The sequence below is a fragment of the Myxine glutinosa genome, chromosome 9, assembly GCF_964187855.1.
Source record: "Myxine glutinosa chromosome 9, kmMyxGlut1.1, whole genome shotgun sequence".
Taxonomy (NCBI): domain Eukaryota; kingdom Metazoa; phylum Chordata; class Myxini; order Myxiniformes; family Myxinidae; genus Myxine; species Myxine glutinosa.
The window spans coordinates 109598358-109722965 of record NC_136269.1 but is presented as its reverse complement, the minus strand read 5'-3'; the positions used below and the strand labels follow the sequence as shown (position 1 = coordinate 109722965).

The following is a 124608-nucleotide window of genomic DNA, read 5'->3' as shown; positions in this document are numbered from 1 at the left end:
TGGCATGGCCTCCGGAAGGCCGTCCGTGGCTGGGCCAGGACGTGCCTCGAGTGCCAGCGCGCAAAGGTGCACCGACACACCCAGGCCCCCTTGGCCCCGTTTACGGTGCCGGAACGTCGGTTCGACCACGTTCACGTGGACCTGGTGGGACCTCTGCCCCCCTCGCGGGGTTTCACCCATGTCCTCTCCATGGTGGACCGCACCACCCGGTGGCCAGAGGCCGTGCCTTTGGCGGCGGCAGACGTCCCGCAGGCGTTCATCGCCACCTGGGTCGCCCGGTTCGGCGCCCCCTCGGACATCTCGTCCGACCGCGGCCCCCAGTTCACCTCGGAGCTCTGGGCCGCGGTCGCGCGGGGGCTCGGGGTCCAGCTGCACCGAACCACGGCCTACCACCCCCAGGCCAACGGCCTGTGCAAGCGATTCCACCGCTCGTTGAAGGCCGCGCTCCGGGCCACCCTCCGCGACGGCGGCTGGGTCGACAGGCTCCCCTGGGTCCTGCTGGGCCTCCGGACGGCGCCCAAGGAGGACCTGCGCGCATCCGCGGCGGAGTTGGTCTTTGGACAACCGCTGTGGGTGCCGGGTGAGTTCCTCCCCGACCCCACGGCACCTTGGTCCGCGGCGCAGGAGCGTTCTGCGCTGCAGGAGACCGCCCGGAGGTTCGCCCCGGTGCCGACGGCTCACCACGGGCACCCTCCTACACACGTAGCCCCGGAGCTTCGCACCGCGGAGTACGTCTTCGTCCGGCACGACGCCCACCGGACACCACTGCGGCCCCCGTACGACGGGCCTTTCCACGTGCTGGAGACCGGGGTGAAACATTTCACCCTGGACATCGGCGGCACTCCTGACCGGGTCTCCATAGACCGCCTCAAGCCGGCCCACCTCGACGTGGACCACCCACCGCCGGTGGCTCGTTGTGACGTTGTGACGGACACGAAAGCCCACTGGCGTGGTGACATCATTCCGCGCACCAAGTGGGCAGCGGCCATGCCCGAGGGGTAGGCGTGGCCTCAGGATATACACCGGGCGCGCAGCTCGGAGTGCGCCAGTGCTACAGTGACCTCTTTGGAATAAAGAACTATAAACTCACCGCGTTATCCGCTTCCTCCTTGGTAGCAAGTCACGCGCGTAGTACCGCGTCCAACGTAGTACCGCGTCCAACGCGTACCAACGTCCTTTTGAATTTGAAGAACAAAATCTCAGAAAAATTTATGGTGATTTTGGTGACCCAGATGGCATCAGTGCCAATTTACTCAAATTCTGTTATGCTCTTTTTCCTCTCTTCTGTATGTGCTCTTCGGCATCTATTTCTCCTTTGTTTGCCTCTCGTTTTCCTGTAAGTTAGCAGATATCACTCCCATCCACAATCAGGGTACAAAAACAGATCCTCTCAATTACAGACCATTAAGCCTTACTTCAAATTTGTATGCAAAGTCATGAAATCGATCACTTCTGCCGATTGTGCTGTTCTTCTTTTCAAACAGCCTGATATTGGACTATATGTTTGAGTTTTGGCCCAGTCACTCAACGATAGACATTCTGCTGCTCCTCTCTCAGAAATGGTTAGAGGCCATAGATCTTAAACAAGAGGTCACCCTTCTAAAACGACATAAAACTACGAAGAGCAATGAGACACTGCAGACCCTCGCCAGGATTTGTTTTGTGTGGTGTTTGTGTGCACATTCTGTACTTTCAAGATGTATGCACGTAACAATAATACATACGTTATAGATGCACTCACGTTCTTAATAGTACATCATTTATCGGCATACTTGCATTCTAATAGTACGTATTTTATAGACGTACTCGCATTCTAATTGTACATACTTTCGAGGTACACGGTAAAAAAAAAAAGAAGTGTAATAGTGCTGGCTAACACCAGGTGGCATTTGTGGCCTACGTTAGCACATTAGGTGCAGACCGACAAAAAACTAACAAACGGGTCCAAATGCAATACCCTCTGGCAAGGGTAAAAAAATTATATTAAAACGTCTTCTATAGAAACTCAAAAACAAAGTTGTGAATTTCGAATCAACTTTAGGACCAAATTATATGGAACATGTTATTTCAATTTCCTATCCAACACATTCCATAAAAAAAATTGACAGAACATTCTACAAATTTGCTTTCTCTATTTTTGCTTCAGGACATGCGGTATAGGAATTCAAAAGCACCTGTTCTCTAGATTTGCTCCTTAAATTGTATGGAAATGTAAAATTATATGGAGCATTTGATATTTAGCGACAAAGCCTTAAAATCCTCATGCTCCATCAGCACCACAGGCCAGAGAAGAGGAATGACAAATGAGGATGCATTTTTCTGCCTACTTTACTGGTTTCATCAGCCCGCTCTGACCGTTGCCACTCCACCCCATTGATTAAAAAAAAAAATAATAACCACCTTTAGAGGCCATTTTTCCCCGCAAAGCGGGGGTTGGCCTTTTTCGGGAACCGTGGTTGTTGTTGTTTTTTGGTCCCCTTTTTGAAGCAATGTTTTACTGCCGGATGCCCTTCCTGACGCCAACCCTTTTTGCCGCCTTTAACGACAAGCAGGGAATTACCAGTGAACTGGTACTCAATTAGCCGACCTCGGAAGGATGACAGGCTGAGTCGACTGCCCTGGCGTTAATTCAGCGATCGACCGGGATTCGAACCCAGGATCCTAGGATCCTAAGCTGGCACCCTAGCCGCTAGCCCAACACCAGGGTACAAAAAATGATCTGGGGAGGACGCAAAAACGGATGGACGGACAGCCGGACGGCCAACCCAAAAACACAATGCCTCCGGCACTGGTGGATTAATTTTGTGTTCCGGCACGGCACTCCATTGATTAATATGATAAATTCTGCGGAGTTCTATAAACCTAACAAAATTAATCCACCAGTGCCGGAGGCATTGTGTTTTTGGGTTGGCCGTCCGGCTGTCCGTCCATCCGTTTTTGCGTCCTCCCCAGATCATTTTTTGTTGCTGTGACAACTTGTGAACCACTGAGGGATTTTGACCAAACCTGGTGCAGTTATGTACTATGATGCAAAGAAGAAGTGATAAAATTTTGGGGCAAAGGTCAGAGGTCATGTGCCCTTTCGCTGAAAGTTGCAGACTTTCGTTACTGGTTACCGCTATATGTTGTGAACCGCTGAAGGGATTTTGACGAAACGTGGTGTAACTATGGACTGTAATACAAAGATGAACTGATTAAAGTTTGCGTTGAAAAGGTCAAATGCCTCAGACAAAATGCTCTCTAATTGAAAATCTGTGTTACTGCAATAACTTATGAACCACTGAAGAGATTTAAACCATACTGGACACACTTATGGACTGAAGTACAAAAATGAACTGATTCGATTTTCGATTGAAAATGTCAAAGGTCTTGTGCCTTTCGAAAATCATTTTACAGACCATAACTCGAATGAGAAGCATCTGATGTTGTTTCTCTTCCACTTATCTGTCGCTCCTTTCTCTCTCTCTCTCTCTCTCTCTCTCTCTCTGTCTCTGTCTCTGTCTCTGTCTCTGTCTCCGTCTCCGTCTCCGTCTCTCCCCCCCCCCCCCTCCATCTCTCTCCCCCTCTCCCTCTTTCTCCAACCTCTCTTCCCCTCTTTCCCACACTCTCATTTAAGGGACCTTTAGTTTTTCATGTAACCTCCATTTGAGGTCAAAGATAACAGAGGATTGACATCCAAAGTCAGCAGAGGCATATCCATTGACATGTTCATGTAAAATTCTACTTTCAAGTTTATATACAAAGTTAAGGCTCGTGGAAGAGCTAGAACACAGAATGGATTAGGATGCAACAGAACAAAAGGAACAGTAAAAATAGAAGGAAAACCACCAACAGCAGGGTTGAGGGACAAAATAAAGAGAGACTTGGACAAATAAGGGATGTAAAGAGCAGTGAGGGGTAGGGAGGATGCATGGGGTGGACAAGATTGATATAGAAGCAAACTCTCAGCAAGGAAAAACTGGAAACTTGTAAAGAAGTGGCCCTGGGGGAAAAGGGGAGGATATGTGGGGTAAAAATATCATGATTTTTGGATACGGGATTATCTGAGGTGGTGGTGAACAGTTGTCTTCAAGGCCTAGAGGATACAATGAGATTGAAGAAAATGTGGAAGTTGGTTCCATAGGTGGACTAGAATAAGAGGAACAAATGAGTGAAGGTGAGCAGTGATTCTCGATGTTTTAGAGTTTCACCAGAAGACGGTTGCTGGTGGACCGACCACGTGTTCCCTACAGAGGGTGAAAGACAAGAAAGAAGACAGTAGGAGACAGGGAGATGATCTGTTTGTGATGAGATTATGTGATAGGCCCATAGACTCAGCTTCATTGTGAGAGCGTCCAAGATCTTGAAGGCCTTGGTTTCCACGGCATCAAACTGAGCAAGGTGTGAGGCAGGTGAGCCAGCCAAGAGTAGGGAGCAGTACTCCATCAAGTTGCAGATTAAGGCCTTGTCGGTATCCAAGTTTGCCAAGGAAGAACTTTGTATGATAGAGAGTGCACAGACGCCGACTGGCTTTGGTGACTAACTTTGAAATATGTTTTACCCAAGAGAGATTGTGGCTGATGTTGAGGTCGGAAAGTTTGATTGACTGACTTTCTTCAACCGGTTTGTCCAGAAAGTACATAAGGAGGGTTCACCCGACACTCCTTTCAGAGATAGAGTGAGATTACTGTTTCCTCCCTTCCTTTATCTTTTCCTGTTCATTAATGCCCTTGCTTAATGTGTCCAACTGTTGCCCTCATCTCAGTTCATTGCCTCTTTACATTATAATCAACCTGCTGTTCCATGAACCTCGATCTTTTATAGGGAAGATGAATACAAAAAATATTGTTCTGTTGTTGATTGTACCACTACTCACTGGCTTTAACTTTCCAAAACCCTCTTTTTTTTTTTTATCCCCACGCTTTTTGAAAAATAAATGTTTTTTGGATTTGATATGTGCTAATTCCTTCCTTGATATTCAGCATTTTAAAGGTTTAGAGCATGGAAAATCCCCATTGCTTGTTCTGTTTTTCTTCTTCTTCTTCCTTTGTTGAAAATTCTTCATTTGGAAATGCCCCGCTGAGTGCGGTGAGAATAGCGGCTCCGTTGTTGTGATGTGATGAAATTTCAGGAAGTGATGAAAGTGATGAAATTTCCCAGGAAGTGATGAAATTTCCCCTAAGCTCAGTGGCTGTTTGCCTCGTCTGATATTATTGTGTGTGTGTTGTTGTTGTTGTTGTTGTTGTTGTTGTTGTTGTTTCTCCACTACAAGCCTTAGATCATGGAAAAATAATAATAATAATAATAATAATAATAATAAAAGGATGTCAATGCATAATTATGGTTCTACTCTAACTCCTCTCTATTCACTGACATTAAGAAGCAAAACCGATTTTCCCATTATGTGTGTATATAGTCACTGATGCTTCTAATCCTGCATGCCACAAACAATAGAAAATTGGCTTGATCAATGAAATAGCAGACAATAACAGGCTTTGTGGCCCTCACCCAGGATGATGGATGCTACTGACTTTATATGGCAGGTACTGGAACATTTGGACGTGTGCTGCTTGTGAGGGAGCGTGGTGGAGAGCAGCGTTGGTTTGCCCTCAAGAAGATGAGTATTGCGGATGTGCGGAAACTTCGGCAAGAGCAGCATGTCCGCAACGAGAAGGAAGCGCTTATGGAGGCCCGGCACCCATTCATCGTAACTTTGTACGTGACTGGCTAGATACTGAGGCTTTAAATTTGAAAATAAAGGCCACAAAAAGTTTAGGATTTACTAACAGACTTTAACAATGCTAAGCATCTCTTCTGCATCTACATTGCCAAGTTGTCAGATTTCCTAAATTACTTAGATTGCGAGGCACCAGTTTATTTGCTGAGGCGTTGAAATGGTTCACTACAAGAGAGGGAATGTTCAACGAGCTGCGACTTGTGCAGGAACTTATTTGATGAATAAATTGCCACCCTTGTGAACTATTATGATATTCTGTCGTGCTTTTGTGAACATGATGCATGAAGGAATTAAGCCTGATTTCCATGTCGTTATGCTCTGAATGCACAGGTTCTGGACTCACCATGACACACGCTTTCTTTATATGCTGATGGAGTACGCACCTGGTGGAGAACTTTTTTCCTACCTCAGGAACCTCGGACACTTCTGTGACTCATATAGCCGCTTCTATGCAGCTGAAGTGGTTTGTGCCCTTGAATTCTTACACAGCCGCTGTATCGTTTACCGTGACCTCAAACCAGAGAACATTCTGTTGGACAGCTGTGGCCATATCAAGCTGACTGACTTCGGGTTCTCCAAGAAACTTCGTGAAAAGTAAGCTTTAAACAATTCCTGCTGCTCGTACTTTATAATAAGTCCTTGTGTTTTCTCACCTGCTCCTGCAAGCTGCTGTGATTTATTTCCTGTTACTGTGCATCGTACCTTGCTTCTATTGTTCTCTGAAATGTAACCCTTCATTGCCTCTGCCACCGGAAGTGGATGGAGGTTATGTTTTCACCCCTGTCTCTCTGTTTGTCTGTCGGCTTGTTTGTGAACAGGATATTGCAAAAAGTTGTAGACGGATTCAGACGAAATTTGGTGAAGTTGGGTATGTGACGAGGACGAAATAATTAGATTTTAGTGAAGATCCAGATCCAGATCCGGATCAGAGAATTTTTTAAAAGTGATTCTTCACCATTTAGAGATCGGGCTAAAACCGATACCTAGCAGGATATCTAAGAACGTTATGGAGACGGCTTCGGACAAAACTTTATAGACTTGGTGGGTGTGTGGCAAGGACGAATCAATTCGATTTTGGTGAAAATCGTAATACGGATCTGAATACAACAATTAAAAAAATTCAGAAGTGATTCTTCACTATTGAGAGATAGGGCCAAAAACGATATAAGTATAGCATGATATTTCAAAATGTCGTGGACAAGTTATTACAAAACTAGGCGTACAAGTTGGTTAGGTGACGAGAACAAGCTGATTAGATTTTGCTATAGGTGCAAATCCAGATCCAGCATATCATTGGGTTACAAAACGGAAACTGTTCAGTCTGGCAGAGGTATGCTCTCTACTGAGTGCCACTCTTGTTTCATATATCATTATATATCACACATTTATTTGAGTCTTAAGAAATGTTCATTTCCCTGCACGAAATGATCCTTTGTCTTTGTCTTCCTTTTTTTCTTCCTCTAAGCCTCTTCAGTCATGTCATGACTCATTTATGCATTGTAAATATTTTATGTGCCATTCAATTTTTATCATTACCTTTGTAATGCATTCTTGTTTTATCATTGTTATATACTTGCATTGTTTGTGAAACTTTTTCCCTGCAGGACATACACACTCTGTGGTACGCCCGAGTACCTCGCGCCAGAAGTGATTCAGAGTCAGGGGCATGACACAGCTGTCGATTGGTGGGCTCTTGGCATCCTTGCGTTTGAGATGCTTTCAGGGTGAGCGAGGCTGTTTTCATGGTGATCCTAAGTGATTTGTTTACACTTTACAGTGACATTTGTTGACAAAATAACTTCCGTTTTGATAGAATTTAATGTTGGATTAAGCGCATAACATTTCCTCAGGAGAATAATGAGAATTTAATTGTGAATGGGGTCTGTTTCATGAAATATACTGGAACGGCACTCGGGAGAGTGCATACATCCACCAGGCTGAACAGTGTTTACATTTTGTATCCCACTTTGGGCCAGATCTGGATTCGGACCTGAACCAAAATCTAATCGACTTGTTTGTGTCACCTAATCCAACTCATCCACCAAGTTTAGTCCTAACTCGTCCATAACTTAATGAAACATCATGCTACATATATATGTATATATAATTATATATACATACAGTGCATTCAGAAAGTATTCAGACCCCTTTACTTTTTTCACATTTTGTTATGTTGCAGCCTTATGCTGAAATCGTTTAAATTCATTTTTTTCCTCATCAATCTACACTCAATACCCCATAATGACAAAGAGAAAACAGGATTTTAGAAAGTTTTGCAAATTTATTAAAAATAAAAAACTGAAATATCATATTTACATAAGTATTCAGACCCTTTGCTGACACTTAAAATTTAGCTCAGGTGCCTCCCATTTCTCTTGATCATCTTTGACATGTTTCTGCACATTGATTGGAGTCCACCTGTGGTAAATTCAATTGATTGGACATGATTTGGAAAGGCACACACCTGTCTATATAAGGTCTCACAGCTGACAATGCATATCAGAGCAAAAACCAAGCCATGAGGTCGAAGGAACTGCCTGCAGAGCTCAGAGACAGGATTGTGTCGAGGCACAGATCTGGGGAAGCCTACAAAAAAATCTCTGCTGCATTGAAGGTTCCCGAGACCATAGTGGCCTCCATAATTCTTAAATGGAAGAAGTTTGGAACAACCAAGACTCTTCCTAGAGCTGTTCGCCCGGCCAAACTGAGCAATCATCGGAGAAGGGCCTTGGTAAGAGAGGTGACCAAGAACCCGATGGTCACTGGCTGAGCTCCAGAGATCCTGTGTGGAGATGGGAGAAACTTCCAGAAGGACAACCATCACTGCAACACTCCACCGATTGGGCTTTATGGCAGAGTGGCCTTCGGATCTGTGATAAGATCTGCTGAACACAGGAGAGTGTACCTGTTCGTGAGGATGAAGATATACCCGTTGAAGATTGCTGCACTTCAAGAAACTACATGGTTTCGTACTACAGAGTTTTTGTGAGTGTGATAGTGAGTGGCAGCTGATGGAGCAACTCCAGTGTTAGAGGAGACTAGGCAGAGAAGGGAGAAAGGAGTGATCGTGCTGTTTGTTTTGGCATTGAACTCATGGAGAGCAGGCAGCGGGCAGTGGAAGATATGGACCTTTCGGTTGTTTGCTGTGTAACGAAAGTTTGGAAAAGGTAGAGGTGCAGTTGCTGTCCTTTTATGCACCCACCTTTGGTTCCAAGAAAGAGGAGAAAGACAGATTATTTGATGGCGTCCAACAAGCTCTGAATGAAATCCCACAAAATGAATCGTTTCTCCTCCTAGGTGATCTTGGTGAAAGACCCTCGACTCTGATTCTGCAACTGGTCCTGACGGCATCAGCCCACGGGTCCTAAAATCATGTTCTGCTCTTTCACTCCCTCTTTCTGTTCTCTTCACCCTCTCTTTTGCTCAAGGTCATCTGCCATCTGCTTGGAAATCAGCCAACATCACCGCTTTGCACAAAAAAGGTGCAAAAACAGATCCCAGCAACTACAGACCAATCAGCCTTCTCCCAATTATCAGCAAAGTCATGGAATCCATCATTGCTTCAGATATTAAATCTTTCCTCTTCTCCAATGGCTTGATCTCTGATCATCAATTTGGTTTCAGACCTGGTCACTCTACTCTGGACATGCTGCTTCTGCTTTCTCAACAATGGATGGAGGTCCTCAACGCCAAACAGGAAATTAGAGCTGTCTCCCTTGACATTTCACGTGCCTTCGATACGGTCTGGCACCCTGCTCTGCTCTCCAAACTCTCCTCCTTTGGTATCCATGGAAATCTCCACGCATGGCTGGCGGACTTCCTCTCTGGTCGTAGTCAACGTGTGGCCCTGAATGGGTTTCTCTCATCTCCTCTTCCTGTTCAGGCTGGAGTTCCCCAAGGTAGTGTTCTGGGCCCTGTGCTTTTTCTGGTCTTCATCAATGATCTCTCTGACTCTCTTGAAAATCCTCTCTATCTCTTTGCTGACGACTCTACTCTCTGTCGCTCCATTCCTCATCCCTCAGATCGGCAGTCTGCAGCCTCCTCACTCTCTGCAGACCTGGACAAAATCACAGACTGGTCAAACAAGTGGAACATGTCTTTCAATCCTGACAAATCTCACACTCTTACAATGTCTCTCCGAAAGGACCGACTGGACAACCCTCCCATCTACTTTCTCAACAATCCTCTCCAAGTAGTTCTGTCGCTCAAGCTTTTGGGTCTCACTATCTGCCATGATCTTTCTTGGGAAAACCACATTTCCAAGCTGGCCTCCAAAGCCAGTCGCCGACTGGGCATCCTCCGTCGTGCGAAGTCCTTCCTTGGCACACCTGAGCTCCTCACCACATACAAGGCTTTCATCCGCAGCTCAATGGAATACTGTTCCCCCCTCTGGGCTGGTGCTCCTGCCTCACACCTTGCTCGGCTTCACGCTGTTGAGGCCAAAGCTTTCAGAATCATTGGAATCTCCTGCGATGTAGTCAACGCCGAGGGCCTTTCACTCACTCACCGCAGGCAGGTTGGTGGTCTTTCTGTCTTCTACCGACTCCTCTCCGGCCTTGCTCCCCCAGCTCTCTCTGTGCTCTGTCCCCCCAATATTCCTTCAGGTCGCACAAGATCTGCCTGCAACCCTCTTCTGGTTAAACTGCCAAAGTCTAGGCTCTCTGCTCACCTTCACTCTTTCATTCCCCTTTTCTCCCGCCTCTGGAACAAACTCCCCCACTCCCTTCAATCCCACTCCTCCCTCCAGGTCTTTAAAACAGCTGTTCACCACCATCTCTTATCTTCCCCCATCGAAAACCTTGATCTTTTCTACCCCCGGTAATTCACCCCAGAGTCCTTGCAGTGTTCATATGTTTTAATCCTCTCCCACCTCCCCCCAAGTCCTCCCGATGTCCCTGCTCTCAAATGTTGTGTTTGTGTCCTTCCCCCTCTCTTTTGTGTCCTTCCCCCTCTCTCCCCATCTTGTCTACCGCTCCCCTTGTTTTTTGTGTGTCGGTTTGTCTTTTTGTGTGATTAATGTTCGCTCTTTCACGAGCCTCGATCTTGTATACACACAAAAAAAAAAAAAAAAAAAATAATATCTCAATGTACTCATTGGGTCAAGAACGGTCCCAGACCATGTCGGTCAGTGGGTCCGTGTGCGATGTCCCCATTGGGTTGGTGAAGCCCACGATGCTGGCAAAGAACTTGTGGCATTCTTTTCCATAAATAATGCAACATTTGCACCTCTCTCCTCTTAACCTGTGTCTTAATCCACCTGCTTGCTGTTTATACCTGTGGCCCACTTCCCCTCTGTCACTTCCCCTCTGTGTTAGTACATTGCTGTTTTAGCTTCTGTCACTTGGCACTTCCATGAGCCTGGATTTTGTGTTCAAAAATCAATTTTTGAAATTCCATATTTGTTCTCACAAATGCGGAGAAAAATTCAGAAATTCGATTGACTCTGGAACGTCCTTGTGGTGCAATACAGCAGAAAATGCAAAAAAGAAAATTCACTTTTTAATGCCATTTTCCCTGCTAGAGCGGAGGTTAGCCTTGCGGGCCCCATGACAATCATCATGGTTCCCTTTTTGAGGCAATGTTTTCTGGCCGGATGCCCTTCCTGACGCCAACGCTTTAGTCGCCTCTTATGACACGCAGGGATAAGGTGTACCTATTCTAAGCTGGGGCACACACCGGCAAATACAAGAGAAAAATGTGCCTGAACAAAATGAAGCAGGCCCTCTGTAGCCCTGATTAATCGACCCACAGCCCCACTTGTCTGTTTATGTTGTTTATTTATTTGATGAATTGATTGGAGTTGTTGCTCTTGTCTACAAAAAAAAGAAATGGTTATGATCCGATATCATGTGAGCTAACTGATCAATACTTTTTTTTTTCTTCTTTTTTTTGTATACAAGATCGAGGCTCGTGAAAGAGCGAACATTAATCACACAGAAAGACAAACAGACACACAAAACAAATAACATCGGGAGCGGTAGACAAGATGGGGAGAGAGGGGGAAGGACACAAACACAACATTTGAGAGCAGGGACCGAGAGACATGGAGACATCGAGAGAACTGTGGGAGGGAGAGGGCTTTGGGGGGGAGGCATGGGAAGGGGGGGGGGGTGGGAGAGGTATAAAACATATGGACACTGCCAAGACTTCCAGGAAAGAAGTTGGAATTTCAAACAAGGTGGATCTGGGGTGAATTAGTGGGGGTAGAAAAGATCAAGGTTTTGGATGGGGGAAGATAAGAGATGGTGGTGAACAGCTGTTTTGAAGACCTGGAGGGAGGAGTGTGATTGAAGTGAGTGTGGGAGTTTGTTCCAGAGGCGGGAGAAAAGAGGAATGAAAGAGTGAAGGTGAGCAGAGAGCCGAGATTTCGGCAGTTTAACCATCAGAGGGTGGCTGGCAGATCTTGTGCGACCTGTAGGAATATTTGGGGGACAGAGCACAGAGAGAGCTGGGGGAGCAAGGCCGGAGAGGAGTCGGTAGAAGACAGAAAGACCACCTACCTGCCTGCGGTGAGTGAGTGAAAGGCCCTCAGAGATAGCTTCATCGCGGGAGATTCCAATGATTCTGAAAGCTTTGGATTCAACAGCGTGAAGCCGAGCCAGGTGTGAGGCAGGAGCACCAGCCCATAGGGGAGAACAGTATTCCATTGAGCTGCGGATGAAAGCCTTGTATGTGGTGAGGAGCTCAGGTGTGCCTAGGAAGGACTTCGCACGACGGAGGATGCCCAGTCGGCGACTGGCTTTGGAGGCCAGCTTGGAAATGTGGTTTTACCAAGAAAGATCATGGCAGATGGTGAGACCCAAAAGCTTGAGCGACAGAACTTCTTGGAGAGGATTGTTGAGAAAGTAGATGGGAGGGTTGTCCAGTCGATCTTTTCGGAGAGACATAGTAAGAGTGTGAGATTTGTCAGGATTGAAAGACATGTTCCACATGTTTGACCAGTCTGAGATTTTGTCCAGGACTTCAGAGAGTGAGGAGGCTACAGACTGCCTATCTGAGGGAAGAGGAATGGAGCGGCAGAGAGTGGAGTCATCAGCAAAGAGATACAGAGGATTTTCCAGAGAGTCGGAGAGATCATTGATAAAGACCAGAAAAAGCACAGGGCCCAGCACACTGCCTTGGGGAACTCCAGCCTGAACGGGAAGGGGAGATGAGAGAAATCCATTCAGGACCACACGTTGACTACGACCAGAGAGGAAGTCCGCAAGCCATGCATGGAGATTTCCATGGATACCATAGGAGGAGAGTTTGGTGAGCAGAGCTGGGTGCCAGACCGTATCGAAGGCACGTGATATGTCAAGGGAGACAGCTCTGATTTCCTGTTTGGCATTGAGGACCTCCATCCATTGTTGAGACAGCAGAAACAGCATGTCCAGAGTAGAGTGACCTGGTCTGAAACCAAATTGATGATCAGAGATCAAGCCATTGGAGAAGAGGAAAGATTTCATATCCGAAGCAATGATGGATTCCATGACTTTGCTGATAATTGGGAGCAGGCTGATTGGTCTGTAGTTGCAAGGATCTGTTTTTGCACCTTTTTTGTGTAAAGTGGTAATGTTTGCTGATTTCCAGGATGCTGGCAGATGACCTTGAGCAAAGGATAGGGTGAAAAGAACAGAGAGAGGGTGAGATAGAGCGGCAGAGCAGGATTTTAGGACCCGTGGGCTGATGCCATCTGGTCCAGTTGCAGAATCAGAGTCGAGGTTTGACAAAAACTCCTCCACCTTGTCAGGAGAGAAGGTCACAGAGTCCAGGAGCAGTTTGGTTCGACTGGGAAAGGTGGGAACAGAGAGAGATGGGTTTGGGACTAAGGATTTTGAGGCAAACACAGAGTTGAGGCATTCGGCTTTGTCACGTGCGATGTCAACTGTGTGGCCATTTGAGGTAAGGGAGGGGATGGAGGGGGAACAAACACCAGAAACGGATTTGACCAGACGCCACCAGGATTTGGAGGAAGGAGACAGGTTTGAGAGTTCATTCTTGAGTGAGGAGAGATAGTGCTTCCTGGCACTCCTGAGGGTAGACACACACTTGTTCCGAGCTTGGTGGAAGGAACTGAGATTTCCTTCAGTTGGATTAGCCTTCCAAGAGGCAAAGGCAAGTTGTTTCAGGGCAACTGCCTCACCACAAGATTCAGTGTACCATGGACGGGAGGAAGGGTAAGACAACTGAAGGCGAGATGGGATAAATCTGTGCATGAGAGAGATCAGTTTGCTTTGGAAGAATTCCCAGGAAGAATTGATGTCAGAGGCAGTGGAGATGGGAGACCAATCCAGACGATTGATGGCTGCTTGAAGACCGTCCCAGTGGGCCTGAGTGAAATGCCAGACTCGTCGACGCTGAGGAGGCTCTCTGAGAATGGCCAGAGAGATGTCCACTTTGACAAGCACATGATCAGAAGAACCGATTGGAGCAGAAGAAGAGCAGCAGACATTAGCAGGGAAGTTAGTCATAACCAAGTCTAGAAGAGAAGATACTCCATTGGCTGAGATCCGGGTCGGGAAATTGACAGATTGTGTACTTGAGGCAATACTTGAGGAAAAGTGGTTATCAATTGTCGTAGCTTCTAATTATGTTCCAACGATGGTTTATGGCTGAAAACAAAAAAAAACAGGTTTGACATACCAAAGTCCTATTTTATTTGTGATCCAAAATGACATTGATGATTGAGTCTGTGTTGTGTAGCTCATTTCAGTTTTTCTCCCAGAATTTTGTGTGAATTTGTATCATTTGTCGGTTGAGGGGTCACCCTGGAGTTCATTATGGTCTCAATCTCGCTGAACCCTTAATTTAAATATGTTGGCCCATGCAGTCACACATGTTGTTCTGCAGGAGGCGCTACGATCCTTCCCAAACAGTGTGATGATCGTGGATGATGAGGAGTTCTGATCCCTCGTGGTAGCTCGATCAGCTACTTATTCTTAACCAGAATGGGAAACTGGCTTTTCATGGAATGTATTTGTTTGTTTATAATTGGTTGGGGGGTGAGGGAGGTGGGAACACGTTAATTTGTCTGTGGTATTAACGTTTTGATTCATCTATTGTATTAACTCGTCAATATGGTGACTTTTGAATTTGACACTTTACGTCTAAGTGCTTGACCTATATACAGGGTAGCAGGACAACTCAGAGGTAGCAGCTTTGATCATCTAGTCTGGGTTTGATTCCCGACCCGACTGTAAACTGTCACCCCCCCCCCCCCCCCCCCCCCCACGTTTCACAGGCCAAACATTGCGTAAATGAGCATGCTGGTCGTAAGATGAGGTGATGAGCCAGAGTCCTGGCAGTTAACATTGGTTTTTGCTGCTGGACGTTCAGGATCCCACGGTGTTTTTCACAAAGAGTAGATGAGTATGCGGGCATATTGACAACATTCCAAATTTCTGGCAGAACAATTTCTGAAATGAATAGCAGATTACCCAGCATAGTCTAGGACAGTACTGCGTGTGTGTGTGTGTGTGTGTGTGTGTGTGTGTGTGTGTGTGTGTGTGTGTGTGTGTGTGACTGTGTGTGTGTGACTGTGTGTGTGTGACTGTGTGTGTGTGACTGTGTGTGTGTGTGTGTGTGTGTGTGTGTGTGTGTGTGTGTGTGTGTGTGTGAAAGAGAGGGATAGAATTGTGAGGAACAGAAATGAAAAAACGAGGTGTGTGTGTGTGTGTGTGTGTGTGTGTGTGTGTGTGTGTGTGTGTGTGTGTGTGTGTGTGTGTGTGTGTGTGTGTGTGTGTGAGATATATATATATATATATATATATATATATATATATATATATATATATACACTAGTATAAAGCCCGTCAAAAGTTGGAACAGTTTTTGACGGTACAGCCACGATACAAAGTCTGAAGTCTGGGCCTTGTGTCAGGGGTGCTTTTATCATCTTTATTTGTTGGACATCCTACAGACGTAAATGAACACTCGTTTTACCTTGCGTGCATTGCACATCATGTGCAGCAAAATTTCACCTCCCTATGCCTTATATTTATTGTGATTTAAAAAATACCGCTTCTGTATACCGACCTTGAGGTGTCCCCGGGGTCTTCAGTGTCACAGCGTCTTTTGTATCTTTTGGGTCTTCTGGTTCATGTAGTGTTACATGTTTATGGGTCTTTAAGGGCCGGTGTCTTTTGGGTCATTTGAGTCTTTTGGGTCCTCTAGGTCTATTGAGCCATTCGAGTATTTTGGGTCCACGATCTGGATCTTTGGGGTATTTAAGGGTCTTTGGGGTATTTTGTGTCTTGGGGGTAATTTGGGGTCCACTGGGTTCTCAAGGTCTTTAAAGGCTCCAGGTCTTTTTGGTCTTTTGGATTATTGGGGTCTTTGGGATATTTTAGGGTCTTTGGGGTTTTTTTCGGTCTTCTGGGTCTTTTCGATCTTTTCGGTCTTCGGGTTTTTTTTGGGTCTTCTTGACCTTTAAGGGTCTTTTGGATATTTTGGGTCTTGGGGTCTTTTTGGTCTTCTGGGTCTTTTCGATCCTTTCAGTCTTCGGGGTATTTAAAGGTCTTTGTGGTATTTTGGTTCTTTGGAGTATATTGGGTATTTGTGGTTGTTTGGGTCTTCAGAGTCTTTTGGGTCTTTAATGGTCTTGGGCTATTTTGGGTATTCGGGGTCTTTTTGGGTCTTTGGGGAATTTTGGGTCTTCAGGGTCTTTTGGGTTTTTTGTGGTCTTTTGGATCTTTAAGGGTCCTGGTGTCTTTGGGGTATTTTGGGTTTTCAGGGACTTGTCGGTCTTTTAAGTCCTCTGAGTCATTGGGGTCTTCAGGGTCTTTAAGGGTTGTTTGGGGTATTTTGGGTCCTCAGGGTAGTTAAGGGTCTTTGGGGTATTTTGGGTCTTCGGGGTCTTTTGGGTGTTTAGCAGTCTTCAGGGTCTTTTTGGGTTTTCGGGCTCTTTAAGGGTCTTCGGGGTATTTAGAGTCTTCGTGGTATTTTGGGTCTTTAAGGATCTTGGGGCCTTTTGGGGGGTTTTATGTCTTTGGAGTATTTTGGGTCTTTTGTGTGTTTAACAGTCTTCAGTGTCTTCGGGGTCTTCAGGATATTTTGGGTGTTTGGGGCATTTCGGGTCTTTTGGATCCTTGGGGTCTTTTGGGTCTTTTTGTAGAAAGGGACTCACTGATTGGTGAAGGAAGGCCGAGGAGGAAGCAGCACGCTGATTGCCAAGGTTCGACCGATGACGTCAGAGGCGGACTGCGTGTGGATTGGTGGAGAGCTGAACACACAGCAGTGGCCTGCGGGCATTGGAGGAGAAGCACCGATGACGTCACGACCCAACAAATAAAAGAAGACTCGGACCAACATTTTCTCTCTTCCTCTTGCCCTCATCTCTCTCGCTTCTTGGTTCTACTCTTGGCTCTTTGCTCTGACGGTGGTCCTTTGTTCACGGGGAAGGCTTCATGGGTTTGACAGGAGTTTGACGGAGTTTGACGCGCAAGGACGATGAAGACGGGCGCGGCTGGAAGAGCGAATCGCACACCTGCTTGTTCGGTTCACGCACCGGGCCGGGAGTCAGCGGACCGTGCAGCGAGGCCTGGCTTTGTGCTCGCGCGCGAAAAGACGTGCGGGTTTTATCGCCAACGGCCAGAGACGATTCCTGAGGAGAAAGACCCCAGCCGATTGAGTTAAGTCCTCCAAATTAAATTCACACATAATTTATTTTCAAGTTCTTTTTTATATTCTCCCTTTGTCCATCTTTTAAGTCTGGTGTGGAGAATCCCATAGGAATTTAGTTTTACCGTCGCGTTTTTCCTGTCACAGGTATTTATTGCAATAAATCGTTTTGTTATTTTCCCTTTACATTTTAAACCTGTTTTTTTCGTTTGAGTTATTTTATTTGCAGGCTTTGGGACTGCGGGCGGGATCGACAGGTAAGACTCTACATCCCTCCCCGTTCTCTTCCTTCCTCCGCGTATATATAAAATCCGCTGTTTGAACATCGCCTCAGAGTAAAGCTCGCTATTGGCTGTTCGTGACTCTCCCGGTGTTAACTGAGAGCAGTCACACGACAATATATACTCGAATATATACAATACAGTGATCCCTCGTTTATCGCGGGGGTTACGTTCCAGAACCCCCCGCGATAGACGAAAATCCGCGAAGTAGCGACCATATTTTTATTTTATTATTTATATATATTTTAAAGCTTTATGACCCTCCCCACACTCCTATTAACCTTTCCCACACTCTTATTAACCTTTCCCATACTCTTATAAACACTTCCTATACTCTTAAACACTTTTTACACTCTTAAACATACGTAATTTTAACAACATATAAAATTCTAATGGGTACTCACCATTGAAGATACTGTAGCGACCCATGGGTTCCCCAAGCAAGACCAGCATCAGAATCTCCTTGCTCCAGCCGGTGACGTCACCGGTGGGGATCCGCGGCGCAAGTGGCTGGTCACGTGACCACCAAAGCGTGTCGCGCGTGCGGGTATAATCAGCTACACCTGTTGATCACGTGACCACCGAAGCACGCCACGCTTGAGAGGCGTGGCTTTCGGTTTCGGTTCCTGGTTGTGCTTTATAATGCAGCCCGATAAACGGGCTTTACAGTGTTCCCGAGTTGGTTTTGAGAATAAATATCTTCTCGGACGAGTTTGTGTCTTGCCCGTCATTTCGTCCGTATCAAGCAAGAGCCCCGGCTCTTCAATACTACAACTTGCGTGATGAAGATGATGATGAATTAGCTGTGCAGTACTGATGATGATGAAGGTGATGACGATGATGAATGTACTGCACAGCCAGAAAGAGCATTACAGTTACCCATTACGTGGGTAACTAGCGCAAGTGGAAGCTGCCGCATCTGCGTTTTCCATACGCACGACTATTTGTCTCTCCTTCTACTGTACACTATGTACAGTATTTTATTTCTTGTAATATGTTTTAATAACTGTATTTTTCTTATTTTTTTACGTTTTTTTATTTTTTAGGCTAGAAAATGCTTATTTTACCACAAAAATATTTAAAATAATAGTATATAAAAATACATTTATACCGAAAAATCCGCGATATAATTTTACATATACTAGCGAGAAAAACCCGTGATGTACCGAAGCCGCGAAAAGTGAACCGCGATATAGCGAGGGACGACTGTATATTGTTACGGCCCGCGGATAAGATGTTGTGTTTGCCGAGCGGATGGCCCCGTGGTCGTACAGTTACCCCGACTAACCCGATTCCCGAACGTTGGCCAAATTCGCGCCACAGATATTCAATAGGGAAAAGACAAAGGCGACACGGATGTGAAGAAGAAGAAGAAGACAAAAAAGGTTTGCAATACGAATATAATTTATTTGCTATTTACAGGACCAAAGAAACCAAAGAAGAAGGAAGGATAATAAAATAATTTACAGAAGACTCAGAGACACAGTGCAAATTCCTAGCTTATACAACTTAATTAACCCAAGGACAGAACAAACAAAACAAACTCACGTACACAAGAGGATGGAAAGGCAGGAGGTGGATGGCTGGAGGGAGAGGAAGGTCCAAGGGGGTCCTGCAGCACGATCGGCGCGTTTAGCAGCCGCCGTTCCTCCGCGGCCCTGCTCAAAACCGCCGTCCAGGCCCCAAGCGGCTGTTGTTGCTGCTGTGGCCGCCGCTGCTGCTGCTGTTGTCGGTTGCTGTGGCGGTGGACGTCGCGCGCTTTTCCAGGACTACAACAGGCTTCTTGCTGTTAACTACTGCTCAGTCCAACCTTGGCGAGCAAGGCGACGAATAGCAGGCTTTGTGCTTTCCGGGATGTCCTCTCCTTGGATGTTCTCTATGTTCTCTTTCTTGGTCCAACCACTCTTTCTCTCTCTTTAGTCTAGTAGGAAGACTAGGTCCCCCTGCACCCCCCGGAGATATACTTCTAATCAGTGTTTCTAGATTGGAAAAAATGTGTAGAAAATGACTAGCTATGGCCCCAAGCTGAAAAAATGTCCCACATACCATTTTTATGCAAATTACTGCTGCCATTATCAAAAAAACGATTTTTGACATATCTCAGCCAATATTGCAGATAATTGAAAAATGAAGGTGTCTAGACCCATGTTTTGAAGGGCATAGATCATGATAGAACTATTCATAACATGATTACATGTGTCTATGGTATACTAGTATGCTAATTAGTGCTTTATTTACAAAATAATCACAGTTTTACGAAATAATAGACTCATATTAAGGTCCGTCTACACAGACGTTAACACAAAGTTTTATTTTTCTAAATATTACAACTGTCAAAATAGTCCTAGCACTCAATGTGACCACTCTTCTCTTGCTTGTTTTAGATAAACATCATTAGCATTAGTGATTCTACACTGAGTCAGTCATCATCATTTTCATCGAAATCGTCAGAGTCAAACTCTTCTTCTCCTTCCTCTTCCTCCTCCTCTTCGTGCTCTCCTGTGTTCAGAAGATCCACCAGTGAGGTTGGTAGGATGGGACCACTGGACCACATTGGTTTCAACAGTCCTTCATCAGTCCTTATCCATCCTTGCTCCTCATAAGGTTTTGGCTTTTCGATGATAGGTTGATCGGCTCTTTTGTACAATGCTACGCGGTGGTTCACACGCTGGATGTGCGGCTTCAGGGCAGACTGGCATGGAGGAAGGCGAGCCAGATCAACCTTGGACTTGGATGTGAGGGTCTTGTCCTCTCCCACCATTTTTCGTAGCAGCTTGGCACGGACAATGTCCACTGATGACTCGCGACTCTGGCCGTACATCACACAGGTGAATTTTTCTAACTGCCTCTCCACCTCAGGGTTGGCATCCCAGTTGTCACCCAGTTCACCGAATGCCCTGTGAAACCTGGGATTCTTCTCCAGCTTTTTCAAGGGCCCGACTTTTCCCTTCCCTTTGAAGGCACTGGTGCAGTCTTCTCCGCTGAACACATAGTACCCCAGGAGAGTGGCACAGTAGTCCTCTCCCAGGGATTCTGCCAGCTCAGAGACGTTGACAAGTTGGCGATGCTTCCCTGACCCTGTATCCAGGTACACCGTCAGCTTGATGTTGTGGGCATGGTGGAGCAGGATCAGGAGGATGTCTGTGTCCGGTGTTCTGACTACAGCGTTCTTGTATCCGATGGTAGCAGCATGATGGAGGTACAGAACCACCCTGGTATCAGTCTCTTCCTGGTTGCTGTAGATCGTGGGGAGTTCACGTACCTCGACCTGAAACACAAAAAGGCACCGCATTTCAATCACCAGTCACTGCCAGTTTCAGATCTAGACAAACATCACAGGTAATCACCTTTTTTTCAGGAAAAATTACAAATTGAATCGCCATTCACGAAGGGCTTTCAATTTTACCTTGCCATTCGTTGAGGCAAGTTGGTGGGCCTTCACAGTTGGTTGCTGCCGTGCACACTGGTAGTGGTTTTATTCAAGTTGTCCCACTCACAGTGGAATACAAGGTTGCCCTCTCCTGTCACAATTTGTGGTGTACGATAAGTTGAGACTTCATCCAGGACCTTGGCGAGAGCAGTTTCCAACTCCAAGGCGAAATCGTAGCTCTCAGAGTGTCCAAGCCTGTGTAGTATTGTGGTGAGCTGTTTGCTTCGGAACAGGTGCCTTACAGTCACACAGAGGAGAATGTGCTTTGGTAACTTCCATTTTCCATCTGACACTGCACGGCACAGATCTTGTCCAATGGAGAAGACCAGACGCTTCACCTTTTCTGTCTCGATGCCCTCCTTGCCAGTCATTAGCACGCTGAGAAAGCGGACAAGGTCTGGAGGTAGGATGTCTTCAGGATTGAGCTCCATGTCTTCAGCTGTTGGTGGCCATGGTTGGTCTTTACACTCTCTGAAAGCCTGTAGAATACCCTGGCGAAGTTGGAGGGCAACATTTTGGTTCTTGTTTGTGCTTCCGAGTGTGAATGCTCGTGCGAGAGCATTGGAAACTGTTATGTTTGAGCTGTGCACAAGCCAGAAAGAAATGACATCACATTTGTCATGATCAACCTTCGTGAAGTGGATATGCTCCTTGATTGGGTCATTCTGTAGGCGTTTCAGTAGTTTCTCTGACCGATAATTTGAGTTCTCATATCCATTCAGTTTCAGTTCCTCGACATAGAGCAAGCGCAAGGAAGAAAGCTGTAGAACTTTATTCTGCTGGATGACCTGGGTTTGAATGTGTTCCAGTACTGAGTTGAATGCCTTTTCATGGGCGGCTGACATGCAAGCCTGCTCCTTTGGTGCTTCGGCTCTGTGAATCGCACGCTCATAGTTGTAGAATGCTGTGCGGAAAGCTTTAAAACATGACGGATGGTGTTTGGCCTCACATGCAAAGAGGTCTTTGTTTTTCACCTTTCGATGGAGTCGATAGAGACCCATTTTCTCAGCCCGTGTTTCGATTTGCTCCCATGCATTTTCTTTGTTTTTAAAGGATGGGAAGGTTGTAGGCCTCTCAGTATTGCGATGAGCATCTTTGGTCTCAACTTTCTCACAAAATATACACTCTGGCGGGAAGATGGGTTCAGCAGAACCTCCTGGTTTACGAGGAGAGTGATGCCATGATGAGGTTGATGGCCCTGGTTCTGTATCATCTCCCAGACGATGAAAGTGGCGGACAAAGTGCTTATAACACTTGCTGTGATATCCTACTCTTTCTAGGTCATCAGGAAGAGTTGCCGGGATCTGATCACATACTGATTGCATACGACATGGGGAGTCATGCGGTTGGTTGAGACGTCTATCCCGGATCTTTTGAAGCAGTTGCAGTTTTTCTGAAGCAGATCCTTTAATTTTACGGAGGGGCGTGAAATCCCCATGATCAGACATGGATGGTACATGAAGGATGCATGTAGGAGGAGAGCTTTGGGCTGCAGGTTCTACACTCCGTTTTCTTTTGGGCATGCTTGCTGTCGATGTCTACCATCACTGTTAAATGACAAATAAGAAATCACGAATGATGTTAAAAGTGCCTGTGAAAGGAGGCTCTGAGTTTTCAGTGAGGTAACAGAGGTTCTGAGTCATGTTCTACACTAGGGTACTTTTTAGCTGACTAAACCATGTTTAGTGGCATCAAAAGTGCTAATAGCTAAAACATCTAAATTCTTCCACACTAACGTTAGCTATCTAGGCCAATGAAACATTGTGCTAAGTTACTGTAGCTAGCTCAGCTGTCGTGCCTCTTTCTGGTTCAATTCATATACAGAAGTCAACAGATATGTCTCATGTTTGGCATTAACAAAAGTTTAAGTTACACCGACATTAGGAACATACTGTACATAGATGAGGCTAGCTTTAACGTTAGCTAACATGGTGCTAGCTGGCTCAGCTGTTATTCTGCCTGTTTATGATTTCATGCAGAAACTGAAGTCAAGAGTGTGAGTAACATTATAGTTAGCATCTTACCTGGCTAGATTGGAGGATGAATACCAAGAACAACACACAGATGGAATGGAAGACTGAACTTTCAACTGAGGTATTCAATAACATCAACGTTACCAATTGATACGAGCGCGCGACATTACCAATTGATACGAGCGCGCGAGCGCGCATGTTACATGGATGGAAATGTAAAATGGCAGCTATAGCAGCACTAATTTGGATCTCTAGTCTGTCATTTCTGCACTGTGATTGGATAACATAAAAAAATATGTTTGGGAGTTAACAGCAGGAGTTGGTAGATTTTACGTGGGCTGGGTGAGAAACCTTTAAATAAGCAAGTGAAAATCTCTCGCAATACAAAGTCAATGGTGGGAAGAAAAGTTGAGTGGTACCAATGTTACTGCCAATGTCCCGCCCCTATGCAAGACTCAGGAGCATCTTGTTGACATTTAACCTTGAAAATACCTGGGTTTAGACCCCTTATGTACCATGTTAAGTTATCTGCAGTATTAACGTATCCTTATCATTTGTAAAACTGATTATTTTGTAATTACAGCATTAATATGCATACTAGTATACCATAGACACATGTAATCATGTTATGAATAGTTCTATCATGATCTATGCCCTTCAAAACATGGGTCTAGACACCTTCATTTTTCAATTATCTGCAATATTGGCTGAGATATGTCAAAAATCGTTTTTTTGATAATGGCAGCAGTAATTTGCATAAAAATGGTATGTGGGACATTTTTTCAGCTTGGGGCCATAGCTAGTCATTTTCTACACATTTTTTCCAATCTAGAAACACTGATTAGAAGTATATCTCCGGGGGGTGCAGGGGGACCTAGTCTTCCTACTAGACTACTTGGTCCAATCACTCCTCACCACCGACCACTTCCTTGCTTCTTGCGCGTGCACCTTTATAACGCCTCCGGCGATCAAGCCGCCGGCCTTCAGGACACGCCCATCGGTGTGCTCAGCTCGGCCCTGGTTGGTCGCGCGACCCTCTGGCTCCGCCCTTGATGACGACGGGCGGGCACGCCCGTCTTCCCCGACCCGAACACATGTTCAATGGTGGTTTTGGAGGGGATGTAATTGGCAATCGAGGCTTGGCAATGAAAGTTTTGGGAGTGGGAATGGGGAATGAAAGGAATCTATCTATTTCACTTGGTGCAATGGAGTGTCATCTTAATGGGAGACAAGGCCTTACCCTAATACACATAATAAAGATATAACTATCAACCAGGGGGAAATCTATGATTGGCTGACGTGTATGCTTTATGGACTAATTATGGGACGCCCTTTGACCTTTACACTACGGAAGTATTTACAAGGAATCATTACATTTTACAGAGGGTGATATTTACAACAATTTACTATACAATACAACACAATTAAAAAAACACAATCCTCATATCCATAACAATATATATATATGCAATATATATATACAATATACAGTCACGTGAAAAAGTAAGTACACCCCATGTAAAGTTTTGACTTTTTCAACATATTTCAACATACAGCTATTTGATCTTCATTTCAACAATATTGATAGATAAAGGTGATATAATATAACAAATATCATGAAACATTTACATTTTGTAGTCCATTGTATAATTTAAATAAACATAAATGCAAATTTCGCATGTGGAAAAAGTAAGTACACCCCTACATTTATCACGACTTCAAATACCTAAAATTAGAATCAGGTGCACCAGCTCAGGTGCAAATGATTAGAACATCGTTAGAGAGGATCTTGTAGGAACCTGTCTTATTTAAACCTCAGACATTTAGTTTGGTTTGCTCTTTGTTGTTGAAGTGTATGAACAAGTGGAAGGAATGTATGGAGACAAAAGGTCTGAAGGTGAATATCGGAAAGACGAAGGTGATGGCAAGTGGTAAAGCATGTGGTGAGGTGGAAAGAACTGGGAAGTGGCCCTGCGCTGTGTGTAGGAAGGGTGTCGGAGTGAACTCCATTCAATGTACAATGTGCGCTGAGTGGGTTCATCAAAAATGTAGTGGTTTGAGAGGGTCATTAACCAGTGTGGCAGCTACATTCAAGTGTAAGGTGTGCACAGAGGGAGCTGCATATGGAGGAAATGTTGAGTTGGATCTTGGAGACGGCGTGAAGCTGGAAGGTGTGAAAAAATTTGCTACCTCGGAGACATGCTGAATGGAGAAGGTGGATCAAACTCGGCAACGGTTGCGAGAGTGAGATGTGCATGGAAGAAGTTTCGGGAACTGAGTGGCGTGCTGACGAGGAGGGGAGTGTCGTTGAAGCTGAAGGGAAAGGTGTATGCTGCATGTGTGAGAAATGTTATGATTTATGGGAGCGAAACATGGGTAATGAACGTAGAGCAGCAACGAAGGTTGGAAAGGGTGGAAATGCGAATGGTTCGACGGATGTGCGGAGTATCGTTGAGAGAGAGAGGAAGACAAATGATGAATTGCGAAAGATGATGGGAATAGAGCCTGTGAATGATGCTGTGAAGAGGAACAGGTTGAGATGGTTTGGTCATGTGTTGAGGAAGGATGAAAGTGACTGGTTGAGAAGAGTGATGGAAATGAATGTAGAAGGAAGTAGAGGACGGGGAAGACCAAGAAAGACTTGGCTAAAGATGGTGGAAGAAGAAATGCGGGCAAGGGGGTTAACACGGAGAGATGCAGAAAATAGGGCAAAATGGAGAAGATTGTCATGGTGCCAGTAAGCAAGGCTAACCCCCGCTCTCGTAGGGAAAATGGCCTTTAAAATGCATGTTGTGTTGTTGTTGTTGTTTGTTGTTGAAGTGTGCGGTGTCACCATGCCTAGATCAAAAGAGCTCTCTGAGGCCTTCAGAAAGAAGGTTATAGATGCCTACGAGTCTGGGAAGGGATTTTAAAAGATCTCCAAACAATTTTAAATGAATCATTAGACTGTCCGGAAGATCATCTACAAGTGGAGAAGATTCCAAACAAGTGCCAACTTGTTCGGGCCAGGTCGCCCCAGCAAGTTCAGCCCGATAGCAGACCCCAACATGCTGAAAGATGTCTCTAAGAACCCCAGAATGTCATCACGGGACCTACAGGTAGCTCTTGCCACTGTTGATGTCAAAGTGGACGAGTCTGCCATTAAAAAGAGGCTGCACAAATTTGATCTACATGGGAGGTGTGCCAGGGGGAAACCTTTGCTGTCCAGAAAGAACATCAGGGCAAAATTAAAGTTTGCCAATGCACACATAGTCAAAGACCAGCACTTCTGGAACAATGTGCTCTGGACAGATGAGTCAAAGGTAGAGCTATTTGGCCACATTACCAGAAGGCATGTTTGGCAAAAACCAAAGACACCATTTGACCACAAGAACCTGATACCAACTGTAAAGCATGGTGGTGGAAATATTATGGTTTGGTGCAGCTTTGCTGCATCAGGGCATGGGCCATCAGGGCATGGGCATCAGCTATATCTATACCATCATAGAATCCACGATGAATTCTTCATTGTACTAGAGGGTGCTTGAGGATAATGTGATGCCATCTGTCGGAAAGTTGAAGCTCAACCGAAGGTGGACCTTGCAACATGACAATGACCTGGAACATACCAGTAAATCCACCAAGGAATGGCTGAACAGAAAGAAATGGAGGGTTCTGGAATGGCCAAGTCAAAGCCCGGATCTAAATCCCATCGAGATGTTGTGGGGGGATTTGAAACGAGCTGTGCATGCAAGAAACCCCTCAAACATCGCACAGCTGAAAGAATTCTGCATGGAGGAGTGGGCAAAAATTTCTCCCAGTCGATGTCAGAGACTGGTAGACAGTTATAAGAAATGCCGACTTGAGGTTGTTTCTGCCAAAGGGGGCAATACCACCTATTAGAGCCAAGGGTGTACTTACTTTTTCCACATGCGAAATTTGCATTTATGTTTATTTAATTATACAATGGACTACAAAATGTAAATGTTTCATGGTATTTGTTATATTATATCACCTTTATCTATAAATATTGTTGAAATGAAGATCAAATAGCTGTATGTTGAAATATGTTGAAAAAGTCAAAACTTTACATGGGGTGTACTTACTTTTTCACGTGACTGTATATGTACTTTATATATATATATATATATATATATATATATATATACATATATATATATACGTATATATATATATATATATATATATATATATATATATATATATATATATATATATATATATATATATATATACGTATATATATATATATATATATATATATATATATATATATATATATATATATATATATATGTACATATATATATATATACATATATACATATATATATATATATATATATATATATATATATATATATATATATATATATATATATATATATATATATACATATATATATATATATATATATATATATATATATATATATATATATATATATATATATATATATATATATCTATATATATATACAGTATATATTAGTAGGGGAGCTCCCAATAGAGTTCGTGACCATTTTCCCGTGATCAAGGTTTGAAGGTTGATTTTGAAAGATAAAAATATATATAAAAAAATAAGCTTGGGTATCTTTTTTTAAAATGCGGGCTAACTCGGCCAGAGGACAAAATCCAAGATGTCCGCCAAAACCGCGAAATCGGGCATATTTCCGCCTACGTGAATGCTACATATACATATTGGGTGTCCATATGTGGGTTTTTCTGGGCCCAGATCTTGCATCTTACATCAGTCAAGTGATATTGTGACTTAAAATGATATTAAATGATTAATGTTGACCCAAATCCAAGATGGCCGCTGCAAAAAACCATGTATTGTATATGTTCATAATTGTGCATACCATAGATTCATCGCTGGCGTCTAAATACAGTTTTACATGACTAGTGTTTTCATTTATAACCTTACTGTTACTATGAATGACTTTTTGAGCAGGTAACGAACCAAGATGGCTGCCTCTCGCCCGTTAGATAAGCAGTTATGGCTACTGTACATTGTATCTATTGCAACGTCTTTTATTTGACACAATGTTCAAGGTTTTCATTTGCAATCAGTAAGAAAGAATTTATCTTTCTCTATTTTGTTTTATTATATTTACAGTGACATGACATTACATTTACAAGCAGTGATACACATTGCACAAGTAGCATATACGGTAGGGTTGAAAATGACAATAGTTATTATAACAGTTTGTTTGTGTTGGATAGATTGAAATTGTTATTCACTGTCCGAATCGTCCGTCTCGGACCCAGACTCGATTGGATCATCCATAGTTGGGCTGCTTTCCAAAGCCTGAGTTAGTTTTTCTGGGAGTGCTGGGTGAATGTACCTCAATGGAAGACACATGCCTTCCTCGAGATGCCAGCCATGAGATAAAGGAGACGGTGGCGCATCAGGTTTTTCGTAGTTGAGCAACACGTAGGTTTGATAGTTCACAATCTTGACTTTCAAATCGTGGGATTCTTTGTCTGGTGGAAGCCGCAGTATTGATTTCCTTTTCATTTGTCGCCACTTCCTGGCCCAAGCATCACACAGAGTGGTACTTTGTTTGTCCTTGTATATGTACCATATGGTGTACAGCGTCATATGATCAAGCACCTGCTGAGGGACCGGTAGGTCCCTGAAGTAGGTCCCGGTAGGTCCCTGAACACACTGAAGTAGTGTTTCCCTACTTCACTGAGGAACGCTCTAGCTTCAGGTGAAGTGGATGATATGTCGAAGATGGTTTTCTTCCCATGTCCAAAGAATGCTGCTGTTGTGTCTGAGCCGCTGTGGACGTGAAGAGGAACTATGATATCTGCTATTTCCTTCGGGCAGAAAGCTGTACAATCTATGAACTGCTTTTTGTACTTCATTGCGAGCACCCCTTCAGTTCTATGAGCAACATACGATGCCAATACAAGCACGTCCGTATCTTCTGCGTCGATGATAACAGGTGTTTCTATTCCAGCTTTACGTATTTGTGAGTAGATGAAGAACATGCATGTGTCTGCTTCTAACTGTTCACACTGGAAGTCTGTAACAGGCAAACCTGTCGATAGATTGACACATGTGGGCCCAACGCAGTAGACAAATTCAGTGTTAGAATAGTTTCGGTACAACACGCTGAACTCGTTTCTGAGAAAGATCTGTAGGTGCTGCTTGTTTGTTGCATTGTGGAAGAAGTCTTGAAATCCTTTGGCAGATGGGAATTTGTCCGACTGCTTGAAAAATACATTCTTGGAGCCATCTGAAAATCCAGAAGTGCTTTTTCGAAGCTTGCGTTCGCTATCCTTGACGGTCAGGGAAACATCATATCTGTCATTGACAAACACAACTTGTGATGCATATTTATGTCTGCTCATAATGACGGCGAACACCTTCAATGCGTAGTCTCCCCAGGTGTAGGAAATTCCATCAGCCTTTTCCCTGTCTTCTACCGATGGCGTAGACAAACGCCATATAAATCCCATGTCCAGGATCGCCGTGTACTTGTCTGGTGTTGGTTCCAACGCATGTAGCTTGAATTTTTCTACCAACTTAGATTTTTGCACTTTTTTCATGGTGCCGTTGATATTGAATATTGGCAGACATTCATCTGTGACTCGGTACGACATTATCTCTGACAAGGTGAAATTTTCGGTGTCATTTTCAGCAAGTGAGACAACTGCTGCCATCGCTCTGTTCTCCATTGCGTCTGACTTCATGATGCGCTCGCCAGTCTTGACTGAAGGTGGGTTGCTGAAGTTCCGTCTCAAATTCCTGTGAATGGTTGCATGGAAAGGTTTGTTGCTGCTGAACATTCTGTCTTCACAGAATGCCTTCAAGCATTTCTCGCCATCGGTGTGGACCGATTCAAAATCTTGAATGAGGTCATCAGAAGCTACCATTCCAGACTGTAGTGACTTCAAGACCTTGTTTTCTTCATTGAAAGGGTCACAGCCGAATTCAGTGATGCAGTTGTTAATATCTTGTACAGCTTGTTCGTCTTCCTTCATGCGAGTGGGAGCATTTTCACTGTGATGTCGTTTTGATTCTGATGTGCTGGCAAGATCATGCAGTGAGGATCGGACTCTATTAACATTGTTAGCATTTCGGGAATGTGACAGCAGTATCTTTTCGTTCTTCAAAATTTTGAGCCAGCCAGCTTTCATCTTTGAACCCTTGTTCATTGTCATCTCGATCCAGAGATCCAATGGCAAACATGAGTAAGGCTTTCCCGACATGGATTGAGCAAATAAGCCATCTCGCATGTATTGTGCTACATCCTCTGGGAGGGATTCCATTTCCAGCCAATACTCAACCAACCACCGTCCATATTTATCATTGTCATAAATCTGGATCCATGGTAGCATTAAACGTAATGTCGACTTGAATTGTTCCCAGTTCTGGATTCTCAACGCATGCAGATTCATCATCAATATTTCAGTCATCTCCATAAATGTGATCCAGTACTTTGCCATTGAACCACCGGACTCCTCAATTCTATTGAACTCATCTGCCACCAATGAAATAACCTCTTGGTTGGCTTCCAGAAGTGCATAACATTCCTGCCGTTCTTCTGCTGTTGAGGAAGGATTCCGCAGGACAGTCAAGTGAGCTTCAAGTTCATCTGAGATGCTTCCCCCATTGCAGAGTCGTCATCCTCCATATCAAGGTCACGCTGAGGTTTTGAAGACTTTAGACGGGAAATGAGCTGTTTCAGTAGGCTGCTTGTTTCGTCCTCATTGAGTAAATCGTCAATGTGAGGTGGCCAGATCATTGGCGATACTTTTGCTGCTTCAGCTCTAATTCGTTGCGCTACAATTGAGACGAGTTGGTCATCAGTTGCACCTAGGCAATTTACAGCAGCTTCTATGTATGTTCCACCAGCTGACGTTTCAAAAACCATTGAGCTCTTGTTTTTTGTAACTCTTTCGTGGAAACCAATTTGGTCGCTGAATTCCGTTTGGAGCATAGATTTTATTGTGCTAGACTTCACAGTGTTCACAGTCATGCCAAAGTTCACCAGCATTTGCGTGTAGTCTTGTAGAAGGCTCTGTAGTGTTCGGAGTTCATGTCTTTCAAAAATTACAGTGCGCACATGTTTGAAAAACATTTGACGTACTTCTGCCAGTCGTACATTGTGCATGTGCAAATGATGATCATTATAATCATGGACTTTGATGTATTTCGTCCAACATGACCGATGGTAGCGGATCTCTGTGGCAAATGGATCTGACGTGGAATCAATCAGTGTCAAAATGCGATCCCGCATATTCTCGTCATCCAGATGGACTGTGTGACCTTTGAAGACATGCCATGCATCCATTTGTTGCATGATGTGCCACTTGTCCCGTCCAGGGTGTTTCAGGTCTTCTCCCTTCATACACCAAATACACAAATGTTTGTCTTGTATAATACCGGTTTGTGATCGTGATTGTCTCTGAGCGCAAGATGGTCCAGGTGCTTCGTCAGCTACATCATCGCTGCGAGAGATTTCTGTTTCAAAACATTTCTTTTGTCGCTTTAGTGCCTGCTCCAATTTATAGTTACTGGCCAGTTGAACTTTACACAGTTTGTGGAAATATATTCCAGCTGGTCCATTGTGCCATGGCACTGCATCAAAGACTTGACCGTATTTGTCCAATCCTCTCCATCGTTCTGCTTGTTGTTGGAGATGCTGCCAGGCTTCTGGGCTTAAGCTACTCTTTTCCTCATCACAATGCTTATGACAGAGGATACACTCACTGGAGCTTGATAGTCCTGGAGGCTGGTCCTCATCTTCACTCTTTCTCTTCTTTCCTTGAATGGGTGGTGTCGCCATGGTATACTCTGCAATGAAAAATAAAACCTATTACTTACTGTACATACCGTACATCAGACAGCATGATATGAATGATGTTAATACTTAACTGAACTTAAATATTGAACAGGACAGATCTTTATCTCTTAAAGAAAGGGACTTAACTAATATTTTAACTATTATTAGTTGAATATACTTAACTGTAATGCCTTGATCCATTGTCCACCCTGGTACTCCCTGGAAATTAATACTAACAACTACCTGTGAACAAATACCTGTGAAACTTAATCAAACCATCTTGTAGATAAGGCAGAAATCTTGGTTCGTTACCTGCTCAAAAAGTCATTCATAGTAACAATAAGGTTATAAATGAAAACACTAGTCATGTAAAACTGTATTTAGACGCCAGCGATGAATCTATGGTATGCACAATTATGAACATATACAATACATGGTTTTTTGCAGCGGCCATCTTGGATTTTGGTCAACATTAATCATTTAATATCATTTTAAGTCACAATATCACTTGACTGATGTAAGATGCAAGATCTGGGCCCAGAAAAACCCACATATGGACACCCAATATGTATATGTAGCATTCACGTAGGCGGAAATATGCCCGATTTCGCGGTTTTGGCGGACATCTTGGATTTTGTCCTCTGGCCGAGTTAGCCCGCATTTTAAAAAAAGATACCCAAGCTTATTTTTTTATATATATTTTTATCTTTCAAAATCAACCTTCAAACCTTGATCATGGGAAAATGGTCACGAACTCTATTGGGAGCTCCCCTACTATATATATCTATATATCTATATCTATATCTATATATATATTGTTAGGGTTTTGAGAACCCTGCACTTGTAAATTGTTGTAAATATACCCCTTTGTAAATGATTATTTTTGTAAATACCTCCATTCATTGTAAAGGTCAAAGGTCGTCCCCTAGTTAGTCCACATTGCAACACGTAGCGAATCATAGGCCCTCTCTATAGTTATGTCATTATTATGTGTTCCAGGTAAGGCTGTGTTTCCAATAGTTGACTCTACGTTGCATCAATCAAATAAGATAGGTCCCTTTCAATGCCCCAATCGTCTCCTCAAAGTGCCAGTAAGTTGGCGTTCGTCGCCGTTGCATTGGGCTGTTTTCGGCGGCTTTCGCCGCCGTTCCATTGGGCTGTTTCGTTGGCATCACACCGCCAAAACTCCTTTGCACACGAGGCCAAGATTGGAGATGAAGGGGGGAGGAGCCGCCGGATCACGGGCGTGGCACCACCTCGTCATCAAAGGTGGCGTCAGAGAGCCCTTCCCAACCAACCATCGCCGAGGTGAGCCCACCGGTAGGCGTGTCAGCTGGGCCGGCGGCTTGATACGGCCAAGGCCAATAAAAGGGACTGCGAGGGACTGCTTCACCAGACGCGTGAGGAGGTTCATGAGACGCGTGAGGAGGTTCATGAGACGCGTGAGGAGGTTCATGAGACGCGTGAGGAGGTTCATGAGATGCATGAGGAGGTTCATGAGATGAGTGAGGAGAGGCGATCTTGAAGAGCGCATTGTTCGCGGTTGATTGAACTGTTCGCTTAAATACGTACGCGGCTGAGCCGCGAGGGTAACCGCCGAAGCCGGCCTACCGTTGCCCTGTGATAGTCCCGCACACGCCAAACGACACGCGGAGAGCTCCTGCCGTTTGGTTCATCTGCTTCGCGGTGCGAGTTGGGGACTGGAGAACGAGCTACCTGGACGCCACACCTGAACCATCTCCTCCAGCCATTCCTGCCTGCAATTCCCTATGCGTGTGAGTCTGTCTGTATTGTCCTGTGGGTATAAGTAAGACTGTTTAAGGATTTGCGCTGTCTTCTTCCTCTTATTCTTCTTCTTCTTCTTCCTCTTATTCTTCTTCTTCTTCTTCTTCTGTTTATTGCTTTAGTTCCTTCTCTTTCTTTTGGTTTGTGGTAAATAATTAATAAATACCTGTTCCTCCTCTTACTTTGGTTTATTTCTCGTCCGATCGTCTTCGTGTTTTCCCTATTGAGTACCTGTGGCGCGATTTCGGCAGGACCGCTTATAATCGGGTTTAGTCCTTTGTTAACGGCCCGCGTCGCAGCTCGCTTCGCTCCGCGCAATCCATCCATTACGCTGCGGCCCGGGCGGGAGTATTTCCTCGCGTACCGGAAGGCGCTGGTACTTATGTCATAGGAAGAATTGGCCTACTACCCTATTCAGCGCTGACCGGGCGTGACATCATACCCCCAGGACCGGTCGGACGGCCAGCTTAACAAGACAAGGGGATTAACCCCCCCTTGCTAACGGGAGTGCCGTCCCCCGGATCCGTAACAATATATATATATATATATGTATATATATATATATATATGTATATATATATATATATATATATATATATATATATATATATATATATACATACAGTGAAACCTTGACTTACGAGTTTAATTCGTTCTGTGACCGAGCTCGTAACTCAATTTGCTCGTTTCTCAAATTAAATTTCCCCATTAAAATGCATTGAAATGCTATTAATCCGTTCCAGCCCCCAAAAAACCACACCAATTTTTTTTGTTACGTGTTTTTAAATAAGAAAAATGTACTTTATAAATAACAAATAATGTATAAACAAGCACGACCTCGTATGTATATACTGTACGTAATAAGCGGCGTTACGCGCGCTGCTTGTAAACAAGGAGGAAGCGGACAACGCGGTAATTTGTAAGAGTCTTTATTCAAGAGCTCACTGTAACACTGGCGTGCTCCGGGCTGCGCGCCCGGTGTATATCCTGAGGCCACGCCTACCCCTCGGCGTGGCCCCCGCCCACTTGGTGCGCGGAATGATGTCACCACGCCAGTGAGCTTCCGTGTCCGCCACAATGTAAAGAAATAAACTGGTTTTATTAAGTGTATTTACCTTGAAGATCAGACGAAGATGCTGGTGGAGGTGGAGGAGATAACTTTTGCCTTTTTCGCCACACTTTCCTCGCTTTCACTTGCAGGGCGTTTCAATAAAAACCTGTCCAACGAGGTTTGTTTCTTCCTCCCTTTCAAAATGTTTCGATCGTACTGCTACGATCGTACTGCCTCGCCAAGTCGACAACACGCACACCTCGCTCATGTTTTTCGACGATTGCGTGTTTTATATCCAAGCACATCATCCTCTTCTTCTTCTCAGTACTGCCCTTGGCACTCAATTTCTTAGGACCCATGGTTAAAACTAAGAAATTTTCCAAAATAACCAAAATGCGAAAACAAAGCAGCAGCGATATACGGCAGAGATGCTTGCACAGCAAGATAACCACGTGACCGGAACCCACCTGGTGGCGGGTGGCGTAAGCTCCAAAATAACCAACATGCGAAAACAAAGCAGCAGCGATATACGGCAGAAATGCTTGCACGGCAAGATAACCACGTGACCGGAACCCACCTGGTGGCGGGTGGCGTCAGCTCCAAAATAACCAAAATGCGAAAACAAAGCAGCAGCGATATACGGCAGAAATGCTTGCACGGCAAGATAACCACGTGACCGGAACCCACCTGGTGGCGGGTGGCGTCAGCTCCAAAATAACCAAAATGCGAAAACAAAACAGCAGCGATATACGGCAGAGATGCTTGCACGGCAAGATAACCACGTGACCGGAACCCACCTGGTGGCGGGTGGCGTAAGCTCGTAACTCAGATCTCGGCTCGCATCTCAAAGCAATAAACCGCCCGAGCGACGGCTCGTATCTCGGAAAACTCGTAAGTTGGTGCACTCGTAAGTCAAGGTTTCACTGTATATATATATATATATATATATATATATTGTTACGGTTCGCGGTTAAGGATGTTATATTTGCCGAGCGGAGGCCCCGCGACCTAACAGTTTCCCCCGATTCACCCGATTCACCCAGACGTTGGCCGTATTGCGCCACAGCTATTCAATATGGAAACCTCTAAAGCGACCGAATGTAAAGAGGAAGAAGAAGAAGACGTACGGAGGAATAACAGGTTTTATTAATTATTTTCACAAGCCAAAGCAAAGAGAGCAGTTGGTTATATACAGAAAATGGAAGGAGCAGGCACACAGTGAAATCTTTAACTTACCTATACAAGCTTAATTAATAAACCCCAGGACAACGTTGAAGACAGACGGACGATCACACTCACACGGGGAAATGCAGGCAGGAATGAATGGCTTGGAGATGGGTGGCTTTTAGAGGCAAGGAAGGTTCAGCGGGTACTGGGCACGGTCGGGCCAGAAGGCACCGCCGTCAAGTAGCCGAGCTTTGGTCCCAAACTGCGCGGGCGAAGTTCCTTTCTCTGTACTGCTGCCTCGTGCGCTCCTTGCGTTGCTCCGGTCCGCTTTTCCTGCAGCGCGGCACGTTTCACGGCGGCTCGGTCACACCTGCTCGTCTCCAGCGCATCTCCTGGACCCATCTCCGTAAAAGCTCATCTCAGATCTCCTTGGCTCATCTCGTATCTCAGCTCATCTCTTTGACTCATATGCTTGTCTCCTTGGGGGGCGTCCCGCGGCGGGTTATATAGGCCCCGCCCTTCACCCTTTTCGAACCTTCCCCAAACGTTCTCTCTCCACCCTCTCAAGCCAAACCCCTTGTTCTGGGTTGGATGAGCGGGGCCGACTTACTCCTCCCCTCTATGACGAGGTGGAGACCCGCCTTTCTTCTTCGGCGTTACCTCGTGCGTAATGGAGTCAAATGCAGCAAAGTGGACGGCAGATGAAAATGCAGTAAAGTGCCTAAAGAGGCTATTGCAGCAAAGTGGCGAACCTGGCACTTGGAAGCTGCCATGGGGCGTCAGAGGGCCTACTCTTATTTAATTCGGTGCAATGAAGTGGGAAACTAGTGGGAAACACATCCTTAGCCTACACAGAGAATAAGGGACCAACTATTTAAAAGGATATATCGTGTCCTGTGTGTAGGTTTATGGAATTAACTAAGAGGACGAGGCTGCAACCATTCTTTACATTACGAGGGTCAGTTACACACAACAAAACCATACTTTTCACATTCGTTACACTTTCTCAAAATTGTTACACTTCTCAAATCCGTTACACTTCTCAAATTCGTTACAATATATATATTGTTACAGACACGACTTTGATGTTATGGTGGGCCGAGCGGAATGGCCGCCGTGTCCGCACAAGTTACCCGATTATACTCGAACCTTGGCCGAGCCGCGCTACGCTAGATCAATGAAGGAAAAGGACACAACGGCTGGGATTAAAATGACACGACACCAGGGATACGGTTCTCAAGACCTCCGGAGGAGGTTATAATATGGCGGAAGGTTAGATTACAGGAATGAGAGGGACAGCATAGAAAGATAGGCACTTAGACACACTTATCTTAATCCCGACAGACCACAGATAAACAGGACAAAACTGACTCACACGGGGATTGATGGCAAGGAAAGCGGGCAGTCGATGGCTCAAGGTGCACTCTTGGCTCAAGGACAGAATCGACCCGGTCCGGTCCAAAGATGCGGGGAGGTATCGTCGCGCTGGGGGTGGCGTCCTTTGCTCTCCGTGGTTCAGGCGCATCTGACTTCACATCCGGTAAGTCGCTGCGTATCTCCGGCGGGGAGTGACACGCCCTCGGCTCGTTAGCTCCGCCCCAGATGGAATCGGCCCGTTGCTTCTCATTGGGTGCGGGGGGTTACCGGCTCCGCCCTTGACGAGGGGCCGACAGGCAGCCCCTTCGTGGTAACCCCGTCGGCGCACATGGGTAATGGCGGCTAACCGAGCCGGAGTGAGGACGCACACTCCCCGCGCGCGACGTTGTTGTAGTTGTTGTAGTTGTTGTTGTAGTTGTTGTTTGGGGAAGAAGATGGGAGGAGGTATGGGAAGGTCCTAAACTCACTACTGGTGCCATATAATCACATTCTGGTGCAACGAAGAGTCAGACTTAATGGAAACGAGTCCTTAACTGACATAGACTAAGAATAACTAGCAAGATGTCCGAAAGTTGTCTACGTGAGATGCGGTGGACCTGGGCACGACATTTAATGGGGGAAAAAGGGGAAGGTCGGTTCTACAGAGTGTTGTTTACAGACAATGGGACTAGGGAATGGGGGATTGGGGATAGTTGGGGAGTATTGGGGAAATAGGGGAATATTTACAAGCGGACATGGAGGCCAAATCCCATATCCGCAACATTGCACCCTTCTCTACCCTCGGGGCGTCCCGACCCGATAAATGTTTACCTATTTTAGTGTGGCACTCAGATGTAGTTCCCTCTACTATTAACTCTACCCTGAGTGCGACAGTTTTACAGATATTCACAAATGAGTAAATATGTCCCCCTGCGACGTTGCACCCTTCTCCTCACAGAAACACACCCACAGGATAACCGAATTGCGGAAAGAATTCGCAAACTAAACATACAGCCGGTAGGGAGCATTATTTACACAAGACTACGCTGATAGTTCCACTACGATCCAGGACCTGTTTTTGGAGGAACACATGCAGATGTTACGCATAGAGAGAGCACGCATGCCAGCATCGATACACCAACCCACGAGTGCTCTGTGGCCTTACGGCCTTTAATAATGTGCAGAGCACCCCATCCAAGCACCAAAAGCACCACCCCAAGCACCAATCGGTGCAGTCACCATTGTTCATTAAAATAAAAACAACAACCCCTAACCCTGCAGGTGTCTCTTGCTCTTCGTGTGGTGCACTTGGCCTTCTTGCCTCTTTCAAAAATAAAGAAAGGCGCCAACCGCGTCCATTTCTTTATTGTGGCCGTCAGGGGGCCAACTATAAGTGGTTCACCTGTATGGCATAGGTGCCACGTTGACCCATAGGTCCATCCACGGGTGGTGCTTGGCCGCATAAGAACTGCGGTCCATGGTGGGTGGCCACAACATTGCGGTCCATATGGTGTATCGATCCAGGCAGCAAGCAGCGAAAGTGCAGGCCCACAACTGCGAAGCCAGCACCTCTCTCTCCTCTCTCTCTCTGCCCCAAAGCCAGATCCTCGGAGGTGGGAGACAAAAGAAGCAGACAAGTGAGTAAGGTGGTAAGGGCGCAAAAGTGCACGCAACACAAGGTAATGCACACTAGGGGCACATGGGAACCAGGTGAGACAGGTACGTTCCTACCGTACGCTCCCCCCCCCCCCACCAGGTAACCTACATGGCCCCTCCCTTACCCCTTACTGTATCCACAAAACACAACACTACCCATAAACATCTATTTTACTAATCAACAAACGTCCCTACTGTCTTCCCCGTTCCTCCCATAAACCAAATTCGTCTTCTCTCCCTCCTAACCAATCAAATTTGCTATTTCCAACTCTCATCAAAATTTGCCATCTCCAACTCAACATCAAAATTTGCCATCACCAATTCATCATCAGTCCCTCCTAAGGAGGGAGAGATGGAATCACCCCAATGTCTCATCCACGTCGTGATGCGTCTCACCAATCCACACAGCAATTCTCAGTTCCTGCACACAGAACAAAGAAAACACAGGTGTGGAGTCGTCATCACCACAGGTAAGTGGCTGCGTATGGTGCGACAGGTTCATCAATCCTAACTATTTCCTAAATGACTTTAACAACTTTACACTACCCGGGGTCTTTCTCCGGCCAAACCATTGGCCCTCTTACACTATGGGTTCTAAAAACCAATTCCCATTGGCCAAACTGTGGTGCTTTTCAATTTGGGGTCTCACTCCCCCGATTCATCTCTCGGTGCCCTCGCACAATTTCGGGGCTGCGACGTGTACCTCTCCCAGCGGGTCTACCCACCTGCACACCCCCACCACTGCAGTTGCCTCCGAGCTTACCTGCTCCTTACCCTAACCTAACTACCTGGGGAAGGCCCTCTGGCGCTCTCCCCACTCGGTGCCCTCTCTGGCACTGGGCTGCCCGATCCACACCCGGGATCCTCAGGCACCCACTCACAACTACCGGCTCCCAGAGCCCACCTGCGGCCTCACCTGGCCGACATCCTCACAGTGGTGGAGTGCCCAACCAACTACACACACTAACAGGCTACACGCCCAGCCATTTTCACAACACTAATGCACCCATCCAAAGACCATTCTTTCACCCGCACCACAGATGCCAATATCCAACCACAATTTACCTGTACCCTCTACCTAACACTTACACTACCCGCCCCGGGTATCCGTGATGGGGGTCCACTCTTCCCCCATTCACACCTTCGCACCATGCACACCACTCCGTACCACTTACTCCAACTCTCTCCACACACCTGTACTTGCACACCTGTGCTCTCACACCTGGTGCCACCTGCACCCTTCTCTCCCCAAGCGCATTCACGCTGATCCCCAACACTCATTACTCACACACTGCTCCACACACCTGTCCAGTTGCACACCTGTGCAATCACACCTGTTCAATTCTCACACAGCATCATCTCATCTAACTACTCCCCTCTGAAACTTGCGCTTCCCAGTCGTCCCTTTAAACTATTGCGCTCCCACGTCATTATCATCCACACTAATCTACCTGCGTCCCCACTACAGGTATCAGTCACTAACTAAACTTAACGTTACCTAATGTCATCTTCTAGGGCCCTAACAATATAACCTAACCCACCCGGGCTAGTTTTCACTGCCATACACCCCATAAACTATTGCGCATTTGCCCCACCATATGGGAAGGGTGGCAAGGATGCCACCCTTACCCACCGGGCCTATCGCTCCTCAATCCCCCAGTCCTCTGACACTAATAAGCCCCCCTTATTCAGAGGTACTGGGTCCCGCCTCGGCATCTAAAGCCGAGGCAATCCACGGGGGCGCCTGCTCACCGGTGTAAGGTCTTATCCGGTCGGCGTGGACGATCCGAGGGAGGGCTCGTGGCCCCATTTTGATCTTAATGACCACGTCACAGATTTGCGACAGGACGACTCCTGGGCCTTGCCAGGGGGAGGTGAGTTTTGGGCACCTTCCCCTCCGCCTCTGGGGATTAAAGAACCAAATCTTCATCCCCGGAGCGTATTGACTCCCCCTGGCTCCGGTCGTCGTACCTGCGCTTCATCTTTTCCCCCGCCAGATGGAGTTGGCGGCGGGCGAAGGCATGGACTAGCTCCATGCCTTCCTCTAGGTGACGTGCGTACCCCTCCCTCGGCGGGTTAACCACTGTGTCTGGCACGGGACCGCATAGCAAGTCGACGGGAGCCCGTAACTCCCGCCCATACATAAGCAACGCTGGACTGCATGCGGTGGCCCCGTGCTGGCTGGTTCGGTAGGCCATAAGCAAATAAGGGAGATGTTCGTCCCAGTCATCCTGACGGGTGGCGGTGAACAGTGCCAGTTGTTGTATCAATGTTCTGTTGAACCGTTCCACCATCCCGTCAGATTGTGGCCGCAAGGGCGTGGTTCTTGTTTTCCGAATTGACAGGAGACTGCACACATCTTTTAGCAATTTGCTCTCAAAATTTCGTCCCTGGTCGGTGTGCAACTCCTGTGGAATCCCATGCCGGCACACAAATCCTTCCACGAAGGCCTGCGCTACCACCCCTGCTTCTTGGTTGGGGAGGGCGTAGGCCTCCGGCCACTTGGTGAAGTAGTCCATCACAACGAGGATGTACTTATTACCTAGGCGGGTGCGGGGTAGTGGGCCTAGGATATCCATGGCCACCCGCTCTAGGGGGGCCCCCACCTGGTGTAATTGAAGGGGGGCCCTCATCCTCCGTGCTGGACCCTTTTTGGCAGTACAGGCGTCGCATCTCCGACACCAGTCCTGTATGTCGCGCCCCATATTCACCCAATAAAACCTCTGGCGTACCCGCGATGTTGTCTTTGTCCTGCCCAAATGGCCGCCGGGGCGGGTACCATGCACCTGTTGCAATATATCGGTCTTAAATTTGTTTGGGACTACCACCAGCCAGGAAGTTCTATCAGAGGGAACCTCCACCCACTTGCGATACAAGATGTTATCCTTCAATTCCAGAGTTTTCCACTGAGCCCAATATGCCTTTGTTTGCGCCCCGAGGGGGGTGACCTCTTCCCCATTAGGTCTTTGCCCCAATTTGACCCAATTGAACACTGGCCCCAGGACAGGATCCTCCTGCTGGGCCGTGCTCCATGCCAAAGTTCCGAATTCCTCATCTGCGGTTAGTGGCAAAATTGGCCCTCTCACCCGGGTTGCCCGGACAACGAGGGTCGGGTCCGAATCGCCCAATTGTTCCCTCTCCTCGTGTCTCGCACAAAATTTGCAGTTTTCTCCCAGACAAGGACGCCGAGAGAGTGCGTCCGCATTACCATGGGCCTTCCCGGCCCTATGGGCCACATCAAAATCGTACTGCTGCAACTTTTCCAACCACCTTGCAATTTGGCCCTCTGGTTCCTTGAACCGAAGGAGCCATTGCAAGGAGGAATGGTCAGTTCTAACCAAAAATTTCCGCCCGTACAAGTACGGGTGGAAATGGTTCATGGCAGCCAGCATAGCCAATAACTCTTTGCGAGTGACGCAATAATTTCTCTCGGGCCTACTTAAGGCCCGACTATAATAACCAATCACTCTCTCCACGCCCTCCTGTGTCTGAGACAAAACTGCGCCCAATCCTTCCTGGCTCGCATCCGTGTCCAGGGTAAATGCCCCGTTGCTAGTGGGGTACGCTAGAAGGGGTGCGGATGTCAGACACCCCTTCAATTTTTGGAAGGCCTCGTGGCACTCCCGTGTCCAATTAAATCGCGTCCCCTTCTCCGTAAGCCGGTGGAGGGGACGGGCCAACTCCGCAAATTTCGCCACAAAGCGCCGGTAGTAGGAGCAGAGTCCCAAAAATCCCCGCACCTCTTTGATGGTACGTGGTGCGGGCCACTCCTCTACCGCTTTAATTTTGTCTGGGTCCGTTTTTACCCCCTCGCGGCCGATCACGTGACCTAGATAGGCCACCTCTCTTGCAAACAAAGTGCACTTACTCGGGTTCAGCTTCAACCCTGCCTGTCTGAGGCACCCGAACACCTGGTCCAAATTAGCTACTGCCTGGGGGAACGTTTGGGCATGTACCAGGACGTCATCCAGGTACACCAGGCATGATTGCCATGGCATGCCGCCTAGTACATGCTCCATCAATCTTTCAAAGGTGGCGGGGGCGTTACACAAACCAAACGGCATCACAGTAAACTGATACAGTCCCTTACCTGTGGAAAATGCCGTTTTCTCCTTCCCTGCCCTATCCATCTCCACCTGCCAATACCCACTCTTGAGGTCCAAAGTTGTGAACCAATTTGAGCCCGCAACGGCATCGAGGGTGTCATCAATCCTTGGCAGGGGATATGAGTCCTTGAGTGTCACGTTGTTTAGCTGGCGATAGTCCACGCAGAACCGCGTGGTCCCATCCTTCTTTTTGACCAGCACAACAGGTGACATCCAAGGACTTCCCGAGGGCTCGATCACACCTGCGTCGAGCATTTTTTCAACCTGCTCGTCAGCTTCCGCCCTCTTGCTCCAAGGGAGCCGTCGGGCGGCCTGACGAATAGGCCGGGCCTCACCGGTGTGGATCTGATGTTTCACCAGGCCCGTACGTCCAATATCCTCGGTGGACAGGGAGAAGAGGTCCAAATGGGACCCAACCAGTTTGTGTAAGGCCTCCCTCTGGGTACCTCCCAACTCTACGCTACTACGATTTACCATCTCGCAAATGGGATCGGGCCAATTCCTACTTCTTATTGAAGGCTCCCCCCGGGGTCGGCTCGGCTGGACGTTCTCGCCCCTCACTGTCGCGACTTCCTCAACTGGGGTGCAGCCAGCTACCCTCGTGCCCCTTACTATAGTGCGTGGTTCTGTACTCATATTTATTACTCGGACGGCCACTACCGGTCCGTCCGTTTTTACAAGGGTGCGGCCCACGATTAAACCCGGTATGGACTGCGCTGCCACCGGTTCGACCAGGCCGCAGGACTCCTGCCACGTTGGGCGAGCTGCCCACCGGGCCGGCACTATCGCCTCGGCCCTTGGGGGGGATGGTCACGGCCTCGGAAGCCTCCAGCTCCGCTCTCTCGGCCGTGCTCACTCCCCCTAACGGCAGCTCTTCTACTCCCACCTGCAGGATCCCCCGGCACAAGTCGATTTTACAGCCGCTGGCAGTCAACAGGTCCAACCCTATTAAACATGGGTCGCACACCTCCGCCACCCAAACATCTATCTCCCTCCTTACCGACCCTAACTTGAGGGTCACAGAACCACGCCCTATGATCGGGGCCGTTACCCCGGTAGCAAGCTGCAAACTATAATTTTGCAGGCGCTGGATCTTATCCCAGCCACCTGCGCTCGAATCAAGGACCACAGGGCTGATGATCGTGGCGCTAGCTCCTGTGTCCACTACGGCGTCTACCCCCACGCCGGCAATTTTGCATCTAATTGTCAGGCTACCGGTTCCAATTTGGCCACAATAAATGACCTGTCGCGTCAATGAGGGCTCTCCTCCATCCTCTGCTGCCGAACACCGCCCTACGTGCCCGACACCTTCTAGTTTCCCGGGGTCTGGCGGGGGGGTGTCTGGGGTCGGCTAACCCGCTCCCCCCTGGGCGGAGTTGAGGACCTCAACCGCCGGGGATCATCCCGGCGCGTGGCTCGACAGTGCCGCGCCAGGTGACCCAGACGGTTGCAAGTATAGCACCTCACCTGGTAAGGTGCTTGTCTCCGGAATTCCAAATTCCCCCCCCCTGTAGGTCCGAATTGGATTACCCGCTCGTGGTCCACCGCGGGCCACCTCCGGGGCCGTCTGCCATGGTCCAGGTCCCGCCAGGCGCTGGTCCACCAGCCTCCGGACCATGCCCGCCAGGTCAGGACCCACGTCGGGGGCGGGCCCCCTAAGGGGTCCGCCCTCCATCGGGGGGCCCACCTGGCGGACCGCCATTGCGAGACGCTCGCCCCCCCGGGCCAGGGGCCTCGCTGCTTCCCAACGGGCCGCAGCGTCAGCCGCCTGGCTCAGAGTCTGCGGGCGCCACATGGCGAGCTGTTGCCGGAGCTCAATGTCCGGGAGGGCCTGGATAAAATGGTCCAGCGCCAGGCTTTCCCGGGAATCCGCTGCCATGCTAGCATGTGCGATCCCCACTGCGCGGCGAATGTCGTGGGCAAGTTCCCCGATGGCTTCCTGGGGCTTGCGTTTTCGCAGCGCGAGCTGAGCTTTAACAAGCTCGCTCTGCTGTTCAATGCCGAATCGATTAATTAGGGCGTCGCGGAGGGCTGGCAGGGTGAGAGCACCCGCTGGTAATGCCGTCAGCACCTCCGCCGCCGCGCCACGCAATGCGGCCACCAGGTGTACTCCACCTTCGTCCTCACCCCAACCGTTGCCCTTACACACACAGTCGAACTGCGCCAGGTACGCGCGTAGATCACTCTTGCCGTCATACGGCGCGAGTGGGACCTTGTGGGACCACCTCGTATGCGAGTCGTTGCCCGCCTGCCGGACCCCGTGCGTCGCCCCTTGCGGGGTCAGCGCGGGGCCGAACCGGCCGGGCCCCCACAGTACATTACCCCCAAGGGGCTCTCGTGCCTCCCCGGTCGCTCCAACAACTACCCCTGTTGGTGTCGATGCATGGGTCACACCTCCGCAACCCGCTACCCATTCCATACCACCACAACCTTGCTCACCCACACCTCGCACCTCTCGTTCCATACCCTCCGGACCAGCCATACACCTCACTCGTGGCCTCTCACGAACATCCGGGTCTATCTCGACCCCCAAGCTTATTAAATCCCCTGGCGCATCATACGCACGACCATATTGGTCACCACTTACACCGGGTCCTCTTTCTCTTCGCTTCTCCTCCATCACCTGCGAATCCCTCATCCGGTTAATGAGCACATCATCACGATCCGAACACAGACTTTGGACCAATTATTTTACTTCCTCCTTTATCTCTTTCTTATCCTCTCTCCGTCGCTTCTTAATTTCGCTCACCCCTTCTTCCACTTCTTCTAATTTCTGCTTCACCTCCTTCATCTCTTCGTGCGCCCCTTTAAGTTCTTCCTCTAACTCCACTTTATTTTTTTCTATGTGCTCCCGCACCTCCCGCTCTTTAACCTCCATCACCTCTACCACCTTGTCCATTTTCCTCGTCAGGTCCTCATGTACCGTCTGGCACTCTTTTTTAATTACCCCTACGTCCTTTTTCATCTCCTTCTGTGTCGATTTTAAACCCTCTATTACCGCTGTGTTCTTCTTTACCTGGTCCCCCAACTCCTTTTGTCCCACTGTCAGTTGTTCTACTCCCAGCGTCAACTCCTCTATACCCCCTTGCAGTTTTACAGTCCCCTTTCTCACCTCCTTCTCCATGCGCTCCTTACAGTGCCTCACCTCCTCGCGCACTCCTCCGACCTCCTCACTCACTCCTCTTCTGATCTCCTCTCCCATCACTTGCATCTCCTGCCCAGATGCCACCCTCATCTGCTCCATTTCCTCCCTGTGAGCATCCAGTTTGGTTTCTACCCCCATTCTGACCCCCTCTATCTGCTGCCCCATTTGTTTAACTTCCCTTTCCGCTTGGTCCCTCATGTCCCTCAATTTGCCTTCCATACTGTTTTCTAACCCCTCTAACCCCTTTTTCATCCCTTCCATTTGATTCTCCTGAACGGCCATTCTGTTTTCTACCCCCATTAACCCCTCCTGTATTTCCCCTAATCTATTGTCTAATCCCTCTATTCTACTCCCTAACCCATGTTTCACCCCTTCTATCCCATTGTCTAACCCCTCTAATTTCTTGTCTAATCCCTCACCGGTACTCCTCGCTTCGTCCCTCCTTACCCCCATTTGGCCCTCTAATCGCTCACTATCAGCCCTCATTTGCTCACTCTGAGCATCCATCCGATTCCCCATTTGTCCCATACTGCTTTTCAAACCTCTAATTTGGTCTCCCAATTGCTCACTATTCTTTTCCATAAGGGCCGTCATTTGCATAAAAAAAAGATTCAAATCCCCCGGTGGCGTAACCACGGTCGCGGGCGTGGACGCCGTGGCCATCTGCGAGGCGCCATTTTGCGCTCCCGCAACGTCGGGCGCAACGACACTATTTTGTGCGTCTGCTACCCTCACTGCTTCGCTCTCCTTATGTCCCTCATTTTGGTCCTGGACCGACCCTGCCTCACTCTCCTCTACCGGACCCCAGCCGACTTGGTCTGCCATAGCGCGACTTTCAAAATTCGGGTTTTTATATTTTGTAAAACACAATCAAATTTCGCCGTTATAATTTCGAGCGCGGGAAACGCGCTCCGGATCGAATTCTACCTCCCAACACCAATTGTTACCCTAGTGGTACAATTGGTGTTCCAAAATTTGGGCCTAATAAATTTAGTCCCAGGTCCGAATCCGACACTCCTGACACCAATTGTTACAGACACGACTTTGATGTTATGGTGGGCCGAGCGGAATGGCCGCCGTGTCCGCACAAGTTACCCGATTATACTCGAACCTTGGCCCAGCCGCGTTACGCTAGATCAATGAAGGAAAAGGACACAACGGCTGGGATTAAAATGACACGACACCAGGGATACGGTTCTCAAGACCTCCGGAGGAGGTTATAATATGGCGGAAGGTTAGATTACAGGAATGAGAGGGACAGCATAGAAAGATAGGCACTTAGACACACTTATCTTATTCCCGACAGACCACAGATAAACAGGACAAAACTGACTCACACGGGGATTGATGGCAAGGAAAGCGGGCAGTCGATGGCTCAAGGTGCACTCTTGGCTCAAGGACAGAATCGACCCGGTCCGGTCCAAAGATGCGGGGAGGTATCGTCGCGCTGGGGGTGGCGTCCTTTGCTCTCCGTGGTTCAGGCGCATCTGACTTCACATCCGGTAAGTCGCTGCGTATCTCCGGCGGGGAGTGACACGCCCTCGGCTCGTTAGCTCCGCCCCAGATGGAATCGGCCCGTTGCTTCTCATTGGGTGTGGAGGGTTACCGGCTCCGCCCTTGACGAGGGGCCGACAGGCAGCCCCTTCGTGGTAACCCCGTCGGCGCACATGGGTAATGGCGGCTAACCGAGCCGGAGTGAGGACGCACACTCCCCGCGCGCGACGTTGTTGTAGTTGTTGTAGTTGTTGTTGTAGTTGTTGTTGTAGTTGTTGTTTGGGGAAGAAGATGGGAGGAGGTATGGGAAGGTCCTAAACTCACTACTGGTGCCATATAATCACATTCTGGTGCAACGAAGAGTCAGACTTAATGGAAACGAGTCCTTAACTGACATAGACTAAGAATAACTAGCAAGATGTCCGAAAGTTGTCTACGTGAGATGCGGTGGACCTGGGCACGACATTTAATGGGGGAAAAAGGGGAAGGTCGGTTCTACAGAGTGTTGTTTACAGACAATGGGACTAGGGAATGGGGGATTGGGGATAGTTGGGGAGTATTGGGGAAATAGGGGAATATTTACAAGCGGACATGGAGGCCAAATCCCATATCCGCAACAATATATATATATATATATATATATATATATATATATATATATATATATATATATATGTATATATATATATACATATATATATATATATATATATGTATATATATATTTACACATATATATATATATATATATATATATATATATATATATATATATATATATATATATATATATATATTGTTGCGGATATGGGATTTGGCCTCCATGTCCAATCTCCAATCTCAGAGAACTATTTGGTAAAATAAAATATATATATATATACTCGCAAAAGTACCCGGCGTTGCCGGGTGACAATGCATTGCTTCCTGATGGGAATATGATATATGCAATCTGGGTGCATCTAGACTGGAGCAAATTTTAATAATAGATCGCAGGTACAGTGGACTCTGATGCAGTGGAGTGACACCCGACCCCATGGAATTTTTCACTACATGCACACTTCCACCTGTAAAATCCTAAACCTTGACATCATCTGTCATATGGCCCAATGACAATGTCTCCTGCATCAAGATCTCCAAAACCTACACCATGTTCAATTTTACTTCCTAATCTAACCCGGGTATGCAGGTGTCTTATGATACCTCAGGGAGATGGATACCCCACCTTGCATACTCCCGGGTCACCTGTGGGTAAGGTGTCGTACCTGTCAGTCCCTCTTACCTGGTCCCTTGAACCTCACGACTGCACCTCCCTGCACATGCGTGAATATGCAGTCAGTGTTTTTCCTGGCCTTGTAATGACACCCATTAGGTTCGTAAAAAGAACGAAACACGCAGCGAAGTATGTTGTTGCCATCTCTTCGGGCCGCGGATCGCACCTTTACATTATACACACTTATGAAGGCACTTTGCATAACATACATGCAGGGAGGCAACATTGCATCTCTCTGTGGTGCAGATTCCCTCAGCCAATCACAGCACTGCTAGTGCCAGCAAGCACAAGACAATAGATGGCCAGACTATATACACGGCACTGGTTTAGGGCAGCACGTACTTTGTCCTTGGATAGTTCACTGCTGAGGGAGAGAGGGACTGGACACGTACAAATGCTTGGAAAGAAAAATCGAAATCAGACATTGTCTTTATTCTGATGTAAAAATGTTTAATCCTTAATTCCCCATTGTAAGATTTGCTGTGCACCAGTTGAGCCATGAAAGGTCTTAATCAGATCTTAAACCAGGAAGCTGTGATGACAAGCGTTGAGACTGCATGCTTGAAGGAGACTCTTCCATTGCTACCGGCCCAGGTGGCATCAGTGCCTTCATTTTTTTGTGCACTCAAAAACTGTTCATTTTTTTTTCTGTCTAGCTGTGTATATCTCTGTCTATCCATCTTTATCAAGGAAAATTGATATTTGAAAATATTTGATTTGAAATATTTGAAATATGAAATATTTGAAAATTGAAAATTCTTGGAAGTCCTTGGTGTCCTTGTGTTTTATACTTCTCCCCCCCCCCCCCACCCCCCCAAGCCCTCTCCCTTTCACACATCTCCCTGCTCTCAAATGTTGTGTGTGTGTGTGCTTCCTCTTCTCTCCCCATCTTGTCTTCCGCTCCCTCGTTTTATATATTTTGTTTGTCTGGTTGATTTGTTTGTGAAGTAAATGTTAGCTCTTTCACGAGCCTCGATTCAGTATACAAAAAAAAATAAAAAAAATTGCCAGCGTTACAATCCTCTGCTTTATGTAAATATATTACATGTCTTAATCACTGGGAAATCCATTGTATGTATCACTTTGTATGCATCTCAATTTCTGCTGTGGCCTCCCTTTCTGGTGATATGGAGACAATACATAACTGGTCATCAAACAGAAAGATGTATTTCAATGCAAGAAAGAGCCATAATCTCACTTTGTCTCTCCTTAATGGCTGGCAGTTTATCCCCAAATTTATTTATGTGGTCAGCATTGGGAGAGGTATAATTGCTCGAGCTCTTAGGCCTCGCTATCCCCTGTCCTGTGGTTCATATCTCTAAACTGGCTTCCAAACATCATATTTACAAGTTGCTGCCTTAGCATTCCTTGCAAGGCCAAGCCCTTTCCCTGCTGTCGGCTAAATACAGCATACAAAGCCTTCATTTGGAGTGCCATGGAATATGGCTCACCGATGTGGACTAATGGCAATGCAGCTGCTTCCCATCTTGGAGGCCCTGTCATTGGAATCTCGCACCAGGAAGCCGAGTCTCACATTCTGCTTTTCTCTCACTGTTGGCAAGTTGGTGGCCAGCAGTTTTTACCAGCTCTTGTTTTCTGGGCTTTTTCCTCCTTCCCTTTCCCCATTATCCTCAGCCCCTGCTCCTCCAGGTCACGTCAGGCCAAAAACCTTATTTCCCTCCTCACATCTAAACTCGATGCTCACCTCAATTTTTTATGGCGTAGCCTATCGGGCAGAGCCGTCTAGAACCGTGTTTGTCCATCTGTATGTATGTATGTATGTCCCCTCAAACATATACCAATCAGAGCTGAGAATCTGGTCACATGACAGGGTGATGTGATTACATCTGATGTCATTACGGCGGTGCAGCGGCTGACTCTCCACACGCCGCCATGTTGATTTATATTTCGTTCAAGCCGAACATATCGTCGAATCTGTCATATATCACAATCACCATTCGCTACCTTTACGTTTTTCATTCAGTGTGAAACACAAATAAACAGATTGTTAAAATGACCATCAAATATCGAAAGCATCGGCGTTACGTCTCTTCCAACAATACGGTATGTATCGGCCTTAGGCGTTCTGACTCACCTTCCACTTCGGACAAATTAAGCCCAGGTTTCTTAATACAGTGGTATCATTTCAGTTATCATTTTCGTAATAATAATAATATTATAGTAAATATAACCATAACACTTTAATCCCAATGTCGTGAATGGAAAGTTGATGGATTGGAGTGGTGTAAAAGCGGAAGTAAGGAATTCACCTTGGTTTTTTTAAAATAATATAATTTTTGTAATAATAACGTAACGTTATTATTACAGTAAATCTAATCGCAACACTAATCCCTTTGTAGTGACTGCAACGTTACTGGAGGTTAAATATATTGTTATGGAAACGGGGACGGCGCTCCCCTTAGCAAGGGGGGGGGGGGGTTAATCCCCCTTCTATTCTGCACTGGCCGTCTCCGATCCTGAAGCTACCCCACTCCCCTGTGGGGTGGGATTGGCCGAGGTGATTGGTCAAGGGATTCCCGTACACCTCCGCCAGTCCCTCCACAAGGCAGGTGGGTAACTCCGCTCGAAACCACGGACAAGATGGTATTTGCCGAGCGGGTTAGCAGTCCGAAGTTCGAGCCGTTAACAAAGACTAACCCGATTGCGAAGTGCTGGCCGAAATCGCACCACAGGAACTCAATTGGGAAATCTCCAAAGCGATCGGATGAGAAAGAAGAAATCGAAGAATGGAGGAACAGATATTTATTATTATTTACACAAACCCAAAGAAGAAAAGAAAAACGAAGTAATTTACAGGGAAGAGGAAGAAGCAGATACACAGGGCAAATCCTTATACAAACTTAACTTATACCTCAGACAACACAGAGGACAGACGACGGGCAGACTCGCACGAATGGGGAATTGCAGGTTGGATTGGCTGGAGGGAGAGAAGGGTTCGTGCAGGACGGCAGGCTGGAGGCGAGCGGCCGCCGACTCCACCGCAATCTGGTCCACAGAACGGGCGAAAGGGAGGTCCGAGGATCACGGCACGTCGAGGTTCGCGTGCCCGCACTTGTTGTTGTCTGTAGCCTTGTAGGTTTGCGCGTCTCCGCCTCATGCGTCTCCGAAGCTCTCAGCAGGATCGCCACCTGCGCAAGCACCTCCCTCAAAAACTCTCTTGCAGAACTGCTTGCCACGGAACTCCTCAACTGAGGTGGGAGCTCCGCGCAACGGGTTATATAGCGCCACACCCTGGAACGTTCGCGAAACTGCTCGATGTTTCTTGGTCACGCCTCTCAAGCCATACCCCTGATCTCTGGTTGGTCGATCGGGGGCTCCACCCTTGATGACGAGGTGGGGCCACGCCCTTCTTCTCTGAGTTGGAGCACATGTTGAATGGCGGTGAATGCAGTTGGTAATGGAGGTAATGCAGTTGGCAATGGAGGCAATGCACTTGGCAATGCAGTTGACAATGGAGGTTCTGGGGCCATCGAAAGGGGATCTATCTTACAGACTTGGCATTTAATATGGAATTTTTTTTTTTTCTTGACTTGGGTTTACTTTCTTAACTCAGTATATCAATCTGGTGAGTTTCTTTTACAATTTGGTGATTTATTTGTTAAAAGAACCATGTCACTGATTGTCTGTCGCAGCAAGAAGTCAACAACAGGATTATATCACAGGTGGCGTGACAAAATGTACGGACAGGTACATTTGATGATTGGCTTCACAGTCGGGTTTATAAGGGTTGTTGCGTTCTGTATTAGTGGAAAACAACTGCTGCACGTCTCCAAAAGTTATTGCCGCTTCCTCTGGAGATGGTCCGTCAACTCGACAATGCTGTTCGTCATGGAGTGGTGGCTTTACGAAATTCCGGCATGAAACAGCGTTCTATTGCTCGGCAGTATGGCATCACTCAAGATCAGGTGTCAAAGATCCTGAAACGAAATGCTCAGAGGGGTGTCCCTACTCCAATACCGAGGCCAGGACGTCCCCGCAGAACCACAAGGAGGGATGATCGCCAGCTGCACCGGTTAGTCCACAATGGCCGTACCAAGTCAGCTAATCGGCTTAGGGCTAAGTGGCAGCAACTGACAAATGTGCCTGTATCCAGAAGGCTAGTCGACCAACGACTGGTTCAAGCAGGCTATCGTGCCAGGCGTCCCCTGAGAAAGCCACGCCTGACCAGACAACACCGCCAGCGCCGATTGCAGTGGGCCAGAGAGCACCGTCAATGGCAGCCAGGACACTGGAATCACATGATCTTCAGTGACAAGTCTAGATTTCTGGTCTATCGTCAAGATGGCCACGTCCGAGTGCGCAGACAAGTGCATGAAGCCGACAACAAAGATTGTATAGTGCCAAGAGTCCATGCTGGAGGTGGTGGGGTGACCGTTTGGGCTGCTTTTCATGCAGGGGACAAAACTGACCTGGTTGTTCTGAATGGAAACCTGAACCAGTTCAGGTACAGGGCCATTCTGGAAGAAACATTGCTTCCATTTGCTCGTGCAGCCTTTCGACGAAACTTTGTGTTCCAAGATGACAATGCACGGCCTCATCGTGCTCGCATGATACAACTCTTTCTTGCTGACCGTGGTGTAGAGCATATGGAGTGGCCTGCCATGTCCCCGGATATGAATCCGATAGAGAACTTGTGGGCAGAATTAACGCGTCAAATCGACCACTTCTGGAATACCTCTGGCTATGGCTTCCCCTTCGCTCCCACCTCTTGTTCATATGTGTGTTGTACCGTCCACCAAACAGTGATGACTCCATCTACATCTCGCTGTCTGATAATATGGACCAACTTCTAGCTACCCATCCCAACTCTCTCTTCCTCATATGTGGTGATTTCAATTGTCACCATGCCAGTTGGCTGGGTGTGGGTACCTCTCTCACCAGCCATGGCTCTTCAGCAAAGGACTTCTGCGACTCTCTGGGACTGACACAATCTGACAATTTCCCGACCCGGATCTCAGTCAACGGAGCATCTTCTCTTCTGGACTTGGTTATGACTAACTTCCCTGGAAATGTCTGCTGCTATTCTTCTGCTCCAATCGGCTCATCTGATCATGTGCTTGTCAAAGTGGACATCTCTCTGACCATTCTCAGAGAGCCTCCTCAGCGTCGATGAGTCTGGCATTTCACTCAGGCCAACTGGCACGGTCTTCAAGCAGCCATCAATCATCTGGACTGGTCTCCCATCTCTACCGCCACTGACATCAACTCATCCTGGGAATTCTTTCAAAGTAAATTGCTCTCTCTCATGCACAGATTTATCCCATCTCGTCTTCAGTTGTCATACCCTTCCTTCCGTCGATGGTACACGGAATCTTGTGTTGAGGCTGTTGCCCTGAAACAACTTGCTTTCGTCTCCTGGAAAGCAAATCCAACGGAAGGAAATCTCATTTCCTTTCACAAAGCCCGAAACAAGTGTGTGTCCACCCTCAGGAGAGCCAGGAAACAATATCTCACCGTTCTCAAGACCGAACTCTCTTATCTGTCTCCCTCTTCCAAATCCTGGTGGCATCTGGTCAAATCTGTTTCTGGTGTTTGTTCCCCCTCCATCCCCTCCCTCACCTCAAACGGCTGAACGGCTGACTCCGCACGTGAAAAAGCTGAATGCCTCAACTCTGTGTTTGCCTCTAAATCTTGTGTCCCAAACCCATCCCTCTCTGTACCCACCGTACCCAGTCGTACCCAGCTGCTCCTGGACTCTGTGTCCTTTCCTCCTGACAAGGTGGAAAAGTTTCTGTCAACCCTCGACTCTGATTCTGCAACTGGTCCTGACGGCATCAGCCCACGGGTCCTAAAATCATGTTCTTCCGCTCTTTCACTCCCTCTTTCTGTTCTCTTCACCCTCTCTTTTGCTCAAGGTCATCTGCCATCTGCTTGGAAATCAGCCAACATCACCGCTTTGCACAAAAAAGGTGCAAAAACAGATCCTAGCAACTACAGACCAATCAGCCTTCTCCCAATTATCAGCAAAGTCATGGAATCCATCATTGCTTCAGATATGAAATCTTTCCTCTTCCCCAATGGCTTGATCTCTGATCATCAATTTGGTTTCAGACCTGGTCACTCTACTCTGGACATGCTGCTTCTGCTTTCTCAACAATGGATGGAGGTCCTCAACGCCAAACAGGGAATTAGAGCTGTCTCCCTTGACATTTCACGTGCCTTCGATACGGTCTGGCACCCTGCTCTGCTCACCAAACTCTCCTCCTTTGGTATCCATGGAAATCTCCACGCATGGCTGGCGGACTTCCTCTCTGGTCATAGTCAACGTGTGGCCCTGAATGGGTTTCTCTCATCTCCTCTTCCTGTTCAGGCTGGAGGTCCCCAAGGTAGTGTTCTGGGCCCTGTGCTTTTTCTGGTCTTCATCAATGATCTCTCTGACTCTCTTGAAAATCCTCTCTATCTCTTTGCTGACGACTCTACTCGCTGTCGCTCCATTCCTCATCCCTCAGATCGGCAGTCTGCAGCCTCCTCACTCTCTGCAGACCTGGACAAAATCACAGACTGGGAAAACAAATGGAACATGTCTTTCAATCCTGATAAATCTCACACTCTTACGATGTCTCTCCGAAAAGACCGACTGGACAACCCTCCCATCCACTTTCTGAATAATCCTCTCCAAGAAGTTCTGTCACTCAAGCTTTTGGGTCTCACTATTTGCCATGATCTTTCCTGGGAAAACCACATTTCAAATCTGGCCTCCAAAGCCAGTCGCCGACTGGGCATCCTCCGTCGTGCGAAGTCCTTCCTTGGCACACCTGAGCTCCTCACCACATACAAGGCTTTCATCCGCAGCTCTATGGAATACTGCTCTCCCCTCTGGTCTGGCGCTCCTGCCTCACACCTAGCTCGTCTTCACACTGTTGAAACCAAAGCGTTCAGAATCATTGGGATCTCCCGCGATGAAGCTAACTCCAAGGGCCTTTCACTCACTCACCGCAGGCAGGTTGGTGGTCTTTCCGTCTTCTACCGACTCCTCTCTGGCCTTGCCCCCCCAGCTCTCTCTGGGCTCTGTCCCCCAAATATTCCTACAGGTCACACAAGATCTGCCTGCAACCCTCTTATGGTTAAACTGCCAAAATCAAGACTTTCTGCTCACCTTCACTCCTTCATTCCTCTTTTCTCCCGCCTCTGGAACAAACTCCCTCACTCTCTTCAATCCCACTCCGCCCTCCAGGTCTTTAAAACAGCTGTTCACCACCATCTCTTATCCTCCCCCATCCAAAACCTTGATCTTTTCTACCCCCGCTAATTTCGGTCCCCTTGTGTTTTATACCTCTTCCCCCCCCTTCCCACGCCTCCTCCCCCCAAGCCCTCTCCCTCCCACACTTCTCCCTGCTCTCAAATGTTGTGGTTGTGTGCTTCCCCTTCTCTCCCCATCTTGTCTTCCGCTCCCTCTTTTTGTATATTTTGTTTGTCTGGTTGTTTTGTTTGTGAAATAAATGTTAGCTCTTTCACGAGCCTCGATTCAGTATACAAAAAAAAAACTTGGACCAGCAGCCTGCCTCTGTGCGTGAATTGCAGCAGGGTATCACTGCATGGCAAGCGAAATCTTGTCCAAACCTTGGCAAATCTCGTGAACAGCATGCCTCGATGTGTACGTGCTCTCCTGAATGCTCGTGGGGGGTTACACGAAGTACTGAACTGTAATTTTACTGTCCGTAATCCCAGTCGTAATTTAACTTTTGTTTTTGTTAAAAAAAAATTGGCTAACGTGCAAAATAAAGAGATACTTCTGGAAAACGCACAGAAGTTTAACACAGTACTGTCCGTGAATTGAGTTCGCTATCAGTTTACATCACTTTCAAGGATCAATTTATTTGCTTCGAAATGTCAAATGTGGTTTTTGTTTCTTTTAAAGGTCACATTAACAAAATCTAGAATAATTTCAACGTAATTCCAATGAACTTTTGGTTCTAAGACATCTTGAAAAGTAAGTTCACCCCCACAAAAAAAATATTCCATATTAAATGCCAAGTCTGTATTTGATTTTGGTGCAACGTAAGATCGACTATTGGACACACAGCCTTATCTGAAACACAGACTAATGAAATAACTATAGAGAGGTTCTATGATTGGCTACGTGCTTGTACATGGACTAGCTAAGGTGCACTTATTTCAATTAACAGCCAATTAAGGGGAAATGCACACGGGGGGTTATTAGGGATTTTAATACTAAATTTGATAAAGTGAAGGTTCTAAAAACCGTAACAATATATTTTATATATATTAAAGCAGTGGAAGTTTTGTGGCCGGCCGTCATGCTACGTCATTATGTATTTGATCATTACGGCGTAAACACCCACTCTCTTCGAGCGCGGCAGGAAAGGTCATTCCTCTTTGGGATATATAGATTACGGTCGATATATGGTCGGGTCTCAAGAACATTGGATGTGTGTTCATTTACCAAGTTTCTTGTGGAGAGATCGCCAAGTGGTTTAAGCATTCGAGCAAGCACTCCATTCAAAACCGTTAAGGAACGGTTGGCTTGGCAAGGGCTGGCTAGCTGTTTGGTAAATGAGCACACCTCAACCCTTGTGGGGTATATAAATTACAGTATATCTTTGCTCAGTTCTGTAAGTAAAACTTACCTCACGGATGTTGGGATTCCTCCAAATGTATTTGTTTAATGTTATAAACAGCATTAGCAACTGTTTAAAAAGCTAATCATGTGTGTTTGTGGTTTATAATATTTTACAAGCCTGGCTATGCTGCTGTTAGACTTTTGGTCTTGTTTTTTCATACTTCTCTTTTCTCACCTGTGGGACTGTCTTCTTGAGTCGGTTGTCTGAGTTCTTCCCTGCAATATTGTAAGTTTCCTGTCCACTTATCACCTCATGGTCTCTCCCACTTACATTATAAAGCTTCACTGCACATACTGTGGGTGGACAGGATAGCATGGAGGTATGTCCGTCCACTCACCTCTCAGCTGTCAAACCTTTGATTGGAATCGCAGCCCAGGTATAAACTCTCACCCTGGTGTTTCACATGCAGGGCGATTCATCAATGTGGACACCGTCCAATGGATAGATGTTGAAGGAAGAAAAAGACACTACCGTGTTGCATTTTTTTTGTTGTTGTTGTCCAATAGTTCCCCCAGTTTAACCCACACAGCAGTTGTGTCGGTATAATATTCCAATAAACTGGAGAAAAAAACCCATCAAACAAACACAGCCATTGACCTTAGGGGAAGCTATTTCCCAGAACACAATAGGTGCCTGCAGTGCCATCGTGTAGCAGTATGTTTCTCACCACAGTCAGCGGGGAATTTCTTTAGAGAGAAATCTCCCTTTCTAAGAAATCGCCCCTGAATTGTCCACAAGACTCAGGAAACTAATTTCACCATTTCCTTTGTTTGGGCTGGAGGGAGGTGGGGAGTGAGGGGGGGGGCAAGAGTGGATTTGGGGGGGTATTTAGAGGGTGGAGGGTGTTAAACTGAAAATTTCAAAGAGAGATCTTAACGAAATGTTGTTAACCATTATGTTTTCCCTATCATCATTATTGACATGTATGTAAATAGCACGATGGGGTCTGTCTGTCCGTCAGGTTTCCTGTCGCCTCTTTCACCACTTTGTGCATCGTCACCAAACCTCCGAGTAGTAATTAACAATGTCCTACAGTTCTACTTTCGGGATCTTAATTTACTTCCAACTTCACCTTTTATTCCGTTCGGCCCAGGCAAAAGTAGACTTCTTTTTTTTTTGTGCTCACCATGCCAGATGATGTCACAACATTTAGGTGGGCAATGCTTCAAGCACAACCTTCAGGAATTGTAATTTTTGTCTCCATTTATTTTGTTAATCACAGCATTGTTGTTTGTTATATGGTCCTCCCATCCTATTAAATGCCACTCCATCTCATCACCTGCTCCTGACCAGTATGTCCATTAGTTACTGTTTATGTCTCTTAAATCATATTTCTTCTATAGTGTGGCGGACACGATGGCTCGCTGGCGCGGTGACATCATTCCGCGCACCAAGAGGGTGTCGGCCATGCCCGAGGGGTAGGCGTGGCCTCGGGATATACACGGGGCGCGCAGCCCCGAGCACTTGAGTGCTACAGTTTGAGCTATTGAATAAAGACTCTTTTGACCCGACTCGTTGTGGCTTACCTTCGTTGGCAAACAAGTTGCGTGCGTAGCACCACGCTACATTGGTGACCCCTTTTGGTTCAGCCGTCGCTGACCACAGAACGCGCCATGGCCAACAATGCGGTAGTGATGAAGCTCCCTGAGTTTTGGGAAGCTCAGGCCGAAGTATGGTTCGTGCAGACCGAGGCACAGTTCCAACTTCGAGGCGTAATGGCGGATGAGACGCGTTATTACCACGTCATCGCCGCCCTCGGGCCCGGCATAGCCGCCCGAGTCGTGTCCGTCCTGCGGAACCCACCGGCCGACCACAGGTACGAGGCGCTAAAGCATCTCCTCATCGCCACGTTCGGCCTCACGGAGTGCAAGCGGGCCGACCGCCTCCTGGACCTTCCCGAACTCGACGACACAAGACCATCGGTCCGGATGGACGACATGCTTTCGCTGCTGGGTGACAAAGCCCCGGATTTTTTTATTCCGGGCGCTCTTTCTACGCCAGCTACCGACACAGGTACGCCTCACGTTGGCCGGTTCCAAAATAAAGGAACCCCGCGCTTTGGCCATCGAGGCCGACAAGTTTTTCGCGGCTTGTGACATGCGGGCGAGAGTCGGTGCGGCCGTCGCGGATACCGAGGCTGATGCTGATGCACACCTCGTGGATCCCGAGGCTGATGCCGATGCACACCTCGTGGCCGCCGCCACGCCCCGCCCACCACCACCGCGAAAGCCGCGGCCTCCGCCTCCGCCGCAAACCTAGTGCCGTTTCCACGCCAGGTTTGGCCACAAGGCTAGGAATTGTTGCCCGCCGTGCTCGTTTGGCAAGTCGGGAAACTCCCGGGCCGGCGCTCGGTAGCGGCTTTGAGCGTCGGCCTTACCGGCAGCCTCCTTTTTGTCACGGACAGCTTGTCCGGGCGTCGCTTCCTCTGCGACACAGGCGCACAGGTGAGCATTGTCCCCGCCTCCACGTCCGACAAGCGAACCGCGGGCCGGGGCCCCGCGTTGCTTGCAGCCAACGGTACACCCATACGCATATTCGGGAAGCGCTGCCTCTCCCTGCGGTTCGGAGGGCAACACTTTCAATGGACGTTCGTAACCGCCAGCGTGCCCATGGCATTGCTCGGTGCGGACTTCCTATGTGCAAATGGGTTGTTGGTGGACGTGAAGAACAGACGCCTCGTCCAGGCCGAAACGTTCAGCTCGCTTGCTTGCACGCTGAGCAGTTCGTTGGGCAGCTCCCTGAGCGGCTCACCGAGCGGCTCGCAAAGCGGCTTGCTGAGCGGTTCGGTCCCGGCGAGGTTGGTCTGTACGCTTCCGGCAGCGGACGAGTTCACCCGCCTCCTCGCCAGCTTCCCGGCCCTCACGCGGCCCACCTTCTCGGCGGTGGCCGTCAAGCATGGGGTGGAACATCACATCCCCACCGTCGGGCCACCGGGCTACGCCCGGGCACGCCGCCTCGAGCCGACGAAGCTCGCGGTGGCGAAAGCGGAGTTCGCTACGCTGGAGCGGCTGGGCATCGTACGGCGCTCCAAGAGCGCTTGGGCGTCGCCACTGCACATCATGCCGAAGCCTGGCGGGGGATGGCGGCCGTGCGGAGACTACCGCCGCCTCAACGATGCCACCACCCCCGACCGCTACCCGGTCCCTCACATTCAGGACTTTTCCGCCCGGTTGGCGAAAATGTCCTTCTTTTCTAAGGTGGACCTCATCCGCGGATACCACCAGGTCCCCGTCAGGCCGGAGGACATACCGAAGACGGCCGTCATTACACCATTCGGCCTCTTCGAGTTTCTTCGGATGCCCTTCGGGTTGAAGAATGCGGCTCAGGCGTTCCAACGGTTGATGGACAGCGTCTTGCGCGACTTGGATTGCGTTTACGTCTACCTCAACGACATCCTCGTCGCAAGCGCGTCCCGCGAAGATCACCTCCGCAACCTCCGCACGCTCTTCGAACGCCTGGGCCAGCATGGCGTGATCGTAAACCCCGCCAAGTGCCGGTTCGGCGTCGCCGAAATCGACTTTTTGGGGCACCGCGTCACCAGGCACGGGGACACCCCCTTACCGGCAAAGGTGGAGGCGGTCAAGGGGTTTCCGCGCCCCCGCACGATCAGGGGGCTCCAGGAGTTCCTGGGCATGGTGAACCTTTACCACCGTTTCCTGCCCCGCGTCGCCCAGCTCCTGCGCCCCCTGCACGAGGCCCTCCAGGGGAAGCCGGGCAAAGGTGACGTTGTTTGGACCGAGCAGATGGACGCGGCGTTCGCGGGCGCGAAGCTCGCCTTGGCTAACGCCACCATGCTCGCGCACCCGGCGCTCGATGCACCGATCGCCCTCACCACCGACACGTCAGACTACGCGGTGGGCGCGGTGCACGAGCAATGGGTGCGTGGCGCTTGGCAACCACTGGCGTTTTTCAGCCGGCAGCTTCGCCCGCACGAACGCCGGTACAGCACCTTCGACCACGAGTTGCTCGGGCTCCACCTGGCGGTCCGGCACTTCCGCCATCTGCTCGAGGGCCGTTCGTTCACAGCCTTCGTCGACCACAAGCCCCTGGTCTTCGCGGTGGCCAAGGTCGCCGAGCCATGGTCGGCCCGGCAGCAGCGTCACCTCTCGGCCGTGTCCGAGTACACGACGGACATCCGGCACGTCGCGGGAAAGGACAACCCGGTGGCGGATTGCCTTTCCCGGTCCGTCGCCCACGCGGTCCACCTCGGGATCGACTAGGCCCGGATGGCGGCGGACCAGACCGCCGACCCCGACGTCCAGGCCTTGCGGACCACTGTCACGGGCCTCCGCGTCACCGAGGTGCCGTTCGACGGCGCGGGCACGGCCCTCTTGTGCGACGTCTCCCTCGGGCGGCCTCGTCCCATCGTGCCCGCGGGCTGGCAGCGCCGGGTTTTTGACGCCATCCACGGCCTGTCCCACCCGGGCACGAAGGCCTCCCAGAGGCTGGTCGCCGACAAGTTCGTCTGGCATGGCCTCCGGAAGGCCGTCCGTGATTGGACCAGGATGTGCCTCGCGTGCCAGCGCGCGAAGGTGCACCGCCACACCCAGGCCCCATTGGCCCCGTTCACGGTGCCCGAACGTCAGTTCGACCACGTTCACGTGGACTTGGTGGGACCTTTGCCCCCCTCGCGGGGTTTCACCCACGTCCTCACCATGGTGGACCGCACCACCCGGTGGCCGGAGGTCGTGCCTTTGGCGGCGATGACGACGGCGGACGTCGCGCAGGCGTTCATCGCCACCTGGGTTGCCCGGTTCGGCGCCCCCTCGGACATCTCGTCCGACCGCGGCCCCCAGTTCACCTCGGAGCTCTGGGGGGCGGTCGCGCAGGGGGTCGGCGTCCAGTTGCACCGCACCACGGCCTACCACCCCCAGGCCAACGGCCTGTGCGAGCGCTTCCACCGCTCCTTGAAGGCCGCGCTCCGGGCCACCCTCCGCGACGGCGGCTGGGTCGACAGGCTCCCCTGGGTCCTGCTGGGCCTCCGGACTGCGCCCAAGGACGACCTGCGCACATCCGTGGCGGAATTGTATTTCGGACAACCGCTGTGGGTGCCGGGCGAGTTCCTCCCCGACATGGTCCGCGGCGCAGCAGCGCTCCGCACTGCAGGAGACCGCCCGGAGGTTCGCCCCGGTGCCCATGGCACACCACGGGTGCCCGCCAACGCACGTCGCCCCGGAGCTTCGCACGGCGGAGTACGTGTTCGTCCGCCACGACGCCCACCGGACACCGCTGCGGCCCCCGTACGACGGGCCCTTCCACGTGCTGGAGACCGGGGCGAAACACTTCACCCTCGACATCGGCGGTACTCCTGACCGCGTTTCTGTGGACCGCCTCAAGCCGGCCCACCTCGACGTGGACCACCCCCCGCCAGTGGCTCGGCCCCCACGTCGGGGCCGCCCCCCGGCGAGCGGACCTCCGGCACCGCCCAGCCCCGCCGGCACGCCCCCCCCCCCCTCCCGGTCCTGCACCCATCCCAGGTGCCGCCGGGGGCATCCCAGATGACGTCCCGGCACCAGACGCCACCAGCCGCCAGAGGGCGCTTCGGCCGGGTCATCCGTTTGCCCCGCAAACTGACCCTTCAGGTGCGCGGGAATTCTGGGGGGGGCGCGTGTGGCGGACACGATGGCTCGCTGGCGCGGTGACATCATTCCGCGCACCAAGAGGGTGTCGGCCACGCCCGAGGGGTAGGCGTGACCTCGGGATATACACGGGGCGCGCAGCCCCGAGCACTTGAGTGCTACAGTTTGAGCTATTGAATAAAGACTCTTTTGACCCTACTCGTTGTGGCTTACCTTAGTTGGCAAACAAGTTGCGTGCGTAGCACCACGCTACAATAAGTTTCCTTTTATTTAGCCCAAGCTGGAAGCCAGTGGTAAAATACCACGATATAAAAAAGGACACTTTTTATTCCTGCTCTGATTGAAATTTATTCTTCTTGTCCTTAACCACCCTGCCCAGACCGTCATCCTGTGCTCCAAGACCCCCGCTCCCCCATCCATCCCCAAACCCCCATCCACCACCCTCCCAGACCTTGCAACCCCTCCCCGACCATTCATCCCCTCCCCGACCATTCAACCCTTCCCAGACCATCACCCCATGCTCTCAGACCCCCACGCCCCATCCGTCCTCACGCAGACCTTCCAACCCCTCCCCGGCCATCACCCCTCCCCCCCCCTCCCCAGACCATCGGCCCGTGCTCCCAGACCTCCACACCCTATCTGGCCCCCCACACCTCCCAGCCCCCCACTCCCTTCTGCCACCCTCCTCCCTCACATCGCGGCTCCCTCCATCACTCCAAAAATAACCTACGTAACGTTTGAAGCAAAAACATGTTCACTTCTGATGTGCCAGATGCCTCCCTGAAGACTAAAGCCCATACTGTTTGTTACAAAGGCCCATGACACGATCGTTACAAAGCTTGGTATTCTTCATAAAAATGTTAAACTGAAGATTTTGAATGCAGCAGAACGTTGAGTCACGTGGTCCAACCGTCATACTGCCATCCAACACGCGGCATTAGTTCCCCTTTACCGTTCGCCAATTTGAGGCAGTATTATAATTTTTCCTTACGTTTGCATTAATTTGAAGCAACCTTTACTTAATCTATCTTATCTATAATTCCAGTAATCTCTGTGTGTGTGTCTGTGTGTGTGTATGCGACCGCTGTTTCTCGACAACCACGGGTCCGATATACTTGAAACTTGCCAGGTATATTGCTGGGGACCCGAGGATGTGCCTTTTCAAGGTTTCATATTAATCGGAGAAGTAGTTACCGAGCTATGGCGATTTCTTTACCAAACTCCGCAAGCCGTTCGCTTTGGACCAAACCATTTCATGTAAATAGAGGGGGGGGGGGGGGGGGATTGTCACCGTACTCGCAAGCCGTTCGCTTTGGACCAAACCATTTCATGTAAATAGAGGGGGGGGATTGTCACCGTACTCGCAAGCCGTCCGCTTTGGCTTTGCGAATGGACCAAACCATTTCATGTAAATAGAGGGGGGGGGATATAATTTTGTACGGGCATGCCCTAGTAATTATAAATTACACACATGTATGGATTAATTAGAAGCAACTTTTACCTAATGTATTGTCTCTGGCGATCATTTCTGTGTTTCAAGGGGACACAGACAGACAGTATTAACCTATTTAATACACTGTGTAGAGTATTGTGAAATTCCAAAATCATAAATTACAACGTCAACATGGGCAGAGTCATTTTAATGCAGGGAAGCCCTGTGATTGGCAAGGACTTGGATCAATCCATGATGTGCACCGTCCCCAACGGACCTTAACGGTTTCACCACCACACCACACCACACCACACCACACCACACCACACTCAACACCACTGAGGAAGAGAACTAGTTTGTTCCCGAAACGTCAGGCTAATAATAAATAATTTTTAATTCCTTTTACTGCTCAGTGTCCTATCCTTTTCAATGTGTGTGTATATATATATATATATATATATATATACACACACACACATATACAGACTTGGCATTTAAAATGGAATATTTTTTTTTGGGGGGTGAACTTACTTTTGAAGATGTCTTAGAACCAAAGGTTCATTGGAATTATGTTGAAATTATTCTAGATTTTGTTAATGTGACCTTTAAAAGAAACAAAAACCACATTTGACATTTCGAAACAAATAAATTGATCCTTGAAAGTGATGTAAACTGATATCGAACTCAATTCATGGACAGTACTGTGTTAAACTTCTGTACGTTTTCCAGAAGTATCTCTTTATTTTACACATAAGCCAAAATTTTTTTTAACAAAAACAAAAGTTAAATTACGACTGGGATTACGGACAGTAAAATTACAGTTCAGTACTTCGTGTAACCCCCACGAGCATTCGGGAGAGCACGTACATGTTGAGGCATGCTGTTCACGAGATTTGCCAAGGTTTGGACAGGAATCGCTTGCCATGCAGTGACAATAGCCTGCTGCAATTCACGCACAGAGGTCGGCTGCTGGTCCAAGTGGTCGATTTGACGCGTTAATTCTGCCCACAAGTTCTCTATCGGATTCATATCCGGGGACATGGCAGGCCACTCCATATGCTCTACACCACGGTCAGCAAGAAAGTGTTGGATCATGCGAGCACGATGAGGCCGTGCATTGTCATCTTGGAAGACAAAGTTTCCTCGAAAGGCTGCACGAGCAAATGGAAGCAATGTTTCTTCCAGAATGGCCTTGCACTTGAACTGGTTCAGGTTTCCATTCAGAACAACCAGGTCAGTTTTGCCCCCTGCATGAAAAGCAGCCCAAACGGTCACCCCACCACCTCCAGCTTGGACTCTTGGCACTATACAATCTTTGTTGTAGGCTTCATGCACTTGTCTGCGCACTCGGACGCGGCCATCTTGACGATAGACCAGAAATCTAGACTCATCACTGAAGATCACGTGATTGCAGTGTCCTGGCTGCCATTGACGGTGCTCTCTGGCCCACTGCAATTGGCGCTGGCGGTGTTGTCTGGTCAGGCGTGGCTTTCTCAGGGGACGCCTGACACGATAGCCTGCTTGAACCAGTCATTGGTTGACTAGCCTTCTGGATACAGGCACATTTGTCAGTTGCTGCCACTCAGCCCTAAGCCGATTAGCTGACTTGGTACGGCCATTGCGGACTAACCGGTGCAGCTGGCGATCATCCCTCCTTGTGGTTCTGCGGGGACGTCCTGGCCTCGGTATTGGAGTAGGGACACCCCTCTGAGCATTTCGTTTCAGGATCTTTGACACCTGACCTTGAGTGATGCCATACTGCCGAGCAATAGCACGCTGTTTCATGCCGTAATTTCGTAAAGCCACCACTCCATGACAAACAGCATTGTCGAGTTGACGGACCATCTCCAGAGGAAGCGGCAATAACTTTTGGAGACATGCAGCAGTTGTTTTCCACTAATACAGAACGCAACAACCCTTGTTTACCCGACTGTGAAGCCAATCGTCAAATGCAGCTGTCCGTACATTTTGCCACGCCACCTGTGATATAATCCTGTTGTTGACTTCTTGCTGCGACAGACAATCAGTGACATGGTTCTTTTAACAAATAAATCACCAAAGTGTAAAAGAAACTCACCAGATTGATATACTGAGTTAAGAAAGTAAACCCAAGTCAAGAAAAAAAATATATTCCATATTAAATGCCAAGTCTGTATATATATATATATATCTAAAGTAATGACTTGCGGTTGGGATTAAAATCAAATGAATCCATTTTGAGTTCTCCAACCTTTAATGAGCAAATAAACAACTGCTCGACGTTTCGATCAGCAACACGGATAAATGTGCATCCACTGAACTTTCTCAAGAGTAAAGCAAAACAACTCTATACCCTCCCTTATCTAAGGGAAAAAGGTGGTGGGGACACCGAAACCACCAATCGATGCCATTCTGGAACAACTCGTGCCATTCAAATTCAAATCGTAAATGGAAACCAAAACCGTTGAACCAACTGAAACCACACATTGGGATGTTACTTTAAAACAACCGTTAAATAACACGTGAATCAAACAACACATAGCATAATTCAAATAAATCGATGAAAAATAAACATCATGATTAATTGCTCCAGGTGATGGTGGTAACTTAAATGAATTAAGCTAAACGGATACATCGCAAACCTAAAGTGAGAATATATACCCAAGTGACAGCAACCGAGGTAATAATTTATATGCTTGGTGACGCAGTTTCTCTGGAACGTTTCTGCATGAGAGGGCCAAATGCTTGTGGTAAGTTCAACACTTCCTCTGTGAGAGACACAACAGACTCCTCCACATGCCATGCCTCCAAAATCCTCCTCCTTCGTTTACTGGGGGTTGCACCCAAAATGCTGGCATTATCCCATAGGGGAACCATAAGGCTGGCCATATTGGAATATGGACACACCATTTAATTGTAAGAATATATACAGGTAATCATATTTAATCTGTCTTGCTTCATTTAAGAACTATTTGATTTCTGTCTTTCACAAATAATCACAACAACAACAACAACATATAATCTCATTATGCAACATTAAAATTAACTCAGGTTGTGCAATTTAAAAAAAATTATTCAAGTCATGCTTCTCACCCATTGACAATTGTGACTTTAACCCACACCCAGCAGCAGCGTTGTGGAGTAGCTAGGGCTTGATAGAAAATTAAAAGACTTTTGACCGAAAGTTTTCTCGTTTTGGATTTGTCAAGCAGCTTTTGTAAGCCCATTGCATGGCTGAGTGAGCAGGAACAAGGCGACCTACTCATAAAGCAAGTATGTGTTACAGCTTGGTTTATGTCATGCAGTACAGCTTTGAACACCTATGAGATGAATCCAAGCATACACAGTGCAAGAGAGTATTGTCTCGGAGTCACCCACCCCACACAGCAGCTGTGTCAGGATAATAAATAGTTTTGAGAAAACAAGTCAAACACAAAGAAAAGATTGTCCTGTTCAACAAGCAATGTGTGCAATAGAAAAATCTCAAATTAACCAATAAATACATGGGGTAACAAACTGTACTGAAACTTGGCTTTAGTTAAAACTCCGTGAAATGGAAAATAAGAACTAGCCGACATTTTATTTAGATGCAGTCACTGTGCTATTCCTATTCCAAGCAGGAAATTATCCTTATTTGTATTAATTTTGTTTATTTTATTTTACTATTTTTGCAGCTCAAAGCACCAACTGATTTCTTTTCTTCATCCACTATACTTGAGGATTTAATTTAAATCATATGGTTGTTTCTGTCCTTGTCTGCGGCATATTGCTCTTTGGGTTGTTTTTTTTTACCTCTGCCACCGAAGGTGGACTGAAGTAATGTATTCACCCCTGTCTGCTTGTCTGTGAGCAGGATAATCAAAAGTCAAGGACGGATTCAGACAAAACTTGGTGGACAGGTTGGGTGTGTGACAAGGACGAATTTATTAGATTTTGTTGAAGATCCAGATACTAGAGTTTTCTAAGTGATTCTTCACCATTGAGAAATAGGGCTGAAAACTATATATATGTATATATCATGATATATTGGTATTTCAAAAAGTTGTGGACGGATTATGACAAATCTTGGTGGATGAGTTGGTTAGGTGACCAAAAATAAGCCAATTCGATTTTGCTTCCGGTCCAGATCCAGATCCGGTTTATCAGTGGGCTACAAAATGTAAAGTGTTCAGCCCGGCAGAGATATATGCTCGACCAAGTGTCGTACTAGCTTTACTGGCAGTGTCCCGCAATGTTTTGGCTGTTTTTTGTTTCCCTTTTTTGTACTTCTCTGCTGTATTTCATATTCATTTTAAATTATTACTCCCACCAGGGAGTAATGCATTCGATCGTGTGTGTGTGTGTGTGTGTGTGTGTGTGTGTGTGTGTGTGTGTGTGTGTGTGTGTGTGTGTGTGTGTGTGTGTGTTCGTGTGTGTTTGTGTGTTTGTGAACAAGATATCTGGAAAAGTTCTGAACGGATTTGGATGAAAGTTGGTGGGATGATTGCCCTTGGGATAAGGAAGAATTGATTATTTTTTGGTGAAGCTCAGGATATTATTCCGGATCCAGGAATTTTTGGGGGGAATTTTTTTTTCTGTTTTACTGCATTAAAGCTTTTATTCTTATTATATTCTTATTATTAATTATTCTTATTATTTATAAACTGCTTATTATTCTTATTATATGCATTATATTCTTAAATGATGTTTTTCTCCTCTAATTCCGAGATATATCAAAAAAAATTCTCTGGCAGTTAGGGCCTACTTTCTTTTTCATCTATTGTTTTGGGGAGAGGGGATGTTAAACAAAACTTATTATTCCAACTTGACCCACGGCGGGAGTATGCACTCCACTAAGTGCCGTTCTAGTCTTGCTTGTATTGTAAAACAATGTTGTGTACCAATCCCTGTTTGTATTGCTCTGTCCTGGCATCTGATATCTATATATATATATATATGTAATCGGGAGATTAAATCATACGCGGACGTAGCTTCAGGACGGTCGATCTTTAATTTTCGACAAGCTTTCGACCAACAAAGGTCTTCTTCTTAGTCGTCCCCAAGCTCAGCGGAAGTGATTCTTTGTGATTCAAATTCAATTTGTGCGTGCGTGCGTAAGCGAAGGACCGCATTCGAATTTGGTGTGTGGGTGCAACCCATGTCAAAATCCAAGATGGCCACCGCCATGTATGTCTGACGCCATGTATGTCTGACGCCATGTATGTCTGAACCTTGTGAGCGGAATATCTTGAAAAATAAGCGAAATACCAACGTCTTATCTGGTGTGTGGGTGTATCTCGGCATAAGGAAGAACACTTAAATTGGGTCGCCACCTCAAAATCCAAGATGGCCGCCGCCATGTATGTCTGAACTTTGTGAGCGGAATATCTTGAAAAATAAGCGAAGTACCAACTTCTAATCTGGTGTGTGGGTGTATCTACGCATAAGGAAGAACGCTATTGAAAATTGGGTCGCCACGTCAACATCCAAGATGGCTGCCGCCATGTATGTCTGAACCTTGTGAGCGGAATATCTTGAAAAATAAGTGAAGTACCAACTTCTAATCTGGTGTGTGGGTGTATCTAGGCATAAGAATGAATGAATGAATGATCGTTTTAAGGCCATTTTCCCTGCTAGAGTGGGGGTTAGCCTTGTGGGCCCCATGACGATCATGGTTCCCTGTTTGAGGCAATGTTTTTATGGCCGGATGCCCTTCCTGACGCCAACCCTTGGTCACGCTCTTACGATGCGCAGGGATACGGTGTACCTATTCTAAACCGGGGTACACACCGGGATCATTCATCCCAGCAAGCTGGTACTCAATTTGCCGACCTCGGAAGGATGACAGGCTGAGTCAACCCCCCTGGCATTAATTCAGCGATCGACCGGGATTCGAACCCAGGATCCTGGGATCCCAAGCCGGCACCCTGACCGCTAAGCCAACACCAGGCTATCTAGGCATAAGGAAGAAAGCTATTGAAAATTGGGTTGCCACGTCAAAATCCAAGATGGCCGCCTTGCGTCTTCCACTTTGTCAACTCACATCACTTTACCGACGGGGGACCTAGGCGTAACGCTTGCTTTTTTGGAAAATTGAGATGCCTCAAAAACCAAGGACACCTAAGTTGAACAGAAATCAGCAAAAGCAATATTACCAGAGGAAATCAGCAAGAAATCCAAGTCAAAGTAGTTGTGTCAGCAGAAAATATCCGATGGCAGAAAAATGTGTTGCACTCTTGGAACAAGATCGCCCGTCGGGTGGGTACTCTGCTCGTATGAATAAGGTCAACGAAAAAGTTAGATTTCAATAAAAGTAAGTCAGTTATTGAAATGTGTGTTATTAGTTTGAGTGTGGTGCAGGGGTGAGTGGGAAAGGTTTGTGTTGTAAGAAAATGTATAAATGCATTATTTTGAGAATTAATTTTTTATTTTTTATTTATTTTTTTGTATACAAGATCGAGGCTCGTGAAAGAGCGAACATTAATCACACAGAAAGACAAACAGACACACAAAACAAATAACATCGGGAGCGGTAGACAAGATGGGGAGAGAGGGGGAAGGACACAAACACAACATTTGAGAGCAGGGACCGAGAGACATGGAGACATCGAGAGAACTGTGGGAGGGAGAGGGCTTTGGAGGGGAGGCATGGGAAGGGGGGGGGGGGGGTGGGAGAGGTATAAAACATATGGACACTGCCAAGACTTCCAGGAAAGAAGTTGGAATTTCAAACAAGGTGGATCTGGGGTGAATTAGTGGGGGTAGTAAAGATCAAGGTTTTGGATGGGGGAAGATAAGAGATGGTGGTGAACAGCTGTTTTGAAGACCTGGAGGGAGGAGTGTGATTGAAGTGAGTGTGGGAGTTTGTTCCAGAGGCGGGAGAAAAGAGGAATGAAAGAGTGAAGGTGAGCAGAGAGCCGAGAATTTGTTAAACATCACACCTATTTACATGTTGTCAACAAAACACCTTTGTTCTTGACTAGAAACGTCCACTCTCTCGGGAAGCGGAAAGGGAGGTGGGGAGTGAAAGGGTGCTTTATTCTGTCCTCCAAATTTTTTTTAACTCTAGTGTTAAACAACAGTAGCAACTGTTTGAAAAGGTAATCATACATTGAATGGAATTGCCTGAATAGTTTGTGGTTTTAATAATTTTGAACTTCTGGTATGTGTGCCCCATGGAATGTCACGATAAGCTATTCATACACCTTAACACAGATTTCGCCCTAAGCAGAAAACCCCCTTGGGGAGGTGATCAAATGAAGTGGCTACAGCCTCCATTGTGTGAGCCTTAATTCCCATGGCTATTTTGGTTAGCATTGGATAGGTAACGATGGAATGTATCACGGTCAGACAGACAGACACCAAATTACATATTTTAGCATGATTACTTGAAAGTAAACTCTGTGCTTTACTTTGACTACTGTACTTTTTCCTTTTGCAAAATGTAACGTTTGCCTGGGAGAGAAGTCTTCTACAGTAAGTTGCCAAGCACGGTGTTGGCTTAACCATTAAGGTTGCCAAGCACGTTGCCAAGCACGGTGTTGGTTAAACGGTTAAGGTGGCTGGCTTAATATATAAAGGGTCTTGAGTTTGATCCCCTGTCGTGCCATTAAATAACACCAGGTGAGTTGACAGCCTGTCGTGCTTCTGAGGTTGGCAAAATGAGTAGTAGTGCTGGAAACAGGGGACACTGCATCAGCCGCACTCCCAACAATGATGCAACCAGCAGCCATAGGCTGCATACGAAATAGTCGTATGTTGTCGCGTCGACTGGTCTGCTAATGTGGATCCGTCGCGTCAAAGTGATGTGCTTTGCGAATGGCCAAACTAAAGGGAATCGCACTCGAGTGGTTAGCATCATGGTTCCCCTCCTGCCACACCGCTCAAAATTCAAATCCTGCCGGTTTCTTAAAGCAAACGTTTAACAAATTATATCTCCCCCAGGGATTGATTAGACTGGCTTGAAATTGTTGTGCGAGCGTAAATGGCAGTAACCAGGCGATTATGTGACCTTAAAAAAAATCCAGTTTATTTAAAGGAGACAGAACAACACGAATTGAGAATCCATAGAAGACAGATAGATGGACATGAATTAAGTGATAAATAAATACACTTAACCATATTATTGTACAAAAAACACATAATACAAAAGAATGGACCAAGGCCGACGCAAGCATACAACCATTCACTCACAATGGGGGGAGGGGGCGGGCAGAAGGAGAGGGCAGGCAAGCTCTTTCAAAGGACATAAGGATCTAAACAGCTCCATGGCGAGCAGGTTTCTTGCATGATCGGCACGGACCAGCTCACAGCCGCGGCACCCAGCAGAGAAGTGAAGAAGCATCCAGCAGAGCGAAGGAAGAGATTGGGGGGCAGAGAGAAGAGCGGACCTGCGAGCTCCTGATTCACCGAACCAGCTCCAACAGGCTTCTCGCTGTTACTGCCTCTTCTCATTCCAACTGATTGACCACCTCATGCGTGGCCCCTTTTATCATTTCCCATTGTGGCCATGCCCTCAGCGCCCAAGCATCCCCTCATCTCATACTGGCCCCACCAATCATGAGGCATGCAGCAGCTGCTGAAGGTGACATCATGTGGGCCGGCTGGCATCACTGCATCTCTTTAACCATCGCGGGCTGCGAGAAGGTTTTAAACGCCACACATGGGATGCAAACATGTACAAAATATTTTCTGGTCTGTCCTCACCTTACCTAATTCACACGACATACACGAATCACAGTACATGGCTACGACTAGGCCTGTAGGGCTAAGCAACATTACTACCTAGTATCGGTAGACTGAAACGTTCTTGTTTGTCCATGGGACAGTTTGGATTTAGCTCAACAATTGTAAACAGTGGAGTCCTTGACAGGAGCAAAAACATATGTGAGTTTTGCAACAGCAGCATCATGGCAAAATAAATGCCTATGGTATTTGCCTTTTTAACTGCTGGTGTGTGTTTTTTGCATCTCATTGGAGTTTGCATTGATCAAAGTTTGGTGGAAAGACATCGTGTCTATAACTGGATCCATTTTTATTTTTATGGAAGAGTACTTCCAGATGTCACTTGTGGTTTTTTTAGAGAGATCTGCCTTTGTTTTTTGCCTCAACTGTAACAAACTAACCATGCTTGGAATTCCCAACGTACTGACTTCTTGGACTCAGGCAGTGGAATTGGAAGGGTTAGACGTCGCCAACATGCTCAGGAATTATGATTGCTACTATGAAATTGTGATTTATGCACATAAGGGAAAATAGGATTATTGAATGTTTTTTTTTTTTTCTGGCCAGATTTTGGTAAAATGGGTGGACTTTTGAAACATTTTAGTATACTTTGCATCCTCGTTTCATCGTCAAATCTTTGAAGCCAAAAAATGATGCTCATGTGGAAGCCATTTAAGAAGTCAGGACCATTTTACCTCTTTCATTACCTCCGTCACCAAAGGTGGATGGAGGTTATGTTTTCACCCGTGTCTGTCTGTTTGTTTGTGAACAAGATATCTCAAAAAGTTGTGGACGGATTCGGACGTAATTTGGCAGAGCCGTTTATTTAAAGTTGCATGCATCGACACGTGTTTTGAAACACTCGCTGCAGCTCTTCAGCCTGGATGCCATGGATAACCTCTGAAATGTTAGCCTTCAGCTCTTCTATCATATGGGAATTGTTTTCATAGACTGTTTTTGGGGTTTCTAAACAGATAAAAGTATTGAGGGATTAAGTCTAAAGAAGGAGAGGTGGCCATAAGCCATGAGAAATGATGCGATCTTCATAAAAACTGTACTGACTGCATGCACGCTTGCATGTGCTGTGTGTACTGCTGCACAATTTTTGCTGGAAACATCCATCTCGTTTCTCCTCTTCAGTTAGCTCCCTGAAAAACTGCTGGAGAAAATCATTAATCTACCTTATGGATTTTACGGTATCTTCAAAAAATATTGCTCCAATAACACGCCATGTGGAAAGGGCACATCAAACACCAATTTTTTATTACCTCCGCCACTAAAGGTGGATGGAGGTTATGTTTTCACCCCTGTCTGTTTGTTTGTTTGTTTGTGAACAATATATCTCAAAAAGCCGTGGATGGATTCGGACGAAATTTGGCAGAGATGTAGCGTATGTGCCAAGGAGCGAATGATTACATTTTGGTGAAGATCCCGATTCGGATTCGGCTACTTGAATTTTTAAAGTGATTCTTCACCATTGGGAGATCGGGCCAAAAACGATACATAGCAGGATATCTCAAAAGGTTGTGGACGGATTTGGACGAAACTTGGTGGATCGGTTTGGTGTCTGACAAGGACAAATTGATTCGATTTAGGTGAAGATCTGAATATGGATTCGGATATGATAATTATTTAATTTTTTAAGTGATTCTTCACCATTGGGAGATGGTGCCAAAAACTATACATTGCAGGATATCTCAAAAAGTTATGGATGGATTTGGACGAAACTTGTTGGACAGGTTGTGTGTGTGACAAGGAAGAATCCATTCAATTTTTGTGAAGATCTGGATCCAGATCCAGCTAGTAGAATTAGATCCGGATCCAGGTAATATAGTTTTTAAAGTGATTCTTCACCATTGAGTGGCATGGCCAACGAGGCGGATGTATGCTCTCTACTGAGTACCATTCTAGTTAGTCATGCAATGTTTTATGATATTGTATGGGGATTCGCTGTGCCCCAAATCCTCGTATTCTGGTTATTCAGACATGTGGAGCCATGCCTCATCCATAAGGAAGGTGCAGTCTAAAGCGTGATCCCCGTTTCTGCTATGAAATTCTGGAGCCATTGACAGAAGTTTTTTTGTGTATCCAAGTGCAAGTTCATGAAGAACATGCACTTTAAAGGGAACAAACTTCCATTACTTCCACACATCTCTGTACGTAAAGGTCAGTGAGACACCTAGTTGTGACAAGCAGCTGAGCGATTTTTCTTGGGTTTCTTTGCAAACAGTTGCCAATATCCTGCGATGCCACATATGTCACGACCTTCGGCTGACCACTTCAAAACTTGTCTGCAATGCTATCGGTTTCCCAAAACTTTTCAGTCAACGCTTTTACATAATTCCGATGAGGCCATCGTCCTTCGCCAAATTCCTCCTGAAACAAATCATGCACCTCAGTAGTGTACTTCCCACCACAGTGAAAAACATGCTGCACCAAAAACACTCTTTCTTCCAATGTTAGGACCATTCATTATGGGACTCCTTGGGATTAAACCGTTGACATTCAGCTGGCGGAAGTTCACTTGAGTTGTCTCTCAGCTAGTGGGTATCTCGCTTGAGCGAGTCAAGGACACCTGCAAGTAAACAAATATACATATTGATTTTATAGATTAACAAACACATGAAACATAAGTATTTCGTTTGGTGCACTGTTACTTTTGAAACACTGATTAATAATATCATGTGTATGTTCACCAACATTCACTTGTTAGAAGATAGCAGAAACAGCTGCTGCTGAAGAGATAAATAATGTACTTAATAGAAGGTTAACCTGGGAAAATCTTTCCTTTGAACAAATTAATCTTCATGTGAAGCATGGTGGTGCTAATGGTAATGTGGTTGGGATCGTATGGTGAACAAGTTTTGTCTTCCACTGCAGGCATCCGCCTTTCTTTGATGATAACCCGTTTGGCACGTACCAGAAAATCCTTGCCTGCAGAATCGACTTCCCCAAGCACATCGATATCTATGCAAGGTCAGTGTTCATTACAAGCTATGATTGGACAGAAAGTCACAATTGATGCGTTTCAACAGTTTAATTGATATAAACATTTTTTTCAAATCCCATGACTATTGTGAACCCCTTTTGGGTGTTGGTCCAAGCTTCCTATTTGTCTTCCTATGCTTTCAGACATGCCTATTAATAAATTCCCCCATTTGTTTTCCTTACAATTGATCATTCACAAAATTTAAGTGGGAAAGGTTGTTTTTTGTTAACACTTGTGTTGAAGCTTGTGGAAGGGTGGAACAGAGGGCAAATGGTCAGCAGACAGTAAAATGGGATGAAGCAAACAGGAGGATGTCCTTTGGAGAACATTTCCATGGGGAGCCAAAGCAGAGCTAAGAAAGATCTGGAAAAGTGCTGAGACTGGGCCTCCTATAGTGAGATGTCAAATGAAACTGAGGGCATTGGAATCCGCAGCCTCAATGGGGTGGAGCGGGCAGTAGGGGGGGGGGGGGGGGGAGAGGAGGGAATGTGAATGTGAAAAGCAGAAACCATATTATATGTTGGTAGAGTAATAAGTTACCCTGTGGAGAATTCCAAATCAGAGGCTGGCTTTGAAGGCCAAATTGAAGATGTGATCTGTCCAAGGCAGGTTATAGCTGATGATGAATACCAGAAGAGAGAAATGTACTTTTCAAAGAGGATGACACATAATTTGGGGAATTTCCGAGCCTGTCCTTAGTCGTGGCCAAGAATATTGGCACCCTTGCACTTTTTTCAAATAACTCACAATTTTTTCTAAAAATAAGTTGAAATTGACAAAAGTATTTGGTCTCCACAATTCTTTATTTCACTGTTAAGATTGTAGAACCTTTGTTTTTGATTCAGAACTTAATATATTCTTTTAAATCAGAAAATAAAAAGAAATGGCATTGACAAAATTATTGACACCCTCGACTTAATACATGTTATCTCAGCCTTTGGACAAAATAACTGCAGTCAATCGCTTCCTATAGCCATGAATGAGCTTCCTACACCTCTCTACTGGTAGTTTGGCCCACTCTTCTTGTTCACACTGCTCCAGTTCTCCCAGATTTCAAGGGTGCCTTCTCCCAACTGCTGTTTTCAGATCTCCCCACAGGTGTTCAATGGGATCTAGATCTGGACTCATTGCTGGCCACTTCAGAACAGTCCAGCATTTTGTCTTGAACATTCCTGGGTGCTTTTTGGAGTGGGTTGTGGTCATTGTCCTGCTGCAAGACCCATGACCATCGACAGAGACCCAGCTTTCTGACACTGGGTTGAACATTGCGCTCCAAAATACCTTGGTAATCTCCTGATTTCATGATGCCATGCACACATTCAAGTTACTCAGTGCCAGAGGCAGTACAGAAACCCCAAAACATCACTAAACCACCTCCATGTTTGACTGCATGGAAGGTGTTCTTTTCTTTGAAGGCTTAATTTTGTTTTCTGTAAACATAGAGATTATGTGCTTTACCAAAAAGCTCTAATTTGGTCTCATCTATCCACAGGACATTCTCCCAGAAGGATTTTGGCTTGTTCATGTGTGTTTTGTTAAACTCCAGTCAGGCTTTCTTATGTCTCACTCTCAGCAGTGGGGTCCTCCTGGGTCTCCTACCAGAGAACCCCCTTTCATTGAGTTGGCGACGGAGGGTGCGAGTTGAAACTGTTGTACCTTGTGTCTGAAGGTCACCTTGAATCTGTTTGGCAGTTGATCGAGGTGCTTTCTCCACCATTCGAACAATCCTTCGCTGCAATCTTCAATCAAGTTTTCTCTTGTGGCCACGTCCAGGGAGGTTAGCTACAGTACCATGGGCTTTAAACTTCCTGATAACGTTGCGTACGGTGAACACAGGAACATCAAGGTCTCTTGAGATGGACTTGTAGCCTTGAGATTGTCCATGCTTGGCTACAATCTTGTGTCTGACCTCCTCAGACAATTCTCTGGTTTTCTTTCTTTTCTCCATTCTCATTGTGGTACACACAGTGGCACAAAACAGCAGAATGGCTCCTTTTCTCCATCCAAACTGGTTTAATGAGTAATTTTTATATTGTAGGCACCTGCAACTCACCACAGGTGAGATCAATTCCAAAGTAAAGGAGAATCACCTGCTTGAAATCGAATTACTTCCAACAACTTCTCAAAAGTGCCAATAATATTGTCCAGGCCATTTTAGGATTTCTGTGTGGAATAAGGTAAGATTTAATAGTTTTTTCGGTTTCCTTTTTTTCTTTTGTTCCACTGCAAACCAAGGAAATACATACCGGTATGTGGATATCAAAAGATTTTTTAATTTCAACAATTTTCTGGAAGAAATGGTGCATTATTTGAAAAAAGAGCAAGGGTGCCAATATTTTTGGCCACGACAGTAGATGCAGGGATGAAAGTTAAAATGTCGAACATTCATGTATTAAATTACCTGTTCCAGATTTTTAAAAAAAAAATTCTAGATTAGCACAAAGGGGGCCACAGATTCCTGTTGGAAAAGCAAGGAAGAGTCTTGCATAGGGTGGAGTCTGAAACATTATGCAATGTTTTCAAGTGATTAGATATTTATGTAAACCAAGAACAAGATTAGTCCCAGAAAATAACTTCTCAGTAGTTAAAAAAAATGTGCTCCCAGAAGAGGAACCATTATGAGAACTGAACCGCTGGACGGAATGAGTTGAAAACTGGTGGTTCTACTCGGGGTGTGCATGAGAATGTTTTAGGGGGTATAAAAAATTTTTTAGTGGTCCCCTGGATTAAGGGAGGTGGAAGGACCCCAATTCTCTCAACGTAAATTTACCGTATAACACCACCTGGTGGTAACCTGTATTACACGTTATAAATCATGAAGGTGGTGCAATCAACCTGTCCTTACGGGTGGGTTCTTTGCTGGTAACTTTCAATAAATTTATGAGTGGGAAGTATGGGAGAGCTGATGGTGAGTGTAATATGGAGGTAAAATAACATGAGAAAGGTGGTTGGGTCAGAAGATAAATCAACCAGGTACAGTCAGGGTGTGAGAAACAAAGGAGGGTTCTAATGAGGGTTTAATAAAGTATTGCAGGGAGAGGGAAATGATGAGAAGGCTCATGGACCGAACAGACAGACCAGACCACAGGTGATCGATCTATCGCATCATTGGAACAAATGACAAAACAGCAAATATACAAAGACATCCAGTAAACTTGGTTATAGTAATGGACATACTAATGTTTTACCCCGATTTCAGGAACTCTAACCATAGGTGGATACTAATAATACAACCTGCAGGACTTCGGTTATGGGGAATTGAAGGGAGGTTCTGGGGAACCGCCATCATCAATCAGAGCTGCAGGAAAAAAAAGTGTATTTTTATTTAATTAAATGTTTATTTGTTTTGTGGTTGTTTTGTATCATGTCTCGTCTCCATTAGGAATTTCTGAATTAGTTGAGGCCAGAGTTATTATGAGACAAAACCAAACTTACTCCCATTAGCAGAATCGTGAACCCTTATTCAGCGGGTCTGTCAGGTAGATGCCCTAAATTCTGCACAAATGACTTTTCTTTGGAGACCAATCTATTGTGAATGGTTTTAGAACCTAAGTAAAGTTTCTTCAATTACAACCCTACTTTTGTATTGCTTTACAATGTGACACATCCCAGCTGCATTCATTTGAGCTGTTTTGACTGTTTTTAAAAATATATCATTTTGGTATCCCATCCATCCTAACTAAGCCAGACGGTACCACACAATTAGCTCTTTACAGACACTAAATCCTCAGGCCGATAAAGAATGGTACCGGTGTTATTTCATGAAGAGAGTTCTGCAATTCATTCTCTGAAACACATCGTTGGAGCATTGCAGTGATGGAAATTTGGCAGGGCCTCTAAAATATTCTTTGGATAGCCACTACAGTTCCTGTTTGACTCATTTTGTCTGGATTTTTGGCCGGAAACTCCAGACATGCTGCTTTGGAATGACATTGTATCCCATGCTGTTACCAACTTACCCTGGCCTGCTTCTGAACTATCTCAGAGTAAACTTTCCGATGTTTTTTTAGAGGAATTTTCTTTAATACTTGGATCTATTTTTCTTTTTCTTCTTCAGCCAAATGTTTTGAGATCCATCCCATTCTGGTTAATATCCATGTGTGGTCCTTAACTAAATAATCCCAGGCTATGTGAAAGTTCATCTTGAAAATCCTGGACGTATGAATGGAATACCCATTCATAAGTTGTGATAGATCCTGTCTAATTAACAAAGGGTTGATAGAATGTTCTGGCATCTCACCGACGTTCAATCAAAGGGTCGTAAACGAGATGAGTCTTGCTATCCCTCCAATTAATATTTTAATTCCCTTTAATTGTATTTTGTTTGTTTAACAAAATGAAAACCATTACTTTGTCCTTTTGTTCATCAGTTTCCAAGGATGCTTTTGAATGGGCCTGTTGTCTCTGCCGCATGGTGTCTTTTATTTAAGGAGACCATTCTTTGGTTGTGAATATCGTTAACGAGTGAATATAACTGACATTTCTGAATATAATATAATACGAGAAAGCATCTGAAAATGCAAAGCTTGTCCGCGTACGTTTGTATTCAGACGTCTTCTTCTTCTGTATGCTCAAAATAACGAAAACAGTTAAAAATAAATACAAAATTAAAATTGATGATTTTATGCGAACTTGACCTTTGAGCTTTAGATCTAAAAAAAAGTAATCAGCTTCTAGATTTTTATTGGTGAACCAATTGTGTGACCCAATATGTAAATTCCTAAAATTTCAGGTCAATTGGATGAAATTTGACGATGTTATGCAACCTCGACGTTTGACCTTCTTATCTAAAAAAACCAATCAACTCGTACCTATTGATTAGTGAACCAATTCAGTGACCCTATATGGAAATTCTCTAAATTTCTGGTCAATCGGGTGAAAATTGGTGAGTTTATGAAAGCTTGACCTTTGACCTTTTGATCTAAAAAAAACAATCAGCTTGTAGCTTTTGATTTGTAAACCAATTCAGTGACCAATATGTAAATTCTTAAAATTTCAGGTCAATTGGATGAAAATTGATAATTTTATGTCACGCTGACCTTTAACCTTTTGATAAAATTATTGATTTGTCTTCTCCGTATTATAATAAAGCTTTGGTGAAAATTTGATGACAAAACTCAAATGGTAAAACAGTTACAGCCTGGACACACACACACACACACACACACACACACACACACACACACACACACACACACACACACACACCAAAACCCCGTCTCCTGCTGTGCATGGGACAGGCCAATAAATCCGTTTAATATTAGTCAGTTACTTCCACGCAATATACAAATAACCACTGGGTATTTCTCATTTAATGTTTCAAATGTATCCCTCATTGGCTCGCTCCTTTATTCACCTAAAAGAAACGGTTGTAATGCTTTAAAAATGAGTTTGCTTTGACTGGTTAACTTTGACTTGTTCTTTTTAACTCAACTGGACTATGTCCAGCTGAGTTTTTGTCGACACCCAGTGTCCGTCGTCCGTCGTCCGTCTGTCTGTCTGTAAACAATTCGACGTCTTTGCTCTAAAAGTCACAAATATTAATTAAATTTGATGAAACTTGTTATGCAGCATCTTTAAGACATAAACAAGTTTGGGAATGCATTTGGGCGTTGCACGCCCAAAAATGAGCGCGGCAGGGTGGCCATATTGAAAAATCAATTTTTGTCATATATTTTTAGCACATATAAACTATATAGTTTGTGGTTCTATTATGCATATTCTAACCATATTGATATAGACCAGTTGAGTTCAGGTTCCCTGGAACCTCTCTAGTTTACCTGTGACATGTCGCAGGCTTCGCATTGCTGCTGGGGTCATTTTTGAATTGGGGGTCGATTTTTATTGTTGTTATTGTTGGGGGTCGATTTTTGAAATGTGCACCCATTGGTCGGACAGCTGCCAGATCACACATACTTCTGTGGCTTGACTCTATCCACCATGGCACACAGACGAAACGATATAGCCACCATCTTGTTTCCTGGTGGGCCTAACACTGGCCTGCAGGCCTTTGCTGAATATAGCCTTTGTTGAATCAGATGTCCATTGGCTTTGGTTGGGTCGAGTGTTAAATTATTTGTAAGGTTAAATCAAGCTCGACGCGCCTTCATAAAAAATAGCGTTACGTACTTTTTTGAACGGCCCCATATGCACATTAAATATGCGTTCTCCAATCGACCCATTGGCTGTTTCTCTTCACAGCATCCATCACAGGCTCTATTCCCATCATCTTTTGCAATTCATCATTTGGCTTCCTCTCTCTCAACGATACTCCATACATCCACCGAACCAATCGACCCATTGAAATAAAAAATGGCCTCTAAACGGTGGTGTTTTTTAATCGACCCATTACTAATGGAGTTTTTTCATTGCCCGAAATTACACTTACCTGAAAGGCAAGAAACCCGGGGTGTGTTCAGTTACTAAGCAGCTTGCTTAGCACTTGCCAAGCCAGACATTACTTATCAACGGTTTTGAATGGAGTGCTTGCTTGAATGCTTAAGCCTCTTGGCGAGCTCTCTACAACAACAACGGGCATTTTAAAAGGCCATTTTCCCTGCAAGAGCGGGGGTTAGCCTTGCGGTCCCCATGACAATGTTCTCCATTTTGCCCTATTTTCTGCATCTCCCCTTGTTAACCCCCTGGCCCGCATTTCTTCTTCGACCATCTTTAGCCAAGTCTTTCTCGGTCTTCCCCGTCCTCTACTTCCTTCCACATTCATTTCCATCACTCTTCTCAACCAGTCACATTCATCCTTCCTCAACACATGACCAAACCATCTCAAACTGTTTCTCTTCACAGCATCCATCACAGGCTCTATTCCCATCATCTTTTGCAATTCATCATTTGGCTTCCTCTCTCTCAACGATACTCCACACATCCACCGAACCATTCGCATTTCCACCCTTTCCAGCCTTCGTTGCTGCTCTACGTTAATTACCCATGTCTCGCTCCCATAAGTCATAACACTTCTCACACATGCAGCATACACCTTTCCCTTCAGCTTCAATGACTCTCCCCTCCTCGTCAGCACGCCACTCAGTTCCCGAAACTTCTTCCATGCACATCTCACTCGAGCAACCGTTGCCGAGTCTGATCCACCTTCTCCATTCAGCATGTCTCCTAGGTAACAAAATGTTTTCACACCTTCCAGCTTCACGCCGTCTCCAAGATCCAACTCAACATTTCCTCCATCTGCAGCTCCCCCTGTGCACACCTTACACTTGAATGTAGCTGCCACACTGGTTAATGACCCTCTCAGACCACTACATTTTTGATGTGGTTCAAGCTGGTGATTAGAGCTGGTGGCTCGCCAAGCTGGCGAGCTCTCTACAACAAACGTGATAATTGAACACTTGGTAACCCCAATGTTCTTGATGCTCGAGCCTAGATCTACTGTAATCTTTATACCTCAGAGAAGATAATAACATGACCCTTCCTCCTGTACGGAGTGGGTGTACTAGTTGCATGAAACCAGACCCAGTTGTCCGTCATACTCGTAATTGATATTAAACCAAACCCTGTAGACCCTCGGAGATGAATACCTTCAACAGCAAAGATGAGGGAGTTGGGTGGACAGAGGAGGTGAAAAATGCTTTTTTTGTGTCACAGGTTGTGACCACAGGGTGGTTATTCTTGTTCAGAAAAGAGTTGTCAACCATAAATGTGCATTAAAACGGATGTACTTTGTTCACGGATACATTATATTTGTCCAAATGTTTTTTGCAGGATGTTTGCACATATTTTTTGGCTAATTTAAATACTAGAAACAGGAGCATAATACCCCTTCCTTTACTGCTGTCGTGGCAAGGGTGGAAGGGGACAGTGGGGGTGGTCAGGTGGTATCATGTTGCAGGTTGTGACCACTGTGTTGTCATTCTTGTTATTAATTTCTCATCTTCTTTCTGCATGTTGGATCGAGATGAAGAGCCACCGAAAGGTTAATTTTTCCAATGTTAATTCCTTATGAATCCCATATCCAAATTGTGTAGGAATTGTATGTGATTTATAGCTCTCTGTTTAAATAAAGTATAATTTATGTGGTTGTTTTTGTAAGGCATTGGCATCTACTTTCAGGCTTTTACAGCTGTACCTTTTCACCACAGTTGAACTGCCATACAATATCTATATCCCCACAATCAACCTAATATGTCCCATTCGTAAGGTAATCACCAGCTTGAACCACTGGCATTAGGCCAGTGCCACCTCCAAACTCGTGCAAAGGTCTCAAAATGACGTTCCGGGCTCATTTGAGGCTTGCCATAGCCGCTGCTGACAGCATGCCTTGGTTTCACTCTCCCTTCAAAGAGGCCTATTTAGTGGAAAGCTGATGGGAAGCAGCTGCACACTCCCACTCTATTGCAGCCATCCTGCCTCCCCCCGCCACATTTGCCCAGACCTCCCCACTGCATGTTTGTTGTTTTGCCCCATGGGCAGCATCAACAAATGAATATGCTGCTTTCATGTCGCATCACTCCCCCTTCGCCCTTACCTTTACCCTCACTTGCTTAAGCTCCCTTTGGACTTGCATGAAAGTATGCTCATTATTGATTGCATTCAGTTAGTGGTACATGTACATTATGTACACTATCACCATGCCAATAATTTCAGGTTTGTAGATTTTGAGCCAATTTGGATGTGGTTTGAAGAAGGAGCCACTTGAGTTGTGGTGTGAGGATGACTAATTTTGCACCCAGCTCAGACTCATGCACAGAAGAACTGTTATGGAAACCATTGCTCAGTTTGGCCATCTTAGGCACACACTGCTTTTGTGCATTCTTTCTTTGTTTTCTCACACAAATGTTTTCACTTATGGCACGGCATGTGTACAGTTTGTCAAAATGAGCTCCGTCCAAACAGTGACACACCAGGAACTGGGCCAGGCAGTAGTTTAACCTTTTGCTGTCACGTTGAGTGATCCTCTGAAACACTGTGCTGAAGTTTATGGAGTCGTCACTTGGTGATAACCTACATTGAGCATTCCTATGTTAACGTCGTCACTGCCACCTGTCGTGTGTATGTTAGATGTGCATACTTGCATATCTGCACCTGCAGCCGAGTGGGTTGGTATTCCAATAATCAAATGGATATTGCTGCCATGTCATTGGTGTTAGCACATGGGTCCTCAATAAATTATCAAACCAGCTTATTTCAATCCACTCCGGGATGATGGCCTCCATCGACTCTTGCCAAGTGCGAAATGGTGATCATGAGCAGACAAGCAACTTGTATCCACACCAGTGAGGAGAGAGAAACGAGTCTAACAAAATTAGATGAAACAGCCATCTCTAGAACACGCAAATGCAAATAACTGTACCCTTGAGGTTCGCCAATTGTAAAGGGCAGTTTGTCCGCCCATTGACTCATTGTCGGCATTGTCGGCATTGTCGGCTCATTTGTCGCACCACATACAAGGCTTTCATCCGCAGCTCAATGGAATACTGCTCTCCCCTCTGGGCTGGTGCTCCTGCCTCACACCTAGCTCCTCTTCACACTGTTGAAACCAAAGCGTTCAGAATAATTGGAATCTCCCGTGATGAAGCTACCTCCGCGGGCCTTTCACTCACTCACCGCAGGCAGGTTGGTGGTCTTTCTGTCTTCTACCGACTCCTCTCCGGCCTTGCTCCTCCAGCTCTCTCTGGGCTCTGTCCCCCAAATATTCCTGCAGGTCGCACAAGATCTACCTGCAACCCTCTTATGGTTAAACTGCCAAAATCAAGACTCTCTGCTCACCTTCACTCCTTCATTCCTCTTTTCTCCCGCCTCTGGAACCAACTCCCTCACTCTCTTCAATCCCACTCCTCCCTCCAGTTCTTTAAAACAGCTGTTCACCACCATCTCTTATCTTCCCCCATCCAAAACCTTGATCTTTTCTACCCCCGCTAATTTCACCCCAGATCCACTTTTTTGAAATACCAACTTCTGTCCTGGAAGTCCTTGGTGTCCTTGTGTTTATACTTCTCCCACCCCCCCTCAAGCCCTCTCCCTCCCACACATTCCCGATATCCCTGCTCTCAAATGTTATGTTTATGTGCTTGCCCTTCTCTCCCCGTCTTGTCTACCACTCCCCTTTTTATATACTTTGTTTGTTTGTCTGTTTGATTTGTTTGTGTGATAAATGTTAGCTCTTTCACGAGCCTCGATTATGTATACAAAGAAAATAAATTTTAAAAATGTTGTGTCAATCCAAAATACAGTACATAACAACAGCCTGGCCCTGCTTGGTGCCAAGGAAGTAGGGAGGGAATAAATTTTAAATATTTGTCATTCCAAAGCACATTTGACCCAAAAATATTTTTGGAATGAGAATGGCAGTGGGTGGACCAGCCTAATATATGGAAGATATTATTATCGGGGGAGAAGATAAGCTAGGGTATGTAGACATAATGAGAAGTAAGCACAGGATTTGTTTTAATATGATTAGCTCAAATGACTGAAGGGAGGACTGAAACTTGAGAGAAGCTGGAAGATGGTTCCAAAGATTTGGAGAAAGGGATTAAGGAATATAGGGGAGCTGCCCACCTGAATTTGTATGGACAAATAAGTAGTGGGTTGGATTATAAGCTTGATCGAGCAAGTGTAGGTCTGGATTGAGATGGGTGATTGAAAGTGTGTGATGATGCAACGTAATAGCAGAGATGGAAAATTACAGTGAAACCAAACAATCAGCACCAGTAATGGCAGATTGCAGGTTTCACTGTATAATGGCAGAGGCATCTCTCGCCTTCACCAGTTCATCCCTTCATATCTTCAAATGTCCCGTTCAGCATTAGACCAAGTACACCGAGGCATGCGGTGAGGCATTCACGGAAATGCAGTTTGCTTTAGCCACTTGGAAGGAGCATAATCTGGCATTCTCTTTTGACATGCCAATGATCCTCGTAGCTTTGGGTGCTACAGGATCGAAAAGCACCAGATACGATATCGTAGGAGCTCCAACCGACGGTGGGAAGACGTACTCCATAAAGCTCCGCATGAATGCCTTGTACATGTTGTGAGTTGAGAAGTACCAAGGGATGACGTGAGTCTGCAGAGAGGGTGTTGAGGTGGTACTTGCCTCTTGAGGCCAGCTTTAAAATATGTGCCTCTCGAGGATTTAAGAAATGGCTTTTAGTACTTGTTAGAACACAAAAAATTTCAAGCAAGTAATAAACTTTTTTTAAACATTCTGCAGTAAATGTTCTGTTGCCATTGCCTGAGGACAACTCCTGACATCCTGGAATTCCTGCCTCAACAGAATCTCCTTCACCAGTTTATCCCTTCAAATCTTCAACTGTCCCATTCAACATTAAACCCTAGTACACGGAGGTATGTGGTGAGGCATTCATGGAAATGCAGTTTGCTTTTTCCATTTGGACAGCCCAATGTGGAATTGATGGAAACTTAATGCCACTCAGCATACCTCGCAACCACTGTCAGTCTTTCGACAAGCCAGAGCCCGGCATAAAGCTCACCTGCTATCAAACGTATACAGCATCTTACCATCTGAGGCATGTCGTGCCTGCTGACATCTGGTCAAGTCTGTACACATGCTTGGATGGATGCATGGAATCTCAAATAAGAGATCAGAGTTATCTCTATAGACATCTTTCGATCCTGTCTGGTGCCTAGCTTTATTTTCCATGTAGTCTACTAATAGTATTGAGGGGTTCCTCCTTGAATGGCTATCTGATCAGAAACAATGACTTGCTCTTGATGGCATTCAGTCTCATGAGTCCTAAAATGCTGCATGCAATGCAATGCAGCATTTTAGGACTGACCTTGTTGTATGTGTGTGTGTGTGTGTGTGTGTGTGTGTGTGTGTATGTATATATATATATATATATATATACATACATACATACATACATACATACATTGTTGCGGATCTCTGCACCGCCCTTTTCCCCTTACCTTTTCCCCTTACCCCTTTTCCCCTTGTTGTTCCGCTCTTTCACTCCCTCTCTCTGTTCTCTTCACCCTCTCTTTTGCTCAAGGTCATCTGCCATCTGCTTGGAAATCTGCCAACATCACCGCTTTGCACAAAAAAGGTGCAAAAACAGATCCCAGCAACTACAGACCAATCAGCCTTCTCTCAATTATCAGCAAAGTCATGGAATCCATCATTGCTTCATATATGAAATCTTTCCTCTTCTCCAATGGCTTGATCTCTGATCATCAATTTGGTTTCAGACCTGGTCACTCTACTCTGGACATGCTGCTTCTGCTTTCTCAACAATGGATGGAGGTCCTCAATGCCAAACAGGAAATTAGAGCTGTCTCCCTTGACATATCACGTGCCTTCGATACGGTCTGGCACCCTGCTCTGCTCACCAAACTCTCCTCTTTTGGTATCCTTGGAAATCTCCACGCATGGCTGGCGGACTTCCTCTCTAGTCTTAGTCAACGTGTGGCCCTGAATGGGTTTCTCTCATCTCCTCTTCCTGTTCAGGCTGGAGTTCCCCAAGGCAGTGTTCTGGGCCCTGTGCTTTTTCTGGTCTTCATCAATGATCTCTCTGACTCTCTTGAAAATCCTCTCTATCTCTTTGCTGATGACTCTACTCTCTGTCGCTCCATTCTTCATCCCTCAGATCGGCAGTCTGCAGCCTCCTCACTCTCTGCAGACCTTGACAAAATCACAGACTGAGCAAACAAGTGGAACATGTCTTTCAATCCTGACAAATCTCACACTCTTATGATGTCTCTCCGAAAAGACCGACTGGACAACCCTCCCATCCACTTTCTGAATAATCCTCTCCAAGAAGTTCTGTCACTCAAGCTTTTGGGTCTCACTATCTGCCATGATCTTTCCTGGGAAAACCACATTTCAAATCTGGCCTCCAAAGCCAGTCGCCGACTGGGCATCCTCCGTCGTGCGAAGTCCTTCCTTGGCACACCTGAGCTCCTCACCACATACAAGGCTTTCATCCGCAGCTCAATGGAATACTGCTCTCCCCTCTGGGCTGGTGCTCCTGCCTCACACCTAGCTCGTCTTCACGCTGTTGAAACCAAAGCATTCAGAATAATTGGAATCTCCCGCGATTAAGCTAACTCCAAGGGCCTCTCACTCACTCACCGCAGGCAGGTTGGTGGTCTTTCCGTCTTCTACCGACTCCTCTCTGGCCTTGCCCCCCCCAGCTCTCTCTGGGCTCTGTCCCGCAAATATTCCTACAGGTCGTACAAGATCTGCCTGCAACCCTCTTATGGTTAAACTGTCAAAATCAAGACTCTCTGCTCACCTTCACTCCTTCAATTCCTCTTTTCTCCCACCTCTGGAACAAACTCCCTCACTCTCTTCAATCCCACTCCACCCTCCAAGTCTTTAAAACAGCTGTTCACCACCATCTCTTATCTTCCCCCATCCAAAACCTTGATCTTTTCTATCCCCGCTAATTTCACCCCAATTCCACTTTTTTGAAATACCAACTTCTGTCCTGGAAGTCCTTGGTGTCCTTGTGTTTTATACTTCTCCCACCCCCCCCCCCCTTCCCACGCCTCCTCCCCCCAAGCCCTCTCCCTCCCACACATCTCCCTGCTCTTAAATGTTGTGTGCTCTCAAGTGTTTGTGTGCTTCCCCTTCTCTTGTCTTCCGCTCCCTCTTTTTATATATTTTGTTTGTCTGGTTGATTTGTTTGTGAAGTAAATGTCAGCTCTTTCACGAGCCTCGATTCAGTATACAAAAAAAAAGGGGGGGGGGGGATTAGTCCCCATGTCTTTGACTGACCGACGGGACCCGAGGCCTATGACGTCCTTTCCGGGCAGCGTTAAATAGGGTTGTAGGATCAGATTCGCTATTACCTAAGTACTAACGCTACCCTGAAACGAGGAGATAAGCCTCGCCCGAATCACGGGTGTTGGTGGATACGCCGAGCGGTAGCGAACCCGTGACCCGAGCCGTTATCAATGACTAGACCCCGATTCAAGCAGTTCTTAATCGTGCCACGCTTACCCAATGAGGGAAATCACAGAAACGGTCGAATTCAGAAGAAAAGGAATAACAAGATTTATTCCGGTCCCTCGAGCGACGGGGCTTGCTTCGATCTCCCCATGGCATCAAAGTTTGAGTGTTTTCCCGTTCGTTTCTTTGTCAAATTTCCACTGGGTATTTTGTTGTGTATGTGTTATTGTGTGTTTCTATTTGGTTTTGGTTTTGTAGTTGTTGCAAATTTGTGTGTAATTAGTCGTTTCTTTGTTCACGCCTCGTGCGGCCTGGTGTCTCGTGCGGCCTCCTCGTCTCGACTTGTGCCCCGCCCCCTATATCTCGTTTTTCTTTCACCTCTGCTCCTGCTTTCTCAAATCCACGTTCTCACTTAGAGACTTTTCCCAGATTGTTTTTCATGGTTTTGTTTAAATATTTATTTAAATATGTTTAAACCGCAGCCGTGATGCTGACGCCGCCCTCCCCCCCACCCCCCAGAATTTCCATGTGTTAAACGTTTCCCGGTGTGTACCCTGGATAAGAATAGGTACGCCGTATCCCTGCGTGTCATAAGAGGCGACTAAGAGGGTTGGCGTCAGGAAGGGCATCCGGCCATAAAAAAACATTGCCTCAAAAAGAGAACCATGACAATTACAACTACATATGGGCAGGGTACAGCCCAAAGTGGAGATCGGTTTCTGAGGTTTGGGACATGGAATGTAGGGACAATGACAGGGAGATCAGGAGAAGTGGTGGAAGTATTGGTCAGAAGAAGAGTGGACATATGTTGTGTGCAAGAGACGAGATGGAAGGGAAGTGGTGTGAGAATGGTGAAGGGTAGGCAGGGACAGAAATACAAGTTTGTGTGGCAAGGGTGCCTGGAGGGCATGAATGGTGTTGGTGTCCTGTTTTCTGAGGAGTTTGTAGACAGTGTGGTGAGTGTGACTAGAGTGAGTGATAGGTTGATGATGGTGAAAATGATGATTGGAAAGCTCTTGGTGAACGTCATCTCGGGATATGCTCCGCAGGTTGGTCGAAGCAATGAAGAGAAGGACAAGTTCTGGTGTGCGATGGAGAAGCTGATGGAAAACGTGAAAGATGAGGAAGTTGTTGTGGTAGGAGGAGACCTAAATGGACATGTGGGAAGGAGTATGGATGGTTTTGACGGAGTTCATGGGGGTTACGGATATGGTGTGAGAAATGGAGAAGGTGAAAGGATTTTGGAGTTTGCTGATGGAGCTGATTTGTTGATTTGTAATACTCAGTTCCAGAAAGAGGATAATAAGCTTGTTACATACACGTCAGGTGGGTCGACGACAACCGTTGACTACCTGATGGTGCGTAGGCGAGATAGGGGGCTCCTCCGGGACACAAAGGTGATCCCGGGGGAGGAGGCTGTTTCACAGCACCACTTGGTTGTCTGCGACGTAAGGGTGAAAGGTGCGAGGAGAGCTCGGCGGGTGAAGTACCAACCGAGAATGAAGGTGTGGAGGTTGAAAGAGGTGACAGTAAGGGAGGCATTAAAAGAGAGGCTGAGTAGGGTCGAGGATGATGTGGTTGAGCTTGAAAGTGGTTGGATGTCAATGAAAGCTAGTCTGTTGGGAGCCGTTGGTGAGGTATGTGGATGGACAAAAGGACCACCGACGCACTCGGAAACATGGTGGTGGGATGATGAAGTTAGAAAGAGGATTGGCGAGAAGAGGAAGAAGTTCTAGGAGTGGCAGAAGGCGAAGGGTACGGGAGCAGAAACAGCAGAGCATGAAAGTTATAAGGCAGCCAGGAAGGCTGCAAAGAAAGAGGTAGCAAAGGCGCAGGAGGCATGTAGGAAAATGTTCGGAGAACGCTTGGATTCGGAAAAGGGTCAGAAAGCAGTATTCAGGATTGCAAATCAGATAGCGAAAGAGAGGTGTGATGTGATGGGGGTGAGTTGCTTGAAGGATGAAGTGGGACAAATCGTTGTCGACCCAGATGGAATTAAAGGAAGATGGAAAAGATATATGGAAATGCTGTTGAATACAGAGAATGAATGGGATGGCAACATAGAGAGTAACACAGTTTTAGGACCGGCAGAGAAGATAACTGAGAAGGAAGTTGAGGAAGCGATAAAAGCAATGAAGGGTAGAAAAGCGGGAGGGCCGACGGGAGTTGTGGGAGATATGTTGAAGGCAGCAGGAAGTTGGGGTGTGAAGAGAATGACAGAGATCTGTAATCTGGTGGTGAAAGAAGGCCGCATTCCAGTGGATTGGGAACTGAGTACCCTCGTCCCTCTATACAAGGGGAAAGGTGACCCTCTGGAGTGTGGCTCGTACCGAGCGATAAAGTTATTGGAGCATGGAAAGAAGGTCTTGGAAAGCGTGTTGGAGAGGAGGATAAGGAAGAAAGTGAAGATCGACGAAATGCAGCTTGGATTCATGCCAGGAAGAGGAACGACAGACGCGCTTTTCATTGTGAGGCAGTTGCAGGAGAAGTACATGGAGAAGAGGAAGAAGTTGTTTCTTGGGTTTGTTGATCTGGAGAAAGCATTCGATCGGGTTCCACGCAAAGTATTGACATGGGCATTGAGGAAGTTAGGAGTGGAAGAATGGTTGATCAGAGTAGTGATGGCAATGTACAAAAGAGCGCGCACAGCTGTAAGGACGAAGGACGGGAACAGTGGTGAGTTTGAGGTGAAGGTGGGAGTGCATCAGGGGTCGGTACTAAGTCCACTACTATTTGTAGCTGTGATGGAGGTGCTGGCTCAGAACGTAAAGGAGGGTTTACCGTGGGAGTTGTTGTATGCAGATGATCTGGTGTTGATTGCGGAAAGTATGGATGGACTGAAGGAAAAGATGAACACGTGGAAGGAATGTATGGAGACAAAAGGTCTGAAGGTGAATATCGGAAAGACGAAGGTGATGGCAAGTGGTAAAGCATGTGGTGAGGTGGAAAGAACTGGGAAGTGGCCCTGTGCTGTGTGTAGAAAGGGTGTCGGAGTGAACTCCATTCAATGTACAATGTGCGCTGAGTGGGTTCATCAAAAATGTAGTGGTCTGAGAGGGTCATTAACCAGTGTGGCAGCTACATTCAAATGTAAGGTCTGCACAGAGGGAGCTGCAGATGGAGGAAATGTTGAGTTGGATCTTGGAGACGGCGTGAAGCTGGAAGGTGTGAAAACATTTTGCTACCTCGGAGACATGCTGAATGGAGAAGGTGGATCAGACTTGGGCAACAGTTGCTCGAGTGAGATGTGCATGGAAGAAGTTTCGGGAATTGAGTGGCGTGCTGATGATGAGGGGAGTGTCGTTGAAGCTGAAGGGAAAGGTGTATGCTGCATGTGTGAGAAGTGTTATGATTTATGGGAGCGAGACATGGGTAATGAACGTAGAGCAGCAACGAAGGTTGGAAAGGGTGGAAATGCGAATGGTTTGACAGATGTGCGGAGTATCGTTGAGAGAGAGGAAGACAAATGATGAATTGCGAAAGATGATGGGAATAGAGCCTGTGATTGATGCTGTGAAGAGGAACAGGTTGAGATGGTTTGGTCATGTGTTGAGGAAGGATGAAAGTGACTGGTTGAGAAGAGTGATGGAAATGAATGTAGAAGGAAGTAGAAGATGGGGAAGACCGAGAAAGACTTGGCTAAAGATGGTGGAAGAATAAATGCAGGCAAGGGGGTTAACAAGGAGAGATGCAGAAAATAGGGCAAAATGGAGAAGATTGTCATGGGGACCGCAAGGCTAACCCCCGCTCTAGCAGGGAAAATGGCCTTTAAAATGCATGTTGTTGTTGTTGTTGTATTTACACGATGTACAAGGATCAACAGAAGAAGACACAGTGCAGTCCTTAAGCAGTCTTATACTTATTCCCTGGACAAACCCGCCCGTTCACACTCAGACACACTCACACAGGTTTTGCAGACGAACAGGTCAGCACGTCCAGGGATGGCATCCGGGCAGCTCTTCCTCCGGTCCCCAGCTCGCACCGCAAAGTAGATGACTCGAGACGGCAGGAGCTCTCCGTGTGTCGTTGGCACGCACGGGATAATTACGGGGCGAACGGTAGGGCTGGGCTCTGGCGGTTAATCACTCGCAGGCTGCGTATGTAATAAGCGAATAGGCGCTAACAATGCGCTTCTCAATTCCTTCAAGTCCTCCGACAAATCCTTTCATACGAGTGCGCCGAGTCCTCTCCCTTCTCAACTCAATTCAACACCGCGCATCCCTTCTCATCTCTGGTGGGGGCCTCGCGCAAAGGGTCTTATTACCACACCCTAGGAACCCTCTGGAACGCACCAGACGCGCCCTTACCACGCCCTATCACGCCATGCCTTCAGAGCCATGGTTGGCTGATGGCCCTAACCGTCACCGCCTCTGATGTGCTCCTCGACTCTGCCACACCCCGACCCAGCGCTCCTCCCTCTTTTCAGGCCTATCTCGTGTCACTTGACTAGTTCGAGCGAACAAAGGGCAGCTAATGCTGCTGGCAGCAAAGCGTAACACACGGAGGGATCGGCCAAAATGAGGCGCGGGATCGAGTTTGCCCACAGATGGAATTGGAGGGTGGCCGCAAAATGAAAAGGCCCTAAGCTCATTTCTTTACACAATGCAGATGTTACTAGGGAAATGGCCTACTCTTACACATACTATGACATAACTAATACTCTAAGTGGGCCTACGTGTTGCTTGTGGACTAACTATGGCGGGCAAACCTTTAACCTTTAATGATGTCATATGTACAAATCTCAGAACCGTAGCAATATATATATTGTCATGTTCCCGGGGATTAAGATCCTCCAAGGTAACGGGTAGCCGATCGAGCTTAACACTCCAAGGCATTCAATCCAATGGCAGTGTGAATACGCGTGGGGGATGAGAGCAGCGAAGGGTAGCGAAGCTCTTACTTGTACGGATCCCACTGGATGTCTTCAACCCTGGTCATCAACTCAAACTGACAAGGAATTATAATGCAAAAATACCGGCTTTAATGAAAGAAATTCCGGTACAAAAAATGCACAGTAAAACTAAAATTCCGAAATGGAGCGCCCCCATGCAGACTCGTATACAACACAAGGGGATGATAAAATAAATGTGAAAATAAAGTGTAGTGTTTGTGAGGTGCGTTTGCCTGTACTCCGCCTGGCGTCCGTGACCGTCCGTGGCCGTCAAAGGCCCCGTGTCCCTGCGCGTAAAAACACATGCCCTGGCGCAAAGTCCGTGCGTGGGAAAATGTCTTGGCGAGCAGTTCGGGCGTGGGAAAATGTCTTGCGTGGGAAAATGTCTTGGCGTGCAGTTCGTGCGTGGGAAAAATGTCTTGGCGTGCAGTTCGTGCAAGGGAAAATGTCTTGGCGCACAGTTTGTTTCTTCCAGCCGCCGAGCGTGAAGCGAGCAGGCCACGCCCGTCCACTCGCTGTCTGCTCCACAAAGCACCGTGGTCTCTCAGCGTGGACAGCCGCTGCACCGTCAGCACCAACAAGCCAGGGAAAGGAAAATGCGGCCGCTCGAACCGATCGCCCGGACCAAAAAGCACAAATGTCCGACTGCACGACACCAATGTCCCTGTCCCAACGCAAGAGCAGGAAAATGTGACTGTGCCTTCAAGAGGAACCCAGCGCAAGAAGAAAATATCGGCGACCGTTCGTAATGAAATCCATAACCAATAACAAGACAAACTGTGACTGCTTTTCATCAGCTCAGGAACCAAAGAGAGGCAGAAAATGCCGGGACACGGTCTTTTGTTCCCCGGGCTCTTCATCATCCAATGACGTCCGTGCACGCTCCTATCATCGAGTGCCATCTCATCGCTCTATGGCCGTCCTGACCAATGGCTCTTCGGGGCGTGGCCACATGGCCACTTGCCGGCCTTTGTGATCACCCGGTCGGTGGTATCAGTGGTAGTTGAATGTCCTGTTTCCTACTACTTTTATTTAGTGTTATTTTTAGGTGTGGAGTGCATGGCGGGTGTGGTGGATGTGGTGGATGTGGTGGGTGTGTGTGTGTGTGTGTGTGTGTGTGTTATAACGAACAAAGGAGCAATCACAGAGGCCATATACATACAGTGAATTTACCATTAATCCCTAACTAATTAACATAACCCCACCCCTCGTCATGGGGACAAAGATACATTCTTCATGACATCCGTCTAACGGATCCCTATTTAGGTACAGGGGGGTTCTTCTTCTTCATTGCTACATTCAGAGCACATTATCCTATACAATCCTACCTGACCCTAAGGTAATCCATTGCCTACCCCCTCACAAACATAACAATATATATCCCACCGAGTGAGCTGACAGTCATCTCTTGAGGTTGTAGTTCAGACCTCTGTTCATTTGGTGGAACCCCCTCCCCTGCAACCACCCTCCCCACCCCCACCTGGGAGCTCCCCGATCCGAAATCAAAAAATATAAGACAGAATGATTCTGTGGACCATCGAGAAGAAGGGCTGTTTCGGGTTTCAGAGCAATCGGTTGGTAAATAAGGGACAAGTGGGGATCCAAAGTCTGGGGGTTAACACCACCTGGGAACCCCCATGATCCAAAAAATAAAATAAAATCGAAGCCGTGTGATTGTGTGAGCTACTGTCTTGTATTTGTGTGTCAAATTTCAGAACAATCAGCTGGGTGATAAGGGAGGAGTATCAAAAAGAGCAAAAAGTTAACGGACAGACGGACGACTGGACAGACGGACGACTGGACAGACTGACATCACGACCTGGTCAAGTCTGTACACATGCTTGGATGGATGCATGGAATCTCAAACAAGACATCAGAGTTATCTCTAACTTATCTCGAACACCCAATCAGTTGGGTGATGAGGGAGGAGTAGAAAAAATATCAAAAAGTTAACAGATGGACGGATGACCGGGCGGACAGACGTCACGACCAATTTTATAAGTTAATCTCTGAGAATCGAGATGAGATTATCGAAAAATGACCTTTCTGCTTCCCTGGAGAATCCTTTGTACCATATTGCTGATGACTTCACCCTGTACAGAACAGTACACCTCACTTCTGAGAGGAAAGCTGCTGCAGTGTCCAACTTTACAAATCTGGAAATAAAAGTCATTGGTCATCTAACTGCAATGTGTCTTTCAATGCAGGAATATAACCAGGCTCAGTGGCGTAATGGTTAGAGTGTCCGTTCTGAGTCTGGGAGGTTGGTGGTTAGAACCCTGGTCGAATCACAACCAAAGATTTGGAAAATGTTACGTGCTGCTTCCTTGTTTGATGCTCAACATTTTTTAAAAATGCTCAACACGGCCAAACAACCATGGGATGGTGCCCATTGCACAGGCTTTATGGGCCTAATGTCCTCTTGCATTGAAGTTCCTTGTAAGGGAACTTGTGTATATAATATCCTATGCTCTCCCTCTTTGCCTTTAGGTTATCTGCTTTCCAACCCACTAGTTTACGCTCGTACCCCTTAAAGAGGAGCAAGCCCTGGAGCTCCTCGACCTCATAATCTTGTCAACCGATATTTGGTGGATCACATCTTTAAGACTGGTAAACATCTCAGTATTTTCAACCGTTATGTCCATTCGGATCACTCAAAGTTCATTCTGACTCGGACATGTGGCCTTCATCCGAAGCATCGTGGAGTATGGCTCCCCGTCTTGCTCCAGCCAGTCCAGGTTGCACACATTCTTCCCAGAATGCCATACCTGGTTACCCTCCACAATTTGAAGCCGAATCCTCCTTTCCATTTCTTCATGTCTCTTCTCTCATTTGTAGAACTCATTTGTAGATTTGTCGGACCAACACAACACACAGGAGGGAATGCCAATTAGCTTGGCCAGGAGGCCAAATATTGGTTTGCAAGATTGTTCGAAGTCTTTGGTTCATTCTGAATTCAACTCATGAAAGCTGATGTTTCTTCATACTTTCTTCCTCCCATTCATTGAAACCAAGACAAAAAATTACGGCAGCAAAACATGCATTTTGACACGATCTCTCTGCTCACCTTCACTCTTTCATTCCTCTTTTCTCCCGCCTCTGGAACAAACTCCCTCACTCTCTTCAATCCCACTCATCCCTCCAGGTCTTTAAAAGCTGTTCACCATCATCTCTTATCTTCCCCTATCCAAAACCTTGATCTTTTCTACCCCCGTCAATTCACCCCAGATCCACTTTTCTGAAATACCGACTTATTTCCTGAAAGCCCTCACTGTGTCCATGTGGTTTTTACCTCTCCCACCCCCACCCCCCTTCCCACGCCTCCTCCCCCCAAGCCCTCTACCTCCCACAGATCTCCCGATGTCCTTGCTCTCAAATGTTGTACTTGTGCTTCCCTCTCTCTCCCCATCTTGTCTCCCGCTCCCTTATTTCATCTTATGTGTCCGTTTGTTTTTTGTCATTAATGTTAGCTCTTACACGAGCCTCGATCTTATATACAAAAAATAAAAATCAAAAAAAATCTGCAATCCTACTTTGCAAAAAAAAAAAAAGTAACTGGCCAAAGTTTGTTCTGCATTTCGTTTTCCCCTTTTTCATCATTATTGGCCATTGTTGGTGACTAAAATCATTCTTCCTCACGGCCCCTTGGTGATTATTTTTTTTCATGCGAGGAATATAGTGTAAATGTAATCTCCATCTCACCAAATGAGTGAACTTGTGAAAATCAGCATGCTGTTTCCCTTTCCCAACACGTCTATAGAATTTGGAAAAGTTGGCAGCCATTTCACTTGAGTAGTTGATCAAGGTTACATCGACATGTCTTTGTTTATATGAAAGAAGTGAGTGGTGTGCCTCCTCCCTCACCTTGTCTTCCTCCTTTCTCCCCCAACCCCTCCAATTATTACCTCCACCACCAAAAGGTGGACAGAGGTTGTGCTTTCATCCCTCTCTGTTTTTGAGCAGGATATCCCAAAACGTTGTGGACGGATTCGGACGAAACTTGGTGGGCAGGTTGGATGTGTAGAGAAAAAAACAAAAGAACCACCTTTAGAGGCCATTTTCCCCGCAGAGAAGGGGTTGGCCTTTTTCGGGTACCGTGGTCCCCTTTTTGAAGCAATTTTTTGTTTGGCCTGCCCTTCCTGCGGCCAATCCTGTTAGTCGCATCTTGCGACACACAGGGAATTACCAGTGAACTGGTACTCGATTTGCTGACCTCGGAATGATGACAGGTTGAGTCAACTCCCCTGGCATTAATTCAGTGATCGACCGGGATTCAAACCCAGGATCCTCGGATCCCAAGCCGGCACCCTAACCACTAAGCCAACACCAGGCTGGCATGTTTGACAAGGACTAATCAATTCAATTTTGGTGAAGATTCAGATCTGGATACTCGAGCTTTTAAATTTATTCTTCACCATTGAGAGTTAGCCAAAAACTATATATAGCACGATATGTCAAAAAGTTGTGGACAAGTTACTACAAAACTTGGTAAATGAGTTGAGTGTGTGACAATAAAAACAAGCTGTTTAGAATTTGATATAGGTACGGATCCAGATCCGGCCTACTGGTGGAATACAAAATATAAACGGTTAAGCCTGGCGGAGGTATGTGCTCTACCGTGTGCCGTTCTAGTTAGTTATTTTTTTTAACGTGTTGCACAGTTTGTGTGCCTTTCACAATAAGTGTGCAATGCTTGCGGAGAGTCGAGCAATGTGTGTCGTACATTTTTGTCAAAATGCAGCTGTTATGGATTTTAACATTTTGCCATTTGCTACCTTATCAATTCCACACCCTTCTGATATGTGAATTTTTTTAATCTTCTTTTCATTTTTAGGGATATTATTCGGAAGCTTTTGGTGATTAACCGTGACAGAAGGCTTGGTAACATGAAGGTACGTCGCTTCCAATTCCCTGAAATTTGTCGTATTATTCTTTTCCTTTGTTCAGTGAGGTTCTCAGAGCTCGAGTTGAGCCTGAAGCTCCAAATATGCCAAAAAAAATACAACTGTGTGTCGTTGGTTGTTATCTCCATATGCGGGTTTCAGTTGGTGGAACCTCCCAGGTCTCGAAGTATCCACCTCCATTTCAGTAAGGGATCATTATTCATGGACCAATTTGTGAAATTTTACTGTTCTCAAAGTTTTGTTCTGATGGCTCTTTTGATGATCATAACCAGTTTTTTTGTCGTAATATTCCCAGGGAGGGTTTTTAAGATCTCTGTAAGATTCTTCTTTATCCTTCCCATTGCTCCAATAAATCACTGGTACCATTTTGGCACTCTTCAGCTTCCAGGATCTTTTCACTTCATTTTTGAGATCCTGGAATTTGGGCATTTTCGTGATTTCTGCATTGTTTCAGCAAAAATCGCTGGGAACTGACACCTCAATTAACAATGCCTTATTTGCCTTTTTGTATCTGAGTGCCATATCCAGTCACAATGATTTTTTTTCCCTATATTCATGCTCAATGGGATCGTCAGGTCGTACGTGAGCGACTGAGCATTATGTCCTCGTTTTCAATGATTGCTTTTGGTTCATATTTACATAACTTTACTGAAACTATGATATTAATATTTTTGCAGATCTGCCAATGGTTTACTCCACATAGTTTGTTATGCCTTTGTGTGTACAGCTGTTCTGACATGAGCTTTTTTTTACATCCCGAAAGGAGGCGACTCATGCTTTCTGTTTCTACCTTGCAAAACTTATACCTGTCTGATTGACTCAGTGCTGCCATGTTCTTAAAGCCATTAGTGTGAAGTGTCCTTGGCATTAATAATGTTTCATTCTCCTTCCTAATTGAGCTGACCTCTTCTTAACCATTCCACAGAGCCTTCTTTGTCTACTCCCAATCTGTCCAACTTTTTTTTTCTTTTTTTTTTATAAACCAGTCATTCTCCCAGTTGTTGGCGTCTATTTTTTGATATTTCACCTTGTTTTTATTTTGTCTTTTTGAAATTGTTGGGGCTGTATGCATCGTTGTTTTGGTTTTATGTGTAACATCTTCTGTTCACACCTGTCCTTGGAAAGTTTCTTCAAGGTGGATGAGGGATGCCCTCTCTGGCTTGCTGTCTTCGTGTTTGTGTAACAATTGGATTCTGATGAACTTTTCATGTTGGCCTACTCAGCCAATCCTACAGTAGTCATTCTGTGCACTTTCTTGAGCTCCATCAGGCCTTTGCCTTGTCTTGGCAGGTACATTCCTGGGATGCATTGATTTTTGTGGAATATTTTGTGGATAGTGAGGAGTTTCCTTGTTTTGATATCGAATTTGTTGATTTCCGATTGTGCCAGTTTATTATTCTGCAGCAGTATTGGAATACTTGTAATGCTAGTTTGTTTATGGCTTTGATTTTGTTTCTTGTGGAGAGGTATGTTTTCAAGATCAGCCTCATTCTACCTAGGTATTCTTTGGTAATTACCTCTGTCACCGAAGGTGGATGTAGGTTATATTTTCACCCCTGGTTGTCTATCTATTTATCTGTCTGCCTTTGTGTTTGTGAGCTGGATATCCCAAAAATTTATTGACAGATTTGGACGAAACTTGGTGGGGACATGTTGGGTGAGTGACAAGGACCAATTGATTTGATTTTGGTATAGATACGTATCCGAATACTGGATTATTTTTAATTTTTGAAGAGATTCTTCACCATTGAGATATGGGGCCAAAACTATATGAAGCACGATATCTCAAAAAGTTATGGACGAGTTATGACAAAACTTGGTGGATGAGTTGGGTAGGTGACAAGAACAAACCAATTAGAGTTTGGTTAAGGGACAGATGTACATTCGTCCTTTTTTCTTGCATATGACAAATTACAGATCTAAGTCTATGTTGGACAGCCAAGTCACAGCACTGTCTGTTGATAGGTGAATTGTCCTAAATCCTTCGTCAAATTTCCGTGACGCTCATTCACAATGTGATGAATAGTGTGACATGGGTGACCACAGTCACATGCTGGGCTGTCTTTGACATTCCATTTGTGGAGGTGGTGTGATGGTTCTTGCATGGAGAGTGTGGATCCTGTTGAGCACAGACTACTGTTTCTGGGGGAGGTTGAAACCTGGAGGAATCCAGCAAGTGGGGTAAAAAACAAAAACTAGCTGTTCAGCCCAGCAGAGGTATGTGCTCTGCCAAGTGCTGGTCTAGTTTTGCCTGCTGGTTTTATATTTGGTATTTTCATTGCCTCCTCTCCCCTCCACTCACCCCCCCACCCCCCTTTCCCTTAGATGTCTAAATATTTTAACATATAGCCCTTCGTCAGATAGTTATAGTTATCTCGCCAATGTGTGTTAAGGGATAGGTCATTTTAGAGTGGTTTGTGTATTTATTTTCCCTATGCTGCTTGTGAATTATTATTTAATTAAAGCTTGCACTGTAGAAGGAAGCCATTGTTTCCACTGAACTTGTGCCAAGGGACAGGCCTCCTGCACTTCTTGCCACTGAACTTGTGCCATATGGGGCAGGCCTCCTATGTAGGGAGAAGAGATGAACAGCCTTTTGCTTACCATCCAGTGTTACATATTCAGAGTTCAGAAGTTTGTGTTCATCGCATGAAACGTATTTATTGTTTTGGGGAGACATTTTAGGTGTTTAATACAAAGTGAAAGAGACCAGGGGAGGGTGTGAAACATGAACTTTCTAAATAAAGTAGTTTGTTCTATTAGAACTGTGAGCAGGGTCATGAGGGTTTCCATTCGTACCTTTTAAAAACTTAATATCGGGTGGTATGCAGTGGATGTGGATGTAGATTGTCACGTGCTATTTCCTCAGCTTTAAATTACTACTCAGAAGCAACAAAGCGTGTTCTGTTGCGTGATGGTTCCCGCACGTTCCACCTTCTGGGAAAAAGGGCAATTTCTAAGATTTATTTGGAGTGTGTCTACTTGGCTGCATATAACCCTTGTGGAATATACGGAAGGAGTCTTATAAAAAGAACATTATAAATGCACATAAGCAATACACCTGCATGAGCATTCCTCATTCTGGTTTGGAGCATAATGTATCATTTTCTGACTGTTGTTCCATTGGAGATCTCCAGTGGAGACGAGCCCATGGACCCTTGGCCTTTGAAACATTTAACTCTTTCTCATATGTCGGAATGTTCATAATGCAAGGGAAGACCGATATCATGCTTATATTAGTTGTAGGAGACTGTCGTCTCTCTTTCTGTTTATCAGCCATACTTAGTTGTAAATTCAAGTCTCTTTTCTCTCTTTCGGTGTTCACTTATGGGCTTCCATGCCTTATGCAGAAAAGTCAGTATGTCTGCTCTTGAGTTCTGCGCTTGGCATTGCCAAGCTGGCAATTTACAAAAGTAGAAAAGCCCTAGTAGTGAGTAGCAGAAATGAAAGTGCACTAGTTTTGCTTTAAGAGTTTATAAAATTAGAGCATGCATATCATATTGATATGGATGCCTTTAATAAGTGTTTTTAAAGAGGTGCGGTGCATTGATGGTACTTTGTGCAAATGTGTCGGGAATGAAGTTCCGTACACATTAATATGTGAAAATTTTTTATTTATTTGTTACTGATTTTAGGGATTGGTTGTCATCATGGTGAAATTGTAGTGTTTTATACATATACTTTTCTTTATTTTGGGATAAAAGGACTTCAAAAGTTTTGAGGTTTTTTTTTCTCTTTCTTTCTCTCTCTCTCCCTCCCCCCTCCCTGTCACTCTCTCTCTGTCTGTTTTTCCATCTCTCTTTTTCTTTGTTTCAGGGAATGTTATGTCGTATATAGCCATTTAGTACCCACTGTTGTCCTTGGAGCACAAAGTGTAGGCTGTTGTCACATTGATACAAGACCAGACAGTGCAGGCAGATTTATCTATTCCTAAAGTGTGTGTGTGTGTGTGTGTGTGTGTGTGTGTGTGTGTGTGTGTGTGTGTGTGTGTGTGTGTGTGTGTGTGTGTGTGTGTGTGTGTGTGTGTGTGTGTGTGTGTGTGTGTGCACATTCTAAAGGGTTCATGCTGTTGTAGGGTAATAAAATATGGTCACGTTGGAAAGCTAATAACAAAAATTTGTGTCTGTTTTAAAATCATAAGAATGCCTGTTTTAAGACAGCAAGTCATGGAGCAAGACATGGAGTTTGAATGTGGCATTTCCAACAGTACGACAGCAAGAACTCTTCAGAATAAAACGTGACGGATACGGAAGCAGCCAAAATTAATATGCAGTAATACTTCTTGAAGCAATAGAAAAAATATATATAACGGTACATGGAAGGAGCACAACAACAACAACTAAGATGACAAAAACGACAACTGAGTGTTATAAGAGATCCATTTTTGGTGCGTTCCACTTCATTTTACATCCACATTCAGACTCACAGACATACAATCTGCTTTTGATGTGCAACATGCTGTCTCTTGATTAAACCCTTCAGCGAAGCGACAGCTAGTCCTCCCTTAAATGAACTAGCAAGGTTTTTTTTACCATCATACGGTATTGACTTGCCAATTCTTGTGAGACTTGCTTAAGGTTCCATCAACTTGGAAACCGAATCCTTAATATGTCTGCTTCAGCCAGATGCGAACATCCTCTGCGATGCCAGTCCAGTGTCTTCACTGTGAGGCTACCACGCAAGTGAAACAATCTGTTTCCAAAGAAAACAAATGCACACATTGTTGCACTCGAGTCTAACACTGGGTTTTCAATGTGTGACGGTGGCTCTCATTAAGAAAACGTACATGGCAGTTTCTTTGCTGGTCTTGTCAGCGACTGCTTTCTTAGGTGGAAGGAGGAGAAGATTAAAGTTTCTGAGTAAGCCAAACCAAATGTTTGAAAGTTCAATCCTCGTTGCTTTATGCTAGCTGAAGCTGAGAGTAATAATGCCTGCTTATGATGACTGCAGTCTCCTTCCATTTCACTGTACTCATCTTTGCTCCTTGCAGAATGGAGTTGAGGATGTGAAGAAGCACGTTTGGTTCAAGAATATTGATTGGAGCTTGGTACTGGAGCGAAAACTGACAGTAAGACCTGCAAATGCCCCTCTGAGTGTTATAAAGTTATATATAAATCGTGTTATATGTAAGTTGAGTGTAATATATAAATTTGTAACTTTCAAAGTTCCACAGTTTTGATACTTTTTTTCTTCTTCTTCTATATCCAGCCTCCCATTGAGCCGCATGTTGTTCATGATGGAGACACGTCCAACTTTGAGACATACCCCAATGAAGATCCCAAGAAGCTACCACCACCGCTCTCCGAGAAGGACCTGGAGCCTTTCAAGGATTTCTAAAAGAGAAAAAAACACAAAAATATATAAGATTGATTGCACTCACGTTTTGTCCAGCCAGCTTTGCCAAACAAAAGCCATAATTGTTTTACGCAATCGTTTGTCCAGAGCAGCCGTTTATTCACCTGTGTAGTCTGCCTTGAAATGGTGTTGGCTTCTGGTGCAGTGTTGCCGTGTCCAATGTTGTCTCCATCAGAAGCTCTTTGCCATTCGGCATGTCGACGCACACAAGCGAGCATCGGCGATGTACGCTCCCGTAAAGCAGACCCAGTAAGGTGCACGGCTAATGCAGGTATGAAGGCTGACCGTTGAGCTTGCCTGAATGTTTGGCAAATGGGACCAAAGTGCAGCAACACACCTGCTGCCCTCACTTGCACCTACAACGTAGATGTTAAGTTTCTCCATCCGACCATCATTGCATCCAACTGTAAATTCCGAATGTTGAACGAAGTGTCATGGATTCCGTTGTCCTTTTGCCTTATCTCATTATTACAGTTCTTGAAATGCCCTCAGCACCGTGATTTGGGGGTGCCAATATTACCTCTTCAAGTCTCCTCAATTCCTCTCATGTAAAGAAGTTTACTTACAATCTACAGTATCTGACGAATGTTGTTTTAATTTTTGAAGCTTCTTGAAAAGGGCACAGATAATGTAGAACCTATTTTATGTTAAGAACTTTCACAAAACGAACCTGTAATTAATTCCATCTTGTGAAATGTAGAATTTACCACTGGATCACGCAGAGAGGGTGAAAAGTCGCCCAGCAGCCATTTTCAGTCACGAACGGTGATTATGGCAATACATTGGTGATTGAGACCTTTTTGGGGTGCTCGTGGTACCGATCGTCGTTGTTGGTACGGCGGGAAGAAATTGACTTCTCCTTGCAAAGGAAGAACTGCCGACTGCCCACAGGATTCAGTGTGTGCTTCAAATGAGCACACGACGAAGGTGGATACTTTGAGATTTGGCACGTCTCCCTGCCACTTCCTGAAACCCACCCATGTGTGGAGATAGCAGTCAACAACAGCAACTTGCGTACACACACACACACACACACAAACACACACACACACACACACACACCAGGAAGCGCCTCCATGGTTGTCATCCATCTTTGGTTTTGTGCACTTTGTAACCATTTAAAATGTTTACTTTTATTAAAACAAGCGATTTATTTACTTTAACTGAATTCTAATGGTCTCTCCACTCAAAAGCAGGGTAGATTTTTATATGCTCTTTCATGCCACTTTTTATGTGTTGTAATATAAGCTCATGCCTTTATTTTCTTTTTATTTTCTTGATTGTCAGAAAGTCATCATCTTTCAATAGGGGGTTCCTTTACGGAATGCTGACCTACAATGCGCGTTGTTTTGAATGATATTTAAGTAATCGCGATGAGATTGAGATTTTTGTTCCCATAATGCAGCTTCTGAGGGGGCTATCGAAGGACAGCATCATGGGCCATCCACATATGTATAGATAAAGATAGATGGCTATGACTGAGGGATATATATATATATATATATATATATATATATATATATATATATATATATATATATATGTATGTATGTATACTGTATTTGTATATATACTGTATATGTATATATACTGTATATATATATATGTATATATACTGTATATATATATATATATATATATATATATATATATATATATATATGTATATATACTATATATATATATATATATATATATGTATATGTACTATGTATATATATATATATATATATATATATATATATATATATATATATATATATATATATATGTATATATATGTATATACACAGGGTGTCCACAAAGTCCTCGTGTAACTTTCAGCTTTTATAGTGTTTGATGTACACATGATAGAGACAAACTGTATGAGTCAATGGCATACATAAGTATAATTCACAAGTTTTGTTCATGTTAATGTTGTTGTTATGTTGTTATTGTTGAATCCACAATTCAAAATTTTGACTCCCCAAAAAGCAATGCCTGGTGTTCTTTCAGGGAGTTGCGCACATTGGTCCTTTTATTTTATTTATTTATTTATTTTGGAAGAAGCACCAGACAATGGTAAACATTACTTTGCAATGTTGTGGAATGTTTTTGTTCCTGAAATGCAATGATTAAATATATCTCCTTGTACCAGTAAGACTAGGATCCCTTCCACTATGCTTCGTATGTGCGACGGGTCTTGAATGATGTCTTCCCAGGCAAGTGGATCGGTGGACGTGGACCAATTGCTTGGCCGCCTCATTCACCTGACCTGTCCCCATTGGACTACATTTTGTGTAAAACTGTTGTTTACTCATAAAAAAACATTATTAGGATGAAATTAGGTCTATGGTCACAAATGAAATTCATCAAATTACTCAGCAGCAACTGGAGAACGTTTTCAACAAGTTTGAAAATCGAATTGACGACGTATTACGAAAGATGGCGGTTATGTTGAAGCCTAAAATTTTAAACTGAATTAGGTAAAGTTTATGAAATGTGCTTTCCTGCACCATTTGTGGTTTGTTTCTAACATGTGTACACCAAAAGTTTAAAAGATCAAAGCTGCACATGGACTTTATGGACACCCTGTACCTATATATTGGGATGGATGGGGGGTGGGGGGGGGGGGCAGGAGCGGTCATACTTTGTGGGTAAATGACTGCATGCCAGCAGTCTTGGTACCTCATCAAAAATGCCACTGAATCTCACCACAGCCTGATTTACCCTTGAATGAACTGTGTGTAATTCACAAATATTGGACCACTTTGGTTGATGTTTTTACTTTTGGAGGAATTAAAATAACCTGGAGTATTAGTTGATGTTTTCATTTTATGAAACAAGAAACATTTTAAGGCCAGTACCTTGTGGATAAATACAAGTTGCTGGACAATGTTCCATGTTAACCCATCTTGTTTCTTCTCCATGTATTTCGCCCCAATCTTACCTTCCCAATCCCAATCCCCAATCTTACGTCCTTCTGCCATACATTCGATGTGAGAGATGCGGGTTTGCGTGTTTCTGCACACAGGCACACCATCGCTTGCTGTGTTAATAAATGTGAACGAACAAAACTTGTAGTTGTGCCGTTGGTTCTTGCACATGAAGAATGGTGGTTGGTCTCCTACAACTTATTGAAGAATGACAATATCATTACATAGCATGTTATTTTCTGTTATTGTGGCATAAAATGTGTATTTTGGGAGGTGGGATGTGAAATTAAAAGTTAATTTATGGTGGGCGAGCGGGACACGTTTCTGGTGGAGGCTAAACATAAATTGGAAAAATTGTAACGTGAGTTTATTTGCATGTTTGGTTTATTCTTTGGTTTATTTGCATCTTCGGACTAAGATTCCTCCCAATTTAATTAATTTTCTTCTTGCTTTAAAAGATTTTCACAACATTATAACATGCTTCATTTGCTTTCTTTCTGTCAGGAAAACCACACGTGTTCTTTTTCTTCGTCTCAATCTAGTACTCTTCTTCTTCACACAGTTTCGTTCCCAAACGACATTAAATACCACCTCAATTCAACCCTCACATGATGTCTGTCTTCATGTCGCCGGATTGCGAATCATGAGAAGTCCAGTCTGGAGAACTTGCCTGCACACTACCATGAACTCCCCTTCACATTCATTTACGATTTTACGGTGTCAAAACAGTACACATCACTACCTTCACCCTCGTCATCTCCTGCATGCCTGGGTACTCCCAACCACACCCTCTTAAATTTATCTGTTTCTCCCTCTTAAACATCCATCCACCTCACACCTCCTCCTCTTTCTAATTCTCCCTCACCCCACCTCCTCCCATTCCCAATCTCCTTCCATATTTCCCCTCACCCAACTCCAACTATCTTCCCTTCTCGGCTTCTCCCGTGTCCCGCCCCCTTTCCAGCTTCCCCATCACCTCGTCCCCTCCCAGCATCCCCCTGTCCCACTCTCTCTGCTTTCCCCTTGTCACACCACCTCTCCAAGTTTCTCTACCTCTTCCCCAAGTTCTCTCACCCTTCTACACATTCCTGCACCATGCAAACAGCACCTCCTCCTCTATCCCTAACGTTTTAGACCTGAAACATCCGAGGCCTCTGCTCCACCCTGACAGATCTCTCAAACTTATATATATATATTTTAAATGGACATTGCCTCTGGTGTCCCGAGAGACCACGGACACCATCTACAATCCTTAATTCCAGCCAGATCCTCGCACTCAGTCTGTTTACCATGCTGATGAACTGTGCCAGCGACTACCCGGTGGTTAATTACTTGGCTGAACATTCCACATTATGTGTGCTGCCATTACAATTAAAATATTGGACCAATTTTCCCCCGGGAATGCTATCTCGGACTAACCACAAGCAGGATAAATCAAGACACCTGTCAACCCTTTCCTGGATTTATTACAAGCAAGCAAAGGAACAAAAGAGCGGAAAATGACAGGAAGAGTGATGGGGAGATGATCAGGTGGGAGAAAATTGCGGAGAAATTCAAAGATAAACGTGGAAAAATGACCACAGTGTGGTCACCAGCTGCGACGTGTAGAATCATGAGGATATCCGTTGCAATTTGCACCACCAAATTCGACCAGTCATTAAATTATACGCATGCACTCGCGTCTTTTTGTCTTTCAGCTAAATTTATTCTGGTTTCTTCAAACAAATCGGGATTTTAGGCCGCGATGTTCTTACCTCATACCAACGCACGTCCGAGTGTATGCGCATGCGCTATTCAAAAAGGCACCCCAACAACAAGAACAACAACGCGGTCCTCTCATAGAGCTGCTCGTCGCAGCTAAAAATGGCGGGGTAAATGAGACACAAATGGCACGTAATTCAACACATATGAAACATATACATTTTCGCTTACCCTTATGTGATCATACCTGCCCCGGAGCACTTACGGACAATCACTTATCATGAACTACAAAACTGGATCCGGACACCTGGGGGATAACACATAGAGGAGGGTTGAAGGTAGAGATCACAGAGGAAGATAAGAAAAAATAGAGTCTTTGGCCTACCCTCAGCGAACCTGCAGTCACCCTGATTGGAGTGATGTTAATACGACCTGGTACTCGAACTTGCTCCTTGTGTGGCAGACACCCTGATGGACTGGCGGTCCATGCTGTGACTCTGCTATCAGGGGATTTGGGTTTGGAGGCGACAATGTGTGGTGCTGAAGGCGCCGGGGCCCGAGTCTTGTCGAAGCTGCTGTGGAGAAAAGCTAACGACGGGAGGAAAGTGTGAAGAAGAAGAAGATGTGCGTGGGGAAATGCGTGTGGCATGAAAAAGGCAAGAAGAGAAGCGTGGAACTCTGTACTGAGGACATAAACTGTGAGCGAGAAAATCTCAGGGGAGAACTGCTCTCTCTCTCTCTACTTCTTTCTGTGATTGTCCTTTTCTGTGAGAGAGAATGAACTGACTTTAGTCCGTCCTCTTTTCCTCCAGTCCATGGTTAAATGCTCCACAGCTGCTAGAGCCCTTCGCGTCATCTCCTGATTGGCCCAGCTGTGCCGCATTCCCTGCTAGAGCCCTTCGCGTCATCTCCTGATTGGCCCAGCTGTGCCGCATTCCCTGCTAGAGCCCTTCGCGTCATCTCCTGATTGGCCCAGCTGTGCCGCATTCCCTGCTAGAGCCCTTCACGTCATCTCCTGATTGGCCCAGCTGTGCCGCATTCCCTGCTAGAGCCCTTCACGTCATCTCCTGATTGGCCCAGCTGTGCCGCATTCCCTGCTAGAGCCCTTCGCGTCATCTCCTGATGGGCCCAGCTGTGCCGCATTCCCTGCTAGAGCCCTTCACGTCATCTCCTGATTGGCCCAGCTGTGCCGCATTCCCTGCTAGAGCCCTTTGCGTCATCTCCTGATTGGCCCAGCTGTGCCGCATTCCCTGCTAGAGCCCTTCGCGTCATCTCCTGATTGGCCCAGCTGTGCCGCATTCCCTGCTAGAGCCCTTCGCATCATCTCCTGATGGGGCCAGCTGTGCCGCATTCCCTGCTAGAGCCCTTCATGTCATCTCCTGATTGGCCCAGCTGTGCCGCATTCCCTGCTAGAGCCCTTCACGTCATCTCCTGATTGGCCCAGCTGTGCCGCATTCCCTGCTAGAGCCCTTCGCGTCATCTCCTGATTGGCCCAGCTGTGCCGCATTCCCTGCTAGAGCCCTTCGCATCATCTCCTGATGGGGCCAGCTGTGCCGCATTCCCTGCTAGAGCCCTTCATGTCATCTCCTGATTGGCCCAGCTGTGCCGCATTCCCTGCTAGAGCCCTTCACGTCATCTCCTGATTGGCCCAGCTGTGCCGCATTCCCTGCTAGAGCCCTTCGCGTCATCTCCTGATTGGCCCAGCTGTGCCGCATTCCCTGCTGGAACCCTTCGCGTCATCTGATTGGCCCAGCTGTGCCGCATGCCCTGCTAGAGCCCTTCGCGTCATATCCTGATTGGACCAGCTGTGCCCCATTCCCATCAATCAGAGGGGGTTAGTGGATGGAAGGTTCTACCATCTTCCAGCATCTTCACCTTTGGAATGCCAGTGTCAATTTGGCTTCCACTTCCATACTGGAAGTCAAATCTGGAGCCATGGTTTGCAAATGTGTAATGAAGTGAGAATAGTGTGAAGTGCAGGAGAATGTCAGAACTAAAGTGATAGTGAGATATAAAGATACAAGTGAAAGGTAAATAGGGAAATAGAAAAGGGGGGAAAAAAAAGAGAACAAAACCCTATCTTCTCACATGCATAATGGATATTTGTCACATAAACAAATACGATTTACCCACTTCTAAACAGAATACTACGGAAATAACTTACTAATATTTATGTGTTTGTGCTTTAACCCTCACAGGGGATGCATGGAGTCCACCCCGCACTCACAACCGCACTCACAACCGTCACAATATATAACCAGGTTGTTGCTGATAAACCGGATATCTGCTAAACAGAATCCTTCATCCCACAGGATGTCCCTGACTTCTTATTGTGTCTCCTCTGGTTCGACAGGCCTGAACCCCATCCATGCACTTTACATGAATAATTCCATCGCTCACTGTATGTGTACTCTCTTATCCTGTCTCTGAGCTCTGCAGGCAGTTCGACCTCATGGCTTGGTTTTTGCTCTGATATGCATTGTCAGCTGTGAGACCTTATACAGACAGGTGTGTGCCTTTCCAAATCATGTCCAATCAATTGAATTTACCACAGGTGGACCCCAATCAAGGTGTAGAAACATCTCGAAGATGATCAAGAGAAATGGGAGGCACCTGAGCTAAATTTCAAGTGTCATAGCAAAGGGTCTGAATACTTATGTAAATGTGATATTTCAGTTTTTTCTTTTTAATAAATTTGCAAAACTTTCTAAAATCCTGTTTTCTCTTTGTCATTATGGGGTATTGAGTGTAGATTGATGAGAGAAAAAATGAATTTAAACGATTTCAGCATAAGGCTGCAACATAACAAAATGTGAAAAAAGTGAAGGGGTCTGAATACTTTCTGAATGCACTGTATGTGTGATTCAACCCTCCCTCAGATCTCAACTTTCCACAGATTGGTTCAATTTCTGGGTGTCTTTAATTCCAACCCTGGTCTGTTGAGCATGTGGGTAGAGTGTGACCTTCCTTCACAAGAATAGTGTTAGAAACTGATAGATTGACCCGAGGGAAAGCATCAGGAATTTGCCATGAAAAGGCCTGGCCACCAGCCCACGACCACAGGTGACAACTCACCACTTCATCCCCATCCCCCCTTCCCCTTTCACGCTTGCCTTTGATTTTAAATTCCATTTTGAAGTTAAATTTTATTTAAACATTTTGCTACCTCGGAGACATGCTGAATGGAGAAGGTGGATCAGACTCGGCAACGGTTGCTGGAGTGAGATGTGCATGGAAGAAGTTTCGGGAACTGAGTGGTGTGCTGATGATGAGGGGAGTGTCGTTGAAGCTGAAGGGAAAGGTGTATGCTGCATGTGTGAGAAGTGTTATGATTTATTGGAGCGAGACATGGGTAATGAACGTAGAGCAGCAACGAAGGCTGGCAAGGGTGGAAATGCGAATGGTTCGACGGATGTGCGGAGTATCGTTGAGAGAGAAGAAGACAAATGATGAATTGTGAAAGATGATGGGAATAGAGCCTGTGATGTAGTCAGGTTCACTATGTTTTTTCGTTCAAAATCATGGTAGATTAGCAAACCTATACATTTTTGGAAACGTTATTACATGGAAAATCAGAAAATCAATGTTTACATTTGCCAATTCCGACCAATTCGACCAATCGACCAATTCCATTCGATCGATTCGATTCGATTCATCGAATTCGATTCGTTCGACCAATTCGATTTGCCAATCAATTTGACCGACCTTTGCTTGTGCGGAACGGACTGTGAAAACGATGCGGACTATATTGTCGGATACGACACACAGGACAGTGATGACGAACTCTAAATGGCATATTCTGTAATCGTGTATGTTTGATGCCATTGACTGCTTGTGTATATTTTGTCATTGACTGCCTGTGTAGATGTGAAGTTATACTGACTGCATGTGTATATATGATTTTGCTGACTGCCTGTGTATGTTTGGTGATATGAATTATTGTGACACATTTTGATGTTATTAACTGCCTGTACAAAATGATAACATGTATTTGATTATGCTACTTATCGCGAATATAAAGACAGTATTTTGCAATTCAAAACCTTTGATTCGTGTCTTACCATTCCCCATAGCACTAATTTGATACTTTCATTGGATTCCTTGTCCCTGAAAATATAGGTTTAGTATATTTTAAAAAGTTTTTAGGGTAATTAGAGGCAGAAATAGAACAAAATATGTATTTTACAGTGGCCATTTTGAAAATCCAAAATGGCCGCCATACAGGTATCTCTCCAAATGTAAACATTGATTTTTAGTTTCCTTGTGCTATAACCTTTCCAAAAATGTATAGGTTTGCTAATCTACCATGATTTTGAACGAAATATAATTTATTGACATAGTGAACCTGACTAATGGATGCTGTGAAGAGAAACGGGTTGAGATGTTGGTGTTGTGTTGTTGTGACTGTGTTGTTGTTGGTTGTGTGTTGGTCACGTGTTGAGGAAGGATGAAAGTGACTGGTTGAGAAGGGGGAGGGAGGAAGGGGAGGGGATTGGGGGGGGGGGGAAGGAGAGGGGCGAAGGGGGAGGAGATGGGGGGAAGCAGGAGAGGAAGGGGGTTCATATATATGCTGGTGGGTGATGCCGATCAGGAAGAAGAAGAAGCTATACTACCAACTTTGTACACTTTTGGAATTGTTTGATTTGCTTGTATTCAAATGTCTGGTGATTGTTTTGTATTTATTTATGCGAAGGTCTACTTGTATTTCACTGTCATTCATTTAAAAAAGGCTTTGGCACTATCGAGCGATTTTTATTAAAAAACTTTTAAAAACCGATCTTTTTTTATATTATTATTTTTTACCTAAAACACTCCCAGGCACTCACTGATGAACCTCTGAAAGTTTGACGGAGATCCGTTCAGCCATCTCTGAGAAAAATGGCGACACACAGACAGACGGACATCTCTCTTGTATAGTAAAAAATATAATAGAATAAACGTTTTTCTAAGCATTCACTCCCCAATATGAATGTTTAGTACCTTCTAAGAGAGGTTGAAAGCTGAAATTATGCATATTGATGCAAGTTGTAGGCAATATTCTCGGAAAAATCATAAAGCTTTTGGGAAATTTCTTTAAACAAAAATATCGGCGAGTAAATGTCGGCCGGTGCAGCCTCAGTCTGCTCACTGCTGGTCACGTGACAATGAAGCCTTTAAACTCGAGTTGTTTGCCCGGCAACGCTGACATGCACCTCTTCTGCCTCATTTTTAATTTTTTGCTACTAAACTTTTAAATAAAGAGCTCATTTTAATCACTAATTCTTGATTTATTATCTTGCCAAAACGAAGTTTTTGCAAGATGTATTAGTCAGCTTGTATGTTTGTTTGTTTTTTTGTTTGTGGTTAATCATTTTTTTTTCACGTTTAGATCACTCTGTAGACCACAGTTATTATTGGAAACTCCTGTAACTTCGCATATCAGAGTCCTATAGAGATACCCTTCAGCACACAAAATTTTGAAGGTCAAGGTCAAAGGTCAAGGTCACTTTGTGGTCAATCATGGAGGTCGACGAAACACTAATTTTTTGAGTAACTTTGATCGGATCGTCTCCAAACTTCATGGGAATCTAGTATATGGTCCGGCGCTCAGCTGATTAGTTTTTGGTGGCGATCGGCCTTGACCTTCATGGTTAGCGCTGGAGGTCGAAAATTATTGACCCCAAGGTCAAATTTTGAAATCGTAGGTACCATATCGAGTAATACCTCATATGAATGCCCTTGATGAGTGCTTCCCAGATCTGTAAACAGTTTGACGCTATGACGTCATTTGATGACGTCATGACGAAAAAACGGAATTTTCACATTTTGGCAAGATACGGTTCACCCTGTGGGTGACATATGTTCATTTTCGTTATTTATCTGCATACAGAACGCAAGCACAATCCACTCCAGCAAATATATATAGCTCTCTCACAATCCATGTCTTCAAATGTATAAAGCTTACATTTATTAGGTGTGCAGGTCGGATGCACCTGAGTAGTTGCTTGCAGTGTGCAAGCTTGCCAAGTTAGCAGAATATAATGTTCAAATGAATAAAGTATTTAAAATCCAGCAGCAAAATGAAAGGGATTTTCCTGAAAACCATTCCTGAATGGTTTGATGAATTTTGGGGTTGCAATGAAAGAAAGGCAAGTAACGTAAAGATTTTCATTATTTTATAACGAAAAAGAGCAATCGGAGATTCCAGATCCTCACCAGGACTTGTTTTGTGTGGTATTTGTGTTTGTGTGGTGTGTGGATGATGCATTGATGACGTAGTTTATGTTCATGCAGCAGACAACCAGACCTGTTCGGTTTTATTTGAGAGATGAATGTTCCGGTCGTATGCATTTTATAGACGTACGTATTTTATAGATACACATATTTTTCCGACGGAGATGTATTTTTATTGTACAAACTTTACAGACGCACTCACGTTTTCATACACGTACTTTATAGACATACTCACATTCTTAATAGTACGTATTTTGTAGACGTGCTCACATTCTAATTACCCTCGCCTCGCCGTGGTTCGGCCGCCATATTGCATTTGAGTCCGTGTTTGTTTGTCAACACAGAATAAATGTGATTTTCTTTTTAACCGTTGGTCCGATTGACAGGAAATTGTCACCATCGGTGCAACTCCACCTGTATAATTTTTAATGACAATTATGACATCATAGGTCACGTGGTACGGCGCCATCTTGGAAAAACCAAAAACATTTGCACCTCTATATCTCCAAAAGCGCCAAATAGAAAAAATTGAGACATGGCTCATTGTAAAGAACTCTCCATGGGGAATAAAATGTGAATGATGATGTCATAATTCAACAAGTACAAAACTTAATCCGATCAAGATGAAATTTCTTGAGCATCATCTAGGGATAAATTGGTGGAGAAAAAAATTAATTATGACCTCATCGGTCACGTGGTTCGGCCGCCATCTTGCAAAAACCGAAAAGATTTGCACCTCCATATCTCCGAAAGCGCTGCATAGAAAAATTGAGACGCTCATTGTAGAGAACTCTCCATGTGGAATAACATGTTAATTATTATGGCATAGGTGTCTCCATTATGACGTCATAATTCGACCAAGTACAAAACTTCATCCGATCAAGATGAAATTTCTTGAGCATCATCTCGGGATAAATTGGTGGAGAAAAGAAAGATGACGTCATCGATCACGTGGTGCGGCCACCATATTTGTTTTACCACAAAAGCCTTCAAACCCACAGAAAACACTATGTGAGGGTCTGCAATCTCTGATTGCTCTTTCTTGTTGTCCTTAGTTTATAGAAGTACTTGGTTGAAAAATATAACTTGTAGTACTGGCGTTTGTGGTATACGTTAGCACATTATGTGCGGACACACAGACAGACAAACGGACCCAAATGCAATACCCTCTTCTCTGGCGAAGGTTAATTACCACTTACCTGCAGGTTCAGGTCTCAATCTTTCACGAGCCGTTGATGGGGACCTGCTTTCCTCGCAAAGTTCTCATTCATTGGAATTTGAGGCCGCAGTCACCCCGCTCTCCCCTCGCAGCCCTATTCCATGGGAATGGATGACCTTCACTTCTGATTGGCCAACTTCCTTTCGGCTCACCATTAACATGTTGTTATCGATTGCTATTCCTCATCCTGGAAATTTCCTTTGAATTGAAAATTTTCTTTGGAAAACGAATTGTATATTTTTACTGGTGACTCCACACTCATCACACCATGCTGCTTCTCTCACCAGCAGCCTGATCAACATCCAATACTCCGTCTTCTAAAACCAATCCTTTAACCACTCGAAGCATTCCATCCTCATAATCACCCACTGATGAACTTGTCTTTCCTTAGGCCTCAACAATGGTCCACTTAGGTCTCATCAGTGATGACTTCTCTGAGGCACCTTGCATACCCCATCTAGCATCTGGAACAATGTGTCAACTCGGCATATTTCACCATTCTTGTAACTTACTTTGACCATCACAGCTTGTCGAATAAAGCATATGGCCGAGCCGAAATTTGCCTCTCCTCTCGAAGCAGATGCTCCTTCCGCATGAGAGAGAAACTTTCCATGCAAACCACCGGTACAACAACTTGGCAAGAAATTTCTCTCTTGAAGTCACTTTGTATCCTTAAGCTCGAATATCTCGAGCAGCAGCCGGTGTCAAGTTTTTGGTCCTGCACCGCCCATATTTAACTGTCACATTGTCCAAGTGTCCATGTTCTCCGCCATCTTCATTTGTCTCCAGGCCTCCCCCTCTTCGCTCATCCCTGGACCTCCTTCCCGTCCACGATTCTGTCGACTCGACCTCTTAAAAGCTTCAAACCCGTTTTAATCATTTGCAGTGTAACATCCACATTCCTCTGCCCATGTTGTTTTACTCTACTTCACTGAATTATTCCCCTCCCTTTCCACAGTATTTCCTTCTCTGCTCTATTTTAAATCTTGCACTCCAAGGTTCAAACGAAAACCTTCCAGTTGTTGGTTGTTGCTGACTATCCTTTCCGACCTTTTATAGTTCCAGACAAAAAGCACCGATGTAGCGAGCAGGCAGCAGCTTCCCAAATTCGGCGAAGATTTCATTTCAATTGGACTCAAAAGTATTTAATGAATACTTTAGCTTTCTCTGCTTTCTAAATGCCGTTTTTCGGTTGTTTGAAAAGACACTTGGTCCATGTTATGGGGAAGGGAGTGGAAACACAAATGGGGAAGTAATCTTGTGCATATTTATAATCCCACCGGGCTGGCAGGAAGGCCCGAGACCTGGAGGTATGCACGCTCGCCTCAAAGCTGTCTAGCCTGGGTTCGAATCCTGACACAGCTGTAAACTGTCATGCCGGTGTTTCATGGGCAGAGTGATTCATCAATGTGTGTGTCGTCCCTCCGATGGATGTTAAACCGGGCTTCCCATCTGCCGACATTAGTTGGTGGACGTTAAATATCCCGAGATGTCCTTTGTGAAGAGTAGGCGAGCTATCGCCGGCACTCTGGCCAAATTTCAAAATTCCTGTCCAAACTACTTAATCGAACGTCAGGCCTGGTCAATCTGTTCGTGAAAGAGTTGGGCCAAAAACTCCTTCCTGGCCAACCCCACAAGAACATGGGAATAATTGTGGCTGTTAAACGAGGAAAATGTGGGACATTACCTGAATGGGGAGAATATGTATTACGGTAGTGAATGGTGCTCTAAACCTTTTGGATTATTTGGACAGGAATGAAAACAAGAAACGGCCAATATCAAGACGAATTATGGGAAATATTGCAAGAAGAATGGAAGAACCTCCTGATGGAATTTCTCCTAAAATTTTAGAAAAGTATTCCAAAAGGATATCTGCTGTTTTGCCTGAAAAAGGTGATCATACCAAATATTGAGATTTCATGCATTCATAAAGAGCATTCATAGAGAGCATTCTGATTTATGACAGAGTGGCCAGACGGAAGCCTCTCCTCAGTGAAAGACACATGAAAGCCCGCTTGGAGTTTGCAAAAAAGCACCTAAAGGACTCTCGGACAGTGAGAAACAAGATTCTGTGGTCTAATGAAACCAAGATTGAACTGTTTGGCTTCCGTCTGGCCACTCTGCCATAAAGCCCAGATCGGTGGAGTGTTGCAGTGATGGTTGTCCTTCTGGAAGTTTCTCCCATCTCCACACAGGATCTCTGGAGCTCAGCCAGAGTTACCCTCGGGTTCTTGGTCACCTCTCTTACCAAGGCCCTTCTCCCCCGATTGCTCAGTTTGGCCGGGCGGCCAGCTCTAGGAAGAGTCCTGGTTGTTCCAAACTTCTTCCATTTAAGAATTATGGAGGCCACTGTGCTCTTGGGAACCTTCAATGCAGCAGAGGTTTTTTTGTAGGCTTCCCCAGATCTGTTCCTCGACACAATCCTGTCTCTGGGCTCTGCAAGCAGTTCCTTCGACCTCATGGCTTGGTTTTTGCTCTGATATGCATTGTCAGCTGTGAGACCTTATATAGACAGGTGTGTGCCTTTCCAAATCATGTCCAATCAGTTGAATTTACCACAGGTGGACTCCAATCAAGGTCTAGAAACATCTCAAAGATGATCAAGAGAAATGGGAGGCACCTGAGCTAAATTTCAAGTGTTATGGCAAAGGGTCTGAATACTTATGTGAATGTGATATTTCAGTTTTTTCTTTTTTAATAAATCTGCAAAACTTTCTAAAATCCTGTTTTCTCTTTGTCATTATGGGGTATTGAGTGTAGATTGATGAGGGAAAAAATGAATTTAAACGATTTCAGCATAAGGCTGCAACAACACAAAATGTGAAAAAAGTGAAGGGGTCTGAATACTTTCTGAATCCACTGTATTCATGTTTTCTTCTCAAATTCCAATTTCTTGAGCAATAATAACAAATTTGACTTCACTGTTCCAATACTTATGGAAGGCACGCTGTATAATAAAAGCCTTTATGAAAGTTAGGATGAGGTTTTATCTATCACCAAAGTTGTTGTTCGTATGCAGCCTGTGGCTGCTGGTTGCATCATTTATCAGGAAGAGCGTTCGTGCCGCTGATGCAGTGCCCCCAATTACAAGTGGGACTGGTGCTAAATTTGACAGGCTGAGTCGACCCCCCTTGTTACGGATTCCGGGTTTAGGTGAATTACTATTCATGTCATTGCTTATTAATGTTTATTCTATTAAAGGTTGTTGTGGTTAAATGGTTAGAGAGGCTCTGGATAACAGGAGACCGGAAACGGGATGGTGACCCGGAAGAAGAAAAAGACACGAGGTCGGGGAGAAGCGGCTATCTTCTTCTTCCTCGCCCAGCTCCGACGCGAGCGGTGTCGATAGTGAGCAGCGTGGGGGACGCTGCGTTTGAAAGCCCGTCTGGCGAAAGGAGTTACCTGCGCGGGGTAATTACCGATTACACGTCAAGTTGCCGTGGGTTCGTGCATGGAACCAAGCGTCCGGCACAGTTCGCCTCAACGTCTACAAGGACGCGTACGGGTCGCACCTTGGGCCTCGCGTGCTTTGCAAGCCGCGCTTTGCTTTGCCCGCTTTGCTTTGCAAGGAGGTGTGCGCTGCAGCAGCTGTTCCCGGTACGCGACGTGCACGTTTGGAACCCGTCAGCCAGGCGTTCGTTCAACCGCCCGTGTGCGGAGAAGTCGACCTTCACCTTGGTCTGGAGGGGCCCAGAGACATTGTGAGGGACAGTGACCATTGAGGGGTCGTGAGTGGGGAAAGGGGGGAAATTTATGAGATGGCCATCTTAGTAAGATTGTTGATGGATTGTTGATTGCTGATGATGGATGGAGAATATATTATTAAGTAATCCGGATCCTTGGTGTGGGGTTTCTTATTGACTTGAATTATTGTGTCTTTCATATTGATTGCGCTACGAAAGCGTATAAATCAGATATCTTTCTGGCGGGGTCCTCCCACGGTCCGGGGGTCACCAAGACCAGGTAGTTACTGGGAGGACCACGGAACAGAATTGGGGGCTCGTCCAAATTACGATTTGCGGATTCGCAATTGGGTCTACGTCCGGGATTTAAAATTGTATAACATAATAAAATAATAATTTTTAGTAATTAAAATTAATTAATTAATTATTAATTGGTAAATTTTTGAGAAATTGTGGTAAAGTCTTGGGTGAAGGTTAACAGGTGTTAACGATAGTCACCATGGCGTTTGTTGCACAGAACTTTGCGGTAACACCTAGTGAGGCACAGTTCCGAGCGTTACTAAAAGCGGACCTCTTGAAATTGGCCAAACATTTTAACTTGGAGGTCCAAACTAATTTAAGGAAGGCAGAGTTGCAGACCACGGTGATACAATCTATGGTGGGATTAGGAACATGGGACGAGTTAGCCTGGCAGTGGCTACCCGAAGAACCAGAAGACGTTGAGATCCGGAAACTGGAGTTGCAATTACGGAGCCAGGAACGGATCAAAGAAGAGGAAAGGAAAGCAGAAGAGAGGAGAGAAGAGAAACAAGCAGAGGAAAGGAGAGTGGAACGAGAACTCCAGGAAAGGTTAGAAGGGAGAAAAGCAGAGGAGAGGAGAGCTGCCAGGGAACTCGAAGCAGAGGAGAGAAAAGCCGAAAGGGAGTTGAAGGAACGTGACATGGCGCTTCAGCAAGAAAATAAATTCAAGGAGCTGGATTTAATGAGAGAATGGGGAGAGGTACCACCCTTGCTGACGGGGTCGACACCTAGCCAGAAAACCTGGGATGTGGGCAGACATGTGAGGCTGGTTCCACCCTTCAGTGAAAAGGAAGTCACTCAATTTTTTCCACACTTTGAGAAAGTGGCTCGACAGTTAAACTGGCCGGAGGAGGCCTGGACCATACTAGTGCAAAGTGTGCTGGTGGGTAAAGCTCAAGAGATTTATTCGGCACTACCAATGGACCAATGTGCAGATTATGAGGTATTGAAGAAGCACATCCTCAAAGCCTATGAGTTGGTTCCGGAAGCTTACCGGCAAAAATTCAGGAATGCCAGGAAGAGGGAGAGTGAGACCCATGTGGAGTTTGCCAGAGTGAAAGAAAACATGTTTGATCGGTGGTGTGAGTCGAAAGGAGTCGGGAACGACTTCGAAGCATTGCGTGACCTGATGCTGGTGGAGGAATTTCAACAGTGTGTCCACGAGGACATCAAAGTGTACCTGCAGGAAAAGAAAGTACCAAAGTTGTGGGACGCAGCCACCATGGCAGATGATTATGCCTTCACACCGGATAGGGGTCCACACACCTAGCTCCTCGCCTAGACTTCAGCAGGGGAGTTATGGAACACCCGGTGCGGAGAACGACAATACATGGCGGCGGCCTCGAGAGGATTATGGGGACAACGCGGATACCCCAACTGTTCGAAATCAGAGGGCTACGGGCCCAAGACAAACTTATTTCCCGGGGGGCCCGAGGCAGACCACGAGTTTTTCCTCCGGGCCTACTTGCGCCTTTTGCAAAAAACCTGGACACTTGATGTCCAGTTGTTACCTCATGAAAAGGGACAACCCAGAGCGGAGTCCGACTATTACAACTCCTAATGCGATGGCTAGCGTAAGAAATCGCCCACAGAAGAGTTACCAACCATTTATTTATGAGGGGTTTGTCTCACTCGAGGGAGACTTGACTAACCCAAGACCTGTTAGGGTATTGAGGGACACAGGAGCCCATCAATCCTTAATGCTTGAAGGCATTTTGCCATTGTCCAAGAGTACCGCAACTGGTGATAGGGTTCGGTTACAAGGGATCGGTGGCTGTGTTAGTGCCCCACTTCATGTCATCCATTTGGAATCCGATTTGGTGTCAGGACCGGTCACCGTCGGTTTACAAGCCATGCTTCCTGTAGAGGGAGTATCTGTGATTATCGGGAATGATTTGGCCGGGGGGCAAATTTATGGTAACCCGAGGGTGGGTAAAGAGCACCGCAGGGGAAATAACACCACCCCAGCTCGGGATGGCGACAAAAGTGCCAAGTTATTTGTAGGGGGACTGAACTTCAACACAGAGGAAGAAGTTCTGACCTCTGTCTTCAACAGATATGGGCCGCTGGTGGAAGTGCGGGTAGTAAAAGACAGGGAAATGCAACGGTCAAGAGGGTTCGGCTTTGTCACGTTTGCAAGCACAAAAGATGCCAGGGAGGCAGAGAAGAATTGGAATGGTAAGGATTTGCAGGGTCGGACCATAACAGTAGGGAAGGCATTTCGTAGGCGTCGAGAGGTCTACAGAAGAGGACCACTTGGCGGTAGTTTTGGTGTTGGCAGCAGCTGATATTACTATGGAGGCTCCCAGATTTACGGCATCTCCCGAAAGAATGATTGGCAGAGGACTGGCCGAGAAGGAGACCGCCAGTCAGGGGACTGCTGGGACAAGGGGTCCCACCGTAACTGTTAGGAGTCCGGAGAAGTTGAAGCACTCTATATACGGCGGAGCCGCCGAGCCTGGGCTCCTACACGGACTAACCGTGAACTCCACGTTCTTAAAGGCGTCCATGTAATGAACTTTCCTTCCCGGACTAACCGTGAACCCCACATTGCTTAAGGCGTCCATGTAGTGAGTACTCAGCTGGGCCTCCATCCAAGAGCAACTAGAAGTGGTTGACGCTTGGTCTAGAGGGAATTACCTTGGAATCTCTGGGGGGTTTTGGTGAAAGTTTGTTACTTTATTTTTGAGATGTGATAATTGTGCCCAGGGGGAACTGATGATTTGGGGTATCGGGTTGGTTTATCAAAGTTGGCCGGCACAGAAAGTTTTCGCGGGGTTCAAACTTTCTTTCTTGAAGGGGGGGAGTGTTACGGATTCCGGGTTTAGGTGAATTACTATTCATGTCATTGCTTATTTATGTTTATTCTATTAAAGGTTGTTGTGGTTAAATGGTTAGAGAGGCTCCGGATAACAGGAGACCGGAAACGGGATGGTGACCCAGAAGAAGAAAAAGACACGAGGTCGGGGAGAAGCGGCTATCTTCTTCTTCCTCGCCCAGCTCTGACGCGAGCGGTGTCGATAGTGAGCAGCGTGGGGGACGCTGCGTTTGAAAGCCCGTCTGGCGAAAGGAGTTACCTGCGCGGGGTAATTACCGATTACACGTCAAGTTGCCGTGGGTTCGTGCACGGAACCAAGCGTCCGGCACAGTTCGCCTCAACGTCTACAAGGACGCGTACAGGTCGCACCTTGGGCCTCGCGCGCTTTGCAAGCCACGCTTTGCTTTGCCTGCTTTGCTTTGCAAGGAGGTGTGCGCTGCAGCAGCTGTTCCCGGTACGCGACGTGCACGTTTGGAACCCGTCAGCCAGGGGTTCGTTCAACCGCCCGTGTGCGGAGAAGTCGACCTTCACCTTGGTCTGGAGGGGCCCAGAGACATTGTGAGGGACAGTGACCATTGAGGGGTCGTGAGTGGGGAAAGGGGGAAATTTATGAGAT

At 46.0% G+C, this 124608-nt stretch overlaps 1 protein-coding gene across 1 annotated transcript; it reads left to right on the top strand.

Annotated features, from left to right (window-relative positions):
* Positions 1–4703: 4703 nt before the first annotated feature.
* LOC137435100 (cAMP-dependent protein kinase catalytic subunit PRKX) lies at positions 4704–105269 on the top strand. The gene is made up of 10 exons (XM_078785121.1): positions 4704–4841; positions 5111–5142; positions 5252–5322; positions 5523–5694; positions 6047–6310; positions 7321–7440; positions 76009–76104; positions 99719–99776; positions 104779–104856; positions 104997–105269. Exons 1-10 carry the CDS (start codon positions 4704–4706, stop codon positions 105123–105125), a joined length of 1158 nt encoding a protein of 385 aa, XP_078641247.1. The 3' UTR covers positions 105126–105269.
* The last annotated feature ends 19339 nt before the right edge of the window (positions 105270–124608 follow it).

What these genes read in the sequence shown, in the direction of transcription:
- LOC137435100 (XM_078785121.1), top strand. Translation starts at nt 4,704, where the DNA reads ATGCCCTTGCTTAATGTGTCCAACTGTTGCCCTCATCTCAGTTCATTG. An exon ending in GATGTCAATGCATAATTATG is followed by an intron (nt 5,323 to 5,522) that starts GTTCTACTCTAA and finishes TTTATATGGCAG; the next exon opens with GTACTGGAACATTTGGACGT. An exon ending in CACATCGATATCTATGCAAG is followed by an intron (nt 76,105 to 99,718) that starts GTCAGTGTTCAT and finishes TTTCATTTTTAG; the next exon opens with GGATATTATTCGGAAGCTTT.